The sequence below is a fragment of the Chionomys nivalis genome, chromosome 9, assembly GCF_950005125.1.
Source record: "Chionomys nivalis chromosome 9, mChiNiv1.1, whole genome shotgun sequence".
NCBI lineage: Eukaryota > Metazoa > Chordata > Mammalia > Rodentia > Cricetidae > Chionomys > Chionomys nivalis.
In genome coordinates, this window is record NC_080094.1 from 60,729,020 (window position 1) to 60,850,915 (window position 121,896).

At 43.6% G+C, this 121,896-nt stretch overlaps 2 protein-coding genes across 4 annotated transcripts; both read left to right on the plus strand.

Annotated features, from left to right (window-relative positions):
* The first annotated feature begins 47,792 nt into the window (after positions 1 to 47,792).
* Arhgap11a (Rho GTPase activating protein 11A) lies at positions 47,793 to 64,759 on the plus strand. The gene is made up of 12 exons (XM_057780482.1): positions 47,793 to 48,566; positions 51,009 to 51,079; positions 52,596 to 52,692; positions 52,978 to 53,231; positions 53,963 to 54,126; positions 54,657 to 54,803; positions 55,926 to 56,000; positions 56,838 to 57,005; positions 59,385 to 59,511; positions 59,961 to 60,066; positions 62,097 to 62,235; positions 62,538 to 64,759. Exons 1-12 carry the CDS (start codon positions 48,438 to 48,440, stop codon positions 64,046 to 64,048), a joined length of 2,988 nt encoding a protein of 995 aa, XP_057636465.1. The 5' UTR covers positions 47,793 to 48,437; the 3' UTR covers positions 64,049 to 64,759.
* Positions 64,760 to 67,573: 2,814 nt separating this feature from the next.
* Scg5 (secretogranin V) lies at positions 67,574 to 118,573 on the plus strand. 3 transcript variants are annotated; one of them, XM_057780484.1, is made up of 6 exons: positions 67,574 to 67,667; positions 69,240 to 69,472; positions 102,832 to 102,981; positions 106,062 to 106,174; positions 113,255 to 113,308; positions 118,025 to 118,573. In XM_057780484.1, the coding sequence occupies exons 2-6, from the start codon at positions 69,247 to 69,249 to the stop codon at positions 118,118 to 118,120; spliced, it is 639 nt and encodes a 212-aa protein (XP_057636467.1). In that variant the 5' UTR covers positions 67,574 to 67,667; positions 69,240 to 69,246; the 3' UTR covers positions 118,121 to 118,573. The 3 variants fall into 3 exon arrangements, with proteins under 3 accessions (XP_057636467.1, XP_057636466.1, XP_057636468.1); XM_057780483.1 differs by having other exon boundaries at positions 67,580 to 67,734; XM_057780485.1 differs by having other exon boundaries at positions 67,580 to 67,734; positions 106,065 to 106,174.
* The last annotated feature ends 3,323 nt before the right edge of the window (positions 118,574 to 121,896 follow it).

A 121,896-nucleotide genomic window follows, 5' to 3' on the forward strand; every position in this document is an offset into this window, starting at 1 on the left:
GTGAGCTCCCTCAGAAGTAGGGACTCAGAAGGAGTGGTTGTTTTCCTTCTGTATGTCTGGCACTGAGTAGATAATGCGGCTGGGTCTCGCACCTCTTAAGGATGTGGAACAAAGGGTTCACTGGGCACGTAAACAAATGGAGAAATGCTACTTTACACCAGCAGACAATTCAAAGGACATTTTATTCTTCTTGGAGATTTAAAAATAACCAATTGGAATCGTCCCTGTAAATCAACATGTCAGGGGTTAGCCAGGCTGTTCAGGACATTCTGTCAGCCTTGGGTGCAAGGACTCTGCCTTAACCTCTAGCCAAGTGCCGAGAGGACAATCTTAGACAATCCACTGCTTTGGGACATGTCTAATCCTGACCCTAAAGATGTCATCTTGAGTGGTGACAAAGTTTTGTTCATTCCGACACATCTGTGCTAACAGGACATTCCTTTTCCCTTGTGAGCTGCTTCCTTCCCTGGAAGCTACTTGCTTATCATATGAACAATTACTTTGAAGGGCACAGCAAACATTTTTTTGTGTGTGTGAAGGACTGTACTATGATTTGAGAGTGCCCCTCAAAATGTGTGTTGGGAGATCAAAGAAATGGCTTAGTCATTTGGCTCTTGAAGGTTCAGTTCCCAGCACCCACCTCAGGCAGCTCACAGCCACCTCTGTTTCCAGCTCTACAGGATCTGATGCCCCCTTCTGGCCTCTATTGGTACCACATGCATGTGCTATCCATACAGTAAAGCTGGCATACACCTGTGCATAAATTTAAAAATAAAATATTTTTTAAATGTGTGTTAGAAACATTATTCACAATGCACGAGTGCTAGGAGGTGGAGCCCAAAATAAGATGTTTAGATCACAAAGGCTCCATGCTTATAAACAGACTCATGCTTGTTAAGAAATGATCCTAAGGACTGGCAAGATAGGTAAAAGCATTTGCTGCCAACCCTGACTGCCTCCTCAGGCTGACTGCATCCTCAGACTGACTGCCTCCTCAGACTGACTGCTGTTCCAACTGCAGTGAACTCCTGTGATGTGGGATTCCTCTCTGTATGCTGTGAATACCATTGGTTGATAAGGAACTGTTTTGGGCCTATAGCAGAGCTATAGGGGAACAAAGCTAGGTGGGGAAAATTAAACTGAATGCTGGGAGGAAGAAGGCGGAGTCAGAGAGAAGCCATGTAGCCCTGCCAGAGACAGACGCTGAAACTCTTGCCCGTAAGCCACTGCCATGTGGTGATACACAGATTAATAGAAAAGGATTAAATTAATATGTAAGAGTTAGCCAATAAAAAGCTAGAGCTGATGAGCCAAGCAGTGATTTAATTAATACAGTTTCTGTGTGGTTATTTCAGGGCTGAGCAGCGCGGAACAAAACAAGCAGTCTCCTACTACACTCCTGTTTCCTTCCACCTTATATTCCTCTTTCTACTCAGCCATATCACTCCTGTTTCCACCTCCCTAGTGCTGGACTTAAAGGCTTGGGATCCTAAGTGCTAGGATAACCTTTGTGTGAACTCTGTTTCTCTTTAGACTGGATCAATTTCATGTAGTTTAGGGTAGCCTTGAACTAACATAGATTCATCTGCCTCTGTCTCCCCCGGATTTCTGAGATTAAAGATGCATGCTACCCTTTGCCTGACCTCTAGTGGCTTAGCTCTGCACTCTGATCTTCAGGCAAACTTTATTTGTTAAAACACACACACACACATTCACCTGACAGGCTGAATTTAATCTCTGGGACACGTGATGGAAGGTGAAAACTGATTCTCACAAGTTATCCTTGACCCTACACAGGCAACGTGGCATACATGCCCAGCCAAATACATAAATATAAAGTAAAAGTCATTCAGAATGTGAGTTGAATCTCACAAATTAATTCTCTCCCTCCCTCCCTCTCTCTTCCTCTTCCTCCTTTTCTCTCTCATACACACACAAAATAATAATAAAATAAAATAATAAATGTGATAAAAAAAAAACAGACTAGATGCTAGAGCCCCCAACACTACTTTTTTAACTTAAAAATCATTTTTAACTTAAGAGCTACACGGTCTACAAAATAAAAACAAAAATACAGATAGTAAGTCAAATTTGGTCCTCAAGCTATACTTTGTCTGCCTTTGCCCTAGATCAATATCTGTCCTTTGTGTTTCCCTCTCAATCCAGCCAAACCCTACATGCATTGTGACCATTTCTAGGAAGCAAGAGTTCTCAATAGACCTCATCTTCGTGCAGATGAGTAAAACTCTAGATGTTTCCTCTGAGGCCGTGGCAAAATAAGATCAATACTGCACAAAAGGAAACACAGAGACAAAACCACCTTTAGAGCAACTGAGGCTTCCCGATAGCTTGCTAAGTGGTTTTTTCCTCGCTGCTCACTGAAGTTGCCTCTTCCGTTGACAAAGCACTGGTTTGTTTCTTCAGAGGGAATGTTATTATTTCAGCTAAACTCAGGAAACTGTCGATGCTGTCTTGTGTCATACACATCTGTGTTCAACTTCCTGACCTCAAATTCAGCCCCCTGAGGGTTGGTCTGAGCTGGGTGTGAAGAAAAGAGGCCTCTCGGTCGATATGATCTGGTGTCGTGCCAGTCTGCCCCGAATTAGAAGATGGATTATTGAGGATTTGTTTTCTTTTAGGAATTAGGGCTGGCACTGGCTTAGCTTTGATCCAGCAGAGGTATTAACTGAAATGCATTTCTGTCTTAACAGTCACATCCCTTTTAGCCTTGGTGACTTTAGAGCGACTTCAAAAGCAATCTCATCAGAGTGAAGCTGCAGATTGAGGCTAACTTCATGTCAGAACCTCACATGATGGAGAGGAAGTAGCCCTCAGCTGCTTCCCCTCCTCACAAAATGGAAACCAGGGGGAGATGGGCTGACAAACAGGTGTGTGGGGGAGATGAGCCTTCAATTGCATTTCCTTCAGACAACCCCACAGCAAGGCCATTCACCACAGAAAGCCCCACAGTAAGGTACAAACACTGCCACAGTGACTGGCTGTGTGCCATGCTGGAGTTCCCAGGCCCACTTGGCTAGCTTCATTGGAAGCCTTGCCTCTTTTTTTCTTTATCTTCAACAAATTTTCTAGGATTAATTAGTGTGAATCTGAAAATATGCACCCAGGAGGGCTTGTTGAGAAGGCCCTCCTTTGTGTTTGTGAAGCTGCTCAGCCTTAGGAACCTTGATTTTTCCTTTCTATGAAATGGGTGGTAATATGGACAGAGAACAGAAGTGGAGATACATGGTATGACGCTTCATATTGTCAACTTGATGAGATATAGAATCACTCAGAAGACAAGCCAATGGGCATGCCTGTTTATGGAAGCACCGGTCCATGGCTGGAGTCCCATACTAAGTATAAAGGAAGAAGGGAGCTGAGCATCCGTCCATCTCTTCTTTCTGATTATGGCTGCGATATTACCAAGTGCTTCAAGGTCCAGTTACCTTCACTGCCCACCCTGACAGACCATATCCATGAACTGTGAGCCAAATAAGCCCCTGACCCTGTGAGTTGCTTTTGCTAGGGCATTTTTAGCAGAGAAACAGAAGAAAACAACAAAGACAGGTGGGTATCTGGAGGGCAAGCTAGGCACATGTTAGCATATTCAAATGAGAGACACAGGGAGCTTGGGTTAAAATGATGTTTGAGCTTGCATTCAGACTTACGTACATTGAGTACATATATACTTCTGAAATCAAAGCTCAAAGGATTTAATCAATTGGTGGTGTGGGAACACTGTGGAAAGCCAGTGTCTGCTCGTTCTTTACCGCTTAACAGCCCTAACTCCTGAAACAGGTAGAAGCACCATTTGTAACTTTGTGTTTCCACCATTGACTCCTCCTGTCCCGAGGACCCATGAATGCTCCAGTGTTGGTTTGGCATTGCCCTGACTCCCTGTCTCAGTTTCAGACAAGTGAGCAAACTCGGTAGGCATGAATCTCTGTCTGTTCTCTAGCTCCTAATGAGGAAGGACCCTCAGAATGTGTAGCAGATAGGGTTAAGTTCCAGGATGAAGAGAGGTCTAGGGCCTTGATGTCCATCTATTTCTTAGTTTTATAACATTTATGTGTTAAGTTCCCACTGCTGACAGGCCCTGTATTGAATCCTCTGTGGGTTTCAGGATAAAAAGACTCAAGGTAATTACAATTGGATGGAGGCAAGAATCTATGAAGTCAAGATAACAACTCTCTAACTGCGGGCTGTGCCCCAGACACTGGAGAATGGCAATGACATGTCATTGTGTAACAGCAATGCTGGGCTAAGAGCTGAAGCCACCAAGACCAAGGAAAGCAAGTTAGTGAACAAGAAGAACAAAAATGGAAGTCATCTTGGGGAAAACGCTCTGAGCTAGGTTTTGAAAGGAATGCAGGATACAGACTCGTCTGTATAGAGAAATTGGGCGTGGAGGAACATTGGGAGTGAAGGCATGGACTTGGTGGCACACAGGCAATGGACAAAAAGACAAGAGTGTGGCTTTGCTTTGATCTGGTAGGTCCACACTGGGGGTTCTAAGAGATGAGGGTGGAGAACGCAGTGGACCAGCTGATGGGGAACGTATCAAACTGAGGTGATCCCGGCGCCATGCAGCTGACAGTCAGGAACAGCCTGGCATGATGAGGATCAGAGTTTTATCATGAAACTGATTTTCAACATAACCTGAAGGAAGAAAAAAGAAATCAAGGTTTAACCTCTTGAGGAATGGAAGGGAAATTAGTGTGTAGGCATCCAAAGACCTGGGAAAGGGCACGGGGTGTGGAATAAGGAGGAGAAGTCAGATCTGCAAGGTTTATTAAAGGACGAGTGGAGAGGGAAGAGCTCACAACAACAGCCCAGAGCCCTAAAGCCAGCAGGGGCCCTGGAGCATGGCAGTACCTCTGACTGTAACAGAGGAAGTTGCAAAGGTGCTAATGTGTGTGGGGAGGAAGACTTAGCAAGTCGGCTCTTGAAATAGCCTAAGTGGAAACAATAAACACCTCTTCTGGATGACCTGGAATGCCACCTCTGAGGACCATGAGTGGTTCTCATCTAATAGGGACAGGAAAGAGAAGGCTCTTTGGCTGGGGGAAACAAGACAGCATTTTCAGACATACACTTTTGAAGAGGAGAGCCTAAAATATTTAGCAGCTCTACCTGTACACAAGCCCTTCATTTAGTAACCATCTCTAGCACTTGTGACCCACTTTATTCTGTTCAAAAGGATTCTCCCACGTTATTATTCTCTGTAAGCTTAGAAGTATATGAAATAAACATGCTAGGCATCTCTCAGAATCATTTCTGAGAGACAGAAGCACAGAGTAGCTGCTTCAAAAGTCACATGGCCGAGGCACTATTTTTGAGCTCTGGTTGTAAATGTTTGCCATTAGCGTGGCTTGTCTTCCTCCTCTAGTGTGTAATGGGAGTCATCTTCTAAAGCATAACTGACTCTTCAGATGAGCTGGCGGTACTCTAAGCCTTTCCTGAGCACAGCCTTCTCTGATTCCTTCACCAAGCCCATAGGGTCGGTGCTTTTCTTCATTTCTCATCAAACTGAAGACAAAAGATCTTTAGAAACCTGTTCAATGTTACACACCCAGAAAACGGCAAAGAAAAATATGATCCTAGATGACTCCAGAGCCTAAATATTATATCCTACATCATACTGCAAAGAACCAACTTTAATATAGTGATCTTATGCTTGGAAGACCTAAGGTCCACATTAGCCTTCTTGCCTTGACTCAGAAAATCCAATGAATCTTCTTCATATGCTCTTCAGCATTGTCTGTTAGCAATGCTGTTATTGTCTTCTGGGTCTGAAGATGAAGGACTCACAAACATTTGAGCTAAGTTGTTGGTGAATAAACACACTTACTTGTATATGAATCTATGCAGAGAGAGCTATACATACATAATTACAAGCAGATATATTTATAGATCTATAAATGTAAATGTTACTCCTAAAAAAATTTGAAATTCAAAAATAGATAGCAGATAAAAATAATATGTTAGTATATTAGCTACCATTTTTGTTTTGTTTTGTTTTGTTTTTTGAGTCAGGGTTTCCTGGAGCTTAATCTATAGACCAGCCCAGCCTTGAACTCACAAGAAGTTCTGCCTCCAAAGTGCTAGGATTAAAGGCGTGTGCCACCACCACTCAGCATTTAGTTACTTTTCTTATTACTGGCTAAATACATGACTAAATAAAGGCTTGTTAATGTTTGCCACAGTTTGATGTCCATCATGGCCGGGACAATTGGCTGGACACACGGCATCTCCAGTCAGAGAGTACTGAGGAGTGAGTGTTCGTATTCCCTCATTTTCTTCTTCCCTTTCAGTCCAAACCACCAGGGCACGGGATAATGTCATCCAGATGAAAGGTGTCTCTTCCCTCCTCAGTTAAATCTCTCTGGTATCGCTGTCCCAGATATGCCCAAAGGTGTGTCTCGTAGACGGTTCCATGTCCAGTGACTTCGCAATGAATATGAACTATCACAAGCACTGTCTTCTCTTTCTCCCTCCCGCTTTTCTCTTTCTTCCTTTCTTCCCTTTCTCCATTCTTTCCATTTCCTTCTTCTATGTGTGTAAGTGTGTGTGTGTGTGTGTGTGATGTGTGTAGTGTGTGTGGAATGTGTGTGTGGTGTGTGAATGTGTGTATATCGTGTGTGTGTGGTGTGTGTGGTATGTGTGTGTAAGTGGTGTATGTGTATGTGTGCAGTGTATATATAGGTGTGGTGTGTGTGTGTATGTGATGTGTGTGGTGTGTGTGGTATGTGTATGTGGTGTGTATGTATGTGTGTGGTTTGTGTGTATGTGATGTGTGTGGTGTGTGTGGTATGTGTATGTGGTGTATATGTATGTGTGTGGTGTGTGTGTATGTGATGTGTGTGGTGTGTGTGGTATGTGTGTGTATGTGGTGTATATGTATGTGTGTGTGGTGTGTATGTATGTGTGTGGTGTGTGTGTATGTGATGTGTGTGATGTGTGTGGTGTGTGTGGTGTGTGTGTGTGTATGTGTGTGGGGTGTGTGTGTATGTGTGTTTGTGTGTGTCGGCCATTAGGAAATAGACCCAGGGTCTTGGGCCTGTGTATGTTTTCGCCTCTACCACTGAGATACTCTCAACAATTTTTGTTCTTTTTGTGTGAACCTATACAGAGGTAACATTGTTCCAATATGCTTTAGACAATGGTAGCATTGAGGAAAGCTTAAATAAAGAAAAGGGAAGTGTTGATATGCTGTCAGCACTGTACAAGATGTTTTAGATACATTACGCTATTTAGTCTTTACCACAACCCTATAAATGGAGGGTTTTTTTTGCTTTGTCTGCCCAGTCCCAAATAAACACACAAAAGCTTATATTAATTACAAAATGTTTGGTTGATAGCTCAGAATTGTTACTAGCTAACTCTTACATTTTAAGTTAACCTATATTCCATATATATATGTATGTATATATGTGTGTGTGTGTGTGTGTGTGTGTTTATATATATTCCACCCGGCAATACCTTTATTTGCATGGCATGTGCATCTCCTGCTCCCTCTGCATCCAGGTGCTGACTCTTGACTGTGTCCTTCTCCTTCCCATCATCTTTAATTTGGCTGCCCCGCCTCTACTTCCTGCCCTGTCATCAGTTTCTCAGCTATTTGTTAGCAAAGGAGAGGAATACATATTCATAGTGTAGAAAAGGATTATTCCACAGCACAACCCTACAACATAGACTTGATTTTCCTCATGAACAGATGAGAAAACCAATGCTTGTGAACATGATAACGCTTGCACAGTGTCAGGAAGCTAGAAGGAAACAAAGCTGGGAATCACGTGGCTCACTGCAGAGAGCCCTGCTGAGAGTAGGCAGCACTGGTGAACAGTCTATGCAGATGATGGGAAACTGCCATAATAGCTGCTCATTTGCATAGCCAGCCTTCATCTCTTCCCTTAATGCATGACTTAATTGTCATCTCTTCTTGCAAGCCCTATGCCAACAGGGAACCCAAGGGCACAGTGATTCGGGAAACCTGGTTTCCCCAAATTGCACACAAACCTGCACTTCTATCTTGGCACCTGCTGAAATAGATGGATTGGAAACTAACAGTGGATGCCATGAGGAAACATCTGTTTGGTTTTGTTGTTGATGATTTTTGTTTTGTTTGTTTTGACTGGTTTGGTTTGGTTTTGGTTTTAGTTTTTGGTTTTGGTTTTTTGTCCTGCTTACAAGAATCCAAAGAGAAGGTTTTTTGTTTTTGTTTTTGTAAAAACTTTGCAATGTCTAGGAGAGTCATTAATGAAGTTATCAGGGCCTCCATCTCTGCCTGAAATAATGCTAGTTTCCCTGGTGACAGTGAAACTCCATGAGTTCAGTGCCTCTAACATGAGTTTGACAAGCAAAACTGGCAATTAGCAAAACTGACATTGCCAAATTCATTTTATGAGGCCATAGTCACCCTGATACCCAAGCCACACAAAGACCCAACCAAAAAGGAAAGAAAATTACAGACCAATCTCCCTCATGAACATAGATGTAAAAAAAAAAAATAGTCAATAAAATACTGGCAAGCTGAATTCAAGAACATATCAAAAAGATCATCCATCTTGATCAAGTATACTTCATCTCAGAGAGGTAGGGATGACTCAGCATCCCTACATCAACATGTGAAAATTTGTCAGTGTAATCTATCATATAAACAAACTGAAAGAAGAAAAACCACATGATCATCTCATTAGATGCTAAAGAGGCCTTTGAAAAAAATCCAACACCCCTCCACGATAAAAGTCTTGGAGAGATCAGGGATACAAAGAACATACCTAAACATAAAAGCAATGTATAACAAGTCGATAGCCAACATCAAACTAAATGGAGTGAAACTCTACTTGAGGTTCTAATTAGAGCAATTAGACAACTAAAGGACAGATCGGAATGGGAGAAATCAAAGTATAATTATTTGCAGATGAGATAATAGTATACATAAATGATCCCAAAAAAATGTTCCAGGGAATGCCTACAGCTACCTTGAATTAAGTGACTGGATACAAGATTAACTCAAAAAAAAAAAAAAAAAACAACAACAACAAAAAACCAACAACAACAAAAAAAAAAAAACAGTGCCCTCTTATATACAAATTAAAAATGGGCTGATAAAGAAATCAGGAAAACAACACCCTTCACAGTAGCCACAAATAGTATAAAATATCTTGGTGTCATTCTAACCAAGCAAGTGAAAGTCCTGTATGACAAGAACTTTAAATATTTTAAAAAAAGAAATTGAAGAAGATATCAGAAAATGGAAAGATCTCCCATGCTCATGGATCAGTAGGATTAGCATAGTAAAAATGGCAATCTTACCAAAAGCAATCTACAGACCTAATGCAACTCCCATTAAAATCCCAACATGATTCTTTATAGACCTTGAAAGAACAATACTCAACTTCATATGGAAAAACAAAAAACCTAGAATAGCTAAAACAATCCTATACAATAAAAGAACTTGGGAGATATCACCATTCCAGATTTCAAGTGTTACCACAGGGCTATAGTAATAAAAACTGCATGGTAATGGCATAAAAACAGACAAAAGGATCAATGGAATCAAATCAAATATCCAGACATAAATTCACACACCTCTGGACACCCAATTTTCAACAAACAATCCAAAATTATACAATGGGAAAAAAAAAGCTGGAGAAATGTCTTCACAGTTAAGAGCATTGACAGTTAAGAGGTGGTGAGTTCAATCCCAGCAACTACATGGTAGCTCACAGCCATCTATAATGAGATATGATGTCTGATTCTGGCACGCAGGTAAACATGCAGACAGGATACTGTATACATAATAAATAAATCTTTTTTAAAAGCATCTTCAACAAATGGTGCTAGATGTTGGCAAGTAGAAGAATGCAAATAGATCCATGTCTATTATCCTGCACAAAACTCAAGTCCAAGTGGATAAAAGACCTCAGTATAAATATGGATACACTGAACCTGATAGAAAAGAAAGTGAGAATAGCCTTGAACACATTGACATGGGAGACAGCTTCCTGAACAGAGCACCAATTACACAAGCACTAAGATCAGCACTTATTAAATGGACCTCATGAAACTGAAAATCTCTTGTAAAGCAAAAGTCACAAAATGGCAGCCTACAGAATGGGAAAAAAAATCTTCACCATTTCCACATCTGACAGAGGGTTGCTTTCCAAAATATATAAAGAACTCAAGAAACTAGATATTAAAAATCCAAATAATCCAATTTTTAAAAATGGGGTACAGATCTAAGCAGGGAATTCTCAACAGAAGAATATCAAATGTCCAAGAAACAAAGAAATGTTCAACATCCTTAGCTATTAGGGAAATGCAAATCAAAATGACTATGATATTCCACCTTATATATGTCAGAATGGCTAAGATCAGAAACATAAGTGACAATTCATGCTGGAGAGGATGTGGAGCAAAGGGAACATGCCTCCATTGCTAGTGGGCATGGAAATTTGTACAGTAACTTTAAAAATTAATATGGTGGAAATCATATTTTATCAGAAAATTGGGAATTGATTTACCTCAAGACCGAGCTATACCACTCTTGGGCATATACTTAAAGGGCTCTTGCACAACTATGTTCATAAAAGCTTGATTCACAATAGCCAGAAACTGGACACACCCTGGATGTCCCTCAAGAATGGATAAAGAAAATATGGTACGTTTACACAATGGAGTAAATGGAGTCTTACTTAGCTGTTAAAAACAATGACATCGTGAAATTCAAACACAAATGGATGGAGCTAGAAGAAAATCATGCTAAATGAGTTAACCAAGGCAGAGAAAAAAAAACATGGTGTGTACTCACTTATAAGTTGATATTAGCTGTAAAATAAAGGACAACCATGCTACAATCCGCAGATCCAGAGAGACTAGGTAACAAGGGGGGTCCAACGGGGACACTCAAATCTCCCTGGGAAGAGGAAATAGAAGAGATGTTGTGTGTGAACTGGATGTGAGTAGGGATAGAACTTGAGGGATCGGGTATGTATGGGATGGAGAGTACTGAAAGAGATAACTGGAAAGGGGGGTCATTTCAGGGTCTTGGAGAAACCTGGTGCAAGGGAAACACCCAGGAATCTACAAGGATGACCCCAGCTAAGACTCCTAGCAGTTTTGGATATGTAACCTGAACTGACAATCTCCTGTGATCAGGCAAGACTTCCAGTGGAGGGATTGGGACACCAACCTAGCCACATAACCTTTGACCTACGGTCTGCCCTGCCTACGGGATGTGCTGGGGTAAGGGTGGCGCAGAGACTGTAGAGTGACCAATCAATAACTGGTCCAGTCTGAGACCCATGCCAAGAGAGTGAGCCCACCCCTGGCACTGCCTGGAGCACCAGAACCCAAAGACTGGATGGTGCAGAGACTTAGGATAGAACCAAACACTACTGGAAGTAAACAAAACATATCAACGTAATGATGCCTACTGATATTCTGCTATAGTTATAGATTGGTGCCTACCCCAATAGACATCAGAAAGCCTTCATCCAGAAACTGGTGGAAACAGATGCAGAGAACCACGGGCACATAAGCTTAGGCAATCCTGCTGAAGAGAGGGAGGAAGGATTGTGGGAGCCAGAGGGGTCAAGGATATTGCAAGAAAACCCACAGAATCAACCAACCTGGGCTCATAGGAGCTCACAGAGACTGAACTGACAACCAAGGAGCCTGCATGGAACCAACCTAGGTCCACTCTGTATGTGTGACAGTTGTGTAGCCTGGTCTTGTGGGATTCCTAACAGTGGGAGCAGGGGCTGTCCCTGAGACCTTCGCAAACCTATTTCTCAGACCAGGTCACTTTGCCCAGCCTTAAAACAAAGGGAGGTGTTTAGTTCTACTGCAGCTTGATATACCATGTTTTGATGATACTCATGATACTGCCCTTTCTGAGCAGAAACAAAAGAGTGGGTGAGAGAGGGGAAGGGGAGTGCGATAAGAAATGGGAGAAAAGGAGGGAGGAGAAACTATAGACTGGATGTAAAATAAATAAATAATTATAATTTAAAAAAAAAAGAAAAAGAAAGAAAGCGAAGGTCTGCCTCAGTACCCTAAGGCTCTGAGCCAAGCCAAAGAATCATCTGGGGTTGCTCTGAACTCTGAATGTTAAGCAGAGGCAAATAGCACCCAATGTTCAGAAGCTGCTGTGGTACACACCAGAACTTATACCATTCTTCTATCAGATATACATAGGCTCGCACAATACCAACTTCAAATAAGATCCTGATAAACAATTTCATTTTATAATTGATTCAGCCCAGTCCAACACAAGGTCACTGCAAAATCTCAAACACCTCTTTCTCAGACAATATGAATGATTTCTTCTTTTTTACCCATTGCCACTTTTTGTACATTTTCATCTTCCAACTCTGAATAACAGTGACTAAGATATCCAGTCAACATCCAACCTAGAGCAAAGCTCCTGCCTCCCTCTGTGCTTCCTGAACCATCCCACCAGAGTCCAAGGCTTACAGTAAGTTCTTCCTCACACCTTCTAATAGAGACGCCCAAAGGTGGTTCTCCATGGTGTGCATGTGTGTGTGTGTCTGTGTGTCTGTGTGTGTGCATATATGTGTGCTTCAGTGAAGACTAAACCTAATGTGGCCAACTACAAACATGTACCTGATGCTCTTTGTCTAGAGAGTGTATTGCCAATGCTTGCATAGAGGTATGAGAATCCAAAGCCCCAGTTTCTATTATATTTTAAATTTCAAGACAGTTTCATCTTCACACTTACCGGTTTCACTTCGGTGCCATCTTCATAGGTTCAGCTTCCGCCAGTCCCTTCAAAGCTAAATTACAGACACTAACCACATGGATTCTTCTGAAGGAGGCCCTCTTCCACTGGGATTTGTGGTAGTTAATAACTCTCACTGAGTTATGATCATGATAACAGGAAACAGGACAAGGTTTCCTAGTCTTTTACCATTGTGTCCTCACTCCCAGCAGCAGCCACTTTTCCTTCATTGCCCCTCTGCACGGGGACAGTCTCCCCTTGCTGATTGGCATGGATTAGCAGCCATGCGACAGCATAACCAAGGCAGAATGAGGTTAAGTTTCCAAATGTGCACTGTGGATTCCTGCTGTGATGGAAGCCAAGCTCTTAGGCCACCCTCCTTCGCCCAGGTGGGTCTTGACTAAGGTGAATGTAAGTCACAGAAGTCCTTAGCTGAGTTGCCAGAGACTTCCCAGCTTCCGTTCTTTCCCACCACCTAACAGGCTATAAGAAAGGCAGCAGGGTGGACAGCCAGTGAGAAAGAAGGAGTCAGTTTGTCCATACAGTCTTTGCCCACTGTTTGGAGAAAACCATCTTCAAAAATCTTTCTCCGGGGGAACCCTCAGAAGCTGTGGGTTTGGAGTGGCATTATTTCCTTCGTTGCTTAGCTAAATTGCCTTTGGCACCTAGGCTATTCTTTTATTTTTTTCTCAAAGTCTAACCTTGACAGATCAAACACGGACTTTGCATAAACACTAAATATTAATGAGAAAGATAGAGAGAGCAACTGTTCTCAGAAAAAGAAACACAGCCCAAGCAGGCTATTATATTGAGTCTATAAGGAAATGTAGAATGGTAAGGAATGAGAATGTGCTCAATATGAATTAAAAAAATTTTCCTGGCCGGGTGGTGGTGGCGCACGCCTTTAATCCCAGCACTTGGGAGGCAGAGGCAGGTGGATCTCTGTGAATTCGAGACCAGCCTGGTCTACAGAGCTAGTTCCAGGACAGGCTCCAAAGCCACAGAAAAACCCTGTCTCGAAAAACCAAAAAAAAAAAAAAAAAAATTCCTGTAGCCTTGTCTTTGGTCATTGATACAAAAACAAAAGCCCATTGGACTTGAGTTGTGTGCATGAGGATAGGTATGGGTCTATTTGCATTCTTATACATGTCAACGTCCAGTTATACCAGCACCATTTGTTGAAGATGCTTTCTTTTATCCATTGTATAATTTTAGCTTCTTTGCCAAAACTCATGTGTTCATAGGTGTGTGGATTAATATCAGGGTCTTAAATTTGATTCCATTGATCCACCTGTCTGTTTTTGTGCCAGTATCAAGCTGCTTTTATTACTATAGCTCTATAGAAGAGCTTGAAGTCAGCAATGACGATGGCTCCAGAAGTTTCTTTGTTGTACAGGATTGTTTTGGCTATCCTGGGTTTTTTGTTTTTTCATATGAAATTAAGTGTTGTTCTTTCAAGATCTGTAAAGAATTATGCTGGGATTTTGATGGGGATTGAATTCAATCTGCAGATTGTGTTTGGTAAAATTGCCATTTTTACTGTGCTGGTCCTACCTATCCAAGAGCATGGAAGATCTTTCCATTTTCTGACAACCTCAAGGAAGCTGGAAACAAGGAGGTCCCTAAGAGAGATGTTCTTGGAATAGAAGACAAGTAAAAGTGTGGGGGGGAGGAGAAGTGAGGAGGGAGAGAAGGGGAGACGGAAGGAGAACATGAGGTATTGGGAAGGTAGAGTTGGGGGAAGGACAGAGAGGGAGAATAAGGAAAGAGTTATCTTGATAGAGGGAGCCATGATGGGGTTAGTGAGAAGGCCTGACACTAGGGAAATTCCCAGGAATCCACAAGAGTGACTCCAGCTAAGAATCTAAGCAATAGTGGAGAAGGTGCCTTAACTGCCCTTCCTCTGTAAGCAGATTGATGGCCACCTCAATTGTCATCATAGAACCTTCATCAAGTAACTGATGGAAGCAGATGCAGAGATCCACAGTTAAGCACTGGGCCAAGCTCCTGGAGAGCAGTCATAGAGAGAGGAGCGGTAATATGAGCAAAGAGATCAAGACCATGATGGGGATACCCACTGAAACAGCTTACCTGAGCTAACTGGAGCTCAACAACTCTGGCCTGACAGCGGGGGAAGCTGCATAGGACCAAACTGGGCCCTTTGAATGTGAGTGACAGTTGTGTGTCTTGGGCAGTCTGTGGGGCCACTGGCAGTGGAACCAGTATTTATCCCTAGTGCATGAACTGGCTCTTTGGAGCCCATTCCCTATGGAGGAATACCTTGCTCAGCCTAGATACTGGGATGAGGGCCTTGGTCCTGCCCCAAATGATATGACAGACTTTGTTGACTCCCCATGGAAGGCCTAACTCTCTCTGAAGAATGGATGGGGAGTGGGGTGGGGGGAAGGTAGGGGAACCTGAGGGGGTGGGACTGAGGTTGGTATGTAAAATTTAAAAAGATTTTTAAAAAAATAAAGTAAATGAAACAAACAAACAAAGCATAACCACAGTTTTAAAAAGGAAAGAACTCCCTTGACGGTGGCCATAGAGCCTCACCTCACCTCAACACTATCCTGTCAGGCCACAGGAAATAAGATGCACAGCTGAGCCTCCATGAGACTTCTTTAAATTTCCACATAGCTTCCTAACATTGTGTCACTGTCTAGGGAACTTAAAACTTATTATAGTCATACTTACTGGTGTCGACACTTCTTTTTTGCCTGAGTGCACTACGTACCTGAATTCTTTTACCTCAAAACCCTACTCTATGAGGCAAATACTACTATTGTTGTATTCTACACACCAGTAACCTGGGGCACAAAATCAAGGAAGTTATTCAAGTTTAGGAAACTACTTACTTAGAAAACTCTAACTGAAACCCAGAATCTGACTTCTGAGGTGTGTTTTTCTGGAAGCCGGGAAAGAAAAGAAGGGACAAAGCAGTATCCAAAACAACCTTGTCCCCCTAGACTCTCAGATCCATAGCCAGAATGGGTGTGGATGGAGATTCCATCCTGCCCATGTTCTCAGTAGGACAGTGACCTTCATCGTGGGATGTGTAAGCACTTAGACTTCTCAGGAGACTCTCTAAGGCTGTATGGGAATAGTTAGTGTTGTGGGGAATGATTTCCACGCGCCCATTTCTAAGATGCATCTCCATAAGAACCAGTGATGTCTACACATGGTCTTCCCCAGCAGCTTTCCCCAACACCCTGATCCCAAGAACAAGAAGAAAACACAACCCTTCTTAGACCCTGCAGGCACTGTGCCACAGACGGTGGGCCTCCAGGGAAATAGGTAGCTGGACCTATGAGCACTTAGAAGATGAACAACCCTGAAGGCCTGGTGGTACTCTTTGGATACCAAATGATTTCCAATGTTTTGCTTTCAACAAAATTGAAAGCAGACCTAATGGAGCTAATAAACTATTAAGAATAAATGCATTACTTAATTAATTAATTTTCAATTTAAATTAACTTGAAAAATAAAAACAAAAAATAGACAATACTTGTTTGGTGCCATGTCATGTTTTGAGATATACACACGCATACATACATACACACATATACACGTATACGCACACATAGTAACACTCAGATCAGGGTGAACATTTTTCTCTCCTCAAAAATTTATTTTCTTATAGATGAAACATCCAACCCTTTTTCTTGCAGAGTTTTGAGAACTCTAGAGTATGTCATTATTATCTCTAGTTACCCTGCTGTGTGGCACTGAGACTTACCACTGTCTAACAATGTCTTGTTTTAGAGACAACTCACTCCCCTGAAACTACGGCCCGAATCTTTCCCTACTACTCCAAAGCATTATAATGGTGCAAGTTATTTTCAGCCATCCATCATCTCCAACAAAAAATGCAGTCAAAAACCTGGCAGCTCCTTTGGGTATCCTCCCAAGAATGAAGGGTCTGCTGAACCCAAAGCCTTCAGATATTTACGCGAACATGATTACTTGGCCCTTAAAACTATGACAATAAAACTAGATAAACAGTTTTTATATTCGTTTGTTACATTTGCTCACAGATATATATTAACATTCAGGCGCAGGTGTATCACTAATTGGGGAGACGACGGCATTGAGGCATCATTTCCAGAGTTATTCACTTTGTTTTCAATAATCATTGAAATTCGATATTTTCACATTATAAAACAGAGTATGATTGACATTTTATTTGAGTCGAGATCCGCATTCAAGACCCATGACCTACCTCATGTGTGCCTGTGCACGTGTGTGAGTGTGTACACTTATGAATCTCCGTGTCTCTAAAAGCAGAGGGAGAAGAAGGAAGGAAGGTGTTCTGACAGTCCTGAATTCTTCTCCAGGGAAGCTGGGCTTATCCTGCCTTTTGAGACTGCTCTCTGTTTCTCTGCTCCAGCTTCTCTTCCTCCACTGTGATTCCTTCAAGCCCAATCAGAGCTTTCTCTTCCTTCTGACTCCTTCATCTCTTCTCTCTCAAAATCACGGATGGGGGGCTCTGTATGCATGTGGTCTTAGTATGTGTTCCAGGCTGGTCCTAAATTTATAGTCCTCCTGTTCCATGTGCTGTGGTTGCAGCCATGTATCATCATGCCAAGTGTCAAAAAGTGGATTGATTGATCGGTCGATTGATTGATTGATCGATTGATTGACCTGAGATACTGGAGACTGAATCCAGGGTCTCACCCATGGCAGGATGGTGCCCTTCCACTGAGCTATGCTTGGGCCCTTTTATCACACAGAAGGAATTACTTATCTATTTTCATGCTGCTATGACCACCACTTATTTTCTGTATTAGGTCCCATGAAGACCGCAATGTCTTCGGGCCTGAGAGCTTTCTCACATGCTTTTTTGAGGCAGGGGATTTGTCATAGCACAGTGATGAGTGGCTTCTGGCAGATGTCTGGCAGGTCTGGCAGGTCCTGAATATATTTTGGTGTGTCATATGGTTTGAGAATAAACAGTCCCTCAAAGTTATACAAACATCATCAGACAAGGCCATGTCTCAGACGTCCTCCAGTTCCACATTTAATGTGCCCTTTGGTGACTCAGTGATGGGAGAGACCAAGAGCATTAGTGGCCAAGCTATTCTTGTTCGTGTACCCTTACAGGCTCTAAAAGGGCTCTCCTAAGTAATTCCCTCAACCGTGGTTCATTAGCAGATGCTAACAATCCCCTTCTGGCCTTAATTAATTACCTTGCTTTGGAGTCAAAGCATGGAATGGTTGTCAAGAGTATTATTGGCTCAATTACCCAAAAGCCATAGATAATGTGTGGTAATGGATTGGAAGATTGAACACCGGCCTTAGTCCAGTCCCACAACTGTAAAACCTTGTTCTGCTCATTAAGGCCCATGGCATCAGTCACGAGCAGAGCTAACATTTGAGGCGACGGTAAATGGAGTCGGAGGTGAAATCCCTCCATTTACTTTCCAGCAGAAACCCAGAAACTCTGCACTGCTAAGAGCTTTCTGTTATTCAAAGACAAATTACCGAGGCCTCTTGCCTCTCTGTCCTTTTCCACCTCACCTTTCGGGACGTTCTGTGGCTGTTCCACAGCTGACCTCACCCACAGGCTGGTTCTTCCCTGTATGGCATGATTAAATCTCAGCCACTCAATGGTAACATTACACTTATGCTTGCTTTTAAAAACCGTGTTCTAGTGGGTTAGGGTTTGTGCTATAAAACAAATCCTTTTTTCTTGTTTTAAGTAATATGCATTGGTGAAACTTTAAATCTAGCCCTATTTGAGAGAGTCAGTAAGTAGGTAATTGATGTCATATAGAAGTAAGGCAGTGTCATGCAGTGATGAGCTAAGGTGAAAGGAAGTGCATCCTATGTATGTGTGTGGTATATGTATGGTGCCATGCACATATGTTGGTGATCAGTGTTCATGTACCTTATTTAAGTTTAATGTGTGTGTGTGTGTGTGTGTGTGTGTGTGTGTGTGTGTGTGTGGCTTCTCTATGTGGTGTGTATGTTTGGTGTGGTGCATACATGTGTGTGATTGATATGTATGTACCATATTTTACTCTGTGTGGAGTTGCTATCTGTGGTGCACATGTATAGTATAGATTACATATGTATGTGGTTGGTGTGCATGTACCATATTTAACTCTGCGTGTGTGAGATTGCTGTCTGTGGTGTACATGTGTGGTGTAGTACATCTATGTGCGATTAGTGTTATGTGCATGTAATGTGCGTAAGTCTCAGCCCTTGTAAGTGGGCTTTACTCAGAAAGGATTTCCTGGGCTGCGTCTTGATGGATGAATGCCTGAGGGATCATAAGAATCAGGTCCGTTAGGCAGGATAAACAGTACTCCAGCATGCAAAGGGGGAACCAGGTCTTGGTAAAGCATGCCTGCTAGGACATGGGGCTGTGCTAGGGGGTTCTGACCTGATCGTTAGTGAGCCACGTGTCCATCTCAGACGAAATAAATCAGACGCGAAAAAGCAGCTAGTTTTGTCTCATCAGCAATGTGGAACTTGGCCTTCAGGGTGAGTAATGGGAACTTGTCTCTGGGCTTCTTTGTTCCCTGATGCCCTCTGTGATTTTCTCTGATTGCAGAGCTCACTGCATGGGTTTAAACCCACTGAACTCAAACTTTGGCTCGTTTGCATGGTCTCTGTGTTTCCTCGGATTCTGACGCCAGCTTGTTGACCCTGAATCTGCTTCTTTTCAGCTGAAAATAATATCCACACCCGTCCTTGAAACAATAACTGAGTTTCAAACCCTCCTCTGTGTATATATTATATATACTCGCATACCTTTCATAACTTCCTCTTCAACCAAAGCTGCCATTTAGACCAAAAGCTCCCAGCAGCAGCAGCACAAGCTCCTATCCTTCGCCAGTTACAGCGTGGGATAACCCTCCATGAATATAAAAGAATCAATTTAGAACCTGTGAAAATGTCTCCAGTTTTTATGACTTTCTATCCTTTATTGGATTATTTGTAGCCCACAAATGCTATTCACAGCTAAAATAAAAAGTGAGATCTAAATACTTATTGCTGTTTCCTTGCTAATGTCTAATTCTTGTAGCTCACTAGTGTACGCTAATCAAACTATGTTCATGCCATCTCCAATTTTAAAAAAAAGAAGTATAACCAGGAGCCCCTTGCTACCCTCGCCACAGCTACCCTCACCCCCTGCTACCTTCACCCCTGCTACCCTCACCCCCTGCTACCCTCACTCCCTGCTGTCCCCACCCCTTGTTACTCACCCCAGGCTACTCCTACCCCCTCCTGGGGGAAAAGGAATGTTGAGACACCAGCTCTACGTTAGGACACTGTCAGCTTAGAATACTTGCTTGGGGCTTCCTCATTCTGAGCTGTAATGGAAACAGACAGAATTCTCAACTTCAGTCAGCATTTGTCATCCAAGAACCTTGACTATTTACTATGAGGTAATTTTGCCCACTGGTTGACACTGATTTCATTTTAGCACTAGGCGCAGTTTTGCTGGCATTTCCCTGTCAATAAGGGTGTATAGTATCTCATCGCTCGGGTAAATTTTTATATCTGAGATTTGCAAAACGATCAGAACTCTGATAGGGTGGATTGGAAATACTTCATCCACCACAAACAGTGTTCAGGAAACAGTTCACTTGTTTTAACTAGATGGCTATAGAAAGAGAAAACCTCTGCTCTCTCCCCCACTTTTCAATATGGATCTCCTAGGTAGGCGTCACACCACTGAGCTACACCCATGGCCCTCTATCTTATTTGTAAACATTAGTTTGTTTTCCTACTGGTTAGAACTTTGTACAAGATAACCTTTAGGCAAATCCCAGGTTTAAAGCACTTCTGTCCAGGACTGTAATGGCCAGTCTCCGGAATGGCCTCTTAACCCCATCCCCTCTCACATTTCATGGGATTAAATGGTCACCAACAAGATTATTACAAACTAAACATTTGTGTCCTATTCATAGCTGAAGTCCTAGCCTCCAAAGTGGTGGTCTTAGAATGGGCCTTTGGGGGTACCTAGGTCTAAGTAAGGTCATGATAGTGGAACCCACATAGGGTTGGTACCTTTGTAAGAAAATAGTAACATAACAGAGGTTCCTAGCTCTCCCACGTGAGGACACAACCAGGAAGAGATCCTCACCAAAAAACCAAATTGGCCAACATCATGATCTTGGTCTTCCCAGCCTTCAGATCTACAGAAATAAATGTGGTTGCTCAAGCCACCTGGTCTGTGTATTTTCCTATGGCACTTTGAGCAAATCCAGAGTTAAGACCTCTTAGGCCATGCCATTAGATACGCCGCGGTATCGCCTTGCCCTCTCTTTCTCTGTGATGACCGCCAGCTGGCTCACATGAGGAGTACACAGCAGAGGCCTAAGCGCAGGAACAAGGCTCTCCAACAGCTCTCAGCGTGTGAGGAGAGTCTCACAGAAAAGCCTCTCTAGTTTCACTCAGGTTCAGGGAATTGAAATCCAACTGGCATCTTGAGCTCTCAGCTGCAACTTTGTGAGACAGCTGGATCCAGGATCAGCTTAGGCATTCATGAATTCCTGGTCCATACTGTAAAAGAGAGTATATTTTACTGTTGTCTTAAGCCACGAAGTTTGGGGGTAATTTCCAGTTAACAGACTTTTTTAAAAAAATTCAAATATAGTTGAAGATAAGTTTCCTAATGGGAATGACTAAGGAATCTGCACAGTCTCAACTCCTCAGAGTTAATACGTAACCCCCTACAATGACTTGCGACATTATACCTGGACAAGCCATACAACACAGCTCTTGGGCCAAACTCCCACCTGCAGTCTGCAGGTCACGACTGTTCCCAGATCTCACTAATTTTTTTAGGTGTTTACTTTTCAACATTTAAAAATTAAATTCATTAAATGTAAGTGTATGGCTACTATTCTTTTGATAGAATATGGCACCATTGGGCCTGCCATATATGTTGGAAACAGACAGAGGACCGTGACAGCTGCTCATATGGTCTTCTATTTGCGTTGACTCTCTTACCCCATTAACTCACCTGTCTCCTACTTGGGCACACCCGGGAGCTTGACCTTCTCCATTGCACTGAGAGCAGCTATGGAAAACATTCTTAATATTCCTAGTAACCCTGGCTGACCCTAAATGAGCTCATTCATTTGTAAATGTATACTACTGGCCATTTTGCTTTGAGAACTTTGATAGTTTTATACCTATTTCTCAACATTGGTTGTACTAAAAGTATAATTACTTGGCCTCATTTATAACTGCTATGGTGACAGGTTACCTTTCAGATAGGTCCCTATAAGCCCCTTTGGATTTCTGTATGTTCTCTAAGCTCTTGTGATAGCTCTGTTTCTAAGCCAGTATAAATTTAAAGTCTGGAAGGTGTGGGGTCATGGGCAGCACTGAAGTGAGATGGTTCTGGGTCTCATCTGGGGTGATAAGAAATTGAACCTATAAAGCCTCTTTGAACTATAAAGTTATACTGTATAATTTATACTGAGTATTACTTGTGAAAGCAAGTCATAGTGCCATTCCATATTAACAGGGATTGCAGAGTGGTAATGCCACACTTAAGAAAGTCACGTGGCAACTGGAGGTGTGTCTCAGTGGTAAAGTGTGTGCTTAGCACATACAAAAGCGCTGTACTACCAAGAAAAAAAGCAAACAAAACAGGAGACAATTCTGAGGCCATCATCTACCTTGGTGTGAATGTGTCCCTCAAAGTCCATATGCTTGAGATTTAACCTACAGTGCAACAGTTTGGGACAGGTAGGGTGTATTAAGAGGTGAGTAGGTAAGAGGGAGCCCTTATAAATAGAATATGTCATTGTCTTGGGAGTGGGTCACTTAGCACACAAACAGATTTATGAAAGTGAGCTTAGCCCCTTCTACTTGTTTGTATGCATCTTCTCCTGCCCTTTTATCTTCTCTCAGAGGAGGCACAGCACAGAAACCCCCCTCAGAGTAGATGGAACACCGTGCCTTTGGACTTCCCAGTTCCCATGATTCTATAATTCTCTAAAATTGTATTTTCTAAAACTCCTTAATTTTCTTTTCTTTGTAAATCACAATATAGCGGCATAAAATGGCCTTAAGGCACTATTTTTAGAAGCAATTCTTTTAGAGACAAATATGAATTTAATCATGACAGTAGATTACACTAACTTACAAATTAATTCCTTTGTTGGATGACTTTAGATATGAGAAACACCTTCATTATTTTGAGGTATAATGTTATGTCATTTCAATGTCTAGTCAGCAGCACATGCTCTCTCCTGGAGCACCACTGTTGGGTGGGCAGTGAGCTGTAGATGTCAACTCTGTGACCCTGCTCTTAATGCCCCAGGGAATGGCAAACATATCAGCTGTGATATAGTCTAGATGCCTCTACTGTGTTGGGGAACAATCAAAACCACCTCCAATGTCTGTTATGAGACTTGGGGGAAAACCCATGCTCAGTGTCTGGACTCTCAAACCTGCTTCCCTTGAGATGTCTCCAGGCAGTCAGCATCCTCTGTCTCAGAGGGTGGCACCACCAACTGCCACCCCCAAACACACTGTGGACCCAGGCCAGTGTCGGTCATATTCTACTGTCTGGCACAGCCATCTCCCATCCAGTCAATGTGCTGGGGTGTCTACGAGATTCCCAGTTTCTGAATGGTCTGGATTTCATTTATTCCTCTTTTTCATGCTTATTTGTTTTGCATACTTTAAGAGACCAAGGTCTCGCTTGTCCTACAACTCTCCAACCATGGGAACAGGCAAATGCCACCTTACCCCCAAAAGACTTTAAAAGCACATCTTTGATCATATATATTCACAAAATTGAGAAATAAAGAATTTGTATTACATTCACGTACTTACGCATATGTGTGTGCATATGTATGGAGAGGTCAGAGGACAACTTGCTGGAATCAGTTCTCTCCTCTCTCTGTGGGTTCCTGGGATTAAACTCAAGTCACCAAGCTTGGTAGCAAGTACCTACCAAGCCATCTCACCAGTCAAAAAATAATTCAAATTTCAGAAAGATACTTGAATGTCTTCGGTTTCACACCTCCATTCAACAGGTGATAGAGCTGATGTTTCAAGAGGTTAAGTGACAGACCTATTGCCACACAGCCAGCTGGAACTGGGTCTGAAGAGTTGCAGCAAGCACGCTGTACACAGTACCAAGCCCACCACTCTTGGTTCCTCACCTGCAATTCTGTGGGAGCTCACGTGTGACTCAGTTTCCATCTGGAGTCATTGCTGTCACTTGAGTTCAAGATTGCCAGCTCTGCTTGCTCGAAATACCCTTGAGTGCTGTGAGAAAGTTCTGGTTAAGCCAATGAATCTTTGCCCATATGAAAGAACATGTTATCTATTAAGATTTGGGCTGGTGTTTGCCATCCGGAGGCATTCCTCCTTAGTGATTGGTAGCCGCTTGCTACTAACTGAATTCTTGTATTAAGATAGCACACCTGCGTGAGCTTCCTCCAAGGACAGCACAGGAAGGCGGCTAGCTGACCGTACTGTCCTTTGTTCTGCCCCTTGCCTGTAGTGTATATGCTGACTGAGAAATAAACTCGGGACTGTTTGGTATTAACCCTCGGTCCTCACAGTCTAGCCTATGTTTCTGTCTTCATTTCTCTTCATCTAACACTTCCTCAGCCTCAGCGCCCACTCCCAGGGTACCCCCAGTTGATTTCTGCCCGAGCAGGCTCCAACACATCTCTCCCAGTACTTTGCAGTACCTCGAGACTCACAAGGTGAGGAGTCTCCCGCACTCCCTTTCTGACCCTGGGCCTTACCTGACCTCAGCAAAACTCCAGCACCAAACGTATTTTAGGTTAGATTCGCCTTTAGTAAGTAGGACCCATAATTTGTTTCTTCCCTTTGTTGAAATTCATGAAGTTCCAACAGTTTATGTAGCCCAAGCTCGTCCCTAGAAGCTGTGAGGGGAATAGATGGAGAGAATCTGGAGAACGATCCAAGAGTCTCAACATCCCCAGTATCTGAGGCAAAACTGACAGCTCATGAAATACACAGCTGCTGAGGGTGTGGCGAGTTATGGCGGTGCCACAGGAAAACCGCGTGACCTTTCCAGGGGAAACTCATGATGACTAAAGAGAAGATATGAGACTCGTCTGGTAATGAGAAATTTTCAGAAATTTATCAGAAAGCAGCCTTGGGCATGAATGCATAATGGTGTGCACACAGTATTAAAACTGCGATGAAATTGTTTTTCTTGTCGCTGGATAATTGAAATAGACTCAACACCTCAAACTTTACCGCTGACAACTGTCATTTACGGCTGGGTAGCATTTGTGTTTCCCTGCTACTGCACTGGCTGGTAGCACTCCTGCCCATGGGCTGACAGTGGTAGGACCGCCTATGACAGCATCTTCAAAGTCTCATTTCTCATTCAGAGATCTCCATAGTCCGACCACACGGTGCTCTTTTCGGCAGACTCCCCTTCTGACAGGGTATTCCTGCAGTCGCTGCTGTCTCTCCTGTCCATAATTCTTACTCCTCCTGGTTCATTTGTGTATTGTCTTTCTAGATTCAGAAGACAGTCCTTTCCCTCCTTCCAGACACAGCTTGCCTGGGTCTTGTCCCACTCTCTCCAGGAAGCATCTTTGACCGACCCTGTCCTAGTAACCTCAGATTCCTCATATCTGAAAAATTTTTTATTCTTCTCTCATATATTATAATCCAACTGCTACTCCTTCATTTCCCTTCAGAAAAAGGAAGGCCTCCCGGGGATATCAACTAAGTATGGCATATCAAGTTGCAATAAGACTAGCCACATCCCCTTATATTAAGTTTAAATGAGGCAACCCAGTAGTAGGAAAAGGGTCACAAAAACAGGCAAAAGAGTTAGAGACAGCCCCCATTCTCACTGCTAGGAGTCCCACAAGAGCACTCAGCTAGCTACACAACCATAACATACATGCAGAAGACCTAGGTCAGACCCATACAGGCTCTCTGATTGTTGGTTTAATTTCTGTTAGAACTTTGAGGCCTGGTTAGTTGGTTTTGTGGATTTTCTTGTGACGTGCTTGATTACTCTGGTTCTACAATCCTTCCTCCCCCTCTTCCACAGGTTTCTCTGAGCTCCACCTAATGTTCGGCTGTGGGTCTCTGATTCTGTTCCCATCAACTGCTGGATGAAAGCTCTCTGATGACGATCATGCTAGGCTCCTGTCTGTGTCTTCAGCTGGATTCCACTGATCAATGTGTCTGTCTTTGTGTAGATTCCATAATGTTGTCTTATTACTGTAGCTCTGTAATACAAAATCAGGGATGGAGACAGAAATTGAAGAAGCTATCAGAAGATGGAAAGCTCTGCCATGCTCATGGATCGCTAGGATTAACGTAGTAAAAATGGTCATCCTACCAAAAGCAATCTACAGATTCAATGCAATCTCCATAAAAAATCCTAACACAATTCTTTACAGATCTTGAAAAAACAATTTCAGCTGAATATGGAAATACAAAAAGCTCAGGATAGCTAAAATGCCCTGAATACTAGAAGAAATCCTGGAGGTGTCTCCATCCCTGTGAAGACACAGACGTAAGTCCACCTACATATGGACACCTAATTTTTTTTGATAAAGAAACAATGAATACACACTGGAAAAAAGACAGCATCTTCAACAAACGGTCGAACTGGACAGCTGCATGTCGGAGATGCCAAGTTGAGACATACTTATCACCTTGCACAAAACTCAACTCCGAATGGATCAAAGAACCAGCATGAAAGCAGAAACGATGACTCTTGCAGAAGAGAAAATGGAGAATAGCCTTGAACTCATTGGCCCAGGACAAGATTTCACTCAAGAGATTCCCAGGGTCACTATTGAGAACTGCATTAAAGACTGCAACATTCCAGCAAAGGGTCTAACTCCATGCTGCCCATGTCGTAAACGTTTGTAAGGCGGATGTCGGAAGTAATGGACTCCTTTGTTGGATGGAGAAAACTTTCAAACTAGCATGAAACTCGAGCTGGACATGTTTGTTACTGGTTGCTTTTAGCCCCATTTCAGTAAAAACGGGGAAATAGAGCGGAGTGGCGGTAACCCGGGGCAGCTTGGGAGCGAGCCCCTGCGTGCATTTAAAGCTGTGAACAAGGCAGACAAAGCCGTAGTAGAGATGAGAGCGATTAGTGCTTATGTTTCACCTGGAACAACAGGGGAGGTGCTTTATGGGTAAGATGCTACACATCAAAGCCTACAGAGCCTAAAAATGCAAATTCATTTAATAAATCTATACTTATAAGAAGACAGGGCCTTCAAGCTGTCATGCTTGAACAGGGTCATCCAGGGAACTATTTTTGTTTGCTTGTTTTTTGTTTTTGTTTGTTTTTCTGAGCAGTTACTCAGAGGCCGCTATGACAGTAGCAAAAGGGCTGAGCCACATATGAAGCTAGCAGCAGAACTTGGCATCATCCGTCTGGTGTTGGTTTTGCAAGTGTGGACTCGAATCGATGCTTGCCAAGGTTCCTGGAATAGACAGGGTCCCAGGGTCAGATTGCCTCTATATTAGCTCCACTGACACGGGCAAGTGAGCCGAGTACGGAGCTATAAGGCAGAGGCTAAACAGCAATGCAGACTCCCTGGTGAGGGAGATGTCAGGAATGTGCCATCTCTGCTGAGAAAAGCTGTAGGCAGAAGGGGAACATCGTATGCGTTTGCAGCACCTGAAGCAAAGCCTGCTAAGACTCTAGACGACATCACCAGGAGCCCCATTATAGATTATGAAGCTACAAAATTTGATTCTTGTTGGGCTAAGTTTCAGTCTTACATTGGCTTGGTCTTCCCTTGCCATGATTCCGGTCTCCACTTTTAGAATGGAAATACTCGTAAGGACCGTCAGATATTAAAAGTATGTAATTAACTGTCAGGTTTTACAGGAGTTCACAGCTAAGGGCTTTCCTTGAGTCTCAGTAGAGGCTCTGAATGTTTGAATGGTGTCAGGACAGGAAAGAATTCACTGCCACTTGGTAGCATCTATATTAACATATGTGTGACCAGAGAAGGAACTCCCCCAGTTTGGTAGGCCTGCTTGTCACCCCTTTCTGCTTTCTTTCCCCTTCCTGCTTCTACGTGGAGAGAAAGAGTATTTCTACTCCTCCCCAGTAAGCTTGCTGACAGAACTGGCTGCAAATCGAACTTTCAGGAGAGCAGCAGTAATGAAGAAAGGGCCAGAAAATAACAGTAGCTCGTGGGAGAGGAAAATCTTTATGTGAAATAACAGGAGACTAAGGAAGTGGCCTCCCAGATGCTGTTTTTATTCTGAGCATTTCAGGGTAACACAGATTGAGTTAATGATGTTTTCCTATAGCTCCAAGGCAACTCTGAAATGGCAGGGCCCGGACTTACAGAGAGGCACTTCTTGCAGCCTAGGGGAAGGTGGCAAGCCCTGTCTGGGGGTTGGGCTGAGCCCCTGGCTGCAGATTCAAAGGAAAAAAGTAGCATGGCAAGAGTTTCCGATCTTTCCCTAGGCAAGTGGCAATTCGCCCCCTGCCTCTTCTCTGTGCCAGTTTCACCACTCGGACTCAACAGCTCCATCTCAGTGGTTAAGAACCTTTTATACTGGAGTAGCCCCAGTGGTTCAATGATAGAAATGAGCCAAATGAGGGGAGGAAACAATTAAAAGAACCCTGAATTCCATTTTACCTCTGGTGTTTATGTCTTCCATGGGAGAGGTAGAAGCATGCAGGAAATTTCTGAAACCCTTCTGGGGTTCTTTGAGATGTTTCCTGTCATTATAGAATTGCTAAAGACTACAGAGTCTGCGCAGTTAGAGGCTCTGTTTCTGAATGATTGGAGAGTTATTTTGAAGGCAGCAAAGATCCATAAAGACATTTTAAATTTTCATCTTTGCTTTCTCTTTGACAATTTTTTTTTCAAATGAACTTTTAATGGAATTATGTCAATGAACTTTTAATGGAATTATTTAATTTTATTCAGATTATTAACCACTTTTTGAATCTCAGCAGTTATTTACATTTAGATAATCTGCCTATACATTTTTATACATGCCTATGGGACAATTCTGCTCTGTGTGTGTGCACGCGCGGGTGTGTGCATGTGTGGGTGTGCGTGTGTCTGTGTGTGTGTGTGTGTGTGCATGACTAGATTTAGAATACATCAATGGGTTGCATTTAGGATGACTTACATTTTGATTTTCAAGAATGAATGGGTAGTGATGGCATTAACTGAGATGAAAAAAACAGAAAGAAGATGTGTGGACACTGAGATGCTGATGAGGAGATTGAGCAGCGTGTAGAAAACCTAGGAAACAAGCCTAGAGAACTGTTTGGGAGACAGTGATAAAGCTGCGTTTTGAGCGTAGTGATGTACAGATTAATGGAGATGGGTTAAATTAAGATGAAAGAGTTAGCCAATAAGAAGTTAGGGCTAATGGGCCAAGCAGTATTTTAATTAATACACTTTCTGTGTGGTTATTTTGGTTCTGGGCGGTCGGGACGAACAAGCAGGTCCTCCTCCCACATTTGAGCCCTACAATGGGACCTGTAGCAGGACATTAGAGAACTGGAAGCCAACGATATGAAAGTAAGTCAGTAGTGAATAGCATCGCTCAGGTCGACTGTGCAGAGTGTGCAGAGAATGGACACAAAACTCTAGGGAAGCTGAGGCATCACAGGGTGAGTGGCATAGCAAGTGGTTAGAAGACAGGCAGGAAGACGGCACTTCTTAGCCAGGAGAGTGAACTAGTGGCTGAATACCAGCCAGCCAACTTGGCAACCAGCTGGCTGTGTCTTCATCGAGAGTATTCTCAGTATCCTGATGGATGACCATGAGACCCGGACCGGGACATCAGAAAGGGTAGCTTAAAAACTGAAAGAAAGGTTTCCTTTTATCTTCCTTTTTGAAATGAGTACTTTTTTTTTTTTTTGATTAAAAGAAAACAGAATCGATTGAGAAGGGAAAAAATGGAATGTAAAGAAAAAAGCTGAAAAAATTGAAACAAGATCCTGAAATGAAAAATGGACAGGTTCTCCATGCAGCCGGAAACATTAGGACAAAGACAGAGCTTACCTGCTTTTCTGAGGTTTTGGAGGTTTGCCCACTTTTCTGAGGTCTGAGAGTGAGTGTTTGAGGGTACACATCTTACACACACAGAATCATTCCTCTCCGCTTTGCAAGCCCCTAATTCTCAGGCAAGAAGAGAGAAAATAGATTTAGTTTTTTTTTTCTATTAAAATAACAGTAGATAGACATGTAAATGCTGTTGCCTGCTGTGCTTGTTTGCTTTCTGTTGCTATGATAGAACACTGACCAAAAACAATTTGGGGTGGGGGTGGGGTTAATTGTCTTACAGGCTTCTGCTGCCCATCATGGGGGGGGGGAGCTAAAACAGGAACTCAAGGCAGAAACCTGGGGCAAAATTGTAGTAAATACCAGAGGAAGGCTACTTAGTGACTCACTTCTGGCTCATGTTCAGCTCTCCTCTCTCTCTCTCTCTCTCTCTCTCTTGTCTTCCTCATGTCTAATGCTCATCTCTCAAACCCCAATTTAGGGCAAGAAGGCCCGTGTACACAAATAAAAAAGCTTGTTTTAATTAATGTGGCCATGATGATTTGGGTCAGTGGTCTTGTCTCTTCCTTTCTTGTCATGTGAGTGTGATCAAATCATTTGTAAAAATCACCCTTAGTTTACGTGAACCAAAAGCAATAGAACTCTGCTGGGTATCGCCAACAAGATTCATGGGCAGATATGAATCTGGGCCCACTGATGGCAGGGCTGTCAGGCAACCACAACACCGTCCAGCAGAATCTATCACAGTAGACAGGCATGAAGTAACCAAGTTCCAATGCAACTCCATATTTTCCTTTCTTCTCTCTACCTCCTATAAGTTTGGTGGTCTTCATAATAAAACAAAATGTACCCATAATACACAATAAGTACTTATTTCCTTTAAGTGGATCTATTAAGTCATATGGACCACGAAAAAAAAAAATAGTACCTATGCCTATTCCAGAAGAGAAACTCAGGAAACTGTTAGGAATCATCAGAAGGATGCCGTGGAGGACCGTCGCTTCACCATTGCACCATGCTTTATTGCCAGAGAAAATCAGACACAATTTTTAATGGAAATTAGAGTCGCGGCCATAAAAGTGTAAGAAGTTAGGCTGGCAAAGCACCCCTGGAACCTCAGCACTCAAAAGAATGCAACAAAATTCAAAAAGGATGATGAATTCAAGCTCTTTGGACCGCTTCGTGTGACGCTGTTTGAAAAAGTCGCCACAGCCGTTCATTTTTCTCTTTCCTATAACTTCTGATATAAGTCAGTATCTGTTAAACCTACACAGCTTTTTGCTTGCCCACCATCATAGGAAGAATTATTAATTAAATTTAGTGTACTCCCGCGGATCCATTGGCGAATCAAAAAAGCACAGAGGTGAGGGATTTATTGCCTTTTCCTGCACCAAAATTACCTGACACCAAGTTATTTTATGTTCCCTTACTGCCCTCTGCTGGCAGAGTATAGTATAGCTCTTAGTTACTTTAAAAATAAAGTTGATATGTACTTTAATTTTGCTTTAAAAATATAAAAGAAAACTTTATTTCAGTTTAAAAATTTTAAATTATTAGAAGAGGTCATTGGTCTATATTCAGGTATCTTTTTGGTCCATCCCTACCAATTATATTAGAAACATGCTCAAAAGAATGGGTCTTGGTATGATAAGAAGTGCATTTAGACACAAAATAATGATTATTATGAAATTAACTCATTTATAAGCTAAAGTAAACCATTTCCCTGGCTCTTCATAGTGCAAACCATCCTCACATTTGTTCCTGCAAACAACAGTGCCCCCTGAGAGGTCCCCACACCAGGAAATCTAGAACTTCCTCCTCCTAAGGAGCAGAAAGGATCATGTGGTCAGCTTCAAGTACAATTCTGAAATGGGTTTCCATATTTGTTAATATTGTCATTTCCTTCTGCAAGGCCTTCTCACTTTTCCCCACAAGTAACCCATGGGTGGCTTGAACCTTTAGCGATTTTAATCAAGTATCTCACCCCTCAGGATAGTTTGAAGAGGAAAGTCAAGCCATCATAAAAAGGTTATGGGAAATCAGAGATTACTGCAGCAGACAGTTTTCCCTAGGGCGGTTTCCCAGAGTCCCACAAATCCAAAGGTGACTTATCAATCAAGGTTATTGTGTCCTCACAGGAATGGTGGGAACTTTACCGACCAGCATTGTGTGAGAGAATGAGCACTGAAGTAAGGCTTAATGTCTTGGAATGTGCGATTTTATTGTGCAAACTTTAGTTTTCTTATCTGTAAATGAGGATAAGAGTCCCTTCCTGGGCATGCAATGAGGATTAACGTCCAGCGTGTTATTTCCAGTGTATGTTCATTCCTCACCACCTTTTTCTTTAATGGAGCATCACAGATGGTGGCAGAATTTAAATTTTGCAAAAGACTAGACAAGAACACCACTAACCTTCCCCGTTTGAAGGCTATCCTCATGAAGAACTCTTTCCTCGGGAGTATTCCTTAGACATATTTCCAAGTCAGGTCCCCTAGCCAGCTGTTTTATGCCAGCATGCCTATGGGTGCAGGGCCTTTTCCTGCGGATCCTCTACGGGAGGTGGCCACACAGCCTCTTCAAATGCTTCTGCCCACTTTCTTCCTGAGGTGTAAAGCTACAATCTATAGTGAACCGTCCCTTCTACTCAGTTTGTCATCTCTGCCTCATGGTCAGTGGAAGACTAGTTCCTGAATTTGAACTGGTTAATGTCATGAACTCATGCAGTGGATGGCAGACATCCCTGAAAAACAGCACCATCGTAACCACTGGGGCAGAATGAAGATGTCTCTCTGTCGGTCCCATCAGGGCTGATTTTTTGTCTTTCCTGGAATTTTCAGGAACGTCTGTAAAGTAATCCTTGTCACTGGGCTGGGGAGATAGTTAGGATGATGGAGGGTTTGCTGCATGATCATGAAGAGCTGAACTTGGATCCTCTAAACCCACCTGAAATTCCAGGAATGGAGGTGAGCACTTGTGATCTCAGTACCAGGGAGGAGGAGTTAACAAGGGCTCCGAGGGCTTGTTGCTGCTTACCAGTCTAGCTGAACCAGCAAACTCCATCTTCAAGGAGACTGTCTCACAAAATACAGCTCGGAGTGATTGAAGAGGATCATGACTGTGGACCTCTGGCTTACATACAAACACATATATGCAAATGCACATTTACATACACACTCATGTGCTCAAACATGTACACACACATACACACAGAAAAAATAGAATAAATACTCGTCATCACACTGAGGCACATAGAGAAGGAATTCTGTGATCACAAAAGACAATCCAATGAATTAAGACTGCTCAAAGCCAATAAATCCCAAGTTTAATTTTGGTCATAAATATTTGCTCTGAAGTTATTCATTATTCAATATTCTGTTATTTGCTTGAGTGATCCTGGAGATCTTTTGTGTTTACAGAATTGCTGCTTATAGGACACAAACAGAATGAGTAAGCACACCAAACTCTGCAGAGGAAACTATTTTTTTTTTTTTTTTTTTTTTTTTTTTTTTTTTTTTTTTTTGGTTTTTCGAGACAGGGTTTCTCTGTGGTTTTGGAGCCTGTCCTGGAACTAGCTCTTGTAGACCAGGCTGGTCTCGAACTCACAGAAATCTGCCTGCCTCTGCCTCCCAAGTGCTGGGATTAAAGGCGTGCGCCACCACCGCCCAGCCCAGAGGAAACTTTTAAATAGGGGAACTGACCTCAAGGCTCTTCAGGGACATAAAGCCATTGTCCACTTCCCTGTTGTTAAGCAACTGAAGGTGAAGTCCAACACCACAGTCTAAGAAGCAGAAGCAATGGTCATATGAGAAAGATCCTAAGATGAGTTTACAGGGTGGGGTACAACGCATGTGATGGAGACCCATGTGCTGGAGGCCTCTGTGATGGAAACCCGTGTGATGGAGGCCCATGTGATGGAGATCTGTGTCATGGAGGCCCATGCGATGGAAACCCATGTGATGGAGGCCCATGTGATGGTGACTTGTGTCATGGGAGCCTTTCCCTGCCTTTCAGCATCACACCCAACTGTCAAAATCCCTGCAGGCTGAGACTTCTGACTTTGCACCAATTTAAGTATATGTCATAAAAATAACTAACATTTTTTGAGGTGTTTTCTATACAAGACAAAATGCTGAGTCTATAACATGAGTCATGTTATCCTCCTAATAATTTGTTGAGGTGGATTCTATTACATAGAAGGATTTTTTTTTCAAGATTGGGTTTCTCTGTGTAGCCCTGGCTGTCCTGAAACTCATTCTTTAGACCAGGCTAGCCTCGAATTCAGCAATCTTCCTGCCTCTGCCTCCCAAGTACTGGGATTAAAGTCATGCACCGCTATGCCTAGGTTACATGTGAAGAATTCAAGAGTCACAGAAGTTAGATCACTAAATGGTAAAACCAGAATTTTAACCCCATTATCTGACACCACTCTCCAAGGCCATCATCCAAATGTCCCATTCTGATTTCCCGACTCAAGGAGGGTAAGCATCTGGCAGTCCTGTTGCTGAGTCTCTGGATCCATCACTGTGTTTATACCGTGTACTGGTGCAGTCAGTGGTCCATTCATTCCCGTGGGATGCAGACTCCTCTAATACATGATGTTGGACGGGGAATTTCCCAGCAGCTTGTCTGGTTTTTCTTAGAACTGTGCTATAATTTGAGGTTCTTATGCAACTCTCCTACTTTCCTGATTTCATTTCATAGGAGCCCTGGCCGAAAGGTTCCCTCTAACTATTCCTGACCCCTTCCCTTTCTACTTTAAAGTATTCCCTCCAGTATCTTTCTTGTGTATCTAAGTTTGTCTTAACATCTGCTTCTTGGAAGGCCCCGAGAATATACTATCCATGCTTCATTTTGGAGATGAGCATAGAACTCTAGCCTCGTCTACTCATGAGTCAAGAGTCAAGTGGGGACTGCTAGAGACATTTTGGATTAGTGTCCTAGTTCCGTTTCTGTTTCTGAGGTAATGTACTGACCAAAAGTAACTTGGGGAGAAAGGGTTTATTTGAGCTCATAATTCCAGGTTACAATCCTTCATCTCAGGGAAACAGAGTGCAGGAGCTCGAAGCAGCTGGGCACATCACATCTACTGCTAAGAGTAAAGAGAAATGAGTTCATGCATTCTTAGCGCTCAGCTGTTTTCCTCTGGTCTTACACTATCCAGGGCCCCAAATTCAAGGGTGGTTCCTTCCGCTTTCAGGCTGAGTCTTCCCACATTAATTAAGGCACTCAGGACAATCTCTCAGACAGGCCCACAGGCCAATCAAATCTAAATGTTCTAGGTAAACCCCTATTGAGACCCTCTTCCTAGGTAACTCCAGGTTGTGCCAAGTTAAAACCAACCATCACGGCATCACTGCTAGTCAATTTGACACATCAACACAACATTTTTTAAAAAGATTTAAAGTGTGTTTATGTGTGTGTGTGACTTAGGAATATGTGTAAATGAGTGTACATGTCTATAGAGACCAGCAATTGGATCTCCCTGGAGCTGGAGTTATAGATGGTTGTGAGCTGTGGGACATGGGCTCTAGGAATCAATCTAGGGCCTTCTTCAAGAGGTTTGAATGAGAATGCCCCCCATGTGTTTGAATATTTGGTCCCCAGTTGATGGAACTATTTGGGAAGGATTAGGGGTTGTTGCCTTACTCAAGGAGATGTGTCACTGGGGACAAGCTTTGTGTTTCAAAAAGCCCAGCCCAGCCCCAGTTAGTTCTCTCTTTCTTTCTCTCTCTGCCTCCTATTTGTGGATCAAGATGTCAGCTCACAGCTGCTTCTGCTCTACTGTCATAAAGTCTAACCCTTTGAACTGTAATCCCCAATTATAGTCTTTCATACGTTGCCTGGGTCATGGTGTATTATCAGAGCAATAGAAAAGTAACTAAGACGAGCAGTATACACTCGTAACTGCTGACCTCACTCTCCAACCCCAAACACACCACTTTTAAATCACAACGTTTCACCCCATGTCCGCTAGGTCTTACTTTTTTTTTTTTTTTTTTTTTTTTTTGGTTTTTCGAGACAGGGTTTCTCTGTGGCTTTGGAGCCTGTCTTGGAACTAGCTCTTGTAGACCAGGCTGGTCTCGAACTCACAGAGATCCGCCTACCTCTGCCTCCCAAGTGCTGGGATTAAAGGCGTGCGCCACCACCGCCCGGCTAGGTCTTACTTTTTAAATAACATAAAATATGATTAAAATTTTAAAAACCCAGCACCATCATCTTTAAACATTCCAACATATGGTTGGATCTAGCACAACAACCCTCTTCCCCTTCACAGCATCAATTTCTGTTCTTGTCTTATTTCCGTTCCTGTGATTACATATGCTAACCAAAAGCAAATTAAGAAAGAGAGGGGTATATTTCAGCATTCAATGACAGGGGATAGTCCATCACTATAGTAAAGGCAAGGCTATAACTTCAGACAGATAATCACATGCCCTCCACAGTCAAGGGCAGACAGAAATGAATGCATATATGTTGCTTTCTTGTACTTTCTTGTATTCAACTTAATTTCTACCCTCACACAGTTCAGAGCTCCCTGTCTAGGGAGGGAATGACGCCACCTACAGTGGGCTGAGTTTCCCACATCAATTAATTTAATTAAGCTAATCCCCCACAGGTTTACATATCAATCCAATGCAAACTATCCTTACCCAGGTGATTCCAGGTCATATCAAGTTACCGTGCTAATGGTGACAAACTTAAGCACCAGTCATCATCCCTCATATGTGAGCAGTTCTATTACTGCTGCTTGAGTTATACTGCTTATTCTGTCATTGTTATTCTGTTTTCTATACCTAAACACCTGTGCTAAATCAAATATGCAGTTATATTAATATAATTAATTAGCAGTATTTTATCATAAGGAGAGTTGAAATTTTAAAAGGCTCAGCTTTAAAACTGGAGTTCAATAAAGATAGAAAATATTACTTAACATTCCAGATCTGATCTGAGAGTCTTCAAAGGGATTCTGAACCATCTGAGAACCAGAACAACGTGGCCTAGAGAAGGATATGCATGACAAAAGTTATTTTTTTAAAAGTTATGCTTGAAGTAAGAAGACAGGAAATAGGTTCAGTTTTCTTCTTAATGCACTGTATCTTATTAAAAATGTATGACTTTCTGCAGGAGTTTGTCTTTAATGCTGATTCCACGCAGCCACCTCACCTTAACTTTTGAAAAATTAATTTATTCTTTGACAATTTCACATATGTGTATAATACATCCTGTTCACATTTATCCCCCTATCTTTTCTTATTTAAATTTTTAATTTTTTGAGAATGTCACACATGAATACTGTATTTATATCATCTCCATTTTTCTCTTTTCCTGCTCCAACTGGTCTCATGTCCCTCTACTTCCTCTTAACTTCATGACCTCTTTTTCTTCAATTACTATTGTTTCATATATTCATATACACACACACACATATTGTCTTAGTCACTGTTCTTTTGCTGAGATAATATGATTAAGGCAACTATTCTAAGAGAAAGCATTTAATCGAGGGCTTGCTTACAGAGGTTTAGTCCATTATCATCATAGCAGGAAGCATAGTGGCATGCAGGCACAGGCTGGAACAGTAGCTGAGAACTTCATCCTTATCTGTAGGCAGAGAAAGAGACTATGGCCTTGGCATGGGCTTTTGAAACCTCAAAGCCCACTCACTCTTAGTGAAACACTTCAGTGAGGCCACACCTCTGAATCCTTGTAATCCTTTCAAATAGTGCCACTCCCTAGTGACTAAGCATTCAAGTATATGAGTATATGGGGACTATTCATATTCAAACCACAGTGTTCCAATCCTTAGGTTCCATAGGCTTGTAGCCCCATATCATACTGCAAAGATGCATTCATTTCAGCTTCAAAAGTCCCCCTAGTCTATCAGGGTCACAACACTGTCTGAAAGTCTGAAGTTCAAAGTCTCTTCTGACACTCAAGGCAATCTTTTAAGTATGACCCTCTGTAAAAACATAATAAAAAAGCAGATTACCTACTTCCAACACAACAGTGACAGAGAACATACATTGCCATTCCAAAAGGTGGGGAAAGGAACAGAGTGAGGAAATACGAAAGTGTTTGGTTTAATCTTATCAAGGACCTCTCTGCCAATGCAAATGAATTTCAATCAAACCAGTTTAGATCAAATTAAAATGTCCACGTTTAATAAATGTGGCACTCTCAGGTGGACCAAGCCAGCATGGCAGGAAGAGGAGCCCATGCAAGCCCAAAACCACAGCAAACCCGAAACTACACATTCCTTTTTCCAGTGCGAGCCTAAATAGCCTATGGGAGTGGTCCTGACCCTCCCCAGGGGAGGGGTTAGTGCTTGGCAGGCTGGGAGTTGAAGTCTGGACCAGGCAACTCCCAGACCAGGGGCTTCCAGTCATCCCAGACTTCTTGGATATAGGGGTATTAGAGGACTGGGGTGATGCCCTCAACTTAATAAAAAGCAAGACCAAACACCAGCAGGGTAAACTCCAAATTCTGCATCTCTGAGCCTAATGTTAAAGTGTTCTTCAGATCTCCAACTCCTTTCATCTTTGCTGACTGATTGCAACAATTTCTTTCTCTTGGGCTCATTGCACACTCAGATTGCAGCTCTCCTTGACAGGTTCCCAATGGCTATTGCATCTCCAGCATCTTGGGGTTTCCAGCATAATCTACATTTCGCCTTCACAGCTTTATGGAATGGCCTCCCCAGGACTCCCTGCAGAAATAAACACTCTTGACACATCTCTGATCTCAATGAGTTTCCATAGCTACAACTCCTGCCTGGCATCCTTGACTCCAAAGACAGAACCACACAGCACGTGGGGCTTAAACTTGGCCCCCTCCTTCAATCACATTTGCATAAGCTTTCTGTTGTTGATATGGCTTCCTTCCTTCACTTGTTTAAGCTTTTCCTTAATTCCTTTTCACCTTGTTAGAAGATTAGCTGGGTGGGGTCTTGCCCTAAGGTCACCACTTCCTTTATTCCATTTAGCATCATTGTTTTGTTTTGTTGGCTTTTTGGGGGGGCAGGACAAAGAGTGGGAGGGGGCATCAGAGACCAGTTTCTGGGGACAACAGTAACAGAAGAGAAAGAGAAAGGAACAGATGGGGGGGAGGGGAGGGAAGGGATGGGAGGCCGGCAAGGACCACCTTATAAAAGAGAAGTAGGGAATGAGCGCGGCTCTCAGTGGCAGCAGCTGAGGGAGTATCCTATAAGGCCTCAAGGGCAGGCCAGCGCAGATGCCTGAATACTAACATTCCTCCCTTTTGTTTATTATAAGAAGGAGAGGAGTTAGAAAGGGGTAGCAGGTAAAGTGGGTGTTAGGTTGGGAGCATAGCCCCCAGCCCCTGGCATCCATCCCAGCCTCCCTGACCTGGACATTGCTTTACTCTGGACTCCAAATCCCAGCATGCCAGGACCACTCCCACAGGGTATTTAAGTGGGCTCCTAGCGGAGAAACATGTGGTTTTGGGGTCTGCATGGGTTCCCTGCTTTTCTGTCTTCCCGCCATGTTCTCGGTCACCCAAGAGCGTCTTAATAAAAACAATGGACATTTTGATTCAGTTTAATTTGACCTAATTGGACTTTTTTGCACCGGCAGAGCTGCCCTCTTCTTATTTTTTTTTCCTTAACAGTGGGGATGAGAATGCCATGTTCCCGAGACTACATCCTGCTGACCTGGGTGGTTTTGTGCATCTTTGGGGAACCTGAGAAAACTGGGGTGCTGGCCATGTCCTGGGGTAGCTGGCTGTTTCACTTCACTCTCCAGGCTCTGTGGGACCATCAGGCACCGTTTGGACCTGGAAAAATGCTGTTCAAGGTGGATCCAAATCAACTCCCTAGGGCCCAAGGGAGAGCTCTGAGCTTGAAAGAGACACAGCCCTTGGTACCAGACTTCAAGAAAAGCCAGAAGGGGAGGAGAGGACTGTGCTCGAGAAATGAAGCCTCATTTCCAGGGGAATGATCAGAGAAGAGTAGGCCTGCCAGAGATCCAATTTGTCAGTAATGAATGGAAGGCGAAGCCACCAATGAAAAAGAAAGCAGACGCGTTGCGAGTGTAAGAAAGAAAATCTGTTGAGGGTGTAATTCCAACCTTGGCCTCCATTTTTGGAGGCCCCTCCCCTGTGCCCCTCAAACCTTGAGCCCTCCCTGGAGGAGGGTCAACACAGCCTGCCAAAATCTTAACCACTCCCCCAGTCTATTTAAACTGCTTCCCCAGAAAGTATCCTCGTGGTCCCCCACCCCTGGTCGAGTTTGTGGCTTTCAGGTTCCCCCTCAGGGCCACCCGAGAGTGCAGGAATCCCATTCAACCTGAATATTTTTTAATTTGGCTTGTTGTGATTTGGTTTGATTGGGATTTTTGCATCTGCAGAGAGTTCATGTTAAGAAAATTCCTAACAGTTTTCCCTCTTCCTCTCCAGTGGCCACGTTGGTGGCTTTATGTTTCCCCTTGGAGCCATCCGGGAGAGCAGGTGTTTAATTAAATTTGGATATCTTTTAATCTGGTCTGATTTGGCTTGATTGGGATTATTTTGCATCAGCAGAGAGAGGCTCAGAAAAATATTCCTTACAGAGGGTAGATGAGGTGGGTAGGGTCCCAGAGTAAAGTGATTACCTTTTGCTGGGCTCTGCCACTAAGCAAACATGCAGCACACAACAGAGTTAATATAAGAGGTTTACTGGGGGAGGGAGAAAGTGGAAGAGTGAGAGGGTGAAAGCGGAAAAGGGTGGTCCGTCCTTCTATGTATTGGGATCACTGGCAGCGTGTTTCACAGGTCCCATAAAGTATTAGCACATAAAGTGCCCGGAAGCAGAATTTTGGTAATCTTATTCCCCGTGAGTGAGGCAGAACAAGATACAATGACTTTTATCAAGTGAGGATCAAGTCAGAAAAACACAAGCCTCTTGGTGATTCAACAAAGGAGCAGGGGTGGGGCTGAAGAGCAAGGCCTGAAGGACCTGAGGGCACAAGAAACCAGAAAAGCACAGATCGCCCAGTGAGTCATCATGCTAAGGGCAGGGGCTTGAGCCTGAGAGAGCTGTGCTTGCCTGGTACCAGGGCTTAACGAGGTCAATAGGTGAGAAACCACACTTGAGAGACAAGTTCTCACTTGTGGGAAATAGGGAAGGGGGAGGGGCCCACCAATCATGCCTATATTGGATAGAGGGACTCACCGATCCAGAGAAGTGAGGTTGTCATATGTGGACCAGGTTCCAGGGTCCTGGTGTGAGTTAAACTGCCAGCAGGCAGGAGGAAGCACCAGCAGAGGCTTCTCTGGTCAAGGAACCAAGGTTGTAATTTAAGAAACAGCAGAGAGAAGTCACACCTACAGGACTCACATCAGAAGTTTATTGAAAGAGAAAAGGGCAGAGACTACTCCCTGGGGACAAGAATAACAGAAGAGAGAGAGAAACAGAGAGAGAGAGAGAGAGAGAGAGAGAGAGAGAGAGAGAGAGAGAGAGAGAGAGAGGAAAAACAGAGAGAGAGAGAGAGAAACAGAGAGAGAGAGAAACAGAGAGAGAGGAAGAGAGAGAGGGGAACAGAAAGAGAGAGAGGAACAGAGAGAGAGAGAGAAAGGAACAGAGAGAGAGAGAGAGGAACAGAAAGAAAGGAACAGAGAGAGAGAGAGAGAGAGAGAGAGAGAGAGAGGAACAAAAATAGAGAGAGGAACAGAGAGAGAGAGAAAGGAACAGAGAGAGAGAAACAGAGAGAGAAAGGAACAGAGAGAGAGAAAGAAACAGAGAAAGAGAGAAAGGAACAGAAAGAGAGAGAGAGAGAGATGGGACATGGGCAAGGCTCACCTTTTTAAAGGAAATATAGTGAATGTGCATAGGAAGTGCTCTTAGTGACTGCCATTGAAGTTGTATCCCATCAAGACGCCAAGCGCAGGCCAGATACCTGAATACTAACACACTGGACTTAGCGTCATTACACTTTCTGGTTCTCCTCAAACTGTACATTTTGTATTTCCCTTTGTCCAATGCGTTCCTTTTCATTATAGATCTGCATAAGAGTGACCACTAATAACCACACGACACAGTCAATACTAGGCAGTCTTGAAATATCATCTTCCAATGCCATTAATCCAAAAGTTTTCAATTTATTCTTGGGCAAATTTTCCTTTGGACAAGGGCAGAAAGCAACCACATTCTTCTCTAAAATGTCACAAGAACAGTCTCTAGTCTATTTACTAATATTCTTCCTCTCTGGAACTTCTTGAGTGAGGTCATGATTGTCTACCTCAGCTCAATCTTCTATGCTACTAATAGAATGACCTCCATTAGCTCCATTTCAAGTGTTTAACTGTTTTTATAATCCAGAGTCCCAAAGCCTTCCACATAACTATAACATCATGGCTAGGACTGTTATAGCAATACCTAACTCCCTGGTACCAACCTCTGTTCTAGGTAGGATTATTATCACTGTGATGAAACACCATGATCAAAAGCAAGCTGTAGCCGGGCGATGATGGCACAGGCCTTTAATCCCAGCACTCGGGAGGCAGAAGCAGGTGGATCTCTGAGAGTTTGAGACCAGCCTGGTCTTCAAAGGGAGTTCCAGGACATGCTTCAAAACCACAGAGAAACCCTGTCTCGAAAAAACAAAAAACAAACAAACAAAAACAAAACAAACAAAAACAAAAGCAAGCTGTAGAGGAAATAATTTATTTGGCTTACACTTCCTGTGGTAGTTTGAATGTAATTAGCCCCATAAGCTCATAGGGAATGGCACTATTGGGAGGTGTGGCTTTGTTGGAGTAGATATGGTCTGGTTGGGGGAATATGTGTCACTGTGGAGGTAGATTTTTGAGGTTTCATATAGTCAGTAACTGAAGCTAAAGTTTTGGATTAATTCCATTGGCAGAGAAAATCTCAAAACAGCCTAGTATTGACTGACTTTCTGTGTGGTTAGTTATTACTGGTTACTCCTATACAGGTTTATAATGAAAAGGAGAAAGCTGAGCAAGGAAAAATAATAAATGTAAAATTTGAGGAGAAAAGGAGCACCAGGAAGTAGAACGAAGATAAGTTTTGTGTTCAAGGAGATAAACGGATTAAGAAATGTAATAAAAGTAGTGATGACTTCAGTACAAGATCCCACCTAACTACGTTTTCAGTTTGTGAAAAGAAATGAAAGAAAATCTTAGAGCTGAGTGTGGTGGCTTAATCACAGCACTCGGAAGATGGAGGCAGGCAGATCTGAGTTTGAGGCTAGCCTGGTCTACAAAGCAAGTTCCAGGACAACTGAGCTTAGGTAATGAAGGTGACCATCAAAAACAGAAAGCTAGTGAAGATGTGATTGAACAAGGAGGCCATGTTCCAGTCCTAGAAAACAGCAGACCTCAGTTTTAGCCACATATTTCTGTTTTCAGAACTGTGAAACCTGGCTCAAGAGATTTCAGAGGAGGAGAATATTAATATGCTGCCTAGAGATCATTATTGTAATATTTTGGTGAAGAAAAAAAGAGGGTTATGAAATACTCCTCTGCATTGAGGAAAGCCACTGAGGTCAAGCAAGTGTCAGGGGTATCTGATGTGGGAAGTCCTTCTGTATATGTGTTGCTTTTATTGGTTAATGAATAAAAAAATCTGCCTTGGCCTGTACTAGGGTAGAGTAGAGTTAGGCAGGGAAAACTAAACTAAATGCTGGGAGAAGGAAGGCGGAGTCAGAGAGACACCATGTAGCCACCAGAGTAGAAAGATGAGCTGGAACCTTGCCAGTAAGCTACAGCCACATGGCTCAGAAAGGCCACTGTGTGAAGCCTGGATTACCTGGGAGACACCAAGATGTTAGAGATGCCAGAGTCATGGAATATCTACCAAAGAAAGCTGCTAACAGAAAGTGGATCCAGCCCAAGAGAAAGAAGTGTGTTGTAGTCAATAAAGATGAAAGAAGTTGGAGATTTGAAGAGCATTTTGACATTAGACATGAAAATGCAGTTTGGAGCTTGCCCACCTGGTTTTAGGTCTTACTTTGGTTCCACATTTCTACACTATTCTCTCTTCCCTACATTTTGGAACAGTAATGTATATCTTGGGCCATTACATGCTAGAAGTATTGATCTGTTTTCTAAATCTTTATTTCATAAGGGATTACAGTTAATAGACTGTTGTATCTCAGAAGAGACTTTGAACTTTGGATTTTAAAACATTGTTGAGACTGTTATAGACTATGAGGAATTTTGAAGTTGGACTAAAAGCATTTTCTATTATTATATTGTTACAAGCTTATAGGGGCTAAGGAGTAGAATGTGGTAGTTTGGATGTAATTGGTCCCCATAAGCTCATAGGAGTAGGTGTGGCCTTGGTGGAGGAAGTGTGTCATCATGGAGGTGGGTTTTGAGATTGCATATATGCTCAAGCCATGCTCAGTATCTTAGTTCACTTCCTGTTTTCTGCTGATCAAGATGTAGGACTCTCAGCTCCAGTACCATGTCTTGTCTATATTCTGCTATGTCCTGTCATACTGATAATGGACTAAACCTCTGAAACTTTAAGTCACCCAATTAAACATTTTCCTTTATAAGAGTTGCCATTGTCATGGTGTCTCTTCACAGCAACAGAAATCTTAATTAAGCCACTTCCATATCACTTCTGTATTCATTAAAGTGTCTATTGCTTCAATGAAATGCCATGATCAAAGCAGTTGAGGAGAAAGGGTTTATTTGACTTACACTTCCATATCATTATTCATCACTGAAGGAAGTCAAGACAGGAACTCAAACAGGGAAATTGTGTGAATGTTTTATTCCTTTGGCTTTTGTTCTTTGCTCTTGAGCTCTTTGGACTCTTTGGGGGTCTGCCACCTAGCTCCCAAATAAATCACACAAGATGTTTATTCTTAATTATAAATGGCCAGCCTTAGTTTGGCTTGTTGCTAGATAGCTCTCCTTAAATTATCCCTGATGGAGGAAGGTCATTGGTTAAAAAATAAAGAAACTTCTTGACCCTCATAGGTTAGAACATAGGTGGGCGGAGTAAACAGAACAGAATGCTGGGAGGAAGAGGAAGTGAGCTCAGACTCGATAGCTCTCCTCTCTGGGGCAGATGCAATGAAGCTCTGACCCAGGATGGACATAGGCTAGAATCTTCCCAGTAAGCGCACCTTGGGGTACTACACACATTATTAGAAATGGGCTAGTCCAGGTGCGAGAGTTAGCCGAGAAGGGGCTAGATATAATGGGCCAAGCAGTGTTTAAAAGAATACAGTTTGTGTGTTGTTATTTCGGGGCATAAGCTAGCCAGGCGACCAGGAGCTGGGATGGCAGGAACACAGCCCCGCAGCTCCTGCTACAGTTTTTTGCCTCTGAACTTTTTTCTTTTCTTCTGTAAGTCTTCCTTTCCTTTTTACTCTGTGGATGGCTGTGTTGCTGGGTGGCTGGCCCCTGGTATCCTCCTTTTCTTGTTTTCTTGCTCCTCCTCTCTCCCAGATTTCTCCTTCTATTTATACTCTCTGCCTGCCAGCCCCGCCTGTTCTTTCTCCTGCCTTGTTATTGGCCATTCACCTCTTTATTAAGCCATCAGGTGTTTTAGACAGGCAAAGAATCACAACTTCACAGAGAAACAAACGCAACATAAACAAAAGCAACACACCTTTACACATCAAACAAATGTTCTACAGCAAAACAAAAGGAAGACACCTTAAAATAATTTTCCACAACAGGAAATAACTTGGATGCAGGAGCTGATGCAGAAGCCATGGAGGGGTGCTGCTTACTGGCTTGCTTCCCATGGCTTGTTCAACCTGCTTTCTGTTAGAACCCAGGACCATCAGTGCAGGGATGGAAACACCCACAATTGGCTGGGCCCTCCCCCATCAATCACTAATTAAGAAAATGTCATATAACCAGATCTTAAGGAGGTATTTTCTCAATTATGGTTCTCTCCTTTAAGACACCCTTGTTTATATGTCAAGTTGACATAAGATTAGTCAACACAAGTGGTCCCTTGTCAGCTTGATACACAAACACATCATTATTAAGGCACGCCTTTGCTTTCCTGTGCATCTTCAAGGTCTCAAATTAAAACATAAATAACTTTTAAAGTCTCACAGTCTTTAAAACTTCAAACATATGAAAATTTCAGTCTCTTTAAAATATTCCATCTCTCTAAAATCCACAATCTCTTTTAAAAGTTCAAAGTCTTTCAACTATGGGCTCCTGAAAAAGTCAAAATTAAATTTAATACCTTCTTCAGGAGGGGAGAACTAGGGCACAGTCACAGTCTGAACCAAGCAAAACCCAAATCCAACGGTATAAACAACCTAATGTCCAATTATCTGGGATTTAATTACAATCTTCTGGACTTCCCCAAGAAGCCTGAGTTGTTTCTCCAGCTCTGCCCTCAACAGCACACACGACTTGTTTGCTGTGCTCCAGCTGGCTCCACATCACTGCTGCTGCTCTTCATGGTCCCAGGGATGGAACCACCCACAATAGGATGGATTCTCCCTTATCAATCACTAATTTTAAAAAAATGCCCTACAACTGGAACATGTGGGGCCATTTTCTCAATTGAGGTTCCCTCCCTTCAGTTAACTCTAGCTTGTGTTAAAGCTTATCCAGGATACTGGCTGTTTGGGAGGATTTGGGGGTGTGGTCTTGAAGGAAGTATGTCACTGGGGTCAGGCTCTGAGGTTTCAAAAGATTGGTGCCCTTTTGAGGTAGCTTCCTCTGTTTCCTGTTTGTGGGGCAAAATGTGATCTCTCAGCTACTGCTTCAGCACCATGCCTATATGCCTGCTGCCATGCTCGCTGTCATGATGGTGATGATGGTGGTGTCACGATGATGGTGATGGACTCCCTCTGGACCATACTTGCTGCAGTCCCCTGTTGTACATGTGTTGTAGGTTGACCCCTTGGGATTGGGTAACCCATCAGAGAGCTCATTTCTGGAGAAAACTGGTTCTACCTCTCTCAGTACTCATTGATTGCCCGGTGCTCTGCCCACCAGCGTTTCTCAACATGTGGGTGGCAACCCCTAGCCGCATATCAGATATTTTCATTATAATTCATAACAGTTACAAAATGACCATTATGAAGTAATAACAAAATAATTTTATGGTTGTGGGGTCACCATGAGATACCGTTTTAAAGGGTGGAAACATTAGGAAGGTAGAGAACCAGTGGAGTTTATTGTCTTTTATCCTCCTATTCCCAACTCCCCAAGATTGCTCTTACCAAGTCCCCATTAGTTTTCATGTTTTTTTTTTTTTGAAACTCACTGGAGAAACAAAATCAATAATAAAATAAAATAAAATAAATCCCGTTGCTGTTTTAAGTCTGCATGGGGCATAAGTAAATATTATACTATGTATTTGAGCACGTTTTCCGTCCCAGCAACAGAACTCGGTGGTGGGATTATTGGTGTTTGAAAATGGAAAAAGACAGCTCGGTAAACAGAAGCTGAGGTGGTGAGTCCTGCAAGGTAGATCAGACAGTCGAGATTTCAGTAATGGCCACGACAATGGGTAACGGGACTCCTGGTCCTTTAACCAAATCCCATAGAAAGAAAGTATTGCAGCAGCCGCCTCCCTAAGACGCTGTCTTCCTCCACTCCTCTCTCGCGACAAGGCATCTTTGTTGGACTTAACTACTTATGCAAGAAAACTTAACACTATCATCAGTCTTCCGAATAAGGATCAATGGCTCACGGTTCCAATTCCCAACTAGGACCTTGGGGCCAGGGTCTCACAAACGACTTATAACTGAAGTTGACTCACGCCAGCTTCCGTAGAAGCAGTTTCTCTAGGTGACAGGTCCTTCAGCTTCGGTCAAGAAAGGAAACGGGGGGGGGGGAGAATGAGGTGTCTATTCTAATGCCCGAAGTATACTGTTTGAAGAGCAGAGCAAATATATTCAGACACGCTTTAGCCATTTTCCTCCAAAGACACTGGCAAAGAGAATGTGGAACCGCTCTTTTTCCACATTCTTTAAGCCTGCACACCACGCACGTTGCGCCGGAACTTTCCAGACAGGCATCTCCTGGCCACCCCGAGGGGGTCCTCATTTTGAAAACAGGAGCGGGCCAATCAGCTGCGGAGCGCTCTTTGGCGCTGGCGTTTGAGCCTGGCTGCAGCTGCCCAGGTGCGGTCGCCGCGGGCCTGATGTGTGCAGCGAAGGTGGGGCGGAGGCATTTGCACCGAGCCGCTGAGCTTTTGCAGGCGGGGGCCGCACGCAGGCTGATGGGCTAGGGGACGGGCAGCGTGTGACACGGGGTGACGGCGGGGACCAGCCCGGGCGGGGACCGGGACTGGGTGGGGAGATCCCCCGAGCAGCCGGCTGGCCCGGCTGGAGGGACGAGGTGACGATCTGAGCGACCAAGGCCACCGTGCGTGGGAGTGGAGAGGTGGCAGCGTCCCGAAGCGTGAGGAGCTCGCAGCAGGCGCCGGTCTCAGGAAACGGAAGGGTCGAAGGGAGAAGGGAGGGTTGTGTAAGTGGCTGACAGGGCCGAGGGTCCCGGAGAGAGGGTCGGTGAAAGTGAAACGAGAGTGAAGTGTGTCCGGAGAGAAGAAGGTCTGTGGACGTGGATCGAGGGTCGAAGGGAAGACGTGGAAGTGGCCGGGGCCTGGGGCCGGAAGAGTGCCAGACGTGGCCGAAAGGGCAGCGGAGCAGGGCGCAAGCCTGAAGGTGTTTGGGAACTGGAAGACTTGGTGGCAAACGAAAGTCAGGACCCGGAGTCGGCCTCGGAGAGTGGGAGACGTGTTCGGGATGTGGGATCGGAGGTTGGTCAGATTGGCCCTGCTGCAACAGCTGCGGGCTGTCTACGGCATTAAGGTCAAGGGTGGCCGCGGGCACTGTGACCGCAGGAGACGGGAAACTGCCGTCACGGAAATCAGGGTAAGTGGAAACCTTTAGGGACGGGGACACACGTCGGTTATTGTTGGTCAGGAAAGACACGTGGTTAGAAGTGTCAAATTCAACCTGTGTAATCGTTTGTCTACGTTTTTCTCTTTTTTTCCAGAGACTTTTCAGCGTTGAAAATTGAATTATTTTCTCGCTGTTGCACACTTCTGGTCTCCTTAGCGGTGTAAGCGTTAGCTGCGAGCATCAGTTCTAGACTGAAACAAACCTGGTTTTTGTGTTTTTTAATAAGCAAATTAAGCATCGAGAGTGAGTTGAAGGTTTATTTGTTTAATAATATCACTGAGATCATACTTCTAAAGTTTCATGATCCCTCTCTTCAATTACTTTTTGTGTACCCAGGCCCACGCATGCCACGGGCATGCATCTGGGGATCAGAATTAGTTCTCTCCAGTTAACATTATGTGGCCCTTGGGGATCAAACTCAGGTGTTAGGCTTAGCAGCAAATACTCTACTCATCAAACCATCTCACTGGGCCAATTTCTTTCTTTCTTTTTTTAAATTTAGTAGTGAGTATTTGGGGTGAGATTTTATTCTTTATTGAGAAATCAAGACTTCCATTGTGAAGAACTGAATATAAGTCATTTTAAAAGTATGTGGGTGATTTATTAGTACTTTGTAGTATTTGAACGCAAGAACTAATAAAATTAATTTGCATAATTATGTTGTTTGATAAGGAATATTTTGTAGCCCAGGTGGACTTTAAACTCACTAGCCTAGGCTGCCTGGAGCTAGGGATTAGAGAAGTTTGTCACCACACCCACTTAATGTGGGTTTAAAAATTACAGTGGTTCTTTTTTGTTTGTTTGTTTGTTGTTTTTCGAGACAGGGTTTCCCTGTGTAACAGTCCTAGCTATCCTGGAAGAACTAGCTCTTGTAGACCAGGCTAGCCATGAACTCATACAGATTCGCCTGCCTCTGCCTCTCAAGTGCTGGGATTAAAGGTGTGCCCCCACCTTTAACCTCTACAGTGGTTACTTCTTGTTTGGTAAAACTGTCTTCCCATAACCTTCAGTATAGGGATTTGCTTTTGTTTCTTTCATTCCTCAACTAACAAATCTTGATACTTGCCTTTAGAGCCAGGCCCGACTTTACAGCTATGAATGTGGGCTGCTGGTCTTGTTCGTTCTCATTAAGCTTCAGTTCCTTATTCTGTAAAATGGTGATTCCTGCTAAGTTCTGTAAGTAGGTCTTGCACAGTGTCTGTCACCTGCCACCTATTCAGCTATGACAGTTATCCATGTTCTAATTAGCGGTTGTGCAGTATAAATTCAGCTATGAATGCTATAACATATTCTGATGGGATACAATTCTATTTATGACACGATGACATAAGATTCAGGTTCAGAAATAAGAGACAGAGAATGTTATAGTGATTCAATAATGATTGAATAGCTGAGAGCTAGAAAAGCCAGGGTTTGAAAAGTGGCGGTCTTGCCAGTGGGAACCTAAGTTCTAACTGTACTCGATTGGGTCTTCTTTTTTTGCTTGAATATTTGTCAGAACCAGCCAAGTGATAGAACCAGGACTAGTAAAATTTCATTACTGTGTTGAATCATAAATTATTCAATCAGAGTGATCTCAATCAGAAGTACTTAGCAGTTATGGAGAGCAGGTACATCTCAAATCAGTACGAGATGGGGTGCACTGATTTAATGTTTAGAATGCAGACATACACAGGCTTAACTTTCAATCACATACTCAGTGATGCATTTTTTAGGAAGTTTGTGATCGTGTAGGAAGAAGTAGGAAGAGAATGGCAAAAAACAAAAACGCCCAAAATACAAGTGTACTTTTAGGATCTTTGGTGTTGTAAACTGAATGTATATTCTTTAAAAGTGGGTCTCAAGGTAGCTAACTGGAAATTGTCTTCAATGATTGTATTCTGCTGTACAGTGTGGAAAAGTTACAAGGTCTAAAAATACCCACATCAGATACATTTTAGAAACACTCAAAGGTGACAAGAATTTAGGAATTACTGTTTTACTTACCACCTGACTTAGTCTTTTATGGGAGTTAGATGACTAGAGAAAAGTATAAACGAGGTCTTTAAAGAAATGTAGAGCATAGGGTGCTAATATTTGGAGTAAATTTGGTCTAAGAATTAAGTACTAATTGTATCAGTTTCCCATAACAAGGTCAAAGACTGACTGAATGAACAAGGTTATTTGAAGGCAGTAGTTTTATCTTGGTGTCTTTCTACTCAAAACATCTAGCTTAATGTCTGTAGGACATTAAATGTACTTCAAATAATTGTTTTACATTGATTGATAGCTTGGAGTTCATTTCTGATAATATTTTCATTTTATCTCATTTAGGAAATAAATTTTTCATTTCCTAAGATCTTTGCCTAATGTTAAAGATTTTATTTAGTGCCTAATAAATACTATGTTGAGTAACTGAGTTTGTCATTTTAGGGTAAGATATTTGGAGTTCCTTTTAATTCATTGCCTCATTCAGTTGTTCCAGAATATGGACACATTCCAAGGTAAGCAGTCTTCAAAAATGAAGAGAATGTTTCAAACAGGTCTTAAAAATAGTTTCAAAGGTTTCAAAAATAGTTGGATGATGTGTGCATTTGCTTAAAACCACATTATTTTATTTCTGATTATTACCTGTTATAAAAAATAAAAACATTGGGCTAATAAGATGATTTAGTGGGTAAAGGACCATAAGGTGGTGCCAAACCCATGTATAGAGGTGGAGGGAGAGAATCTGGTTTTACAGAATTGTCTCTGACTCCAGCATGGGTACTGGGGCTCTCTCTCTCTCTCTCTCTCTCTCTCTCTCTCTCTCTCTCTCTCTCTCTCTCTCTCTCACACACACACACACACACACACACACACGTCATGCAGTGCTGCTATAATAGTTTCAGAGTCGTACATCCAGGAGTAATGACAGAGACTTTGCTGTTATCTCTGGACTCCCTGTAAGTAAGCACAAGCAGCTGTCATTTACCCTCTTCTAGGGCTGACATTTAGGCACTCAGCTCTATCACTGCTTGTAGCTGGCAGACTTTCTAGATTTTTGATGCCAGCTATTGAATCTAATGTTAAATTTGGTTGAGATCAGTTCATAGGTAAAACTGAACCTTCACCCCTTAATATAAGAATGATTATAAGGACAGAGGATTCTACTTTTCCAGTCGATTTGGTGAGACAAAGGTTATTGGTGTCCCTGGTGGAAGCTGTTTGAAGTAGTGAGGATGAATGTGTCCAATCGAGGGCTAGGGAGAGATGAGGATGTGATAAACAAGGCAAGTTATGATGTGTTATGAAGCGAGGCAGAAAAGAATGTAGACTTGCTATGTGTAGACATTTGTGTTGAACAGAACACCCAGTGTGTGAATTCCTAATGAGTATGTGCTGCTCACATGGGCCTAGTCATGTCAAGGACCCCATGGAGGACTGGAAAAACCTTTCTTAGAGTGAGGCTCAGAAGAAGATGACAAAGCCTTCTTTGGGGGACTGAGGACAGGTGTTGACAGTGAGTTCGGAAAATGGCCTCCGTAGCTCTTCACCCTACCTGGAATGAAGACTACCCTATGAAGATTAGCTAGACTTGTCTCCTTGATCAGCTGTATACCGTAAACCCTACTTCTTTGTTATTCTGTATGTACTAGCCCTGCCTGCTTGTTCAGCAGTGTACAATACCCTCACCTCCCTGTTCAAGTTTATATAGCAAACACTGAGTTTGAGGAGTGGGCTAGTCCACCTGACCCCAGCTCTTTGTAACTGTCTTCTTCATTCTTTGCCACCCCTTGTCAGTTCTTTCCTTGGAGCCTTGCTGGATATGGCACATGTTGAGGTTGCCCTGTGTGAAGCTATAGACCTTAGAGGAAAAATTAGGTAGCAAGGAGAACAAGTAAACATTTTGTTACAAGATCAAGTGGATTTTTGACATTGGAGCTGAAAAGGCATAATGCCTGCCTGTTTATGTATTTTGGCAATAGAATGAAGGTATTGTGTGTCTAGACCCTTGAAAGAACATGATTTCTCTTTCAGCTTTCTTGTTGATGCATGCACATCTTTAGAAGAGCATATTCATACAGAAGGGCTATTTAGGAAGTCAGGGTCTGTTATTCGTCTGAAGGCACTAAAGGTAAGCATATTTTGAACTATACTTTTTCATTAGTACTATTTCTGATTTGATTTTTATAGTTGAAATATTTTTCTCAAAATATAGCATGCTTTCAAATTTGTGTTCTTCATTCTTATAAAATATTATACAATAAGAAAACCCAGCTTTATTACTTTTAGCCTTTTAGAAAGGACTAGTATTTTAAACAAGAGTTAGGAGAACCCTTTTAATTAGATATGATGACCACTACAGTATTTAATATATTCTTAAGTTTCTAGAGTGCTCAAGATTCCTGTGTCTTTGCAGAGTAAACTGGACCATGGTGAAGCCTGCCTGTCTTCTGCACTTCCCTGTGATGTCGCAGGTCTGCTTAAGCAGTTCTTCAGGGAGCTGCCAGAGCCTGTCCTACCGACTGATCTTCATGAAGCACTGTTCAAAGCACAACAGTTAGGGGCGGAGGAAAAGAATAAAGCCACATTGTTGTTGTCATGTCTGGTGGCAGATCCTACAGTTGATGTATTAAGATACTTCTTTAACTTTCTTAAGAATGTTTCTCTTAGGTAAGTGATAACTAAAAGCCTTAATGAATTTAATTTCTCAGCTACCTAAAGATGTTCCTAGTAGTTAATAAATTTAATTTAGAATGAAAAAAAATTTAATGAGTCTTTACTATAGGAAATATGCCCTGTGTAATTTAAGAAATAGTATACCAACTGATTTAATACTTTGTGTCATTAGAGTCTTGATTAGGGTTGCCTTGAGGGTTTATTGATATTTACAAGACTCATTGTCCACTGGATGGCTTCTGGTTGTTTTGTTTTTAAAGCATTTGTCTGTGTTTCTTCATTTTCCTCTTTCTACTGTCAGTGAACCTACTTATTTTGTTTATAATTGAAGCTGCCTTCTAATGTTTCATTTTCTATATGTGGCTCTAAAATGCAGATAAACAAACTTAATCTGTGTGAAAGAACAAAGTGTGAACTGGTTAGTATCACCTATATTTAAATCTATGAGACTGTATATTTTGGGTTCTTCTGTTCTTTTATTTGTGGTGCTAAGGTTGGAACTCAGGCAGGCCTTCCACATAGTAGACAGACTCTACATTTAAGTGATAATCTTAGGGCTCCTTCTGCCTTTCCTTTGTTCTTCCTTCTTCAGGCCACTTAGGTAGGTGGATAGATGAGGGCTGTTTTACTTATAGGTAACAGGTAAAGTAAATGTCCTCAATTTGTTATTTTAACTTCCTGTAGTTCTACCTTTTCCACCATTTAATAAAGCCTTTCATCATTAGGGCAAGTGAGAATAAAATGGATAGCAGCAATCTTGCAGTGATATTTGCACCGAATCTTCTTCAGACAAGTGAAGGCCATGAGAAAATGTCTGCTAACACAGAGAAAAAGCTACGCTTACAGGCAGCAGTAGTGCAGACTCTCATTGATTGTGCATCAGATATTGGTAAGAGGTAGTTTCATTGTCAAGTAGTGGTGTAGGAGGTCCTTCTGTCTATGTGTTGCTTTCATTGGTTGACTAAAGAAACTGCCTTGGCCTTTTGATAGAGCAAAGCTTAGGTAGGCGGAGTAGACAGAACTGAATGCTGGGAGGAAGGGCAGAGTGGCAGACGCCATGAATCGCCTGCCTGAGATGGACATAGGTTAGAATCTTGCCAGTAAGCAACAGTCACGTGGTGATAAACAGATTTAATAGAAATGAGTTGAATCAAGATATAAGAATTAGCCAATAAGAGGCTAGAACTAATGGGCCAGACGGTGTTTAAATGAGTTTCTGTGTGATTATTCGGGGGTTAAGCCAGCCAGGTGGTCGGGAAGAACAAACAGTGGGCTCTCTCTCAACAAAGTAGTAGGGTTTACTTCACTGAGGGCGACCCTGGCTCCCAGCTGAAGGCAGCTGTTAGAAAGGGACTATATTATTACTTTGGGATGGAGAAGGGAGGAAGGAATAATTCTATTATGAACATTTTCATTTAGGACGTGTGCCAGATTTTATCCTGGAAAAGATACCAGCCATGTTAGGTATTGATGGTCTCTGTACTACCCCATCCCTGGAAGCCTTTGAAGAAGGAGAATATGAAACTCCTGGTGAATGTAAGAGAAAAAGAAGACAAAGTGTTGGAGGTAATCGATGTTATGTCTCATTTTAGGGTGGTACTGAGACTATATCTAAAATACCAACGCCATCGTCAGCTGTGGTATGTGTCTTTTGGATGCCTAGTTGGAGAAATAAAGCATGGGCATATTAGAAGTGCAAGTGATAATGCAATCTGATATTAAGTGCTAAATCTTTAACAGAAGATTACCTGGACTGTTATCACCACAGTTTTATCAAAGAGAAGGTCAAACTAAGCCTTATTTATTAATTTTTATTTATTGTGAGACTTGAAACTAGGGTCTCAAACAGGTTAGGCAAGCACTAACCCTCTAAACTACATCCTCAGCCCTCAATATGGATCTTGAAGGATGGGTAGAATACAGAGAAATTGAGTGAAGGAGCAGAAAACTTAGATTCTGTATTAGTTGAGAAATGTAGAATAGATACAAGTCTGTCCTAGCTGCAGATCGGTGTGCTCCGAGCGATATGTTCACTGTGTATATTTGATGTGGAACTAGAAGCCAGGCCAGAGACAGACTGGGACTGGGACCTGGTTGGCTAAATGTTGAAGGGTTATAACTAGAGGTATGACATGATTGAAGTATGTTGTAAATTTATCTAATTTGAAGAACTGTCACCCGGAGGTGGAGAGAATGATAAGGGGGTATGGCGACAATATAGGTATCAGATCTTTGAAGAACTTAGTTGTGTTACCATCAGAAACCTTATTTAGGTCTCAGATAGAAAAGTCTGTCCCTCGTCACATTTGTGGATTTTTTCTTAACCTGCCCTAGGTGCTGACTGGAGGCTGCCCCTTCCCTGTTAGCTGTATTTGTAGGTTCATTTTATTACTTCCCTGTTATTTTCATAGTGTGACTGTGTTTCAGCAGAACAGTTTCAAAGGACGCAAACTGAATGGCTTAGAAATCGCAGTTCTAGACGCCAGTCTGTACATGAGAGTTGGGTTCTGAGATCTGTAGGGTAGATTGCTTGCTTTCTTCTTTTGACTTGTAGAACACAGTTCTATCTATAAAACTTCCTGCCACAAATGTAAATATTTCTTAAGACCTGGGTTATCTTTTCTATTGGTCCAAGGCTGATTATTTTACATTAATCGCTTATGTAACTATATACGCCTTGCATTTCAGATTTTGTTAATGGAGCCCTAAATAAACTTAAGTCCAGCAGAACCCCCTCTATCACACCTCAACAAGATAGAGCTGGTAGGTATTTGCTATATAAACATACTAAATGAAAGTGTTTTTAGTGCCACGTAAAAACAATTATAATTGCTTAATTTAATAATCAAATCTCAGTGCTAATTTCTTTAAAAGTATTGTACTATGTATAGTTATATTACTAGTTACATTGAGTGTGACAAACTCAAAACTCTAAGGTTATGATTTCTTTATCTGTTGTCATTTTTAAAATAATTCTAATTATGATTTTCAATTGCTTATAACTTAGAACATTTAAAAATGGCTCAATTTCACTTTGTGTCAGAATAAGAAAATTACACCTTCTGTATTTGCTTGCTCAAGGCAAATGTATTCGACAAATATAGAGAACATGATGTTTTGTTTTTCAGTGAAATGATTTAATGCTCACTTATGAGAAACAAATAGCAGAGTTAGTTATCTTGACTATAGTTTTCTTCCGTGTATTGATATTCTTTCCTCTGTACTATATCTGCCCTTTGCTCTATTTAGTTTAAGTTACTACTACTGCTATGTAAGAGCCTGCTAAGCTTCCTTCTGTTCCAAACCCCAGCACTTGGGAGAGCAAGGCAGAAGAATCTCATGTTCAAGTTCTGTCTGGGCTACATAGTAAGAAAACCCCGTCTCAAACAATAAAGGAAAAAAGAATCTTTGTAACTTTATAACTCTTCGTAACTTTGCTATTTTTATTTTAAATAATTACAGAATGTCAATTTAGTTAAGTAATATTGGATCATGGAAATGATCTCACATTTTTTTGTTAACTTCTAAGTAATAGCACTTACAAGAAATTAAAGCCTTTGTATGTTACTTATGGAGAAGTCCTTTCTGTGTGGTTTTCAGCCCAGGCCTCTGTATCACCATTGATTCTCACACCAAGTGTTAAGCGTAAACTGCCGGGAGAGTCTTCGCATGCCTTCTCAAGTAAGAAAAGGAAGTCCATCAGACACAACTTGAACTTTGAGCTGCTGCCAAGTCACCTCTTCAGCAGCAATTCTACTCCAGTGTCAGGTAGGAAGAGAATCTTTATCATTTTGTTGTGCATCAACATGAGGGCTGTTCTCAGTAAATAACTACTTAGACTGATGCCATCCACAAAGCCAAATACATTTTCCCAAATTTCTGTATTTTATAAGATCTACTCTTATTTTAAAAAACCCACTAATTTAATAGAAATAAAATGTTTTTTTTTTTTATGGTAAATAGCAGAGCACTTTGGCTTCTGTGGACGGCACGGGTGCTCAGGTTTTGTGTGACTGGGCATGCTGGGTCCTGTTTCCTCTGAATCCAAGTGTTATTGTCAGATGAGCTAAAGCCAGAGTTTCTCCAAGTCCTTAGTGTTATTCAAGTAAATTTACAAAAACCTTAAGACTTGGGGCAAGGCAGTCAGCATATAGTTTCAGACGTTTGCCGTTTATTTCAATAGCATTCACAATACCATTAGTTACTGAGTATACGTTTTTGTTGGCACAGTTTTAGCCGTAGTTTATACTTATAGCACAACAGAATATAAATTGACTTACGTTAACTTTATCATCAACCAAAAGTGAAATGAAACAAAACCTAGGCATGAAACCCAAAACCTACGGGTCCCCTATCTCAAATTCATATTTAATCAAAATCTGAGTCTCTTAGTTTTTAATAATTGTTTGTTTCAGGCACTATTGAATATGTCATTTTGAGCACAAGAGCTGACTTATGAGTTCTTCCCAAAAGTCTTTTGGTTTTGTTTCGTTTGAAGGTTGATACTTTGCTTAAATTGAACAGAATAGCAAGTCATGCTTTTCTAGAAGGAAAACCCTCACAGGTTGTTCAGGGCTTATTACGTTAGACAGCAGGAAGGCTGATGTCTACGTCTGTGGTGCCTTCAGTCACCAGAGGTTGGATCCTTAAAGAAACCTCATACTGTGTGGTATTTAAAATCCTCTCCAGTTTGGAAAACTTCCCAGTGGCCATTGGGAATTGTAGTTTTTCTGTTAGCTGCTCCCTGAAGTGGAAGTACTCTTGTGTTATTTTGAACTGAGTTTGAGTGTGAATCACCAGTGTGTTTTCTTCATGAAACATCCAATAGTGCATCTATTACTGTTAGCTCATCATCTTTCTTTGGCCTGTTTACTTAGTCACATTTGAGTTTTAAAAAGACCCTCTTTATTCTCCCTCAGTGCATAAAGACATTAATCTATAGTCATGCCATACTCTTTATTTTTTGTTTGTTTGTTTGTTTTGCTTTTCGAGACAGGGTTTCTTTGTAGCTTTGGAACCTGTCCTGGAACTAGCTCTTGTAGACTAGGCTGGCCTCGAACTCACAGAGATCCGCCTGCCTCTGCCTCCCCAGTGCTGGGATTAAAGGTGTGTGCCACCACCACCCAGCCTGCAATACTCTTTGTAATTTTGTGTGTGATTAATTTACATTATTCTGCCTGTTCTGACTACTTCTTGTGACCACATACATTTCCAAGATAACTAAGTCACATTGGGTATGTTAAATTGACCTCTAAAATGTTCTTAGCCTAATACATGCAGAAGTCATATTTCATGACTAAATAAGCTCACAAATACCTCTTTGGACTCTTGTGGATTTTTTATCAATAACTAATGAATTGACAGTTTGTGTTTGTTGGAAGTTTACTGCATATGCATAGGACATGAGTCAAGTGTATATGTACCTCTGTTTGTACTATACTTGTTTGGTAAATGTTTGACTAGCAATCATATCCTGAATTATCACATTCAAAAATTTTCAAGAGTTTAATTTTTTAAATTTCCATTTATATTTAACAATTTTATATTTCCATTCATATATGTCCCTTCCCACTTCTAATAATCCCCGACAGTAATATTTATGTTCATCAAGGAACTGTATTTCCAGAGCCTGAAACCGTTTAGTAAATGATAGGCAAATTCTATGTTGTCTCCACAGCTTGCTCTTCAAAGTTTGGTAGGGTATATCCTTCCCTTACTATAAGTGTTTAAAGCAGAACTAATTTAAGATTAGTAATCTAACCTTTAATTGGCAGTTGTTAAATAGGAGATCAATAGTTTTCCCTTTTGGCCAATTAATAACAACTGAAACCTGGCCGGGCGGTGGTGGCGCACGCCTTTAATCCCAGCACTCGGGAGGCAGAGGCAGGCGGATCTCTGTGAGTTCGAGACCAGCCTGGTCTACAAGAGCTAGTTCCGGGACAGGCTCCAAAACCACAGAGAAACCCTGTCTCGAAAAACTTAAAAAAAAAAAAAAAAAAAAATAACAACTGAAACCTCTAACCAGAAATTGTGTTTCTTGTTGCGGCTTGAGTGGCAAAAATTAGTCTTAAATCTACTTGCTGCGGTATTATACTTTGAAAAGAAAGTGTGTGTGACACGCTACATTACCTGTCCTTCCTTTTACAGTTCACTTTGATACAAGCCCGGAAGGGTCTTCTCAGAGTTCACTCTCACCTATCGCCATGAGTGGAAACCACTTGATCACTACAGACCTAAGGAGAAGTAAAAGGATTGCGAGCAAAAAGGTTTACAGGTAGTCTCTCCAAGACATTGTCTTTTCGCTGGCTGCTAGTGGTGTGTGCGCTGTCGCGCTACCGAAAGTAGAGTTCAATCATATTTTTAAATCCTTTCAGTCTTTATGTTCTTACTATAGGCCCTTCATATACTATCAGAAAGAAGAAAAAAAGTACTAAATTGAGTTCGTTGTCCTTGATAAAAATCATGGTCTGTGTTTATTGTTTAATTTTAGATTTTGTTAGTTTTACAAGTAGTCTGTTTTAGCAACCCTGGTTTATAAGAGAGTAAGGGTGATAAACCAATCTCATGTGCAGATACGCTCTTATACATAGTGTGTTCAAGCTTAAGTCATATGAAAGTGTCATTTAGTTACTAACAGTGAGATTTCTTTGGACTTAGATTTTCATCTTGCAAGAATTTCTGATATTTATGTCAGCAACTGACATTTTAAATTGCACTCTTCAGGGTAGAATCAGGAAAAGCAGGCTGCTTCTCTCCTAAGGTCAGTCGTAAAGAAAAGGTCCGAAGATCTCTTCGTCTGAAATTTAGCCTGGGGAAAAACAGAGATTCAGTAAGTATCTTGTTTTTGTGACAGAATACCCAACAAGCTGCACAAAGGAGACATTCCTTCGGTCGGTACTTTTAGAAGTGTCTGTTCATCCTGGTGGGGAGAATGGGGCAAGTAGAGCCTTCACGTCATGTCAGCTAGAAAACAGGCACAGGAATCAGAAAGGGACTGGGTGCAGTCCAGGTCTCTGCAGGTCCCCTTCGCTCCAGCTCCCATCTTTCCCAGCAATGCTGTCAGATTGTGAATCATTAATGGATTCATTCATTCTCTGGGCCAGAGCCCTCTTGTAATAATCTCTGGAAATGCCATCATTCAAGCTCACAATTAAGAAAATCATAGTGGTTATGGCTTTATTAATCAGTTGGCATAACACATATCATAATAACATAAAATTGTAGACTTAAAGTACTCTCTCACATTTACCTTCCTCTAGATTAATGAACCATGCACTACTGTTCTTTATCAACATTTTTATCTCAGAGCTTCACTAAAACTGCTCCCATCAAGGTGTGGGGTGCACACCTTAAATCGCAGATTAGGAGGCAGAGGCAGGTGGAGCTCTGTGAGTTCAAGGCCTGGTCTATAGAGTGAATTTTGGGTCAGTCAGGGATACATAGTGAGACTCTGTCTCAAAAAAAAAAAAAAAAAAAAAAAAAAAAAAAAATCCCAAACAAACAAAAAACCACTATTTTCAATCTTTTCAATCAGTCAAGAATTGTCAATTAATAGGCCTACTCTCTCCTCCTGTGGGCAGCATTTGACTCTAGACTCCTTGCTCCTCTTTTGCTTACTTTCCTATTACTTTTGAAATTCCTTTGTAATAATATGCAACACTGTTTTTCTAAGACATTCACATTAAATTCCCTGGATCGCAATACTCTCCTAAACAAGCTGAATACGTGTCTTTGTTTGCAGGTTTGGTTTGAATTTGGGAAGTGTTTGTCTTTTATTGTGCTAAACATGTATTGGAGCACTGAGCTTGGATTTCTGCTTATTCCTTCCTTGGATGTCTGTTTAGGCAAAACCTGTTGTGCACACCGCTCCTTGCGCAGCTCTTCCTACAACCAAGCCCTCTTTCCCTGCTGCCGCCCACTGCAGTTACGCAGCTTGCTCTTCCAGTAACGTAGGCTACGCTGTGCACGCTCTTGGGTCCTCACCCGAATTCTCATGTGCCACATCCTGTCTGTTAGAGAAGCCTGCTTAATTTCTGCTCTAAGCTGCCTCGAAATTTTCTGGCTAACTGCAGTTAATCTACTAGTGGGCCTGCCTGCTTCTCCCCTTTCTGCAATACTTGCCCCCAAGAAACAGCCTTTTAAAAAAACAAGTTGTCAAATTGCTCTTCTGCCCTAAACCCTGCAATGACACTTTTTATTCTGAATGAAAGCCCAGCCTCCTACACTGAGCTGCATGCCCCACATGATCTGAGCTCTGTTCCTGGCATTCCGCCTCCTCACTGTGCTTTCTCCCTGCCTCGCTTCAGCTGGAGAGGCCGCACTGGTAATTCCTCCCTAAAATGCTGTTGCACACAAGTCTTTTCTTGCTCCTGCTCTTTATCTTCTTATCTTCCTGTGTGAAATTGTACTCCCACTCTCACCAGCAATGACCTCCTTACCTTTCTTACCTCCTTTACCCTTCTCCATATCACTTTTGACCTTGTATTATGCTGATCTGTTTTAATGTATGTTTCGATCTAAATCTCACCTTCGAATGTAAATAGTATTAGGGCAAAGTTTTTATCACTCGATCCCTCCCTCCCCACAGTTTGTCAACAGACGCTGGCACAGAAACAATACAAGAATTTATGCTTTGTAATAATGAATATGTTATGCTGTTTTTATTTTATTCACAAAATATCACCTGATGTTTACACATTTCACTAGTAGGCAAGAATATTGTGTTTCTAATAAAGTTATCCTTCTGTTATATTAGACTTTTAAAGTTGGTTACTGATTTTAATACTTAATTGGTCTTAATATTTTTGATTAACTGGATTTGCTTAACTAAACCATTTTCAAATTTTCTTTTCTGCACAGAATGGATGTTCTGTCATCAATAGATATGAAAATGTTGGTCGACGACTAGCAAGTCAACAAAGTCTAAAAAATAGGATTGAATCTGTAAAAACAGGTCTGCTTTTTAGCCCAGATATTGATGAAAGATTGCTAAAGAAAGGTACATTTACACAATACTGTAGAATTTTATCCAAAATTTTAGTATCAGTTTCTTTAAGATAAAATATATTACTTTGTTGTAGAAGTTTAAAGTTCTCATTTGAATGGTGAAAATATTTGACGTGGCAGTGTGGTTTCTGTCAACAACTGGCGGGTGCTTGTGAATGCCATTCCTATCTTAAATTATAACATCCTAAATGTTTTGGAATTAATGCTCAGTACCTTTACTTGTCATATGTTTGGATTATATTTCAAAACTAGGTAAGATGTAAAGTATTAAAAGCATCAACTGGTTTATTTCAGATTCAGAAAGGATGAGTAAATCTGAGGAACACTTGTTGACTCCACATGCACTAGATGGAGCAGATTACAGGATGTCTTGGACAGAACCCAGTAATTCAAGCTTTCAAGACATGGGTGTAGATGGATCTTCTCCAATAAGGAGCAACCCTGAGGTGAAGAACTTTTCTTTGGAGCCCAATATTACTGTTGAAAGCTCACCAGTTGTGTCACGTGAGCTCAGCCCTTCCCCCTTCCACAGCCAGCCTGACAGCAGTGTGCTGGGGAGTTCCCTTAGTGGCGATGAAAGTAACCTGACCTCCGAGACCTTGCTGAAGATTCAGAAAGCCTTTTCCGAGTCTGGGAGTGATCTTCATACACTGATAAATCAGGGGCAGTCATCAGTAACTGACAAGGGGGAGGAAAGAGAGGCTAGTGATGAGACTGTGAGGGGCGCAAAGGGAGATGATGGGCGCCACCCTGGGGAAGGCGAGTGCTGCGTTCCAGAAGGAGAGTTCTCTTCCTATCAAAGTCCACAACTTGGTAGAGAAGCAAGCATAGAATTTTCCTCGACTCAGATGAAGGTGGAGCATGAAGAGGACATCCATTCGGAAGTACCAAAAGCTGACTTCATCCAGCAAGAACACCCCAGTGAGGAGCAAACACAGGAACCACAGTCCCCAAGGAACCAACTAGATACTCAGTCAGCGGGGAATGAGACTGTGGCAGCAGAGGAGGTCTCTGAGGCGGGTGGTGCTGCTGGGGAAGATGAGGCTCACTCCTCTTTAGAGCAGAGTACCTGCCCTGTGATTGTCCTTTCAAAGCCTCAGCCCCAGAGGCTTGCTAAGCGGCGGTCACTGGTGAGAAAATGCAACACTGCAGTTCCTGGAGCTTTGCAAATGACGGAACATGGAAAGGTTTCTGATCACATCCAGTGGTTTAATAAACTTTCTCTAAATGAACCAGACAGAGCAAAAGTGAAATCACCTCTGAAATTCCAGCGTACTCCTGTACGTCAGTCTGTTAGAAGAATTAATTCTTTGTTGGAGTATGACAGGCAACCTGTGAGGCAGAAGTTGGCAGTCCTTGGCGATGCAGCTTCTCCTCTGGTAAAGTCAGTGAGCTGTGATGGTGCTCTTCCCTCTTGTGTAGAAAGATCCTCAAAATACTCCTATGGTTCCTCTACTAAATTAGGTCCTGAAGCACAGACGTCTGTGTCATGTGATGAGTCAAATGATGCAATTTCAAAATCAAGTGTTGAATTAGCTTCTAAATCTTTCTCAAAAATTAAGAGACATCCAGATCCTGGCCATGCTTCTCTTGGAACTACTAGACTCTGTAAACAGGAGAGCAAATCTGGTGGCCACATTAAGTTTCCCTTGGATGATCTCACTAATCATGATAATATGGCTGGAATAAAAAACAGAGTTCTTAGGAAGCCATCAGAAAAAGAAAGGGTCTGGTACAAAGGTTCTCCCAAAAATCCTATTGGAAAGACTCACCTACTACCAACGAGTAAGCCTGTAGACTTGTAACGGATGCAGTGCTTGTCATCCCTGTAAATAAGGTTAGCAGTTGGTGGGATGGTCTGCAGGGTAGTTGTGTGCGAGTGTGTAGCTAAGGATGCTGCGTAAGCAGCTTTTCTCTGAAGCAGTCTTGCTGCTGCAACAGTGTGTATTTCTGTACTTGCACCTAAGACTGCTTTGCTTTTCTTTATTACTGAAGATTTGAACTTTATTGTGATTTCTTGAAGCAAAGGTTACAATTAACTCTTAAAGAAATTGTTGGCTAGATTTATTTAAAAGGGGTGTGATTTTTGTTTTGCATGTCTGACAGGAAGCTGTGCTTGTTTTTGGTTATTCCTTCAAGTAAGGACATTGTCCATTTCAAATCTACTATGTTAAGGGAATGGGTTAGCCCTGCAAATCTTGTGTCTTGAATTATGTTCATGTTTGTTGTCCTGACCTAAATCCTAGAAGTTGATTTGCCTCAGCAGTACGCAGAGGAATTTGGTGTCTCCTGAAGGTGTATACAAAGTTTCACTTGAATTTTGAATTCAGGACAGTGGTTAAATCAGAATGATGACTAGCTGCATTCATACATTATGATGCTGAAGTAATTGAGTAATTTTAAGTCATATTTCATTTTTGAAGGTAATTTTGATCTGTTTTATCCAGTATGAAAATAAAATTTTTAAGGAGGAATAATTAAGGTTGAAAGTTTTAATCAAGGTTTTTTTCCTATGAAGATGGTTGATTTTAGAATTTGATTTGTTAATGTACCTCTGTACATTTTACTTAGATAAATATCTGATAGTCTTACCTTGTGTTTAAATGTTATTTATTTAGCATACACATTAAAAATAACTTCTGGAAAATGTCTTGCCTCAGAGTGTTGTATTTTAGATGCAAAGCATTACACACATTGTGTGTGTGTGTGTGTGTGTGTGTGTGAAGGAAGAACTTCAATTAAGTCCTTAAGTTTGAAGTCCTTAAGTCCTACTTGAAGATGTGTGGCTATTCTTTAGATTTATTTTATGTATGTGAGTATTTGGGCTGCATCTATGTATGTAAACCCATGTAAGTATAACACTTGTGTGCCTGTTCTCTGAGATGAGAGGGGGTTGGATACCCTGGATGATTGTGAACTGTTCTGTAGTTCTTGAAACTGAACCTGGGTCCTCTCTGTAGGGCTGAGAACCACACCAAGAGCAATAAATGCTCCAAATGCTCTTACCATAGAGCGTCTCTTCTGCCCCAAGACTTCTGTTTCAGTTCTACGTTCCTGTGTTCCTTAGGAATCCTTCCCCAGAGCTAGTATATGGTTTACATAAAACCTAAATCCTAAACTTCATATTTATCTGATCAAAACAGACTAGCCAGGCATTTAGGGCAGACTGGAATAGGTTGTGGATCCCTTACCTAAAGTCGATTAGAAGAGAAATAGCCCAGATTTTGGAATATTTACACAGGCTTTACTGGTTGAGCATCCGTAAAACAGAAAGCTAAAATGCTTCAAAATTTGAAATATTTTGAACTAAACTCTCAGCATGTACTAAGAATCTCTCTATGATGTTGCTGTATCTTTAGTGCCTGAGCAGGGCATAGTGGAGTGTGCCTGTGAGGCCAGCACTCGGGAAATGGAGATGTGGGAGGTGGAGTTCTTGTCTTGATTTAAAAAACAAAAAATTCTACAAAATCCTCAACACTTAAGATTCCAGATAATTTTATATTTGGGAGTCAAGAAAGCTTGAAAATATGGCCTCATCTTTGTATTTTATCCAAAATGAAGATTGGCTCATTTCATTGGCTTTATGATTAGACAGTATACATTTGTGCTTTTCCAAAGTTAAAAGTGATGTCTATAGTAACCAAGAATTACCATTTCTTCAAGTATAAAAATCTAATTTGTTACAAGAGATGAAGTTTTTAGTAACTAAAGTCAGGGTTCTGAACAACATTATATCACTAAGAACTTAATGCATGATTTTGAGAATCATCAGGTATAGGATATATGATTCATGTTTAATCTTAAAAATAGCAGTTTTAGTCAAGTGTACTACTGGCATGTGCCTGTAATCACAGCTGCTCTGGAGGCTGAGGTAAGTGAAGATCATTTGAGACCAGCCTTGGCAAGACTCTTGTCTTCGAGTTTGAATGTGAGGTGTTACCCACAGGCTCTTGCTGAAAGCGTGGCCCCTGACCAGTGGCACAGTTTTGGGGTTGTAGAACCTTTAGGAGGAAGTAGGTCCTTAGGGGTGTGCTTTTGAGCCTGTGTCCTGCTGTCCTGACTCCGTGTGTTCCCACCATGGTGTCCTGACTCACTGGGTGTTCATAAACTAGGAGAGCCAATGATCATGTCAAAGCTATGTGCCAAGAGGAATATTCTTCCTTTACCTCAGCATTTTGTCATCAGAATAAAGGCTTACAGACCCTCTCTCTAAATTACAATGCAGTGTGAAGTATAGACACTCTTGGTATGTTCCGGGCAACTACACAGCTAGCAACGCACAGTAATTTTTCCAGTCTTCAATTGAATAAAACTGAAAAATGTTGAAGGAAACTTGAGGATTGACAGTACGCATTAGTAATAAATACTGTGCCATCGTAAGCGTTGAGCCTGCAGGCAGCAGACTATTTGTCATGTTGACTGAAAAAAGCATTCAGGGTAGGAAAAACATTGGGAAGGATGCCTGACTTTACTCAGAAAGCTGTCTCAAGTCTCCCAGCCTCCATTCATTGCATTAAAATGCTAATGGATTTGATGCTCCTAGCTGCAGTACTAACTGAATTCTCTCCTCATCACAGAACTTACTTTCCCAGAAGTAGTTTCCCTTGAGTACTTATTTCTAGTAGTTTGCTGGGCCTTGTGGCGTCTGCTCGGTTTCTTTCAGGGTTTAGGAATCCCATTAGACCCTGGGTCCCATCACTGGCACCTGGTCTGCTTGGGCGAGTTCTGCATGTTCTGGAAATACGGTTTATCTCGGCGCACTTTAGAAGCAATGCTTAGAGCTCTCAGAACCTCCAGGTCCCCTGCGGGGGAGAGGGACGGTTAAGAAAAGGTGCAGTAGAGGCCTCACTGTCGCCAGAACCCCTTAGGACCTGGATTCTGCCATTGCCACATTCAGGACAACGCACGATCTCATAGCTGGGTCTTTTAAGTTTTCTCCCTGCCTGTGTGAGTGAGGTCAGGAAACTAGATTGGACTATGAAAGAGGAAAGTTAAAGTGAGGGGATAAGAACATGGAGAACCAGAAAAGAGGTGTATGAAAATGCCAACAGGAAGCCTGTTTGCATGCTGATTTAAAAATCTAGAAGATGGCAAAATTAAGGTGTGCTACTTAGCGGTGGTCTGCAGTTAGGTGACTGCTTGAACTGGTAAAGGTAGTAAATGACGCTCGTAGGGCTTGATGCAGAAAGGGGGCATTCGAGAAATCTCGGTCAGAGGCACGCAGAACGCCTGGGTTGGAATCATTCCGCGCCAGAGATGCTAGCGTCTGTCGAGCCTTTCAGGAACTCTGGGAAGGCCTCCTCCACCTGCTGGGGGCGGGGACTGGGTGGAGCTAGGATGCTGAGGGAGGTGACGCAGGAGCTATCCAGCTCGTCAGCTCCCTGCTCTGGGCCAGATCGCTACAAGCTCTCCCGAGGCACTTGGGTGAGTTCCGCAGTGAACCCGCCAGGCTAGACAGCCGGTAGAACACGGGAGTGCTTGGGTTCATAAGGTAGGGGAGGATGCCCTCCAGAAATCCTTGAACTTGGAGCTGGGGTCAGACAAAGGATGGGTGCGGGGATTATAGGGGTTGGCTATAAATAAGGGCTCGGGGTGTGGGGCGGGGGTGGGGGGAAGCGTTCCGAGAGCGGCATTGGGTAGTCCATCAGTTGGCTGGGCAGGAAAGAAAACATCCTGCATTCGGAGTTCATGGGAAAAGATGGAGATAATGGAGCCCGGTGCCTGCATCCGGCCCTTACATCACAACCAGATTGTGCGGTGAAAACAGCGGTCCTCCGCTCTTTGAGGAGCAAGGCTAGGAAAGGCCTTTAGCTGCGGGGAAAAACGACATTAAATGAAGTGAATATTTCAGTTTTAGGAACCGTGCTTGGCTTCTCCACTGCGAATGCTCAAAAGGCTTTATCTGGCTGCTGCCATTCGAAACAAGCAGCTTCCAGAGATGCTGTGTAAATATTGTTCCCTTGCTCTGCAGGCATATCCGTGGACACCAACATGTAGAACAGGTTGACAACACACACATATTCCCAGCCCCCCACCATTTCACTCTCTTCCCCCTCCCTCCCTGCCGCCTCCGGAGATCTCAGCTTCTAGACCTGTGAACCGATGTAACCAGCATTGGAATAGAAATGCAAAAGGTTCACTGTGTTCCTGTCATTGTCCACGCTCCTTTACATGAGGTTGTTGTTGTTGTTTTTTGAGACAGGGTTTCTCTGTAGCTTTGGAGCCTGTCCTGGAACTAGCTCTTGTTGACCAGGCTGGCCTCAAATTTACAGAGATCCACCTGCCTCTGCCTCCGGAGTACTGGGGTTAAAGGCGTGTGTCACCACTGCCCAGCGATTTTGATCTTTATCTTAACAATAACTATAAGACAGATTGTTCCTATTCTCATTCTGCGCAAGAGGTGCCTGGGGTACTTGCCCAAGGTCACCTAAATGGTGCATAGGGAAGCAAGTGTCTTTCACTTCGCCTCCAATATGGCAGGACAGGATCTGAGGTACCCAGTACTTCTCAGGGTCTTATTGTGTTGCTTGTCTGCTAAGTTAAAACACCCTCTTCTGCCACTCCAGAACTTTCTGTGGTGTGTGTGTGTGTGTGTTTACTGTTTGAATCTCCTAACTCCTTCTCATTACTCCTTTCTTCCATTTAACTGGGGAAACTTAAAATACCACCCTCCTTTTCTCAAAACTGGAAGGGCTTAGGTGGCAAGGATCACAGACCACAGGTGTGCGAACCATCGCCCAGCTTAGACTTCTCAGGCAGTAAGTTAGAGGAACTTGCTTACTCCAGACCTTCGGTTTCTTTACTCCTTGCCCACAGTGGTTTCCTCCCTACCTTGGACATTTGACACAAAAGGAAACCTCTAGGAATTTTTCGTCACGGTCTCCTTTCAACGTGCTCCTTCAACCTCAACTTGTGATTCATAATTCTATCGCTGCAGTCGTGTTATTCCAGGTGCCAGTTTGGGCCACGTTATAAACTTGGTCTTTTCTTCTGCAGGTTAAATATGGCCTCCAGGATGGTCTCTGTCCTGCTCTCTGGCCTTTTCTTTTGGTTGATGTTCTACTGGAACCCAGCATTGGCTTATAGTCCACGGACCCCTGATCGGGTCTCGGAAACAGACATCCAGAGACTGCTCCATGGCGTTATGGAGCAGCTGGGTATTGCCAGGCCACGTGTGGAATACCCTGCTCATCAGGCCACGAATCTTGTTGGGCCCCAGAGCATCGAAGGTATGCACTGTTCCTAACTGACGATGTTTCCGTTGTATTTCTGAGGCTACCATCTCCATTACTTTTTTATTTTGTCAAGGAGGGTTGTTTTGTTATTGTTGCTGGTCTCGTGTAGACCAGGCTCACCTCTGTAACCAAGGACAACCTTGAGCTCCTGATCCTCTTGCCTTTACCTCCCAGGTGCTAAGATTGGGGGTAGGGCCGCAACTTTTTGAGAAGCTGGGGCTGTGGGCCACATCTTAAGCAAGCACTCTGGGGGCTACGCTATTGCCCGGCCCTCTCTCCCTTCGTGTTCTGCACAGTGATACCTACATAACACATCCATGAGGATGGTGAGACTACCTCTCTTGGGAGTTTTCCCAGTTTCCCAAGGTCCTGTTCTTAGAAAACTTGGAATTGAAAGCTGCGTCTCCTTTGTTTGCTGTTTACTTATATATCAAAAGAGTCTTCCTTTTGGGAGTGGGCAAGGGATGTCAGAAAAAAATATAAATTCTCTCTTTGGAGTCTCTCAAAAGCTACACCCGGCATGTGCTGCTTCTGACGGATAGATGGGGCATGATTTCCCCCGCTGCGATTAGCTTGCAGTGCTGCCTGCTCCAGAGGTCCGTGAATGCTGCCGATAGTGTTGATACACGGCTCCCATGTCTGTCTTGTTGCCCATCACTCTGAGCCATTGAAATTGCTGTGTATTTTGGTTGACTTTTGATCTAAGGAGTAGATTTAGTCAAATAATTTGAATCTGCAAGCATGCAACTGTAGCAAATGACTTGTAGCAAAATACATCAGAGAGAACCCCTTGCCGTTATTCTTTTGCGGAGACGCTAAACCCTTCCTGGCACCGCCACCTGTTCCTGTTTGATTAATGCTCTGTTTTTGAGAGGGTAAGTGTCTGCCCTTTCTCCATCCGTGACGTGCATGGTTTATCACTCTGCTGTTGTCATGGAGAGTGTTCTTCCTGCTACCGTAGGCCTCGTCTATGCAGGGCCTTGTTTTACCCATTCAGTATGCAACTACGTGCTAATCCTCTATAAGTGTCTGCCATTGTGCGGATGCCGGGGCAGCTCTGCCCTAGATGACCCAGGCTAACTGGGAGAGGGGAAGCAGCAAAAAGACACTCCAGTGTATCCTGATACACACTGCTTCCATGGAACAAAGAGAGGAGATTGGTCAGGAATGGTGTGTGTGTGTGTGTGGGGGGGAACCTATAATGAAATGCTTCTGGGAAGTAACATTTGACCTTGGTTTTGAAGTTTGCCTGGGAAATCCACAGGGAAGCATGATGAACAGGCAGGGAGGAATGAGGGAGCGTGGGTTGCAATAAGTCGGAGTTAATGCGCGCCCATCATCATCGTTGAGGTAATGATGTGTCCTAGCAAAGTCAACTCTTCCCTAAGGGACGACTGTTGACGTGTTCCTCCATCGACTCGCTCTGCAAAGAATTACCACAGCATTAGCCGTTTAACAGGACGCTCCTTGTCTCCCTGGTCAGTCACAGCATGGCTGTCTCACTCCGTTCGGAGTCACACCAAGCTGAAGTCAGGTGTTGACCAGCAATGCAACCAAGCTGGCGTGGGAGCCTTTCAGCCCATTAGGATGATCAGCAGACTTTGTTCCCATGCAGTCGTCAACCTAAGGTCCCTTTTGCTTGATGGCTGTCACCTGGGCCCCTTTCAGCTCTGAGGGGCCACCCTTGGGCAGTGTGCTGTCTCACTATGAGCACAATATCCTGAACAAGAATGTTCTTTGTACCATTTTACTTCTCCACGAGAAGCCCCTTTAGTCTGATAAGGGCAAAGCAACAGAACCATTGGAATGGCTTTCCCAACACCTTTGTTATCTAAGAAGATAACCCAGTTGGCTCCAGTCTCTACCACGTGCAAAGGCAGAGACTCCTGTGCGCTCAGCAGATAGGAATCTTGAAGCCATTTTAGAATTCTACCTCTTCTAGCTGAGGTGAAACTGCCAGGAAATAGTCCAAAGATGGTGGGAGAAAAGAAACTTAATGCAATTCCTGAGCTTATTCCCAGTCTATCCAGGGCTTTTATTGGATGGCCTAATTCTTATTCATGTGACTAGATCATTGTTTCAGCTCACCCATCTGTGTGTATTGTGTGCTCAGAGAGTTACTCGTGCCGTGTGGAATAGCTCCTTCGGTTCTCTAACAGCCTCAGAAAGAATCAGTTAAAGGTGCCCCCCCCCAATTTTTAATACAGAACATATACAGTACATGTATTCTTGTGTAAATTTGAATACCTATTTCATGTGGTTGTTATTAGTAAACGCCATTACAGAAGCTCCCTGGATGAAATGCTAACTCCAGCACTTACTGGTGGGTGTCATCTTCTAACAAGTTATTTAATTTCTTTGTTTCTATTTAGCTTAAATACTTCTCAGCAGGTACCTTAAAAACAGCCGAGTAGGAGCATCTTCAAATGCATAAAATCTCGGCCAAAAGCAAGACAAGAGGACAGAGTAGAGACAGCTAGAAAGTGTCCCTATGTATAGGACAGCATGAGCTTCGATGGCAAGGAAACAGTCTGTGTTGTGTCCACACTCTTCCCTTGCTGTGTGTGCTCTCCGTAAGTTCTCTGCAACAGGATGTCTTGTGCATGGAAAGGCTCCCTTGAGGTGCAGTCACGAGAGCTGTTATTAAGAGCACCGCAAGACGCCTCCTCTCTGTGATTAGCAGCAGCTTGTGGGCTTTACTGGTTTGTCAGTCTTTGTTGGGTGTTTGAGACAGGATCTCATATAGCCCACCCTGGCCTTGAATACTTCCTGTAGCCAAGGATGACCTTGAGCTTCTCCTGGGTTCCCTTCCCATTTTGCTCTCAGAAGGAAAGACAGCTAGCAGCTGTCCCAAGGACAGACCCGGAGAGTCGTTTGCTAATGTGGAGGCCTTTGAGGAGCAGGGGCTGCCTCTGCTCACTGACAGTCTCCGTGCATCGGGGTGGATTAAACCAGGGCAGATAGTGTAGCTCCCAGAATACTAAGAGCCTCGGGTTAAAAATAAAAACCAAAACAACCACAAACTGTTTTACTAATGTGTCAGCTGTTTCTTTTCCCCATACTATAAGCCACTGGATACTTAGCACTAGGTTTTAAACCATTAAGACAGACATGTATAGCTATTAGCATTTGATGGTTCTAAATAATTTATATTTATATTGCCAAACAGAAAAATATCAAAAAAAATTTTAAAAATACTGACTTTTGGGACTTTAATTTTTCAGGATAAAGAGAGCTGAAACTTTGTTTTTTTTTTTTTTTGTTGTTGTTGTTGTTTTTTTTTCGAGACAGGGTTTCTCTGTAGTTTTTGGTTCCTGTCCTGGAACTAGCTCTTGTAGACCAGGCTGGCCTCGAACTCCCAGAGATCCGCCTGCCTCTGCCTCCCGAGTGCTGGGATTAAAGGCGTGTGCCACCACCGCCCGGAGAGAGCTGAAACTTTAAAAAAAATTATATCAATTGGGGGGAAAAGTCCTTCTTAAGGTAGCGTTCTTGAAAAGATAAGCAGGTTTTAAGGAGTCTACTACCCTTGGCCAACCTTGCTCAGTAAAGGAGCTGCAGTACCTCCACCCTGCCACAGAGCGGCAGTGTTTGCTTCCTGATCAAAGGCTGGATCACGGCAGCTGGGAGTAAGCATGGAAGGGCCCAAGAGGAACCTCACTTTGCTTCTGGAGAATTTCTCTCTGCATTAGAGGAAGAAATAGGGCTGTCTCTTGGCTTGGATACCTTGACTCAAGTCTGTTTCTAGGTTATCCCCTTTCTAGAAGAATCCATGAGAACATGGGTTTGCAACTCATTTCGTTGGGCCTCCATCCTTTGAAGGTGCTTTGAGATTACACACCCTACTCTTTAAAAAGACCCTGGAAGAATTATTTTAAGCTCCCTGTGTAGAACAGTCGCCTGGATAATGGGAGGATGTCTTTAAGGCAATCCAGAGCATCTGGGAAGAGGTCCGAAGGTGGTACTTTGGATGTGCATAACGCAAGAGAGATGTCTGGGTGAAGGACGGCATTTTGGCGGCATCTCCTTGTTAGGAGTGGCTGAGGCTGTGGCCGGAATGAGGTGTCCTGGTAAACGTCATATGTGGAGACAGAGCACCCACACCGAAGTCCTGAAATGTTCAACAGAGAAAGGCTAAGTAGACAAAGGGACCCCGGGGGGCTGGGGAAGTAGCTCCGTAGGAGGGCCTTTGCCTGGCTTGCTTGGAATTTTAAAAACACAGAGGATGGGAGAAAGAAGCAAACAGAGGCTGGTCAGAAAGACGAAGCATAAGGAAGACCAGAAAAAGAGAAACCACTGTGCCTTCAGGGAACTACGGGTTATGAGCAGACCGAGATATTTAGAGCCTTGGGCAGAACCAGTTCTGTGAAGAATCAGAGGCCTGGGAGAACCCACACTGCAGTGGATTGAGACAATAATGTGGATAGATGGTAGAAATCTTATCCTGGACTGGAGAGATGACTCGGTAGTTAGGAGCGCTCGCTACTCTTCCAGAGGTTCAATTCCCATGTGGCAGCTCACAACTGTCTGTAGCTCCAGTTCCAGGGGATCTGACACCTTCACACCAATGCATATAAAATAAAGTTAAATAAATTATTAGAAAAACCCTTATTCCTAGAATGGTCTGGTCAAGTCAGAGAATGGTGGAAGGACTGCGGGGTTTGTGACATAGAACTGGGGAAGATTTTTATTTTTTATTTTAGTTTGGTTTTTTGAGACAGGGTTTCTCTGTATAACTTTGGAGCCTGTCCTGGCACTTGCTCTGTAGATCAGGCTGACCTTGAACTCCTGTAGATCCATCTGCCTCTGCCTCCCAAGGGCTGGGATTAAAGGTATCTGCCACACACACACACACACACACACACACACACGGCTAAGGGGAAGATTTTCTTTTAAGGTCATTATTTTCAGATATGAGAGATTCAAAGTAATTTAAGTGCTAATTGTTAGGGACCAGTGTAGAGAAAGTTGAAGATGAAAGTCAGGCAAGGAAGACTTAGGAAGGTCTTTTTTTTTTTTTTTTTAATGTGCATTGGTATTTTGCCATGGGTTCCTGGAACCATGTTAGACAGTTACAACCTGTTACAGACAGGTGTGAGCTGCCATGCCGTGTGGGCGCTGGGAATTGAACCCGAATCCTCTGGAAGAGCAGTCGGTGCTCTTAATCTCTCCAGACCCAGGAAAACCAATCTTAATAAACATTTTATGTCCTTGCAACAGTGCAATAAAAATACAGTCTTACTGTGTGCACAAAATGTAGAGAAATATGAATGGCCTCAATAAAACACTTTGCTAAGGTGTATAGATACAAGCCAGATGTCACAGCACACACATGTAATCCCAGCACTGGAAAACTGGGTAGAGGCAGCAGGACCATGAATTTGAGGACAGCCTGCTTTATGTCATGAGTTGCCTGCCAGTCTGGCTACATAGCACAACCTTGTCTCAAAAGCAAAATCACAAATTTAAAGTAGTAAACTCAGTAGTTGTCAACAAAGTTTTTTGTACTTTAATAAATAAGCAAAAATTATCACTGTCTTCGATTGGGGCTTATGCTTGAATCGTGCAAAATTTAAACAATATAAAATCTTAGTTCATCCCCTAAAAAGTTATCATTTTCTTATGATGTTGACTTAGTCAGGGTTACTTTTGCTGTGGGGAAACACCATGGCCAAAAGTAAGTTGGGGAGGAAAGGGTTTATTTGGCTTAGACTTCCACATTGTAGTCTGTCACTGGGGAAGCCAGGATAGGAACCGAAACAGGGCAGGAACCCAGAGGCAGGAGCTGATGCAGAGGCCATGCATGGAAAAACACTGCTTACTGGCTTGCTCAGCCTGCTTTCTTATTGAATCCAGGACCCCCAGCCCAGGCATCATTCCGCTCACAATGGCCTGGGCGTTCCCCCACCAATCACTAATTAAGGAAATGCCCTAGGGTGGGATCTTATGGAGGCCTGTTCTCAAATGAGTCTCCCTCCTTTCGAATAACCCCAGCTTGGGTCAGGCTGACACAAAACAGCCAGCACGGTTGTCAAAGGTGGGCATAGAAAAGCAGCAGCAGCGGCGGTGAGGTGAGCTTTACTCACAGCTGCTGCTAACTTAGAGATGTTGTTAACCCGGGGCCCAGCTCGTCACTGTCTGTGTGGGGTGCACTGACAGGAATCCGCTGGTTGGGTGTCTTGCGCTTCTGCCCACGGCTCTTGAGAGTGTGGAGCAGGCACTGGCTGAGGCGTGGGATGAGAGCCTGCTTCACTCTCGACAGGCTGCGGCCTCCTGGTGGTGTCGTCACAAGGCTGAGGGAAAGGAGAACTCGTGGAGGCCTCTTTTTCCATCACCCATTGGGTTTAGGCTTCAACATATCATTAGTGAGTGGGTAGTTCACCAAATGTCCATCTGTGGGTTCAGGGCCTGAGCTAGACCCTGCTTCTTGAAAGTTCTACATTCTATCTCATTCTTCTGAATACAAAGTACCCAATGTTTGAGATTCTGGTGGAGGAGAAACAGAATTTAGATCACACACCCATTCTATTTCTGGAACAATAGTCTGAGCGACGGTGTATTTTATTGCCTCTAAATCCTAATGAGGCTTTAAAAACATATATATATATATATATATATATATATATATATATATATAGATAGATAGATAGATAGATGATAGATAGATATAGATAGATAGATAGATAGATATAGATAGATAGATAGATAGATAGATAGATAGATAGATATAGATATAGATATAGATATAGATATTCTAACCCTTTTTCTTCCTTCCCACTTTCCATTTGGTTCACATGAGAATTTGGCAGGAAGAAAATCTAAACATTAAGCACAAAGGACTACACATCCCTCCCTTCCCATCTGCTTGTCAGCCATGGCCTCAGGGTTGGCAGGCTAAGACGCCTTCCTCTTTCCTGTAGTGTGGGTCTTGTGAACCTTGGCTCCTGAGGGTTTTCTGGCCAGGCATATCTGTCCAGAGCCCGTATCTGTGCAAAGCCCTTGGTGTCTAAATTAGAACCCCATGTTGGGTCATCTGATTCATGCCACCTGGAGCGAGACCCAGCCAACGAGAAGCCCGATGAGTCACCTGGGACGCTGCGATGAATGATTTTCCACAGATAATTGACAAAGTGGATTATGTACCTGTAAGAAACGGAAGAGCACTAACTAAATTTTATGTGACGTTTACGGTTTGCAAAACTGCTTTCCTGTAACCTGTCTCATTTGATATAATCATCCTAAAGATGGAAACTGTGAGGTTTCCCACGATGGCTTGAGCTTTATAAGTTGGTTGGCAAGCCAGCTGTGTTATGTTTGAATACATCTGTCCCTGAAGACTTGTATAACCCTGGGCTAGTTGGCTGAGAAACTATAATGGTACCGGGCATTATGGTTAGTCACATGTGGATTTGGGTGGCTGGCATTTCAGGGACCCAAGGCTATAGGAAGTGAAAGTTCTGACAAGCTTCCCTCTTGAAACAAATTCGTCCAAACATCTTGGTCACCACGGACCATAAAGAGTTAGTGAAGTGGGCTGAGTTTAGCAGACCACTTAGGCATGGCAATTACATAGGTGCGTGCACGTTGACCGCTGTGTGTCGTGTGATTCTCAGTGGAGGCAGAGACATGTGAGCTTTGGGTTTAGAAAGTGTCTCAGGGTTTCTACTGCTGTGAAGAGACACTGTGACCACGGCAACTCTTAGAAAGGAAAACATTTAATTGTGGTGGCTTACACTTCAGAGGGTTAGTCCATTCTCACCATGGTGGGAAGCAAGGCAGCATGCAGACAGACACGGTGCTGGAGGAGGAGCTGAAAGTTCTTATGTCTTGACTCACAGGCAAATGCTCTGTCTCACTGGGCGTGGCTTGAGCATCTATGAGACCTCAAGGTCTGCCTCCACAGTGACACACTTCCTCCAACAAGACCGCATCTACTCCAACAAGGCCACACCATTGTGCTGCTCCCTTTGGGAGCCGTTGTTTTTTTTTTTTTTCAAACCACCACAGGGAGTAAGGAGAAGATGGATTGTGCAGCTAGCAGGGGGACACTAAGACAGGCCTGACTGTTCCAGTTCACATACGGTTTAGTTTCTCAGCGCACAAATGGAGATCAGCTGCCTGGTCCATCTCGCAGTGTTGGTGTGACAGCTAAATTAAGGTACATCAGGGCACTTTGAAAAATGTAAAACTGTTAAACAAACACAAAACATCACTAAACACTTGTTTAGTAATGCTACGGATCAAACCCAGGCCGTTGCTCTTGCTGGGCAAGTGTTTTACCCTGGGCTCCATCCCCATCTCTCAAAGCATCTTTCTTATGCTCGCTACTTCTTGTCTCCCATATTTCTTTGCAGTTGCTTGAGGTTTGAAAGCTGATCCCTTCTTCTAGTTCTCTGTGTCCTGCTAAGCTCGGGCCTGAGAAAAAAAACACTCTTAATCGTTGCCTAGTAACCTTTGGAGGGATCAGTTCCACTGGCCTTATCTGCACCCCATTGGTGGTGACAAAGGAGTTGGGGTCATGGGGCTGTAGGGCGGAGTAGTGCTTGGTGAAGATCCCGAGCAGCAACTTTCCCCACTCGGATTTGCCTTTTCCATCTCTTGCTCTTGTGACTTTATGAGCATTTCAGTGGATGCCGAGCCAAAAGTGAAACCCGTCACAGATGCACGTCGGAGGGGCTGGTGAGAGACAGATGTGAGGGTGAATCAGAGAGCTGACCGGCAGTGCACTGGAAGCAGGCGGTCCACTTGCTGACCTCTCTGGCCACTTACACTTCCCATCAGGGTATCCCCTTACTGTGTTCATTCAACAAGGAATTACCAAGCCTGTACATTGTGCTGGGAACTCTGGCCCTCATGGGTTTCAAAACCTGTGCACACTGTCCTAATTTGCCTTTTCAGGATTTTGTAAACCAACCACAAATCAGGCATTACTATTCTTTCGGCCTCTTTGTGAAGGGTCAACTCTAACTGGAGGAATCTAACAGTTTTCTAGAATACACAGGTCAGGACAGGTTCTGGTTGCTGTGTTCCTTCCTATGCCCAGAGCAGTTCCCATTGCTCTTCCGTCTGGAGGCATCTGCAGGGATAAGAAAGCTCTGGAAGTCATGAAGCATGTTTTCACTCAGCACCTCCCGCCAGCCAGTCAAGTGGGCTGGCTAATGGAGAAATGGCAACCAGAAGGATCAGGCTTGTGGACTTTTGCTGGGATCTGTGGTCCTGCTCTAAGGAGCCTGAAAATGAGATAGGGGACGGAACATAAACATTGGAATGCATGTCTGTGGGATACTGGGCTAGAAGCTGAGAGCCCTGTGTATGTGGATTATTATAGAAACAGGTCTATTGGGGACAGGGAACCAGGGAACCTGCCTCTGGAATCGTCGTTGTCATAATCAAAGCTGATCTTCTCATGGAAACTTGGGGTTGAGTAGACGAAGAAAAAAAAATTAGCCTTCGTGTCAAATATGGGATGGCAGGGAAGGCTGGGCACTCTTGAGACTGTCAACAGGTTGGTTTGTGTCAGAACAACCGGTAACTGGTGCTCTGTATTGCCCAGGGAAACTCCTGTATCTCTCATAGTCCGTCTTGTGCTTGCTGGCAGGACATCCCTTAAGCCTCTCATTGCGGATAAGAAGGCTTCCGCACATCTGGATATCTCCTCCACAGTGACAGCAGCCATGATCAGTGGTACTGGCTAGAGGACAGTCTATATATTTCTGCTCGTGCTGGTCAAATCCGTGCCTAGAGCTCACCAGCGCCATTGGAAGGCCAGCAGATGTCTGGCTAGCTGGTGTCTCTTCGGCTTGCAGTTTAACTGTTACTCAGCAGGTCAAAAGCTCTGTGACGTGAGCCTGTGCCTTGTCCAGGTGACACATTTGATTACACCCTCCCAGCGTCCAGGAGCAAGCACAGATTCCTTACAGCATCTTAGAATATCCCCAGTACACAGACAAGGGAGGGGCATCGACCTATGGGAGAGAGACCTGACCAAGACAGAGTGACATTTACCGAAGGCTGAGAGGACTGTACTGAGGGGTTCTCCCAGGAGGGGACTTGGGAGCTGGTAATCATTCTCCCCCAGGAAATTGTCCTAGTTTTTCTTTGCATGAGGCAGAGGGGACAGCCAGTCTAGGCTACTGGCCCATCTTGTAGAGGAAGGCCCAGGAGGCCTTCATAATGCCATCCTCCTAATAGGACAGCTCAGAAGACTTGTGCCAACAGGCTCTGCATAGTTTGGATAAACGTGAATGATTAACGTTTTCTCTCCAAGCAGCGGGAATGGACAGGCCTTCTGGGAAGAATTCCTCTGCTGTAAACCACGGAGCGGGCCTGTCTCCTGAACCCAACCAGCGTGTCTCTTCTCTTGTCTCCTTCCTTCTCTCCACATTTCCAGGCCTTCAGCAGATGATGGGAGGGTTTGTTGAGTCTGTCCAGACCCTGCATAGTTCTTGGTCACTGAAGTGTGTAAAAACATGGCAGCGATGCAGGTGCTATTGTCTCAAAGTGTTTACAAAGAAAAGAAGGGAAGAGCCGTTATTTGACAGAAAATGACACATTGCACTAATACTGTAAGGCTCTTGCTTTTAATGTGTGGTCAGTGAACAGGACTGTTGGCATCAGCTCTCATTTAACTAGGTCTGTATACAGCCTACTGGAGCCTGGGAAGTGCCTCTGGCTTTTTTTACAGGCAGAGTCTTGGTGCCTTGGGGTCTGGACCGTGAACCAGTCAGATGTGCCTGGAGGCAGGGAGTGGTCAGCTCTCTCCCAGCTGGCCAGATTGCAAGCTGTAGCTATGGCAATGTGTCAGCCCCTAGTCACCAGCCTACTTACCCCGCTCTCGAGCCTTGCTTCTCATGCCCCTGCCTCAGGATGCCTATGCTGTGAGGCAGCTCAGATCTCCTCCTTCATCTTCAGGGAGGGCACTGAACGTGTGAGTCTGAGATTTGGCCGACAGAGTCTACCCTGTTCTGATGAGGGATTGGTAAGAATGGGCAAGCACTTGCATCCGGAGCTCTGCTTTTCAGTTAGATTACTTTCCATGTCTAGAAGCAGATCCATAGAGCTCATTCAGCAAAGACACAAACACAAGCAAACTAAGTTGCTGGATGGGTCCCAGAAGACTTATATCTTACATACAGCTTTTTTGTTGTTTTGTTTTGTTTTTGAGACAGTCCTGGCTGCCCTGGAACTTGCTTTGTAGACCAGGCTAGCCTTGAACTCACTGAGATTCACCCGCCTCTGCCTCCCAAGTGCTGGGACTAATGGCATGTGCTATCATTGCTCAGCTGTTGCTTTTGTGGATGATAGGAGATGCCTCTCAGATACTCTGCAGCCTTCTGACCATGGGGTACATCTTGCAAAATTCCTCTCTGTGCTCAGGTTATATGCCTCTGTGAGTTATTGCTAAATAGTAGTGTAGAATGGTGATTTCCTTTTCATGTTTTCTACCCAAACTTTTTTTTAAAAAAACAATTATTTGTTTTAATTTTATGTGCATTTGTGTTTTGCCTGCATGTCTGTGAGGGTGTCAGATTCCCTCGACAGAAGAAGGTACAGACAGTTGTGAACTGTCATGTGGGTGCTGGGAATTGAATCCAGGTCCTCTGGAAGAGCAGTAAATGCTCTTTAACAGCTGAGCCATCTCTCCACCCCCCCCTTCTACCCAATCTTAAAGCTCCAAAATCTGAAGCGAAATATACTAGCACTTATTTAAATTCAAAAATATGTTTGAGGGGGTTGAAGAGATGGCTCAGTGCTTACGAGCTCTTGCTGTTCTTTCAGAGGACCAGGGTTCAGTTCTGAGTGCCCATGTAGTGGCTCAACACCATCTCTCGCTCCAGTCCTGAGGATCTGATGCCCTCTCTGGCCTCCACAGGTGCTGGGTACACATATGGTATGTTTATGTTTTTAAATACTTGAAATGGCTAGAGACTCCATGAAAAGAGATCTGTAAACTACTTAACCAAAGGGAAAGGGTCTAGTGGGGAGGCTATAATCCTCTTTTGGGGTCTACTGTGTACTTTGTATGTTACAGTTTTGTCCTCATAAGTCCTATGTGGATGCTTCTGTTTCACAATAGAAGTATATGAGCAGCGTGCCAAGAACAGACAGTTCAAGGGCAGGGGATGAAGATTTGGATCTCTAGAGCAGAAGGAAAATTTCCTGTTGATGGCCTGCATCCCTCACCTTTGCCCACTAGAGGGCAGTAGATTTTCCACAGTGAGAGCTAAAAACATCTCCAGATGATTTTAAATGTTCCCTTGCATGTTAGAACCTTTATTGAAACTGCTCCCGAGACTTGATCTCTCTCACTCTCTCTCTTTCTCTCTCCTTCTCTCTCACATCCCCTTGCCCTCTCTTCCCCTCTTCCTCCCATCTCTGCTCCTTTCTTCCCACAGCATATTCAAAACAAAATTTGTGGAGTCACTTTAAGGACTCAGTAATTATGTTTAAACTCTTTTTATCATAAAAGTGATTTTAAAAAGCTGTTGTGAATCATTAGGACAAAAATAATATGTTTCCAGTTTTACCACTTAGAAGTTTCCATTCTTGGCATCTGAGTGTGTGTGTGTGTCTGTATGTGCGCGCGCAATTGCGTACACATATGTGTGAGTGTGCATGTAGAGCTTTCTTATTTTAGTAATTTCCTCTTAAAAATGGGTAGTCTTAATTTTGCAAGAAAATGGATGCAGCTAAAAAACATCATTTTGAGTGAGGCAACCCAGACACAGAAAGACAATTATTACATGTACTCACTCATACGTGGTTTTTAAACATAAAGCAAAGAAAACCAGCCTACAAACTACAATCCTGTAGCGAGCTGCATGAAGCCGCACCTGATGGCAATGTAGAGAGCTGCGTGGAGTCGCACCTGATGGTGCTGGCTCCCGCCCTCCGCGATCCCGAAAGCGAGTGCTCTCTGTGATAATCAACTCCTATGGCTAAAGCCTGACTTATGCTATTATCATGCAATGACTGTCAGCTGCTTGCATATGCGTGAACCTATGGGCAGTGCCCACCTGGCAATCCGGGGTTGGTTGCCCATGCCTACTTAAGGGCTGGGAGAGGTTTGCCCGGGGAGAGAGAGAGAAGGAGAGAGGAAAAAAGAGGAGAGAGAGAGGAGAGGAGAAAGGGAGAGAGAGAGAGATTTTACAGTTGTTAACAAGGTCCTGAATAAACTGCTTAGCAAGAAGAGCTCCGGTGTTGCGCGTCTTCCTTGCTGGATGAGGGGGACCGTGACAGTTGGTGGCCTGTACGGGGACAAGACAAGTGGTGCCGCGTATGGGGAACCTCCAAACCTCTCTCCGTGGAGCCCAGAACTTGCTGCAGTCAGGGGGTGCACCGGATAATCCTCAGGTAAAGACTGGGGATCCGCGAAAAAAGCGGGTTTTCCGCTCTCGCCAGTAGAAGGGAGAGTGGGGGTAATGAGAGCTGCAACTATAGCAGACGGATCAAAGTGAGAGCCACGACCAAAGTGGACGGTTTAAAGTAAAAATAAAAGAATGGGATTTTAGAATGGGCGCTTCAACATCACACCTGATTTTTCTGGCTCTTAACGAGCTGTTAAGGAGCGCATTGGAAAAGTTTTTGACTGAATGTGACACAATTGCTCCTTGGTTTGCCGTCTCTGGCAATCTTAATGTGTCATCCTGGGACAAGCTTGGTATAGATCTGAATTTTGCTGCTGAACAAGGTACGCTAAGGAAGGGAGTTAGATTCATGTGGTTTGAATTACCGAGACCTCCTGAGTTTGCAGTGGAGTGTGAGCAGCTGCGGCTCCAAGGCCAAGGAGCTCCAGGCGGCTCCAAGGCCAAGCGGCGCTGAGGGTCTGCAAACCTGCAAACACCCAGGACCAACAAGGCCAGAACGCTAGGTCACTCCCAGCGTGTGCCTCAGGGCATAGAAGCGCAGCCAACCAGGGCTGTTCTGCACTGCCACGCCTCCACCTTCCAGCTTGGTTGGGAGGTAGAGTCCCCTCCTCTCTCCAGTCGCTGCCGCGACCTGTGTCCAAGCGCAGCTGAAAATGGCAGTAAGAATGCAACGTCCCCGTTCAGCAGGAAGTAGCCAGAGAGATTGACAACGTCCAAATGCCCTAAAACGTGTAAGTGGGGACCTTTCAATGGTTGCAGAGCAGCAAGCCTGCTTCCCTGAGTTCCGCTCCACTCCGTGCACCAGTCTGGACCCAGAACGAATGCAGCTGGGGCAGAAAGGCAGCTGGAGCAGAGCTGGAGCAGAGCTTTGCTAGGTGGCTGTGGTGGAAGGCACATTGCCTCAGCAGTCGGTACCTAGCCTGGTGGATGCCACAGCAGTGCTCAGAGTATCAGCAAACGCAACAAGTGCTGGAGCTGAGACAAGCTGGAGCACAGACCCCACAGGGCTGCCCGAGAACGCAGCGTAGCCGCGGGGCAAGGAAAAGGCAATAGTAGTTTTAAGCTCTGCACGCTGCTGAAGAGTCTGTGACAGAGCGAATTTAAATCAAGAGACTGCCCTATTGTAAGAGCAGGTACCTGTGTGTACTGTTTTAGCCAAAGGGTTGGTAGAATACCATAGCCCAAATGGGAGGTTGGGTCTAGTGGTGATTGGGAACCCTACTGCTGGCAATCTCAACACCTGTTGTCATGGGCATTTATCTTTAAATCCTGTGTAAGATCAGACAACTCATGAGAATGCAGCATATGGTCACTTAGCAGAAGCAGGATCAGCTGAGCTGCTAGGGAAGCCAAAGAGGTGCACAAGGAGAAGGTGTCTTCCATGCACTCAGCTGACAAGAATGAATGTGCCACGGGGGTATGGCAGCTGGGGTATGTTAAGAGAGGCAAGTCCATACCCTAGTCTGTCAGACATTTCTATCCATCCAGGGCTGTGTGTGACCAGCATTCAGTATGAAACATTAACCTATGCAGCTAATCTATCTAAAGAATTGTCTAGATATCTTTTAGGTAATTGGTCTGGTGAATTCGAAAACAACTGGAAAAGCTTCGGATGACGATTGCAACTGTGAACTCCACACGCATGGATACCAGCCTGGCAGAAGGACTATCCTCCTGGATCACTCCATGGATCATCTGAAGGAGTGGGCGGGAGTAGGAGCCCTAACAGGCTTAATGGTGCTTGCCTCCCTGGTATGCCTGTGGTGCGTCTGTCACATAAGGGTTTCACAGCAATGCAATGCAGTTATGATCATTCAGGCCTTCACGGCCATTGAAGCAGGACAGTCTCCCCAAGTTTGGCTATCTATCTTAAAAGAGATAGAAGCGAGCACAGGATGCGAGGCTTGTGCACTGCACTTGAGGTAAGCATCAACCTCAAGAAGAGCAAGTCTGATTGCATGTGGGTTGGTGTCCAGCTCCCACCTCTGTAAAAAGACACCGGACAGGTCTAGTGTTCGCTGGGTGGATGACACCTGGACGGACACTAGCACATGTTCCATTTTTAACAGAGATCAGACCTCTACTCTTGCCTGTAGCTTTACAAAACAAAAAGGGGGAACTGTAGCGAGCTGCATGAAGCCACACCTGATGGCAATGTAGAGAGCTGCGTGGAGTCGCACCTGATGGTGCTGGCTCCCGCCCTCCGCGATCCCGAAAGCGAGTGCTCTCTGTGATAATCAACTCCTATGGCTAAAGCCTGACTTATGCTATTATCATGCAATGACTGTCAGCTGCTTGCATATGCGTGAACCTATGGGCAGTGCCCACCTGGCAATCTGAGGTTGGCAGCCCAGGCCTACTTAAGGGCTGGGAGAGGTCTGTCCAGAGAGAGAGAGAGAGAGAGATTTTACAATTGTCAAAAGGTCCTGAATAAAACTGCAGTGAGAAGAGCTCCGGTGGTCGTGTCATCCTTGCTGGACGAGGTGGGCGCGACACAATCCCAGAGAACTTAGACAACAATGAGGACACGAAGAGAGACTCACATAGATCTAATCTACATGGGAAGAAGAAAGTAGAAAAAGACAAGATCTCCTGAGTAAATTGGGAGCATGGGGACCTCGGGGGAGGGTTGAAGGGAGGAGGAGAGAGGCAGGGAGGGGAGTAGAGAAAAATGTAGAGCTCAATAAATAACAAAAAGAAAAAGAAAAAAACAAAAAAACTAACACTTCAAATAAAGGTTTTAAAATTATTCGTCTGTGTGTGGTGGGGGGGCAGGGGTATGTGCACACGAGTGTAGCGGCCGGAAGACTGGGTCAGATCTCTTCAGCAGGTATTACAGAAGGTTGTAAGCTTCCTGTTGTGTGTGCCAGAAACTGAACTCAGGTCCTTTGCATGAACAGTAAGTGCTCTTAACCACTGAGCCATCTCTCCAGCTTTCATAAATATTCTGCATATTTTTATAGTTAATATTACAACAAAATATTTTTCTCTATCCTAACAAGTCAATGTCATTATTTTTAGCAACTGCATTATACTCATTATATACACAGCGGAGACATTCTTCAAATGGTGAACATTTAGAGATTTCCCAATTTGTTATCTTCATAAACTACTTCCTCAGTGCACATATAAGCATATGATCTTTATGTAGACTCTTGATAAATTCCCTAGGGCGTACATTTCTGAGAAAAGAATAATTTAGCCAAGATAGTTGTATATTTTTAATTTCAGTTTCCTAATTACTGTCAGATTGCTCTCAACTGTTTAACCCGTATATGTAGTGTTTCTCTCTCCCTCGGTCTCCTTCCTTCCTCCCTCCCTCCGTCCTTTCTTTCCTCCCTCCCTCCCTCCCTCCTTCCCATCCTCCCTTCCTTCCTCTTTCCTTTCTTCCTCTCTCCAGGGGCAGTTTTTCCACTTGTTTACAATGAGCACGACCCTTTAAGAAATCCTTTGACAGATGAAAGTGACATCTTACTGTCTTGATTAGTTTTCATTTCATGATCTATGAACCCTAACCTCTTTCCTTCCGTGTGTCACATGTATTTGTTTTTCTTATTCTTTGATGTGTTCAACACAACACATTTCTTTTTCTTTTCTCTTCTTTCTTTTTTTTTTGTTTTTGTCTTTTTATTTTGTTTTGTTTTTCAAGACAGGGTTTTTCTGTAGCCTTTGAGCCTGTCCTGCAACTAGCTCTTGTAGACCAGGCTGGCCTAGAACTCATAGAGATCCGCCTGTCTCTGCCTCCCGAGTGCTGGGATTAAAGGCGTGCGCCAACGCCTGGCTCGTGACGCATTTCTTTTTCATTAGTGCCTGGCACTTTCGTATTGCCTGCCATGTGTTTGCACGTTCATATTCGCAACAGAAGTTCTTATAAGGATTTTATAAGGTCGAGAAGGATCCTGGAGTGAAACTCTGGGAGAAGAGCTGAAATTGTGAGATGGCCACCAGGTGGTGCCCTTGGCTCAGAATGTAATCATTGCTCTGGCCGGCCAGTAGACAGAAAGCGGCCAGGAGATGGGTGGTGCAGTAAAGACCCTGAGAGCTCTTTGCATGCAAGGGACACCATTGGTTACATTTGTAATTAACCTGGCAGTGATCAGGAGAGGGCCTGATGCGTTTGTTTGTGTTCTGTAACACGTATTGGGTAGCTGTAAGGAAGTGTTTTATCTCGTACATAGTTTCATGGTTTTCAACATACTCGGATCATAACAATCCATTTTATGATCTTTTTGTCATCTCAGAAAGAAACCCTGTCCCCTTTGCCAACCCCCATCCCTGTGCTTTCCCCAACCCTTCTCCCCTACCCCAGGTCCCCAACAGCACTCACTAATCTAGCTTCTGTCCACGGACTTCCTGTCGCAGTGACTCCATACAGATGGAACCTCTTATATAAATGTTCTTTGTGATGAGGGTACGTTCTTACTGTTACTCCAGACTTACCAATACTGCGCTACCTGATTTCCCGGCAGGAGACAGGAGCCCTTCCAGGTCTACCTAAAACTGTGGTCTTTCTACATGATGGTTCTTCAAGAACTTCCAGAACTCTAAGATGGGAGATTTCTGAGCCCCAGGTCTCCCAGGAGGTTGGGTTTGGTGCACTGGGCATCTAGGGCTGGTGAGGATTGTTTGTCAATAACTTAGCTGGCAGTAGTGGGGAGGTCAAGCTGCGGAGAGGAAAAAAAAAAAACAGGTTTTAAATGAAGGCACAAGAGAAGAGGACCCTTTCGCTGAGCTTGCTGGGCCAGCTCCAGCTTCTGTCCCCCTGGCCCTGAGCAAGCTGTAATGCTGCTTCTTATCAAATGGCCGCCCCTTGACTCGGCCTGACAACAGGACGTATCTGAAGGCCATCATAACCAGTGGCATCGGCCGTATTTACTGTTCAGCTGGAAAACACCTCAACTCAGCATAGCAGAAAGAATACTCAATCTGCTGCCTGAAGCTCACCAGAACATTCCACTGCCGGGTGCCTGGGGCTGTGTGAGGAGAAGTGACGTGCAGAAACAAACCAAACAAACCGGCGTTAGACAGAACCGAAGGACAGGGTGGGACCTTCGGGAACCTCCCGTCCACTGGCCTCATTTCAGAGTAAATTAAGTCTGCAGAGGTGAATTTCTCTGCTCAAGGCCGCATGGCAGCTGCTGGTGCCAGGCCAACAGGGATCTGGGACGGCAGCTTTGTTTCCTCTTTTCTTCCTTTCCCCCTTCCTTTCCAAAATCCCTCCCTTGGGATGGGAAGAATCAGATCCAATCACTCCGACTTTTCAGGCTTTAGTAGATCCTAGTCTCATTTATCCATGGCTACAGATCTAGTGGATTTGCAATACTGATATTCGTGCTGAATGAGCAGGAGCCGAAATAATGGCCGCTGAAGAAGTCAGGGTGGATGTCATAGGTGGCTTTAGGAGCAACCCAGAGCAGGTCAAGTTCAATGAGGGGTGAAGCTTGTGTAATTTGGACACCCCCCCCCAGTTAAGAAAAACAATACAAACTTGTAATTTCAATGGTCTGGGAGAGATGGCTCAGTGTTAAGAGTACTGGCTGCTATTCCCAATGACCAAGGTTGAATTCCCACCACCCTCATGGTATCTTACAACTGTCTCTAACTCCGGTTTCAGGAAACTCAATGCCCTTGTCTGGCCTCTGCACACATCAGACACACATACAAGATGCGTAGATATATATGCAGGCCAAACGCCCGTATACATAAAATTAAAAATATAATAATGATAGCTACGAATCCTTTAAAGCAGTTAATACGAAGGGGGGTCTCATTTCACTTCACTGTCAAGCTACTTTTAGAACCCGTGAGGTGGGATCGACATATAAATTTCATTTCACATGTCATTTTGTTCATATAAATGACACCTGCTATACTGGGAAGCATTTTATAACCCTCTGCCCTTATGAAATAAGGACCACCCTGGAAATATACGTGTACTGAATGCCTGGGCTGTGTGAGAAACACCAAAGAGATCCAAGAGGTCAGGAAAGCACTGCCTCACTCAGGGTGTGGGACAATGAAGCCCAGGGTAAAGACTGGGGTTTCCCTTCCAACTCTCCATGTCTTCAGTCTCTTTGTCTGAAGGGGAGTTAGATACAGGTGTGAATGAAGCTCGTTAGCATCATGGGATAAAAATACTTTCAAAATTTGCATGAATTTTGTTTTGTTTTTTGAGACAGGGTTTCTCTGTAGCTTTTGAAGCCTGTCCTGAACTCACTCTGCAGATCTGACTGGCCTCGAACTCACAGAGATCCTCTTGTCTCTGCCTCCTGAGAACTAGGATTAAAGGTGTGCACCACCACTGCTCGACGTGAATTTTTGAAGTTATGTCCCACCTGGTAAGCCCCTTAAATCCACATCACTGCCTTGAAGGGAAGGGAAGGAACACGTACGATCAGGGTGGCCTTTCCCTAAAGTGTGCCCAAAGTCCCTGACTCAGTAGTAGAAATGAACACGCCGGTAATCCGCCAATGCTCACAACATTTGTTCTCCTCCTGGAAAAGAACACCTTCATCCATTCTGCCCTATTTAACTAATAACACCAGCATTAGACTTCTCTTTTTCCCTTGTCTTTAGCCTGTTCCTGCCACTTTCCAGATGATACAACTTGGCATAGAGATAAATGTGGGCTCAGAAGAGCTTGGTTAGTTGAAGAAATCTCATTCTGTTTGCTTCCTTCCTTCTTCATTGTTGGGTCTGGCTGTGCGGAGTCTGTGAAGATGAGGACAGTCAGAGTCGTGAAGCTGAGTCCCGTTAGGTAAACAGAGCCGTGTTTTTCTTTCTCCAGAGTTCGCTTGGATTTCAGGGAGACATGACAAGGGATTGTGTGTTTTTGTGCTCTGCAGATTCACCAGCTTGGATGGCAGTTTCAGTGCTCTTGGGAAGTGACCTTTGGGGATCTTCTCAACCCCTCCCTGAAGTACAGGGTGGGGAGCTCCAAAGCTGTGGTCTAAGGTGTGCTTGTTGGCTGAGGAGCATTAGGGACCACCCTGGAAATATACATGTACTGAATGGCAAAACCAATCCTGTCACTTGGGTACCCCTCCCTGTTTGAATCATGGGTTTCAAACATCCTCAGGAGTGCTTCCGGGAGAATTCCAAAACTTTTAACAAATCGATCCTAATCTGAGCAGAAGGGTGTTTAAAACGTGGTTTAAAATTAAGTTTTCTTCTTCAAAATCCTGATGAGTCATTAAACAAACTGCTCAGTAGAAAAAAAGCCACTGCCATCAGAGATTTTGAATCTTCTAACAGGTTAGTTGTTCTTGGGGGAATTGAGCCAGGGCTATTCCTTTAAAACGCTAGCTCCAGGGAACCATGAAATGACTCAGCAGGTCGCTTTGCTGTGCAAGTCTGCCAACCTGAGTCTGACCCTCGGAACCACAGAAATTTGGGAGAGGGAAACGGACCCCACAGACCTTCACACATGCATTATGGCCCACACTCAGATGTCAGCACACACGACAACGGTGAAGATCCCAAAGCTCATCCCTTAAGGTGCGGACACCCTGAGTGTCAGCCTGGAGAAAAGTGACTCTGCTCGCTGTTAGGGAGGTTCCGCTAGGTGGATGATGAGAGAAGCCCAGGGGGATAGGCTGGAGCCATGGGGACACTCGTCCTCTGCTCTGTCACTCTGCAGGTTGCCATTTGCAGAGGAGCATTTACCTCTATTCCCACTTAGCTTGTCATTGGCTATTTCCTCACTGACACCCGAGTCCGAGGGCGAGGAAATGGACATTCAGTACGTGCGCTGTTATTATCGCTTGTTTACAGAGAGGGTTACTAATATTCAAAGAGGTAAGCGTGTTGTTCAGAATCCCATACAGCAGTGGTCCTCAACTTTCCTAGTGCTGCACGCAGCCCTTTAACACAGTTCCTCATGTTGTGGCGACCCCCCTCAACCACAGATTTATTTTCGTTGCCACCTTATAATTGTAATTTTGCTACTGTTATGAATCATAGTGTAGTATCTGAAGTACATCTTCTGTGGGGTAATGACCCACACAGGTTGAGAACAGCTGACGTGAGGTTTTAAGTTGCACGGGTCATGCGCATTATAAAATGATGACCACAACGGACTTTTATTAAACATTTAATATCGACCAGAATCCACACAAAAAAACCTTAAGAGTATTTTATCATTATGCTGCCCCAAATGTTAGTATTTTTAGTGTCTTCACTTGACACGTGAGATCATGCCGTCAATTTGATGGAGCCAAGATTCTAACTCAGTCAGCCAGGCTACAGAGGCTGAGCTTTCGGGGCTCACACAGCCTTCTCTACATGCCTGTCCGTTCCACACACTTGTCCCCAGCCCCGTGTGGCTCCTAGGCATGTGTCATATGGGTCAGCTGAATTGCAGACTTCCCAGATACAAACTACACAGAATATATTGACCATAGTGTGGGAAAAGAATGTCAAGCATCTCAATGGTAGCCTTTATATTGATTTTATGTTGAAATAATAGCAATCTGGATATACTGAGATAGACTGAGATGAATTATTAAAACATAGTTTCACCTGCTTCTTTTTCACTCCCTGAAGTGAGGCTAGCCGACAATTTTCACTTGTGTGTGAAGTTTACATTATATTGCTGTCAAACCACATTTCAGCAGACTGTTTCAATGTGTATAGAGACCGAAACTTTCCTAGGCCGCGGTTGATGCTCCTAGTTAGCCCTAGTTAAAGTTTTGGTTAGGATGACTGATGGTTCCTGGCAATCTTAAGTGTGAGTTCTCTGTTACTAATGAACTTGAATCGCCCGTATTACCATGAGTGGGTAAGAGAGAAATCAAAAGGGTTAGCTAAGCCATGTTTCCCTGTCTTGCTAACTGTATGCTGCCTGCCATCTCTCTTCTGACCTCACAGCTTGAGTCCCTCATACCCTTTCTGCCCCTTACCCCGCATCTCTGTGATACCTTCCTGATGTGTTCCTATCACGTGTCTTTAGACCTCAGCTCCAGCTGTAATGCCTGGCGTAGAATTGATAAGTGACGAATGCCTAGTCATTTTGTTCTGTTGCTGTTCTATACATAATGACAATTGCCAGGAAGAGATTACACGGGTCTGAAAGGAAGAAGTTGGGAATGTTTGTGGAGCGGGGAAAGCCGCGAGCTGGAGAAACATCACCAAAGCTTGGCAGAGGATTTATTTCAAGCCTCCCCTCCCACAGTACACACACCACATGTTCTTCCTACTCCCCGCTTAGGACAGATTTTTTTTTTTTCTGAAATGGTAGTATCTGCTAAAAGTCAGAAACAGAAAAGAATGTTCCGCTTGTCCAAAATAAATGTTTGTGTTAGCAATTTACAAAGGCTTCTTACTTATCTACAGCAGCCTTGGGTGGAGAGAGGGAACGAGAGGTTGCTGCTTACTGCAGTCACTACTTGCTCAGGTCATGTTAGAGTGCTCCGCCATGATGCAGAGACCTTTCCTGACCCGAACTGAGGCCCTTGTCTTATACTAAAGACTAGGATTGGTGGTCAGGGATGGACACTGACTTTGCGGAATAATTATCTCTCCAAGCTGTGTATCCCTAATCTAGGCTGGTGGGGGGGGCTTAGCATCCCAGGGTAGCGGACAGAGTAGGATTGTGGCCTGGCACAATAGTCCTGGGCCCTGCTACTTCTCACGTCCAGTCTCTGCCGCTGGATATGTACTCTGTCTTGACCATGTCTTCCCTGTGCCCTGCTGTCCTTTAAAGTCCAGGCTAGCTGGAAACCTGAACTTGGGCAGAGACTGTTTATAACTTGGGCCTGGGGCAGGGGTCACATCCACTTTCCGGGCGTCTTGTGCCCGCCTGTCCTCATCATTTTCCTTTCCCGAGGCTTCTGTGGCTCTCCTTTATTTATTGGACATTTTAACTGTGGACGCTTCTTCTCCGATTAGGAGTTTCTTAACTGTTTCTCTGGCTCTAGTTTGGCCTCTGACATCTGTTCACCTTGCTTTCCATCTGCCTACCAGGGTCAGCAATGGCCGTGTCCACTCTCCACACCTGAGACCCTGACACAACCCCACTTGGCTCGAAAGCTGGTAAGGCAGCAGCAGGCTGGAGTTCCCGTTAGTGAATCACCTCTTGAACATCAAGTTGTCTTAGACGTCTTCTAAGAAGCAGATACGTGAGGCAGTGGATTACTGTTTATTAGTCACTAATCATTGTTATGATAATTACTCATTACAGTTTATTAATTAGTACTCATTATTGTGGAATGACACATAGGCCTCGAGGACAAAACGGCTTTGGACAAAGGATGTCAGGGGTAAGTGAAGCTTCTGGAAGCGAAGTGCAGCTGGGGTGGAGCCAGACGCTTGAGCACTCAGACTTAGCTTAGTCACCTACCTCTAGTGCCTTCTACATCCTCAGCTAAGCCAACCACCTCCACATTTATACACCATTTTATTTCCAGTACTACTGATACCTTAACACGGGCTCCACTCTGACGGCCCACAGAACTTCACACTGGAATCAGAATAAAGATTTTATAGCATCAGTATAAAGGTGTGCCTGCCCTCTATATAATTCGATGAGTTGATTCTTCATTTCAGATAACAATTAAGAGTTATATGAAGGAGCTAGAAGCACTTCTTCAGATTGCTTATTCAAAATGACTTTTCTTAAACCTGCCAGGTTCTCAAGTCTCCCAGAAACTGTCTCATGTCCAAATTATTCTTTTTTATTCCTTGTGTTTTGCATGTGTTGAGAGAGACCGGGCTCATGGTGGCTTCACAAAAATTAAATTCATAGAATAAAATTTGGACTTTGGCAATCGAGTAAACAGCCAAAACAAACCCACTTTGGTGAAAAAAAAAAATAGACATTTTCTTCTTTTGAAAAGCAGGCAGTGTCTAAGCAAAATACCTTAAAAGTGAACTAAAAAGCTTTTCTAAAGTAAACAACTTTGCCTGGGAGCCTAAATTGGGACCACATGGAGATGCGGAGCCTACAAATGCAGCGACCCAGGCTCCTCCGTTCTGCCTTCGCTGCTCCCTCTTGTGCCTCTGAGTGGCCCTGGTAGCCTCTGGTCTCGAAGGAGCCCTAGGGCTTTAGATCCTAGTATGACTTTTCGATCAGTATGAGGGGGAGAAGGCAGAAGAATGAAGAGGAATGAAAACAAATGTCTTTCAACCCCAAACATCTGAACAGTCCGTTTGGCTCAAGAATCTGCCAGACTCGCCCAATGCAGATCTCTCCCTGTGTGTTTGTGGGGCGGAGCTTATAATAGACCAGGCTTGAACTTGAGAGCGTGTGTGTGTGTGTGTGCGTGTGTGTGTGTGTGTGTGTATATGTGTGTGTGCAATGACTGGAGTGGGGTGCAAGGACTGCAAGCAAACTGCCCAGGCCAGGTTCTGCCCCGAGGCAAATCCAGGAGAAGCTAAGTGGGCACAGCTAGAATCATCCCCCTTTTTTTCCCCAGTCACCAAGTGCTTTGTACTTTGGGGTAGTCAGTCATGAGTCTAAGGGATGTCGTTTTTGACACATAAGCCCTGTCCATTTTAAACATTTTACTAATAGGCCAGAGGAGATGGAGACTACAGCATTCATGTTGAAGAGTGAGGGTGGCACGCTTGTTTCCTCATGCTGGAAGCGCACATCTTTCTTCCTCCATGGGTTCATGTCCTGCCCAACCAAGTGGACATTTATGTCAGATATTCATCCACATGGACGTCTTTTGTCCCCTTTGACTAGAGGGCAGGATCCTCAAGGGCAGTGGAGTGAGTTTGAGGAGGACTGCTCTGAGAACAATGAAGAGGATGGATTCAGATATCGATTGAACTAGTTGTATCTGGTAAGGGCTCCTAGATGCCATCACAGTGTAGCTGTTGCTCAAAACCTCAACTACAGAACTGTGGTCTTCAGAATGAAAGCTATGTAGGATGATCGACGTTGGCTCTGTGGACTGTGCTGTTGGCAAACGGGGACCGCGTAGTAAGAAGCAGCGAATGTTCACTGAGGACTCAGTAGTAAGCCATGGCATCCAGGCGAGCGTTTTGTATAACACACAGAGTGTCTGATTCGTTCTCCTCTAAGTGTCTCGCTCCCACGCTAGACTGGAGGAAACAGCTCCGAATGGGAGATTAGCAATTTGCACAATATGGCAGCAGGTGTGTTTGAAGGCGGTCCCAACCATCAGGAAACACTGGGAATCCATAATGGTTTTTTCTGTGAATCCGTAATGGTTCTTCTGTTGCCTATACCTCCTTAGCTAAGGAAATATTGGCTTTTCATAATATGTCTGAATTTTAGAACATTCGTCTTTCAGGAGAAATCGTGTGTGTACATATCACGTGTGTGTGTGTGTGTGTGTGTATGTGTGTGTGTGTAGGACAACTCCCAAACTGTTGGAGTAAAGGAGACTTTCCAAAGCTTCAAAATTCCTGCAACACGGGTCCATCTCACTGTCCTCATGTCTCCTAGAGCCCCACGTGGATGGTGTCCAGCCTCCTCACCCTCCACGCCTGGTCTTTGGTTCTAGGAGAACGTAGACGCCTCTACCCACTTCTCTCTGCCCTAGCTGCAGGCTGGGAGCCTCCCCTTCTCCCCTCACTTCATCTCTAACATCTGTGGGAGGCAAAGCCTCTCTTGCCCTGTCAGCTTTCTCTGAAGAGTCTGAAGAGGAGGGGGAGGAAAAAAAAAGTCGGGCCACCTTTAACAGTTTATGTGGTTGCTCCAGTCTCCCAGACATTAACAAAAGAAAGCGGGTGGTGGCTCCCTAAGTGATGGATGGAGACACTGGAGGACTCAGGACGGGGCTGCAGTGTATTTTTAGTGTCTGCAGCTTGTGGTAACCTAAGTGAAAACTGCTGGATCCCTTCTCCTCCACTGAATGACTGGTACTGAAGAGTCTATGCCCTTTCCTGCCAGACTTTTCCTCACGGAACTCCCCTTTTATGAGATGGGTGACTAGCTCTTTGGCACCAGGCTGCCCCATCACAATTCTCCTTTATTGCCCAGCACTGATGCCCAGCTACATGACTCCACAGACAGCCTCAGCATGGGGCGAGGGGTACCGATGGAACTCGGCTGGCTGTAAGCTTGTCAGGGTGTTACCAAATTGTGAGGCAAAGTTGGCCGGGCAGGGTTTGGTCTGGACACGCTGAGCCATCAGGCATGAGGTAGCAATCAGACGAAAGAAATATGGGAGTGAGAGGACAGAGGCCGGCTTCCCGTCTCGAGAGTGTTTCTGCTGGTACCGTGGTCCGCAGTGGGAAGCCAAACCCCTGGTCACTGTCGTTTTTGGAACCCTTGAGGGAGCTAGAAACGACCAGAGACCCAGTATCCTGAGAAGTCATTGGTGCTCCTGGTTTGAACTGATCTTAAAAGACCAATGGGAAGCCACCAGAGAGAGTGTGCATGGGCTGCCCAAGGTCCCGCGAGGCATTCCTGGTGTCATTCAGAGTGGAAATCATGATGCAGTCTCAAACTACAAAATGGCAGGCTACAAACTCATTGAGGGGCTGTAGGTCAATAGCCACAGTCCAGAATTCTCTTATTCAGAGAAGTAACTCTGTTCCTATTGACCTCACCGAGCTCTCCACAGAATAGATGTCTAGAAGCCATGAGGAGCAAGCCAGCAAGCAGCACTCTTCCATGGCCTCTGCATCAGCTCCTGCCTCCAGGTTCCTGCCTTGAGTTCCTGTCCTGATTTCCTTCAGTGATGAACAGTGATATGGGAGTGTAAGCCAAATAAATGCTTGCCTCACCAAGCTGCTTTTAATGGTGTTTCAGCGCTGCAACGGCGACCCTAACTGATACAGGCTCTGATGTAGATCAATCCAACTCAGGAAGTCTTTGGTTATTTTTTTACACCTCTTCCATCCACCCATTCAAAGCCCTAGATTACACTTGTTACAGCTAAATACAGTGCCACTGCTATGACAATGCACACACACACACACACATCAGTGAGTTTGTATTGTCTAGATTTTGGAAATAGTGGTACGGTGCCAATTTTTTTAAAAAATATATATTTATTTACTATAGGTACAGCATTCTGTCCGCATGTACACCTGCAGGCCAGAAGAGGCACCAGATCTCATTACAGATGGTTGTGAGCCACCATGTGGTTGCTGGGAATAGAACTCAGGACCTCTGGAAGAGCAGTCAGTGCTCTTAACCACTGAGCCATCTCTCCAGCCCCCTGGTGCCAATTTTAATACATAAACTTTATACAAAGAAAACTGGCCTTAAATCTCATTTAACCAGAATTGGCTATTTCTTATTCTTTCAGAGGTATTTGTAGAGTGAAAATACAATGGAAGCAGATAATGTCTCATCACAGGATAGGATTGTTTATCTGAAATAATTTCGAAGGCCTTACCAGAAAAGACTCTGTCTTTATCAATGGTGTTTTCTCACACCATCAGATCACGATCCTTTGGAAGCTTTGCCGGTTTCTGATGCATCTCTTTTGTGTGTATTACTAGAAACTTCAAGTCCTGATCCCAGTCCTTGTTATTTCGCTCCTGAGGCTCAGCAAAGTTCTTTTTTCTTTTTAAAACTTTTTTGAGACAGCGTTTCTCTGTGCAACAGTTTCAGCTGTCCTGGAACTTGCTTTGTAGACCAGGCTGGCCTTGAACTCACAGAGATCTACCTGCCTCTGCCACCCAAGTGCTGGGATTAAAGGTGTGTGCCATCATCGCCTGGCCTCAGGCACATTCTTAAAGCAGGCTTCTTAACTTCCTTCCAGCTCACCCCTGCATAGTGATTCCGTGATACCTATGCCATGTTTAACCACACTGGGTTGTAGATCTTGTTCATTGTTTCACTGTGTGAACCTTGAATAACCAAGTAGACTGAAGGAACAACTAGAGAACAGAAACCACACTTTCTCAGGTTAATTCTCTATGGCACTAATAAACTAATTGGTGTGTTGTTTCCTACAGAAAGTCCTTCATGCCCCTGGGCTGGGCTACATACTTTTCTATACAATGGTAACTTCCTGTGCTTCCTAGCTATGTGGTACATGCATTACAACTGGCTGTAATGTACATGTCTCTTCCTTCCTTCCTTCCCTTCCTTCCTTCCTTCCTTCCTTCCTTCCTTCCTTCCTTCCTTCCTTCCTTCCTTCCTTCCTTCCTTCCTTCCTACTAGAACTCAATGAAAACAGCATCTACAATAATCTGGTTGACCCTCTGTCTTAGTCAGTGTTCTATTGTGAAGAAACACAATGACCATGACAAGTCTTACAAAAGAAAACATTTGATTGGAGCTGGCTTGAAGTTTCAGAAGTTTAGTCCATTATTACCGTGGCAGCAAGCATGGTGGCATGCAGGCAGATTTGGTGCTGGAGATGCAACTGAGTTCTACATCCTGATGCGGGGAGCAAAAAAGGAGAGCCGCTGAATCTGGCTTGGGATTTTGCAAACCTCAAAACCCACCTCCAGTAACACACCTCCTTCAACAAGGCCACACCTCCTAATCTTTTCAAATAGTGTCGCTCTCTGGTAACCAAGCATTCAAATCTATGAGCCTATGGGGGCCTTTCTCATTCAAACCACCACTCATTCTAATGCTCAAACTAGATATTGTTTTGTCTAAGTCTTGATGTATAGACTATGTTCAATAAATCGTTTAAATTATTTGAATAATGATGTTTAAACATGTGTTTGATTAATGTCAGAGAGTTAAGGAAACCAAGGGAAACAGACCTAGCAGAGCCTGTGATAGCATGGCATTCAGGCTGATCGAGCATGTGATGTCACAGACCTGTTCTGAACAATGTAACGAATCAGAAAAGCATCATGTGGTTGAACATGCCACTAGTTTAAAACTTACTTTCTAGATGTGCACAGAGCAGCATCTTTGACATCTTCATGTCCCCCAAGGTTCCTGCCTGCCTCAATGAATGCATCTGCATTCGATGTCCTTAAGCATGGTTTGAAAAGACGTTTGTGTTCTAGTAGCCCTACCTGGTTCTAAACATCTGTTGCTTCGAACAAGTGCTACATTCAAGTAAGTGGCACCGGTGCACAGAGGTAAACAGAGCTCTGGCAGGCTTTCTATAAGGGAAACTGTGTTTGCTTCCTTCATTAATTACTAATGGAGCATTAAGACATGCGTTCTCCCCGAGCCAAGTTGGGTAATTCCTGGCACCTAGTCTGAGGGTGCTTCCAAAAGCAGAGGCATGTATTGACACAGCAGAGAGCATGCCCTGTAACAAGCACAGTAGTGGCTACGGCACCAGGCTCATAGTCAGCTTCAGGTATATCAATATCGAAGGCACCGATCCATTGCTTTTACCTTTGCAGTTTGAAGGTTAATTCGGAAACAAATTAATTCAGGGGAAAAAAAAAAGCTTGTATTCCCAGGGTACTTCTGAAAGCAACTACCACTGTGTGATTTGGATAACACTTGATGAAGATCCGGAGTGGTTAAAAATGAAGGCAGATAAAATCAGAGGAAGGAGACTAACAAGCTAATAACAGAATTACAAACCAAAGTGTGGTTTACTAGTCAGTTTTAACAGTCAATTAAATTAAAATGAAGAATTAAAATGAAGAATTTATCCTGTGGATACACCAACTAAGAGAACGTCAGAGTGATAGCGTGAAATAGTAAGAAATAAGAGACTGTCAGATACTAATTAGTCATAGTAGATTTTTAGCAGATGTATTTTAATGTAGAGTATGATAAAATACTACTAAGGGCATGAAAGAATGTCAATAATGTGGAATATTGGCTATATTTACTTATGAGTTACATGAAGTAGCTTACTCTAAATATTCACATAATTATAGTGATCCACAAAAGAAATACCTGTTTGTTTGTTCATTTATTTGTTTGGTTTTTGAGACAGGGTTTCTCTGTGTAGCCCTGGCTGTCCTAGAACTCACTCTGTAGAACAGGCTGATCTCAAACTCAGAGATCTGCCTGCCTCTGCCTCTCAAGTGCTGGAATTAAAGGTGTGTGCCACCACTGCCCAGAAAAAAAAATTAACTTATTTTTATTTGATATGGATGCGTGTTCTGCCAACATGTATGTGTGTGTGCAATGTACATGCAGTATACCCATGGAAGCTGGAAGAACACTTTTGAATACCACAAAACTGGAGCTACAGATGCTTGTGAGTCATTGTGTGGGTGCTGAGAATTAAACCTGGGTCCTCTGGAGAAACTACTAATTCTTTTAACCCCTGAGCAATTTCTCCAGCTCCAACCATCTTTTCAAGTATGTAAATATTATAGACATTCCCTCTTATTGCAGAGCAATGGCTAATGCTACTAAAGGAGGTTAAGTTTGTCCTTTTAAGGTGAGACTTGAATCAAACGTAACAGAGACTGTGATGGAGAAACAGCTCAGAAAGATGCCAAGGTCTAGCTATGATGACCCAACCTGAATATGTTTACAGTCCTAAAGAAAATAACATGCCTATCCAAGGAGGACCGGGTTTTGCCAAAAAGACAAAACCAGTGTACTCACACAGTGTCAAGGGAGCTTTGCCCGGCTGGACTTAGGTAAAGTGGCCAGAGGGGAAGGTCATGGAGTTCATGTACAACAGGTCATCCTATGATTTAGAGTAGACCCGCCTTTATGGACATCTGTGAGCACCCAGTACATAGATTAACACAGCTTTGAGGGAGGACCACTAGTGTCCCAACAGAGTTGACAAATATGAAGTCTTCCTAAGAAGGGGGTCTGGAAAAAGGAAGCTTGATCTTGTAAAATATGTTACAAGTGAAGTAGTCCCACAGTCATAAGACACAGAGGTCCAGTAAAACAAGTTACTCGTGGGAGCTTCTGCTTCACTGCCGTGTCTGCGTATGGGTGAGGCACTTAGAAACCTGTTGCTGACCTGAAAGAGGTGGGAACAGACAGTTAACAGGCAAATGTGATGATAGGTTATCTGTTCTAAACATGCTAAAATAAAGAACGGATTAAAGAGTTAATTTTTTAAAGTAAACTGAACTATCCAAACGTTGATCATAAACCCTGAAGAGGCAATGATTTTACAAGTCTAGACAGATGAAAAGAAATTACAAAGGAGCATTAAAAACAACTCAGACTATGCAATTATTAAAAGCTTAAGTTAGCAAAATATCATAATAGCAAGCAGAATTCAAAGTCAGACGGCACAGGGAACGCTTGCAGAGGATGTGACAGAGGCCTGGTATCTTTATTAAGTGTAATGTTTGTACAAGTTGATAAGAGAAACATGGTAGTTCTAGAAGCATAAACAGACAAGTCATAAAAAAGAAAACAAAACCAGTAAATAAACATATTGAAGATATTTGATTGATTTGGCAGTCAAATCCATTTAAACAAGCAAGAAAAAATATGAAATTTCATGAAAGCCGATGCGGGTGAGGATGTTGTTAAAATGGCACTCCGCTGTTGGTGATAGTTTATAACTTAGTGCCTCCTTTCTGGAAAATATTTGGCAGTACAATATCATGAGCCATAAAAATGTTTATAGAGTTTGACCTAGCAATTTGACTTACTTCTGGGAACTTATCCTGATGAAAATTAATCCAAAACATGGAAAAAATTAAGGCCCTAAGATACATTGGGAAATACTAAGTGTCTCACAATAGAGGAATAGTTAACGTGTCATGATGCCCTGATTAGATATAAAACAACATTTTCCTTCATAAATGCAGAAATGGGGCACAGGCAGACAAGCAGAAAGATTCTTGTGATTTAAGACGACATAAGAATTCGTGATTCTAGAGAAGCTAAATAAGAAGGTGAACCCAAAGAAAAACATATAAGCATCCTCCTGAATATTAACCTTCATCAGGCGATGAAAGAAGACAGAGACAGAGACCAACATTGGAGCACTGGACTGAAGTCTCACGATCCAAAGGAGGAGCAGAAGGAGAGAGAGCACGAGCAAGGAACTCAGGACCGCGAGGGGTGCACCTACACTCTGAGGCAATGGGGATGTTCTATAGGGAACTCACCAAGGCCAGCTGGCCGGGGTCTGAAAAAGCATGGGACAAAACCGGATTCGCTGAACATAACAGACAATGAGGACTACTGAGAACTGAAGAACAATGGCAATGGGTTCTTGATCCTATTGCACGTAAAGGCTTTGTGGGAGCCTAGGTAGTTTGGATGCTCACCTTACTAGACCTGGATGGAGGTGGGTGGTCCTTGGACCTCCCACAGGGCAGGGAAACCTGCTTGCTCTTTGGGCTGAGGAGGGAGGAAGACTTGATTGGGGGAGGGGGTGGAATGGGAGGTGGTGGTGGGGAAGAGGCAGAAATCTTTAATAATTAAATAAATTAATAATAAAAAAAGAATTGTGAAATGTTTAAAAGTTCTTCTTAGATTGATTTATTTGTGTGTGTGCGTGTGTGTGTGTGTGCGTGTGTGTGTGCATATGAGGGTAGCAGCCTACCAATGCCACAAGAGGCTGCCAGATTTCTAGAGCTGGAATTACTTGTAGTTGCCACTGCTAAGTGTAGATGCTGGGAACGAAAGTCAAGCCCTCTGGAGGAGCAGCAAACGCTCTTAACCACTGAGCCATTACCCCAGCCCCTGTAAAGATTTGTGCAGAAAAGTATGTACAGAAAAGAAAAGTTGGAGCCATCAAATTTTCAGTTGTTAAGTTGGTGGCAGGATGTTAGTGAGTTTTTTTCTCTAATGTGAGTTAGTGAGATTTTTTCTCATATGTTCTTTTCATCTATCAGACCTCCGTGACAATTCCCCCCTCGTGGGTCCCCTCCCTCCTACTCAAGCCCATACCCAACTTCCACAGCCCTGCTCACCTATGTGAGCATCCAGAAACCATTCGTCTCACCAGCTAAAGGGAACCGTCTCTCCGCCAAGCTCCATGGTGCTGTTTTAACATTTCCGTGACAGTCGCGCACTGTTCACGTTCTGAGGAAATGACTGATGTACACTGTGTGTCCGTTTCTGCAGCTAAACCCCAAACCTCAAGATGGCAGGAACCCCTTGATGTGTTTCCCTTGCTCTCTAAGGCCAGTGCTTTGCCTGTGTGGTCTGCTGAGTAAATGCCAACTTAAAGATGTTTCCTCCCACTGCAGGGGGAGCGCATGAGGGTCTTCAGCACCTGGGTCCTTTTGGCAACATCCCTAACATAGTGGCAGAGTTGACTGGCGACAACATTCCTAAGGACTTCAGTGAGGATCAAGGCTACCCAGACCCTCCAAATCCCTGTCCTCTTGGGAAAACTGGTAAGGAACAAGGCCTTGGGTTATAATGGGAGGTAAATGGAAATTCTGACCCCAGCGACAATGTGGGCTCCCTCTGAAGAATGTTCCTCTTTTTATTTAGGGTGAGGCCTCTCTCTTCCCTGAAGCATGGAGCTCCCATGTTGGGTGGAGCAGCATGGGAATTGAGTACTACTGAGTCAGTGTGGGGAGGCTGGCCCCGGATGACAGGAAATCCTTAGTCACTGGCTGGTATCAAGCCCATCAGCCACCTTTTACTTGCTTGTATCGTTTTGGATGGGTAGGAAGAAAGACTAGCTTAGAGTGTGGGGGTCTGGAAAAGTTGATAGGAGAGAATGTAGCACAGATGTCCTTAGAGTAGGGTCCCTGGGCCAGTAGCAGCAGCATAACTTGAGAATTTGCTAGAAACGCAGATCCTCTGGCTGAATCAGACTTACTGAATGAGATACTCTCAGTCTGGGACTGACTGAGCCGTCTGTGTAGTGACCAGCCTTGGAGCACACTGACGTTTGAAACCTACTTTTAGAAGATGAGAGAAAGAGACCCAGAGTGTGAGCCAAGAGATCTGCATCCCAGGGTTAACCACACAGTATTTCACTGCTTTAGGGTTTGGTCTCCTCATCGATAGAAATACAACACACACACACACACACACACACACACACACACTGCCTTAAAGAAATGTTCAATGTCGTTCCGGGTTATCCCATGCGAGATGTGTGACATAGCATTCTGTACCCTTAGGACACTGAGAGAAGAACAACCAGCGTGAGCTGACAGAGGTGGCTGAGCTCCCAGTGCTAGACGCGGCCTCAGAACCTGCTTTGGCCTTTGCTATCATTAGACTCCACATTGTTTTCCTGACACAACTGGCAATCTGGAAATAGAAAGCATTTGCTAACTTTAGCTACCCTCGGAGAAGAATCTCTTCAGACCCTCTTACAAAGAATCATGCGTGATGCAGAACAGCACAGCTGAGTGACATAGAAGAGAACCCTGACTTGCCCGTGCCCTGCTCTTGTCTGCATCACCACCCATCTCCCTGCACAGAGCAGTGCAGCTCCTAGAATCCAGCTCTTGACTGCAGGGCTAGACAGTGACTTCTGCACTACATTTTCAGTCCCCCAAATCTTAGCCCGGGCCCCGGCAAGGCTTTATCACTACAGCTCCATCTTGAGGTTCTTGATAAATAGTTACCAAAAGTTGGCAAAACTGCTGCTGCATTCGGACACTCTGCTTGGTATCCCTTTCCCACATGATAAAGACGTTAGAAATGGCTCAGCGAGCAGTGGGGAGTCACACTGAGAATTGTTTGGAAAGCTAATAACTTCCACACTAGCTTCCCGGTGCTGAGACGCTGTGTGTCTGAAGATTTCAGTTCTATCCCAAGGGCTAGACAGCTTCTCTAACTGTGAACAGTTCTCCTTTCAGTATTGACTGACAGGTCATTATCCCTTTGAAACAAGCTGGGGGTGGGACTTCTTTCCTACCTTGGTCCTGCAAAAAATTCCCCAGCCTCCGTTTCTCCCTCTCTGCTTCTCCACCTTGTTTTATGATGCTGGGACTTGAATCCAGGGACTTACACACACATTCAACCATTGAGATGCAAGGCCTGCCCCTACTGCTCCTCTTGTTAAAGATGTTGTTTGTCTAAAATACATTAGAAACAGGAAGTTTTCAAAACTCACTTTTAGGGGATCATATCTAGAGATCATCAATCTTAGAGAAAAAGAAAAGCCAGGAAAGATAACTCTTTTGCTTTGGTTTGTTAGAAAGCACGTATACTTCCGTGAACCATCACAGCTGTGTAGCCCTGTAATCCCAGCTCTCAGCAGGCACTGACAGGAAGAGTCTGAGTCTGAGGCACAGATGAGACTCTCCGTGAGACGGCAATCAAAACAAGAGCAAAGTAAACAGCAACAAAAAAAAAAAAAAGGAGCTATGGCCGGGTGGTGGTGGCACATGCCTTTAATCCCAGCACTCGGGAGGCAGAGGCAGGCGGATCTCTGGGAGTTCGAGGCCAGCCTGGTCTATAATAACTAGTTCCAGGACAGGCACCAAAGCTACAGAGAAACCCTGTCTCGAAAAAAACCAAAAAAAAAAAAAAAATGGAGCTATGTTGGAATAAACTTTCATTTAAAGGGAGGTGTCTGAGAGGGGCTTTAATCATACTGCAAACCTCCCATGTGCCAATGGTACCACATGTGGCCACCTTCATTTCTTAGGAAAATTCGGTAAATATTTGCTTATTTGTATCTCATAGATGAATAAACAGACTTAGAAAAGCCAGGTTAATTCTAAAAAACCGAATCTACAGATCACACAAGAGCTAGGATTTGATTTTCAAGCTTCTCTCTAAAACACAAATCACTGTTGCTATAAAACACAGCGCCAAGACCTGTCTGAAGGCACTAGAGTGGTTCCTAAAGACATCACCGGAGAGAAACAGAGGTCCGTACAATTATTATTCCAGACCACATTCGTGTGTCTACGGAGCAGTGTACTGATTACAGGGAAAGAGACAGCAACCCGGACCATACACTCCGCTGGGCTTCTACTCTGCTCTCCTCCACGGTCTGAGTCACGACATCCTCATGTGTCACCAGCGCTTCATGTCACTCAGTAGGACAGAACTAGATGGTTCTTCTTTCTTGACTCTTGATGCCTCCAATTGCCCTGGCTGGCAGCATGCATACCAGAAGATGGGGTAGAGTTGGGGAAAGTAGACTATCCCTAGAAGGTTTTGAGAACAGACCTGGAAGTGCAATCTATTTCTTCTCCCTACATTCTATCGGCTTGGGCTCAGGCAAATGACTCCACCTCATTGTAAAAAAAAAAAGCTGGACGATTAGCCTTGCTGTGTGCCAAGGAGAAAGGGGAAGTGGGTTTGGAGGGCAGCCAACAGGTCTTTCCTCCTGGAGTGTTTTCTTGTGACAGAGGGGATTAGAACCCCAGAGGGAACATGATTCAGAGTGTCTGATATGAACAGACTATGACCTGTGTGTGTCTAGTTGTTTCTGATAAGTTAACTTTTAGAATAACAACAGATGTGTTGATCATTTCTCAAAAACCTTTGTCCACAGCAGATGATGGATGCCTAGAAAATACCCCTGACACTGCAGAATTCAGCCGAGAATTCCAGTTAAACCAGCACCTTTTTGATCCAGAGCATGACTACCCAGGTTTGGGCAAGTGGGTAAGTGCGCTTCCAGCAGCTGGTAGAAGGTTCTCGCCGATCTCTTGGGGTTAGGGATACCAGAGATGAATGTACACATTGGGGAAGGAGGAAAAATTGTTTTAGGAGTTGATTCCTCAGAAATCTCTGGCTGAGGGGGACTCCGTTCAATTATTATTCCAGACCACACTTGTGTGTCTACAGAGCAGTGTACTGATTACATGGAAAGAGACAGCAACCCGGACCATACACTCCCCAGGGGTTTCTACTCTACTCTACTCCACGATCTGAGTCATAACATCCTCATGTGTTACCAGTGTTTCATGCCACTCAGTAGGACTCCGGGAAAAGGAAAAGACCTTTTCAAAGGAAAAGACACTGAGAAAATTTGTAAAGTTGATTTCTAGACTAAGGGAGATGATCTGTGCATATCTCTGCAGAATCAAGGAAGTAAAGACATCCAGAGTTGGAAACACACATACACACACACAAGTCTGCTTTCTGGAGAGAAAGACAATCTCCAGCTGTGTGGCAGTGAGCTTGCTGTCAGTTGCATGCAGCCACGGGTAACTGTCAATGAAGGGTGTTGTTTTATAAGCACTTGGAAAGAGAAATCATGGCCACTTGGCACTGGTGTGCTAAAAACAAGTTTTGTCGATCTGCTCATATTATTCCCTTGCCAGCATTGTGTATCAGTGTGCCAGCTTAGTGAGGGAAATGAAGTGGGCATGGTGCGCTTGGACTTCATCAAAGTAGTTGACAAGATCTTTTATGATCTCCCTTTGGAGGAGATGAAGAGATACAGCCAAGTCAACAGAATATCACTGAAGGACAGCCTATTGAAGAATCTGTGTCAGGAGGGGAGGGAATGGTATAGGGTACCTGCACGTCTGAGTGCTACCCCACTCCATGTTTTTATCAATGATCGTAATAAAAACACAGCTCACGTACTTCCCAGATGCTCAGAAGTTGACACAAAGTTGGAATCGAGAACACCAGAGGACCGAGTTGAGATTCAAGAAGATCCCAACAAGCTGGAACAATGAGTCAAGGGAGATTAAAACTGAATGGGTTAGTGTCTGGGTACCCGTGGTTGGCTCTGTGTAATCCACTGCTGAAGCCATAATGAGAAAGATGGGGAAATGCCGAGCAGTGTGAATTCACATTTGAAAGCAGGTGGTCAGTGCATCTGTGGAATGAGTGAATGACAAGTGTTCCCTCCAAAATACTCCAGGTGACCTAAGCCCTCTGACCTCATCGTCCTTTCTCACATCAGTGCTAACGACGCTGTTTATTGTGTCATAATGCACACTTGAACCGTGAAAATAAACTTCTCCCTTCCTTCTGCATTGCTTTGGAGAAAGAAATTTATCCTCATTGATAATCACTTCCAATTTTTTTTCTGGCATCTTTCTTCATGTTGCATTGAGTCAGTTGAGTTCCCTCTGCCTACAAAATACAATTCCAAACGAGAAAGGCAGGAAAGCAGCATTCCGCGTCAAGCTTGCATCTTGTATCGTTCTTCCTCTCCCTCTTCCCCCCTCTTTCTCTCTCTCCCTCTTGCTCTCTATTCTCCCCCACACCTATAGTTCTGTTAGGGAGAATTATTTTCAAACCTTTTCCGACTGGTACAGTTTAAACAGAAAGAAAAACAATACCATGAATATTAAAAAAAATCTCCTATATCCCAATGAAATAGTAAAAGACAAAACAGAGGAAGACTAAAGACAGGAGGAAATGGAGAAAGTAAAAACGTAATCCCATTTATGTTGGTCCTCAATGTAGTGATGAAGATAAGAATTTGCATCATTTTAAAGAGAATAAAGTAAATAGAATGGAAGAGACATAGCCTGAGCTGGAGGGAGGGAGAGACAGAGAGACAGTCTATACAAAAGGGATAATATAAATTCTACTTGTGAGGCGTTTTAGGAAGAGAGAAGTGAGCAGGAAATGCATTACGCATCTGTGTGCCTGCTTAAAGGAGTAAGGAGAAGCAAGGAAAGAACAGATAATCAAGAGGAGTGCTGGGAAATGACCCACAGGAGATGGGCATGGTATGGCCAAGCAGTAGCAAGGACCAGGTTTAGAAGGGAGCCAGCGGGTTCTGAACCTGCTGTGTTTTAGATACTGTGCCAGGTGATCAGTCTGCAGTGTTCACCAAGATGCGGCTCTGTGCTTTCAACAGGTGTGCAGTCTCGAAATGGGACGTGTCTTGAAACGCATGAGGATAAACTTAGCTCAAGTGTTGCATGGACAGTGCAAGGCCAGGTCCCATTGCTAGGAAAGATGGAAGCCAAGGCAGGGGACGATGCAGGGCCAGTGAGGCTGATTTTTACAGTCGAGGTACTAAGGAAAGCCAGTATTGAAACGCTGGGGAGGGGCATGGATAACTGACAGGCTGGACCTGAGAAGAAGAAAGGAAACTGAGAACATGTCTGAGTGTGGGCAGAGCCGGTTGTCTGAAACTGTGATGGGGTGGAAGAGAAGGTAGCTTTTCTTTCCAGCATTTATTTTGTTTGCTTGTTTGGTTGTTTAGAGGCAGAGTCTTTCTACGTAGCTCTGACTGTCCTGGAACTCACTATGGAAACCAGGCTGGCCTAGATCTCAACTCACAGAACTCCACCTGCCTCTGCCTCAGGATGCTGGGATTAAAGGCTCGGCCACCACATCCTCTTCTTCAGATGCTCCCTCTGAATTCCACCCACACCCGCTTTTACTCCTGCCCTCTTCCTCCTCGGAACACTGCCTTCTGCTTCTCAGTCACTCGTATTCATTGTCCACATCAGAGCTGAAGACTAGAATTTAAGACCAAGTATAAAATGTGCTCTAACAGATCAATGGCCAAGGAATGACATTTACGCCTCTTATCAGCTCTAATCATGTGTTTGTTTAAACTTCAGTTTCCTTGTTTATTTTCTCATTACCACCTAGCAGTAAAACAGTGTTTGCTTGATCTTTGCATGGAAGTGTGAACTGAGTGTCTTGCTTTTTTTAAGTGGGGATTCACAAAGCAGCCTGGGTGTTTACATAGAAGAAGAGGCTCAAGCCCTTCTGTAGCACAACTAGCCTTTCACTTGCAAAGCCCTTATCTCCCAAACAAACTGCACTGCACACAAGTCCCCTTGCTTCCTTCCTCGAGGGTACCACCTCCCTGTTTTATATATATAAAATCTGGAGCTGAGTTGCATCTGTAGCAATGATTCACATATTACAAATATCGGCGTCTGTCTTGTTTCCTGCATGACTCTTTCCTTGTAGCTGCATCAAGACACATTTATTAAATATGCACCCTGTGACTTCTGGGCCCTGTGGTGGGTAGTGGGAAGACACCAAAAATTACCATATAGTAGGAAATCATAATGTTTATGGAGCTCATGTTACGTGTCAGACACTGGGCCAATGCTTTATCTCAGACATCTCATCCAGCTTGCTTATCTTCATCACTCTTAAGCTGTAGAGGAGAAGATGCAAGCGGGGATCTGGGTAGCCTGCTCGATAACACAGATTGTGATTGACAGAACTAATGAACCCCATCTTTATAAACACTGTAAATATGTGCATCTCTTCATGACTCATCCCTCATAAAATGGCCCACTGAGTCCTAGCCTAGGACTGGTTGCCTTCCCCGCAGTCCTGAGGGTCTATGGTCCAAGGCTGATATCAACCCCCTCCTCCATTCACCTACCGTCCTCAAGGCCTATGGCCAAAGGCTGGTATCAGCCTTTACACTCAACACACTTAACTGCTGAGTGTTCATTGTGTGTCAGAAAAACAAATGTTTCTCCTCTCCCAGTGCTTTGTACAACTTTCACCAATATTTGACCAGAGCCCAAGCTGAACCATGGGAGAGAGGAAGAGCGTGGTCCCTCTCCAACTTCGTTGATCTTGCACGGCCATGCCATGTTTAAATTTTGGAGTACTCTCCCGGTCTGGTTTGCCCTAGGTCTCCATGTTATTAGACCTGAGCAATGATTTTCATTTCTTCTTTGACTTGACACATAATAACTGAACATATTTATAGACTACATGTGTGATGATCAGATCCAGGTGATTGGCATATTCATAACCTCAGACTGCATTCATTTATTTAAATTTTTTATTATTTTACTTTACATGTATGAGTGCTATGTCTCTAGGTGTGTCTGTGCAGCATGTATGTGCAGTATGCAGAGAGGCAAAAAGAGAGCATTGGGTTCCCTGAACTGGAGAGTTGGAGACAGTTGTAAGCTGCCATGTGGATGCTGGGAATGGAACCTGGGTCCTCTGGAAGAGCAACCAGCGCTCACAACTGCTGAGTGATTTCTCCAGCTCCTTTGTTCTCATCTTTATATTGAAAACGTTCGGAGTACTCTCAACTATTCTAAAATATACGGTAGTTGTTAAAATGGTCGTTCCAGTGTGCTAAGGGGCACTCGCAGTTATTCCTCCTTCAACTAGTGCACCCCCAGATTGTCACCATGCTCTCTCCATCTCCCCCCTTTCCCAGCTCTGATAGTCACATATCCTCTCTGTTTTCACAAGGTCAACTTGTAAAGCTTCTTCACAGTCATGCTGTCTGTGTACATCCTTAGCCATTTGCACCGTGAGGGTGCATGATGTCAGTTTGTTCGCTGTTAGTGCTACCTTCGCTCCCTTTAATAAAGTGGCGTCCGTGTTTCTCTGGTATAAAATCATTTTCCATTTGAAATTAATAGTTAATGTGTGGAAAACTACTTTGAGGCTATCAACAGTCTGATCTCCATGAAACTGTTAACCAATATGTTTCCATTCACTGACAGTATTTACCAGAATCAATCAGAACCCTGGCAGTTGCAAAATTCCAAGCTTTACTCTCTTGTTCTTTTTCTGTTTGCATCCTACTCCCATAAGGGGTTTCCACTCCTTCCTTTCTTGTTTATAAACCTGCTTATTTATTTGGCACCTCTATAGACTTATCGTTACTAGTTTTGATGTTCAAAATGTCCTGCGTTTGACCAGTAGGGAGTTTTTCAAGCTGGCTTTCTCTTCCTTTGGACACAACTCTAGCTCTTGTTTAAACATCCTTACTTTCATGGTCAATCAGATACTTAGCATCACTAATCCTGGTGCTTTCTATGGCCTCGCCCTAGGGTCAGACAGTTCTTCAAGAAGATATCCATCCCATAGGGCCCTTTAGGAATGGAACTGAGTTGTCCAAAATCTTGATGGTATAATAGAGTCCTTTAATGAACTTACACCAGCTGTCCTCCTGGAGATTGGGCCACCCTCCCCAAGGAACTAACAAATGGTGTCAGAGAAGGTGGCTGATTTGTTTTCGTTCATTTTGCATACTTTTTTCGTTCACTTCACACCTGCCGATCCCCACCATCAAATCCACGCTGATGCAGAGTTAATGGAGAAAGCCCAGCCGCAGTCACCATGGAGGGTGACTGGGGCCATGAACATGTCGGCCTTGGCCTTAACTTTCCAGGGAAGCAGGGGCCATCTTGAGACCGAGATTTCCAAACCTTCTGTACTTCTCATTGTAATTTCCCTCGAGATCCAAAAGGGGATGTTTCTGTCTTCAGCCCATCTGCAGCATTGCTGGGGCTGGGCCCAGACTGGTGGGTAGTGGCCTCCACTGTTACAAGCTAGCAGGCCCCTCTGTTTTCCCTCCAGTGCAGCCAAATGAAGAAGGCCTTGTGTGAGCAGTTACTATCCTCAGCCCCTTTATGTCAACCTCCTTTCCAGCTCTGAAACGAGCACCCAGAACATCCTATGTGCATCAGAGTTGTTTGTTTACATCCAGACACTGAGGTTGAGGCCGACTACAATATTCTCATTTCTCCAGGGAGCGGTCAGCAGACCTGCCTTTTCTCCCTCCTGATAGTTGCTTGATCCATGCCCCAAGAGAGCCAAAGACAGGGGCTCTGGGCAGTGCCTGTGTGTTCTGGCCATGCTGCTCCTGGCACACACCCTGCCCCTGGATATTTGAGGTTGGGTAGAACTGCCCGTTGTAAATGGTAGGTTGTAGGTGTTCATGAACAGGAAAATGATGAAGCTCATTCTTGGCACTTATCATTTTCATTTTCAAATCTACCATTTAAATATTTGTCAAAAACCAGATAGCTCAGAGGATACAAATGGTATATAAACTTGTTCTTTGCCAGAACTCCGTCAGTTCTTTTTGCCAGAAGTCAGTGTTAGGGTATTGCAGTTACAGCAAGATGAATGGTCTTTTTTTATACATTATTTTTCCTTATGATTTGAAAATAAAAGAACACAAGCAAAACACTCAAATCCCTTTCTCTGGATCCACATTCAGGTTAAATGTTCTGTCTTTTACAATCTTAACTAGAGGGAAATGTGTTGAGCATGTGTCTGATAGTCTAGAGCTCATTTAAATCCACCGTGTGTTTGAAACACAGCAGTATGGGGAAACACTTATACAAACTGTGGTACAAAGAAGCATCCCCCCCATACACATGCTCGCGTGCACACGCACGCACACATACACACATGTGCGCACACGCACGCGCGCACACAAAAACACACACACAGCATAGCTCTCCTTTCTGCCAAGAAGTTCTTTTGGCAGTTTTTAAAAGGCTCACTCTATTAAAAATGTTATAGAGCAAATGGTTCTGTGATTGGCTCGACGGGGGCACTAACTTGAGCCGTGGAAGGGAGGGATGGCTGCAGAAGTCAGAGTCTCATTTATTTACACAGAGGATTGTTGTTAATGGTCGGACACTGCTCCAGAGAGCAGTCATGTGTGTAGTTCATAAAAAGGGAATCAGATCCCGAGATAAAGTTATTTATTTTAAACAGAGACAGTTCAAAGTGAGGAGATGAGCGTCCCACGCGCTGGCATTCTAGCACGCTGTCTCTCCCTGTTTATGAGATCGTTGGTGACACTGTGTGCCTCGAGGCTGTGCAGAGGACTTTGTGAAAAGCGCTGCAGTCACCAGCTTTTCTCTTGTGGTCTCTCATTCTGACACGACATGCCTTTCATCTCGCTCTGTTTCCAAAATATGTGTATGCAAATATCCAGGGGACACACCAAGTGTGGCTTTAAAATAGACAGTCACCAAATTCAATCCATACTTGTGCGTTTGTGTTTTTTTTTCCTCTCCCCTCCAGAACAAGAAACTCCTTTATGAGAAGATGAAGGGAGGGCAGAGGCGGAAGCGGAGGGTAAGTCACACAAGGGCCCGATGGTGCTGGGGCATTTTGTGTTTCTGAGTGGGGCAATTGAAGCGTTTGGTTTGGGGAAAGTGGCAGAATCTTTTCTGGTACACTCCTAAAGAGCAGCACAGAAGTCCTGTGTGGCAGGGGCCACATCTAGCAGATGTACCCTTGGTTTCTGGGGTGCCATGGTTTTCTCTCGAAGCTTTGGGACATGATTTTAGGACATCACTACTTCCCTTCTGACCAGCAATGAGTGGCAACCCACCCAGGGAGGGTAAGAGTGTGCAGAGAGGATTTGAAGGCATGATTTTCCTCAAATACTCTGAAGCCAGTGGAGGAGATGGCCCACACATCTGCGTCAGTTATGTAAATCACATGACAGACATCATAAAGTGTGAAAGTACATACTGCAGGCTGCCATTTTGAATTTCTTCTACATGTTTTTCTTATTGACCTAGCCACGGTGGTGGAGCATGCATGCCTCCTGTCTCGTTTGCAGACTGCCAAGTATGGCAAGGTTTAGTTAGTTCTCATTGGAAGGACTGTGCAAGATGGCCTTTGGTCTCTTAGGTTTTCGTTTTGCTACTTCTTATATGGTGTTGCTTGGTATAAATCTGAACGTCGAGGTCATATTGGGTTTCCAATGCATGTTACAGCCATGAGACTTAACAGACCAATGTCCATCCTGCTATTCTGCTGGTACCTTACTGGGCAGAAGGATCTGAACACTGGCCTTTTTTATCTGACCAAACAGGAGGGGTAAAAACCCTGCTAGTACACAGTAAAGTGTACATAGTCATTATTTTACTGACAATATACAAACCAACCTGTATGTCCAATGTCACTGACCATTTGTTTGGAATAGCGAGTACCAGGATCTTGGGGAAAATTGGGAATCTAGATAATGGCAATTGCGGCCAATCTGAAGAGCTTGGCCAAGTTCAACCAGAAAATATTTTAAGAAGTGTGGAGTTTCTGGCCTTGGTATTAATCAGAAGGCCCTGGGTTGCCTGACAAACACAGAAGACCCACAATTTCTTATGCAAAAAGCAGAACGCTGTTAAATCTGGAAACAGATCTTCTTTGGGAGAATAAACAGGGTTATTAGGGTTTCTCTTGGTGATTATGGCTTCCAATGGCAGATGGTGACAGGAAGGGTGTAATGTGTTCTTGAGAGAACATCAAGAAATTCTATTCTAGGAGCTCAGAATACACATGATTTACCAGGAAGATGGCTTGAATGTCCTCCATGGTACAGCAAGGACATTTCCAAATAAGGCCAATGACTGACCCCAAATGAATAACAGCATGTAGTTTTAATTGCCTCTACTTGCTGGTCCACCATGCCTTCTGCCATGACTTTGAGGAACTTGGGTTGACTTTAGATCATATTTCCATGAGACCAGTGATTACCAAAACACAAAGTTCTGGCTAAGACATATGTTATAAAGGTTTTTTTTTTTTTGTTTGTTTGTTTTTTTACTTTGGCCTCAACTTCTTCCACATAGACAAGGCTTAGACTTTAGAAAAATAAGAGTTATTTACTTGACTTTATGTGACCCAGGCTTTCAGGTTCCTTCTATTCCCAGACTTCTATCAAGCCCAAGCTCATTCCTTTTGTCCTGGGCTCCATCCCATCCCCATCCCATCACCTCAGCTGCTGCTCCCCATCTTGGAGACCTTAACCACCCTCTCTGGAGTATGAACCAATATAAAGAAAGCACAGCTCACTTATCTGAAGAATTAAGGCTTACTCCAGAAAATTTCACCATCTACTGGGGGTTGAAGAGGACAGGAAGCCAGGTTCTATGCCAAGCTGTCCTTCCAGTTGTCAGATGAGTATAGCCATCTCTATGTTGCTATGGGTGACCACAATATATAACTATTGCGAGTTCTTCGGAGCACCCTTAAAACAAAGCACTTGATTTGATAATTGAACATTCATCCAAAAGTGTCCAGCCTTGGCCTTGGCATCTCCCTCTTCCCTTTTCCTCCAACTTTTGACATTTTCTGGGTCTAGACAGCCTGTCCTGCATGATGGAAGTTTTTGATTAACACTACAATCAAATCTTCAGGTTATTTTGTGTGACTTTCTAGCCACCTCACAAATAAAAGATCAATGTACTTTTAACTGATTCTGAAAAAAATTAACTCGGAGGCTGTGTCTTGTTACCACCTCATTTTAAATCCACAAATTACCTTAAACAGCCTATCAGAGATCTAATATTCTCTTTTAACATATCAGAATTTTAAGAATCAATACTGTTACAAAACTGCAAAGTACTTATGGTATTAAATACACCTTTTTCAAGCACATTAAGTCTGCCTTCTCAGAGGTTCTTAGATGACTCCAAAGGGTGAGCCAGACCACACTCGTTGACAATTTCCAACAGAAACTGTACTATTTTTTTTTATTTTTTTATTCTTTTTTAATTAAAATTTCCAACTGCTCCCCGTTTCCCATTTCCCTCCCCTCCTCCCACACATTGCCCCCTCCCCCCACTCCCCTCCCCCATCCCCACTCCTCTTCTCCTCCCCCCAGTCCATTCCCCCTCCCTCTCGATACTGAAGAGCAGTCCAAATTCCCTGCCCTACAGGAAGACCAAGGTCCTCCCACTTCCATCCAGGCTCAGGAAGGTGAGCATCAAAACAGGCTAAGCTCCCACAAAGCCAGTTCATGTATTAGGATCGAAACCTAGTGCCATTGTCCTTGGCTTCTCATCAGCCTTCATTGTCCGCCATGTTCAGAGAGTCCAGTTTCAACCCATGCTTATTCAGTCCCAGTCCAGCTGGCCTTGAAGAGCTCCCAATAGATCAGTTCCACTGTCACAGTGGGTGGGTGCACGCCTCGTGGTCCTGATTTCCTTGGTCATGTTCTCCCTCCTTCTGCTCCTCATTTGGACCTTAAGAGCTCAGACCATTGCTCCAATTTGGGTCTCTGTCTCTCTCTCGATCTATCGCCAGTTGAAAGTTCCTGTGCCATTCTCCTTGGCCTCTCGTCAGCTCTCATTGTCCGCCACATTCCGAGAGTCCGGTTTTATCCCATGTTTTTTCAGTAGCAGTCCAGCTGACCTTGGTGAGCTCCCAATAGATCGGCCCCACTGTCTCAGTGGTTGGGTGCACCCCTCATGGTCCTGACTTCCTTGTTCATGTTCTCTCTCCTTCTGCTCCTCATTATAACCTTGGGAGCTCATGTACTATTTTTTAAATAAATCTTTTATTTAAAGATTTTGTTCATTATTATGTATACAGTGTCCTGCCTGCACATACACATGCAGGCCAGAAGAGGGCAGTAGATCTCATTGCAGATGGTTGTGAACCACCATGTGGTTGCTGGCTAATAAATTCAGGATCTCTAGAAGAGCAACCAGCCAGTGCTCTGAACCTCCTAGCCATCTCTGCAGCTCAACAGAAAGTGCACCACTTTGAATCCCTTTTTGTGACATGTTACCTTTCAAATATATAAAGACTCGGTTCATTTTGTAGTCCTCCCCTTGTTCGTGAGTCTTCTTTGCAGAGTAGCTGGGTCCTTCCTGATTTGTGCTTTTATACACCCGACTGTGAAGTACAAGGGCTACTCACGGGTTCCAGTTCTTGTCTTTTGAAACACGCTTGCTCACCTTGCAAGAGAACTGCACAGGCCAGGCCCACACAAGAACTGTGTCTATTCACTCCTGGGGGCTTAGCACTGCAATTGGATTGCTCCTCATTTGTAACCTCTGCCTGTTTCTTACATTTCTGGTCTGCTGTTGGAAGGCAACTTCAGTAAGCCAATATCTTCCAAAATGTTTGAAATTTTTCTGCTCTCTAAATATTTCATAGCTCCAGTTACCAGTTCAAATCCAAACCTCAAAAATATTGATATTATTGGAGAAGCAGTGGGAACTCCTTGCCTCATTCAGAACATCAACAAATGAAAGCAATTCCAAATAATGGAAGCCTAAATAAAAGACCCTTCCGGATGACTTTGTGTTTTATTTCAGTTTTTTTTTTTTTTGTTTGTTTTGGTTTTGGTTTTTCAAGACAGGGTTTCTCTGTGGTTTTGGAGCCTGTCCTGGAACTAGCTCTTGTAGACCAGGCTGGTCTTGCACTCACAGAGATCCACCTGCCGCTGCCTGGTGTGCGCCACCACCGCCCGGCTTTATTTCACTTTTTAAGTCTGACTGAAGGCAGATTGGAATTGATTGCTAGATCCCTTCATGAATTGTTTTTAACAGAAGCCTCACCTAGAAGAGTTGCAGCCATGGGTCAGTCTTCAGATGCTAATTCCCACTTGGCCCTATTTGTCTTTCCTCTGACATGCTTCCTATAGATTAATTAAGGCATCTCAGAGTCTCCCTCCCACTTAAATAGGACCATAGAATAATCATTTTCTTTCTTGTGAGACTTGGTAGTTAGTAGCAAGAATTTTTTTTTCTAGTTCACCCCAAACTTGTAAGCTAAATATAGCAATAAAAAGGTTACATTGCATTTGACCAAGAACACTGTGGTTACATGAAAGACACTATTGGTAACAATCTGTCAGTTAGACTATACTGCACTCAGGGGCACTGAAGTATTAACCAGCACGCTGGAGCCATCATTTGGCAGGGGCATGGTAAGTGCTGTGTTATTATCCTGTTAATCCAACAGTCAGAAAACAATTCCCCTTGACTTATGTGAGATATCTATATTTGAGGTTCATGTGTAATGCCCAAACTTTTTTTTTTTTTTTTTTGTCAGAGCACCAATCCGTATCTACAAGGAAAGAAGCTGGACAATGTTGTGGCAAAGAAATCTGTCCCTCACTTTTCAGAAGAGGAGAAGGAGTCAGAATAAAGAGAAGACAGGAGGTGGAAACCCACGCAGTACTTACGTGCATGTTACTAGAGCCCCCGAGAGTGGCAGCATGCGTCTTGCATAGATAATTACGGATGGAAAGCAGCTGTCCTTGCATTTGCCCCCACACCAATGGCTGTGCTTTCTGCTAAATTAGAATAAAAGCTCCTTTTTCTTTTGGAGGTTTTTTTTTTGATGTGGATCTGCAAGAAACATTACAATTAAAATGTATATGTCAAGTATAATAAAAACACGGATATGAAATACTCAGATTTCTTGCAGTTTTGGGTTGTGTAGTTTGGGCCAAGTCTGTAAAAGAGCTGGCATTTGATTTTGATTATGTAATGTATCTAGCCCTTGGGCCTTGTTACACACCAATAAAGAAGTTTGTACTGGAGGGGAGGGCCTGACACATCTCACTTGACTGCTTCTTAATAAATGTATGTGCAAGCATTGGCTTGGGAAGCTTTTTCTTTTTAAGTAACAGTATAAAAATCAATTTCTTTGCTTAATACAGCAAAGTGACACGCATAACTACCTAATTTTCTATTTTGGGCTATGCGCCTAACCTTTAATGGCGGAGCCATCTCTCCAGCCCTAACTATCTAATTTTAGTGCTGATGCTATGGAGTTGATGATCCCCATTTCATATGTGTTAGGACTGAGAACAGTCAACACATAATGGGAATAATTAGCAAAATCCAGAATGGAAGAATTTTCAGGACAAGAAACACCCCCACCCTGCCCCTGTATATGTGAAATGCTATAGATTTTAAAGGACTTAAGAGAAATGTGAACCAAATGAAATCTGTGTAGTTGTTTCTTTGTTTCCTGATTCAAGTTTTTTTTTTAAAGCTATCTATCAGATAATTGGAGAAACATGAGTCATGCTAAGTATTCAGTGCAATTTGGTTATTGCAAAATTTTATGGGAGCCTTTTAAAGAACTCTTGTGTCTTTGAGATGTCTATTGAAAGTTGAACAGATGGTATTTAGATTTGCTTTCAAACAATCCATTAATAGTGCTGGGGCTGGAACTTTGGATTTAGGTGAATCAGATTAGCCACGTATTGATAGCTGTTGACTCTGGATCCACGTACCTTAGGATTTCCCGTATTTCTACCTCTCTACTTGTATATGATTGAATTTTCCACACTAGCAACACAGATAAGGCTCAACAGTAAGACAATATTATGGTAAACATTGACCTGGAAATACAGAAAATAAGGTAGAAATCTTTATGCATATGGATATGAAAAATTAATGGAGACCATTTCCCCCCTGCCATCATGGAAGGATATGCCACAGGGTTTAGTGGGGGGCAAAATTTGGTTTGACATGAAGTGTATTGGGCAGAGAGGGGCCAGAGTGGTCAGGAGGCAAAAAGATTTTCATGAAAGAGAAGGAAACTTCGAGGGGACTTCCTTTAGACTAATAGACTTGAAAGGGGTGTGTTTCTCCAGGTAGGTCCTGGACCACGTCTACAGCAGAGATGTTGCTCTTCCTTAGCTGAGAAGGGTCATTACCGCCCATTCTATCACCAGTCTTTCCATAGTGCTACAGCCAAGGAGCTCTGAAATCAGGAAGGTGGTTGTAGTGACCCCAGGGACATTTGGAGAACTAACAAGAACATGTTTGGCACACTGGGCAGAAGGAAAGCATGTTGAAAAGGCACTGGCAGATTGTCCTGATCGAACTCTGACTATGGCACCTGCCCACTCCAGGCCTCTGGATATAATTACACAGTACATGGGCTGGGGAAGCTCCAGCCCCAGAGGAGGGCACAACGGGGCAATTCTAGAAAAGAATTTCCTCTGCTCTTGCTGCTGGGGCGAAATGTCTGCTGCTGTATGTTTTGTTGCTGAAGCTACTTCTACCTCCTACTACATGAATCATTAGGCTGACCGTCAAGGAATGACTATTCAAAAATGTATTTGCCACTATGATATAGAATACTCCAGAATACATAGGATTCCTGAAAGAATCAATTCGGAGTCTGAAGTGTTTCTACCAGGAAACTAAGGTCCTATTAGAATTGTGCAGCTATCTGGTGGTGACATGATCTTGGAAAACTGGAGTCATCCACCATCCCACCGTGACTGACACACAAGTGGCAGCATGATCAGCCGCCCCACACCTCCTGGCCATCCTGGTTCAAGAATCCTATTCCTTCATTAAGCCCACAAGGCAACAGAACAATATTTCCTCTCTGCTCTCCTTGAAAGCTTTCAGGGCTACAAAGCTTCGTTGGCATGTGCTACTGAACTCATCCAGCATTGGCATGAGATCTGGGGAACAGGTATAGCCAGGCATCTGCTACAGAACACGCAGCAGTCAGGTGCCTGAGCATACAGGAATCGGAAAGCCGGAAAAGGGAAGCAGGTAACAAAAATTTCTAATGAGACCGTGAGCTCTGGAACCACAATCCTTCCAGGAGAAGGGTAAGTGGGTGGGGATAGCAGGTAGGTGTGGGGTGGTATCATGAAACCCATCACTTGGAGGGCTGGTGGGCTGGTGAGGTTGAAAACAAAGTGAGAAGACAGGAGGGAATATGGGTCGACAGACATTGTTTCTGAGATGCAGCAATGCAGAGAACACTGTCTAGGTTTGGTGTGTGTTTTGGGGGACTCTACTCAAAGATGCGAGGAAAGTAGCAGTGACTTATTGAGACAAAAGAAAGACTTATTGCTCAGGAAGGAAATTTTAAACTGTCTACCACTAAGCCAATCATGTGCTTGAAAAATTGTTAAAAATATATAAAGAACCATGGATTTATTTCAAACATTGAGGCCAGGGGTTGTTCATGTGGCGGCAGCATTAGGGAGGGATGACTAACAGAATGCTATTCTTGGGTTTCAGGAGGTCTATTTTATTGTTCTGTTTTACTTTTGTAATAATGATGTAATTATAAAACTCCAGACAAAGAACTTTTCCCAACTTCTAAATATAATGCACTATGCTCTAAATGGGAGTTACCATGACCCCCTATCCAGTCTTAGCTCAGTACCCCAGCCCCATCACCACACCATTCCAACTAATCAGTAAGGGATCCCCAAACACGGGTGTAGGTTGTCTGAAGCAGTGTGGTCAGACACCAGTCATGCATGAGTGCAGCCATTCACACATATACATAAAATAAATCACCCTTGATAAAGGCAGGCTTGTTCTACACCACAAACGTATCCCAGGACAGTAGGATCTTACCATGCATTACTATATTTGATTACAAAGGGAGCCCAGGGCTCTGCCTCAGTGTTTTTGTTTTTGCCTCATATTGCTCCAAACATAGAAGAGACTGGCATTAGAAAAGGTTTTCCCTAGGCACCAAGTTGACTACCATGAGAATAACTGGGAGTTCTCTGTAAGAAGATATGACTCACACAAGTGTTTCATGAATCAAGACTATGCCATGGGGGACACACAATGACAGATGATCGCAGAGCCAGTGTAGAGGCTGACCACATGCAGAAATCACAGAGGAAACACACCTGTGAAGTGTAAGAAAGACTCAGCGGAAGGGAAGTTTATCTTGGCATGGGGATTTACACCTCTAATCCTAGCACTGTGGAGGACGAGGCAGGAGGACCTCTGCGAGTTCCATGTCAGTCTGGGCTACAGAGGGGGGATTTGATCTCAAAAAAATAAAATAGAAAAAGAGAATCCGGAGGAGTAGGAACGGAGCAGTAACCCACTCAGAGGAAATACATCAGGAAAGATATTTGAATGCTCATGATGGTTCAGACAAATGTCTGTGCTTAAATCTTCCTTTCCCTGTGT

Coding starts and splice junctions, on each gene's coding strand:
- Arhgap11a (XM_057780482.1), top strand. CDS start 48,438: ATGTGGGATCGGAGGTTGGTCAGATTGGCCCTGCTGCAACAGCTGCGG. Junction 56,001..56,837: donor ACCTCAACAAGATAGAGCTG/GTAGGTATTTGC, acceptor TGTGGTTTTCAG/CCCAGGCCTCTGTATCACCA. Junction 60,067..62,096: donor TGGGGAAAAACAGAGATTCA/GTAAGTATCTTG, acceptor TTTTCTGCACAG/AATGGATGTTCTGTCATCAA.
- Scg5 (XM_057780484.1), top strand. CDS start 69,247: ATGGCCTCCAGGATGGTCTCTGTCCTGCTCTCTGGCCTTTTCTTTTGG. Junction 69,473..102,831: donor TGGGCCCCAGAGCATCGAAG/GTATGCACTGTT, acceptor CTCCCACTGCAG/GGGGAGCGCATGAGGGTCTT. Junction 102,982..106,061: donor CTGTCCTCTTGGGAAAACTG/GTAAGGAACAAG, acceptor CTTTGTCCACAG/CAGATGATGGATGCCTAGAA.